Genomic DNA, 144,179 nt, shown 5'->3' on the forward strand with positions numbered 1-144,179 from the left:
GTGTATATTTATAATTATAATACATTAAAATAATATGCTAAGACATACCTGGGCTGTTTCTGATATCAAGCAGCATAACAGACTGTTTTTACAGCTACAATTACAATAAAGGTCTTTAAAATCACACGGAAAGAAAGCATATCCCGCTACAAAAAGTCTCTGAAAGCAGCCAGGGATGAACATTTTTGCAAAGTCATAGAAAATAACCAAAACAATCCAAGGTATTTATTTAATACAGTCTCTAGACCAGGGATAGGCAACTTCGGTCCTGGAGGGCCACGTACTTGCAGAGTTTAGCTCCAAACCATAATTAAACACACCTGAACAAGCCCCATATTAGTGTTTTTAGGATTACTAGATAGATACAGGCAGGTGAGTTTTTATGAGGGCTGAAGCTAAACTCTGCAGGATAGTGGCCCTCCAGGACCGGAGTTGCCTATCCCTGATAACAATCCAAGGTTTTTATTTAATAAACTGACCATAACTGGACAATAAGAACTAAATAAGCTAATCATTACATCTAAATCAACATGTTTATTAGACCCCATTCCCACTGAATTATTGAAAGAGTTATATAAAGATGTTTATTGGACATAATTGGAAATTAATTATTGAAATCTATCACTAGGTCAGGTTACAAAATTGTTTAAGTTGGCAGTTAAGTCTCTCATATAGAAACCACAACTAGATCCAAATGAATTTGGCAAATTACAGACCGATTTCAAATCTTCTGTTTATGTCTAAAGTACTGGAAAAAAGTTGTATCAACTCAATTGTGCTCCTTCCTGCAAAACAATTTCAGTCAGGATTCAGGCTCCATCATAGCACAGAAACTGTGCTCGTTAAAATTACAAATGACTTACTTCTAGCTTCTGACAAATGATGGGTGTCAATACTAGTTTTACTTTATCTTAGTGCTGCACTCGACACTATAGATCATGACATACTCTTAGATTGACTGCAAAATTATACTGGTATTCAGGGACAGGCATTATGTTAGTTTAGATCGTACTTAGCAGATCATTGCCATTTTGTCTTATGAAATGGTGGAAAAAACCCATGTTAACATTAGGTAAACTATGGGGGTGCCACAAGGATACGGTGTTAGACCCTCTGTTATTTTCAATATATCTGGCTGCCACTTGGCAACCTTATTAGTAGAAAATTGAGATCACTTCCGACTGCTCTGCCAATGATACTCCCTTCTATATTCATATATAAACAGATGAAAATCTCTACAGTTATCCAAGTTGACAGAATGTGTTAAAGATATAAAATATTGGATGAACGGTAATTTCCTTTTATTAAATTCGGACAAGACTGAGGTATTACTTATTGGACCAAAAACCTGCACACAGAATCTCTTAGGAATACCTCGGTTGATCGAAAAAAAACTTAAGTTGACCAACGTAATTAGTAGGTGGTTAAAGGCAAGCTGACGAGCTCGGCTCCCTTGTTGTGGACTGACGGGAGCCTTGACCAATTCTTCCAGTTGCTTTCATCCGACATAAGCTGTCATTTGCCGTGACTTTAAAACGGAGCAAAGTTAAAATTTGAAAGATACGCGCTGGAAAGTTTCAACTTTGCAAAAAAAAGCGATATCAACAAAAAGTTTTTTACACTGTGCATGAGGTTGGTTTTTCAGAAAATTCGAAAAAGGAAGGATTTCCACCAAACCGCAATGGAAACGATTTTGTTCACATTTAGGGGCACCTGGGTATGTAAAAGCCAGCATGATATTTTCTATACTGTAACTATAACCAAGAAATAAGAAATCACCTTATATATGACTCCGAATTTCAAAGAGTATAAGGTGAGCTTCCCTATGTCGTTAATGATGTTTGGCTACACCCCTTTATTTCCACTGCACTCGTCTGCAGTTGCATTATGGCCCCCCCAGAACATAGCTCACCTTCTAGTCAATTCGACTTGTGTTATAGGCAAGCAGGGCACACGCCTGAGGCACAGTTTCAGAAACGGCTCTCCGCACTGCTTACGACATTAATAGATCGCGCACATCTACGGTCTCCTTTGATTAAAACTAATGGTTAGTGCGATGGTTGTGATATAAGCCAAAGCCTACACCACAGGTTGATAGCCACTAAATTAGTAAAGGAGTCCCCATTTTTAATTTCAGAATATCTTCGGTCTTCTTAGCCCACATCAATATGCTATAAACCCTTTAAATTAGCCTTCGCACGACAAGGCATTTAGCAACATCCTGGAACCCACTGCGTTGAGTGTTTGCATGGGACAGCACCACTCAGGCGTGCATTTTCCACAGAGCTCTTACGACAAAGCTGGGGTTATGAGATTCCATGAACTCTATTGGTCACTAATGGAACTTGCGACCCTATAGTTGCTTTGTGCGAAACTGCATCCCACGAATTTCTATCTGGAAAAAATAAACGTCCTGTTAAAGATTCGCTTCGTAAGTACAAGATCGAATGAGAACACAATCAAACAAAATAAATACAATTAGGCGAGATTTCGCACAGCACTAGGTGCACATATACTTTAAGCACAGCAGATTGGAGTTTACATGAGAAAATCGAATTAAATTACGCAAAACTGATCTGGAATTCATTTGCTTTATTGATTGTGTTATTGATACAGTTCGCTGGGTTAGTGGTGGTTTGACGCACGTTGTCATGGTTGGTAGGATCAGGACACAGGTGTCTTGTCTCCTGTTGCTTATGCCAAGATATCTCTCTCCTCCGTCCAGTCATGGCAGGGCTGATGTGAGTGGATGGCTGATAGCACGGCCGTTGGACGAAGCGTTGGAGTGCGTGGGTTCGATTATCTGCCAATTACCATTACTCATGCCTAAAATTTCAGATCAGGTGCAGCAAGGAAGCTAAAGGATTTGTGTCTATCGCCATGGCTTACACAAACCAAACTCTCTGGGAGAATTTATGACAGGTAGCCCACTCATTTCTCCTCCAAGCTATATACATAAAACGGCGTACAGAGGTCTTTGCTATTCAACAATGAGAGCAATCTTTTGGCTACGTGTTTTTACAGGGTGATTTTAAACAAGGTAAAACTAAAAATGAGACTAAACCATTATCAAAAAAAAACATTGTCACTTTACCTGGAAATAAACATTTAAAAATAAACAAAAATCAATAACAAAGCTCAAAAATTAATGTGACCACATCAACTGCATTTCAGGTTATATGAGATTCGGCTCATTATTAAGGCAGTTTAATCTCATTAAAGTTGAAATGAGGCAGCAACTGAACTTAGTTTTGGAAGTACAGGTAGGTGGGAATTTTTACAGTGTAGAAAACTACTAAAAAAAAAAAAAAAACTACTAAAAATGACATGCACAACAACAATTACTAAAACTTTAAAGTGAAAACGGAAAATATAAAAATAAAAATAGATTCAAAATACTGCTTAAAAACTTAAATATTATCTCATTTATACAATTTCTTACACTTTCATGCCTTCATATATAATGCCTTTTTAAATGTGAAATTGATCCAAAAACATCTCCCAATAATTTTTTCTTTTTCTTTTTTTCAGAAGTTGGTGAATCTGTTCATTAGTTATCACACATGTCCATGAAAAGCATATCTTCAGAAGAAATGATCTGTCAAGGATACAAAGAAAAATCAAGGTAAATAACCCTTTTTTAATTTTTTTTTTTACATTTCTAGTAAAGCTGTAATTTTGTCAGATGTAAAAAAAAAAAAAAAGAAATTCTCACATATTGTCACTGTTAGACATTATTAGTGTACAAATTAAACAAGATCGTATGAAAGTGTTTTTAATATTGCTTATTTTTCAAAAGTCATGGCCATATGTGATGAAACACCTGTGTTTTTCAAGACATCTGGGTTTATCTCTGATTATTAATGTGTTGCTTACAACAGGTAAATCTGAAATTGTTTCCAGAAAATTTGCACTATAAGAAAAAGAACTCAGTAATTTCGCACGTCTCCTCCAGAGATTCAGAAGAGCTCAGTGTCACAAAAATGAGCTTAGAAGTTTGCAATCAAAAGTCAAAGTTCTCAATGTGACCTCAGTTATTTCCTACCAAAATCTTCCAAGACCAAATACTCTGAGCTCTGCTAGCCACATACAGCTAATAGCTCTTTACTCTTGTATGTCGACTATTGTCTGATTTTGCATTTGTATTTCTCCTAGGGATTTTTCTCTGAGCTACGAGAGAGCAAACCTATAAGCAAGCAGGTGTCCTTGTGGTAATTTCCAGCAATATGAATTATGCTGTGACACATTATAGAGCGTGAAGCTGAGCTGAAGAATCTTCGTTGTATTGGATGGTGTTCACACTAAATTAAACTGCTGTCGATGCAGAAACTACAATGTTAAAATCTTGGAGTCATCGCAGCTCATCACAGAGATAATAGCCTCCTGCCCCCTATGACAGTATGTAACCCTCTTAAATGCATGCTTCATTCAAACAGAAATATTGTCCTTCTACCTTTACTCACCATAATGTTGGTCGTAACCTGTACCAGATTCGAGGCCCCTTTCTGTGAAACATAAGAGATGTTTGGGCCCCCCATGAATGTTTAAGCTGTTTGATTTGCACAATACAGAAGTTAATGAGAACTTTTAAAGCTCCCAAAAATACAAACGGTTTTACTCAAATCTATCCACACACCTGTATGACTCAAGTTTCCCTAACTAAAATTAAATCTGTACCAAACGATTATGCTGTAATATCTGGCGGTGTTATAAATAAACACATAAAAAAAAAACAACAGCAGCAAAATATTTAACTCTTCATCTCTGAAGTCGTATTCCCGCCCGACGCCTTCAGAACACAAGCCAAATATTAAGCTCTCGTCTTAAGTATGTGGTGTGTGAATGGACAAATTCACACAAAAAATTATGTCAACAATCTTGGTAAGTATCCTATAGCAGGACAAAGCCGGCTGAACGTACTGGAGCAGTGCATTCTCGTATGAAGAGACAGTCTTAATATTAATCGAAACAGCAACAACAAATAAATCATTTATTGCTTTTGATTGGATAGCTTTTGTGGACTTGGATAAAGATTACTCTTTAATTTATACAGTCAAATATGCAATGCTGTATTACACATTTGACTACTTTATTCAATTCTGTACCTAAAAACTAATGCTAGACCTACCTAAAAAAAAAAAAAATAAAAAAACATATTTTGGATCTTTTGTATTTTATTTGTGCTGTGTGCTGTTGTAGTAAGATAAGAATATTCTTATTTTCTTGTTATTTTTTTATTCGAAAAGTATAGTTTTTCCATAAACACCAGCACACTAGCCGAAGTACCAACCACCCGAACACAGTGACTCTAAAAACCATGATATACAAACCGGAACCATGATAAAGTTTAAACCGTTCCACCCGCTGAGTGTGTATAACAGTGATAATATAATTTTAAACAGAAATATCATTAAAATTAAAAAAATTATTAACATACAATAAATAGGACATGTTAAAATGTTATAAGATGTCTTTCAAATACAATTTAAATTATACAGTTAAGAAATATATAGAAAATAATATTTAAAACTAAAAAAGATCTAACAATACTAGTGAAAGAAGTACTGGCTTACAACTAAATAAGGAATGTTTTAAATATAGTTCATCACTAAAAGTTTTTTATCGAAATATCTTTACCAAGACACCCGACCACACTTTCTACCCCAACTTAATAATAGACAACGTCATAATCACACTAAAATAAACTACATGCAGCAAGCCGCCCATCCTAAAGTGTTTTAAACTCATCACCAACCCCCCCCTTATTGTACAGAACAAAACCCAATTGTAATTGAAAAATACAAATACATCCTATATTGACTACCCATGACACATACCCCCGGACACATCTTAAGGCCGTCATAAATACGGCTTCATTGTCCCTCAGAATCCCCCGCACTTATACCACCACAATACATCATGATGCAACATGGACCACAAGTGAAAAACGCTTACAAGCAGGGAAACGGACAACAAAAATAGCCTGCCTCTAGTTATCTGTTCTTGTAACATGTCTGGTTTTCAGTTGCGAAATTTGCACTTCAATTAAAAATCCCTGTTGAATTTCCAGTTCCACATCCTGTGAACGCTGACCGATTTCAAATTCCGCACTGGAGAACTAAAAAAGAGGAAAATTCAGGGTCTGTTCCTCAAAGCTACCAAATGACGTCATAACGTTCAAAATATACTGCCACGAGTCTCACAAACTTCTTTGCAGCTTTTGTATTCCAAAACGGTGATTTCATGTGCACAAATCACATTGCCTCAATATAATCAGGCACCACGAATGACAGATGAGCCCATGCACTGACAAGCCACCCCCCGCGATCAGACCTCGATTCCTCTCCATCAACACACACATCCAGCGGAAGCCGACGTTTGTCATGTGGCTCGCACTGACGCTACCACGACTCAGGACCAGTCTAAGCAGATCCCGGATGTCGACAAGTTAGACGTCCCACAGCTCTGTGTCTGACAAAATCCCCCATCTCTTCCCTCCCATCCCTGGTATTTTCTGCTCAGAGTCTGCCTCTGCGCGCTGCAGGATAAAGACATGTGCAAGGGCTGTAATCAACACCGCGGTCTTGTAAACCTTTTGATCCTCCCATCGGCTCTACGCATCAGGCGCTTTATGTTTATGTTACCAACAAACGACGTGCTGCTCCAAGGACTCGCAAGAAAAACACATCAGGAACCGACCAGACACAGATGTTAGGTGGTACATGAGAAATGCGAGCTACACGTAACGCACAAAGACGGCTGATATTGCTAGATATTTCTTCATTTTTCGTGACGTGCATTCAATGACAAACACACTGTTTGGTCTCTACAGAAAAAAGGAAACGAAATTTACACCCTCAAAAGGCAAAAAAAAGGAAGCAGAAGTGTTTTTTAATCGACAAGGCCATCATTCGCAAATAGTTTTCCACACTCTGCAAAAGGCAATTACATTTTTTTTCCATCACACCACATGATAGCCCGCTCACATTCTGACTTACTTTGTGTGATGCCCATCTTTGAATTAGATTCTCTGGATTTTAAACTTTAAACACATCGTGCTCCCGGTGCAGCGCCTGACACTTAGCCAGTTCAGATACTTCGACGTACGGACACGCAGTGAGTACAAGCTTCCAGCATCCTCTTTGGCTCGCTATTCCTCCGAATAATCTCATTCAGTGTTGGCCTGGATGTTGTTTTTCCTGCTTGAGGCAGGGCCAGATATTATGGATGTGCAATTCTGTCAACGCATCTCGGCGTGGCAGATACCGCTCTACGGCCAGTCTATGGTAGTTAAACGTATTCACCTGCTAGAAACACCGTTCTCGATCGACTGGAAGTAGGAGCAGTGGCCCTCGCTTCGCCTCCGGTCAGGCTGGTTACTTTTGGATTGTATTCTTATGTTTGATGCGCTAAGTCTATTTTTGAAGCTTTTTTCTGGAGGCTGCTGTGTGCTGTACTCTAGGCTTTAATTTCCTGTCAAATACCCTGTCTGCATTAGCCTCTCATTTGACTTGATCTCTGAATGACTCAAGTGACTTTTTTGCTATAATGTCGTGACTTTTTTTTTTTTTTTTTTTTTGTTTTTTTTCTTTTTTTTTTTTTTTTTTTTTTTTTTTTGTTTTAAAAACACCTGCCTAACGCTTTTTTTTTCATACAAGACCTGATGGATTGAGGTGCCCGCAGAGATGTGTGTTTGCCCTTTTGACAGGTTCCGTTAGTGTCCCAGTAATCTCTTTATGGTTTGATTATTCACCCCTTTTTTCGTCTTAAATATAATAGTTTCCATGTTTTAAAAACTTTTATAATTGCCTCGATGAGAATACCAGGCGGAACTCGATGTCTCATTTAAGAGAAACATTCGCAGAGGGATTTTGCCTAGTCGAAAAGTAATAGACACAAAAAAGGCAGTTTTTGACATACGATAAACGTACCCAGTCGCTGGTGAGCCCTTCTGTAGATTGAATGTGGAGAGCAAAGATCTGACTGAATTTGGATGAGAGACTTCTACTGACTGAGATCACGGCATGATTTGCATCGTTTTTTTGAGAAAAACCCTGATAGCCGTCTCTTTGGAAATCGTCTAAGAAGAACCCCATGTGAGATATATTACGACTCTTTTTCTTTATGAAGAAAAATAATCAGAGATGCAGGAACTTCAATATTAAATTTGTAGTAGCAACAATTGATATCGTTTCCACTGATGCTTTACATATCCTCGCTTTACTCCAAACAATCTTGGACAGGATGCATAAATATTTCTCTGGAAATCTCCCTGTGATTGCTTAAAGATATCTTTGAAAACGTACTCGCCCAGTACTGCATGATTAGAACTACAACTGGAAAAAAAAATGTGTAGACATACAATTTGCAGTCTACAATAAGATACAAAGTCAAAAAAAAAAAAAAAAATTACAAAGAAACGCAAGTGACACATTGAATTAAACATTAAATTTTGAAGTAGAAAGACTGAAATTGTATTTTCTTGTAGAACACGTGCAATATTACCAGCAAATTAAATGGATTTTATTTTATAATTTCGCAACTAATGTATAACAAAGTGTGCAAAGACCAACCTGGGTGTTAGAAGCACAGGTTTCCACTCAGAAATTGCAGATTAAAATGTGCAACAATAAAATAATTTACAACGAAACAAACATGAATTAAACATTGGAAATTTTTGTAGAAAAGACTCGCCCAAAATTGGAGTATCCTTTCTTCTAAAATGTTCGTTTCAATAACCCTTGTTTTACTTTAACAGCTTTGACAAATCATTTGTCTTAAAAAGACAGAGATAACGGTCCCTACTTGGAAGCCCACAACTAAGCCAAAACCGCTATTTTTCTCACTCTATCACCCTTTTAATCCTTTTGTGCTCCAAATGTTGTTTTGTATCAGCCCCGAGGCCGGAGGTTTTTCTATATAGGGGAGGGGTTGATTGAGAGATGTGAGCCGATCACAGCTGAGTCAGTCATTGTGTGACGTATCTGAGTTACATTGGGGCCTGAGAAGAAGGCCACCACAATCAACACACACACCCACACACACACACACGCACACACACCACACACACACACACACAGAAGCAAAACGATGTGTCTTTGAAAAAGATGTGAATGGGCGAACGCGAACTTCATTGAATGTTGTGAAAAGCAACATATAGGCCAACACCCTTTGTTTTATTGCAGTCAAGCAAATCCTTTAAAATCTAGAGCTAAATTGAGATATGTATTATTATAGACACAAGATTTCTGTTTGCCTGTCTTGCTATTTTTCCTTGCTTTCACCCCCCCCACACACATGCCTTTAAAACTCATATTTTAAACAAATCCACAGTGAAGAAGATCTAACTGAAACATAACCACCAAAACCAGCAGCAAAACAAAGTGCTTGATGACTCACCGAAAATCAAGAGCTGAATAAGCAGAATTGAGATAAATGGAGCGATGAGCACACTAAAAAGGAACATAGGTAACTGATGTTGAAAGTAGTCTTAAAGGCAACTAAGTTACCCCTAAAATTCTGCAATTTACTTGTCATTCCAAACCCCATGACTTTCCTTTTCCATGCAATCACAGTGAATGGGGCGCTGAAGCTTTCAAGCTTATATAAAAAAAAGAAGCAAAAAGCAATCTTTCGGCATATTAAAAGTGGCCCAGATGACTTGTGTGCTATATTCAACTTTTATTCAGCGTCTTTGAGTGAGAAATGGATTGAAATTTTTTGCAGAGACTGGATCAGTGAGTTCAGTGGACGCTCAACTCCAGGAAAGAACCGCAATCAAGTGCAAATTTGTGATTGAAAATCAATCACGACCTCGATAGGGTTTTATGAACTGCATCAACTTCTCATCAAAACAGTTTTGACTCAAACTATCGTTTCCTTTTATAGTCATACACATCTGTTTTAACCTCTCATAAAAGAGTTTCTTTGAGTAACAATTTTGCAATATAACATTATAACAAGATTTGTTAGGAAGTATTAGCATTGTATCACTTTGATTCACCAATGGATGCCTCTGCAGTGAATGGATGCCGTCAGAATGAGATAAAAAAAAAAAATGAGGCTTTCTCCAGCTGAAAATGGCTTTGTCTCTGAATAAGGAGGAGAAATCTGCACCGAGCAAGCACAGTTTGGAAGTGAAAACCATTCAAAAGGGTCTTCTAAAAAATATGTTCTGTGGATTTTGATGTGAAGGAGGGACAACCGTGCATGGACTTTTCACTGGAGGAAGCTTTATTATGGATTGTGGACTCCCATTTTGTGGCAAGATGCAACCATTAAAATGTCTTTGCTTCACACAATATGCTAATTGATGGACTGGAGAGGTGTGGATTATTGTGATGTTTTATCAGCTGTTGGGACTCTCATTCTGACGGCCACCATTCTGCAGAGCATTCATTCTGATCAAGTGATGGAATGCTAAATTCTCCGAATCTGTTCTGATGAAGAAACAAACTCATCTAAATCTCAGACAGCCTGAGGATGAGTACATTTGTCAGCATTTTTTGGGGGGGAACCATTCCTTTTAAAAGCTTCATATTCATTGAAAGTGCACATAAAATAGAAAACAAGCATACTGAAAGAAAGAAAGTCATACAGGTTTGGAACATGAGGATGAGCAAACAGTAGCACAATTTTCATTTTTGGGTCAACTATCCCTTAAGAAAAACCTATGACAATTTGAGGCAAATGAACCAAGACCTTTATAGTGTGTGTGTGTGTGTGTGTGTGTGTGTGTGTGTGTGTGTGTACGCAGAATGTACAAGAAACCCTGCTGGGGGGTGGTAGCCTGCTCGGGCCCTTTTAATGTGTTTAATCATAGCGTATTATCAGAAGCCCCTCGGAGCGCCGTTAGCAGAGCAACATTTTAGCGTGGGCCGGTTTAATTGAGTCTTAAGATATACTATAATAATGAAGGGGCAGAAAGCAAACCGGATCGAGACCTGAGGAGAATAGAAAACATAAGGCAACTATAAGGAAGTGGGATGGACATTTCAGTGTATTAATCAGTCTTTCAGGGCCGGGTAAAGGTGTCGACAGGCAAACTGAACATGATCACATTAAAGCAGCCACTGAGCTTAATCAATCTGAGCCCGTCCGGCCTGAGCTAGGGGACAATACATCTCAAAAAAAGCACAGACGGAGGGCTAAGTATGCGAGTGTGTGAAGGAGGTTTCAGGACATCCATTTTTTAAAAGGGTTGTCAGATTTTGCCCATCCTATTGGACCTCTGGTCAGGACAGTGTGTTGGGAGACAATGACATTGAATGCTTGAAATGTGTATCATTTAGTACCAAAACTGTCAGCGGTCATTAGAAGCGACTGGCCTGGGAGTGGCAATTCAAGCTTTTTTTGGGCCCAGATGCGATACCACATCGTCAAGCGCAATTGAACACCCAGCACCAAGTGGGGAAATACAGACAGATTCTAATAGGATTCAATTGCTCTTTTTCTATGGTTTTTTTTTTTTTTTTTTTCCTATGTGCCGTCTGGCCGTGACTCAGCTATATTAAGGATGCATCTGCTAGAGAGGGGGTGACATCATAATCAGGAATCTTACTGAATGTTCTGTGGGGTGGTTAAAATAGTGCAAGTTGAGGTCATGCATTTATAGGCTACCCCACTGACAATACATGTCCTTCTCAGTTCACAGGCTTTTAATAACCCAGCAGTTACATTTGACCTAAAGGCACATTCAGTATATGGACCCTACTAGAAACGCTACTAATGGCATCCCTGAGGATTTTAATATCAGTAATTTCAGATATGGATATTTGTATTTGAGAATTGAGAATTGATAGAATTGAGATATAATTGCAAGAGTAGCTCTACCATAATTATACATCTACTTATAAGAATTTTTAAGTTGTTTTTAATGGTCCATTTTAATGCAGTGTTGTGTGTTGTGGTTCCTCAAAAACCTTTGAATGCCCTGTGACAGCCGTTGCAATTAGACTTAACTTTGAATTACAATTTGGCCTTGATGGCCAAGATATGATGCCACACACTCTAGGGTCCGATAAATCACAAATAACGACTATATTCATTACATTCAAAATGCAAGTTTTCTGAACCCTGTTGGAATTCTCCAACACCTTGAATTTTTTTTCCAATCAAATGCTCTCTAAAATTAGGAAGATTCAACAGGAAATACATCAGTGTAGAAAAGGGAAAAACCATGCTTTTCAAGGATTTCATGGGGTATTAAAATATTCAAAGTGCACACGGCCTAAGAAACCTTCAAACTTTGCAGCTTTTTAAGCTTATTTAAACTGTCAGGCAAAACTTTGTCAGCCAACAACAAAGTTTTCCTTGTCTAGCATAAATTATATAAAACTATAAAATGTATATGCATAACACCTAAAATGTAGACTTTGAGCATGCATAACTACCGACAATTTGACTGTTTTTTTTTTTTTTTTTTTTTTGTTGGTGAATAGGCATGCTCTAGGGCTCCGGAATAAATCACAAATAAAAAAAAAATTTACATTCAAAATAACACCCCCCACCCCCCATTTTCTCTTACCAGCACTTAAAAATAAGCCAACATGCCATCACTTTTAGTCGCCATCTTGGAAACGTTGTCAAATCACACCTTTCACTAGCTAAACTTTACGTGAAACAGCATAATACATATAATCGGACTGATGGGACAATAGGACTGAAAAGCCTTCACGCAAACACCTCAATCCATCTGAATGAAAAATTTCAGTCAAGATTGAAAGTGGGTGATGTGCAGACCAGAAATAATCCAATCAACAACAAACATCAAAAAGAAAAAAAGTAATCATATTGAAAATATACAAAAACGCTTTACCATGATGCGTTTAGCTATGTTTATTTACATCTGGTCAGTGGAGGAGACTTAATATTAAACTAAATATTTGTTTAAAAAGGCTCTTTTGACCATATATAGGCCTATTATTTAGACTTGGGAAAACTTAATGAAATGTATGTCTTCTTGTGGTGAGCACCATGACATTATCCCACGGTGGCTTTCTCTGGTTTCACTGTGTGACTTTTGTCTGATTTTGAGTCGAATTCTGACTCGTGTGCGACTCATTTTTTTTATTATTTTTTTGAGTCAGGGGCGATTTTTAGCTTTGTCATGCAGTGTACAAGGGGAACCGAGACCGAGAGATGATTAACCTCTCCTGACCAGCAGTCGCATGAATTACTGACATGTCAGAAATTTTGGTCACCACTCATGAGGGTATCACACAGTTGATAAAGAGCTACGAATCGACTGCTCTAAACTTTCCCTCACTACGCCAGTGTGAAGACACAAACGAAACCATGGTGTGTTGCTTAGACAGAATGAATGGAAGCTTCACATTTACAGCTTTGGGGGCCCCTTTCTCATGTATAGTGTGAGCAGTGAAGTTGCAGCTCGACGATTGAACGGTATAGTGTGAGCACATAAGTCCTGAGCTTTGGCTTGACATTGCATGTGATTTATTTGTACAGTGAGAGTCGGTAGGATATTTAACAAAAATGTTGCCTGAAATTCGCACAGTGTGCCCGGCTTAATAAACATGCTGACTGTCCCCACTGTGCATTGCTCTTACATTTTAGTTCCCTCGAATACATGTACACATATGTAATTGCATATGTAAACGAACATGTGATCGGATTGCAACATTTAGGTTTCACATGATGAGATCTTTCTTAATTTAAAAAAAAAAATTGCATTGGATGTATTTGAGACTGAAAAAATAATAATTGGTTCATGTACCCTGAACATATACCTACTGGAGTCCAGTTCCGGTGGTTATGGTAGTCATGGAGATGGAAGAATTCCAAGTTCTGAGTTGTCTGGAATGGAGCATCAGGTCCAACTCTATTCAAACACCTGCAGCAGCTAATCAAGGTCTTTGGGTTTACTTAAAAAATTACAGCAGGTGTGCTGGAACTGAGCTCTTTAGAAGGATTAGATCTCAGGTAGGCTACCCGTAGGATTGAGCACTGCAGATATTTTGGCAATGGACTTTCTATTAAAATTATTCTTGCTTTTTAGTTCTTAAAAAGATTATCTTCACTCAAAATGTAGCGGCTTTTAGTACACGTCTATATGCTAAATGAACACTTAGTAAAATAAACCTTTAGCAGATATATATGCACTTAAAATTGCAGTCTCTCTGGGAAATCAAAAGTATTGATGAATCGTGTTGCACTACACATATCTTTGTCCAATCAAATGCTCTCTAAAATAACATTTGGACAGAAAAGAAAACTGCTTTTCATGCATTTCTTGGGGTGAAGCATTCAAAGCGCACGCAGCCTGTGCAACCTTCAAACATAGCAGCTTTTTTGAACTGTCAGGCAATACTTTGTCAGCCAGCTTCAAAGTATGCCTTGTCGAACTTCTAGTCTAAACTATAAACGTAAACTCAAGCAGCCGTTTATGCATAACCGAGGGAACGCTGTATTTCATTTGACAGAGATCCCTCGCGCTCCGAATGCTAATGAACGTGAGCGCGTAATTGCGCAGATCAGTCAACTAGATGGCAGAGCGGAGGTCACTGATTAGTATGCCAGGCCATTTCCCAGAGGAGACGAGCACTGAATTCATCAACCCTGTCCTTCATACCTCCTTAATTTGAATAAATCGCATTGTTTTGACAGTCGATCAACTGTAGTTATGGGCGTCTGTCCCAAGTATGAAGCAAGTCAGGCAATAATGCGTTTAAAATAGATGAACGTACAAGTTTCAGATTCAGGAAAAAACGACCAGAACATGCACAAAGCTAAGTCTTCTGATTTATATTTGTCTGACAGTTTTGCCAGTGTGGAAAATTAACTTTTTGTTTATTGTTTAATATAACAGTCCCTCCTCGGAATTGAATTTCAGAGGCATTTACCATTCACCATTTATGAGGGCATATTTTGAACCACAATATAAACAGTGTGGCGTCCATTTATGTTTATGTTATTAAGATGATGCAATTAATTGAAATAAATTCTCAACTGGAACCATGATGGCAGGAAAACCCTCTGCTATAATGTACTTTACATAATAATCGGTCGTTCTTCGTTAGATCATACAGTTGTTTACTGTCGCAATAGGCTGTAATATCGAATTCGATTCACTAAAATTGTGAATCTAAATAGACATTGAAGTATTTTGTGACTTCAGACATCAAACGTACTGTCACAATATACTCAGACATCTAATTAGATTCACGGAATTAGTTAATCTAATTAGATTTTAAAGTATATTGTGTCAGTTTTGATTCAAAATAGTGCTACAGAATGCCATACATTATAGTACAGCCATAACAGACTATACTCTCTAAATATGAACTATTTTGAGGCGGCACGTATAATTGTACTGTTTATTTAATACAGAATGTTACATATTTTTAATACAGAATGTTATATATTAGGCTACACAGCATCAAACGTTAGGTAAAAACCAGGGGAATTTACCACGGGGCATTTTGTCCAAATCCCCAGTTAATTTCGCATGTTGATTACAATCTCGCACAAAGTGTAAGTGTATCGCGGCAGACCATTCCACAAGTTCTAAACTTCACTGGCGTTCCATTCCCACTTCGGCGTGACGCGACGATGACATCACATCACGACCAATTCTATCGGTCTCGCTAGCGATCGAACAGAACGAGTGAGCGCAGCGCGTCGCGTCAGGCAGGAGGACTCAACGGCGTCCATCAAGGGCACCATAACATACCTGTACACACTCCGGGCTTTACCACCAGTTGGAGCGGACAGTAGACTGAGATTGCAATCTGACGACCATCAACACACCGCCTCCGGTTCGCTTCGCAAAGTAAACGAGATTTTATGCTAAAGTTTCCAGGATTTGTTTAACCTCCCGCGGACGAGAGCGGAATGAGCGCCGTTACGATGATAAACTGTTGCCTGATTCTCGGCGCGTGTCTTCTGTCCAGCCAAGGTAATGTGACACAGTAACTTGTGGGTTAATCTTTTTACTGCTCGTCCGGTTTTAAAACTGTTTAACTAGGGTAATTTGCATGATGTTTACCTTCACTGAGCGCTTAACATGAAGTCGCCCGTCCCAAGTGTGTATTGATACGCAAGTTGCATGCGTGCGTAACGCTGGTGCGCGCTGATTTCTACAGCTTACCTGCTTGTTAACTTAATCAGAGCCACTGATCGTAACCCGTATCCAGGGTCTCGTACGCCATGTTACGCAAGGTGTGGCCTGTCGATTTTCTTAGACTGGAAGGGAGCAGGTGTAATTGGATTATCTTTCTTAATCACCTACTTTACAGTTTGAAACTTTTACATGTATTATATCTTTTGTTATATGTATTATATTGCACAGTGGTGGCAAGAAAACGCAACAGGGTTTAGTTGTCAACACTTTAGACAGGTCTGTGCGTCTGACTGTAACTCTTCAAAATGCAATGATGTCTGAATTTTATGCAAGTCTTCTGCTGTTTTGAGATACCACCGTTATAAAATTGCATTTTAAGTTACTGTTCCCCTTATTTGCCACACTAGTCTTGCATGTGGTGATGGTCCTAGGCATTTCGTCCCTGGTGGTTTGAACATCACAGTGATTCGATGGCGTCTCAGAGGGGGCTGCTTTCCTCTGATAAGGAGGACATGTCTGTGGTTCTGGGTAAGCGAGGCTTCACTGCAGGACTGAAGCTCTGCGCGTAGCCTATTTAAAGACTCCGGTTACATGTTTTGGCAACATAGCGCGTACTTTACGCAACTATTTGCATTGTTGTTCATGATTGTACCTATAATTCCAAAAACATTTTCTCACAAAGCCGTGTCCAGTATCATCTAACAACATGCGAAAGAGTCGGGTTTGAACTAATTTGTGCAGTAAAATCGAAAGATAGAGCTGTTCAAATCAAGAACGATAAATATAAAGATAACTAGGCTATAATAACTATATTATCGTCCACACCAACGAAAGACAATGTTCTGTCTATTTTAATCGCGCACTGCAATTTATTCTTCTACCTCTTTAAATTCTCAAGCTTTTTAATGTTAGATGGATTCTGATTGGCTGTCAATGTTTTTATTGTTCATCAGCTGAAAAAAAAAAAATTGAAACTCTGAAAGTGATTCCAACGATATTGTTCCTCTTGTTAATTACACTATTTATATTAATCAATTATAGTTGTCGTTATTGGTGGGAACGGCACTTAAATGGTAAAAAATATGAATGAGATATGCAGAGCAATTTTTATACTCTTCCTAATGTGTCCTCTTTTGCCCTTTATTTGCACTCTTTGCACTTGCTGCTCTTGTTGGGACACTGTTTTCAACCCTGACAACTGATCAGGTGGTTTTCAAACCAGTTTCAGACCAGTTTCAAACAAGTGTGCACAGTTTTTTTTAAATTGATTTATTGCATGCTAGTCACACAAAACATCAGTTTTCAGGTACATGCATGGGCAGGGAAACTCGACGTGATGCTGGTACTGGGTGGCTGTAAATGAATCCCGATCTTGAGCGGTCCCTGTGCACATATTTCACAAGAAATAAGAGGAGCATCTTGGTCGTTGGATAAATGAGTTTTGGATGGATGAATCGTGCACGTGGCACCACAGTTAGTCATGCCAAGATTCCAGTGCCACTCAACTCGCGTGGGCATACTCTGGGGTTCGCCTCTATTAATTTCTTAATGGGATAAGGCATTTTACACCTCAGGACGAGTGGAGGGTTATTACCATGCATGCAAGACTTTCGTTTGCCCATTAATCTTGTTGGTACATGTCAAAGGTTTGTGTATTAGCTCTCTAAAGGCATCTTCAGGGGTGAGGTGAAGGTTTTTTTCGCAGTTTGTCATGGAGACCCCTTTTCATTGGGGATCTGATGGCATCCATCTTGTTTTAGAGTCTTTGAGGGAAGTTTAAAACATTATTGCTGAGTGCTTAATTCAGTTTGGGATCAAGGGAGGCGCGACAAATGGAAGTAGATACTTTCCTTATTGGCTCCCTTTGGTCTTCCATTACTGTCAAAAGCAACAAATGCAGTGCAGCGGCAAAAGAGCAACTCCTGCACAAAAGCGTGATAATGTAGTTTCCTTTGTACTCCTTTTTCTCCCCCACTGAACAATGCTCCTCTATGCCAACAGGTTCCCAAGAACAAAAGACCTCAGAGTCTGCATTGTCCAAAAGAGAGAGCAGAAGGAACTCATCACACCTTCACAAGAAACCTTTCTCTGTCTTCCCCTCGTTGAGCATGCAAGAGGGACTAAAATTGCTGGCCTTTGAATGAGTGCCCTTTCCTCGCACCCCTCCTCCTTTTTTCTCCCGCCGTGCATTCAGAGCTCCATCTCAAGCCTTTGTTCTGGTGGCTTTAGTGATTGGTCGCCTGTAAGACCCTCTGTCTTTTCCACTTCCATTGTTTATGAGTGTCTGTAGAGTGGAGCACAGGAGAGTGTGTTGACAAAAAACGTTTCCCCGTCTGTCCTCGATTTACCTCTGTCTCACAGTTTATAAATCGTTTTGGCCCCTACTGTCTAGGAGCTGTTTCTGTGATCTCTTTTGTATTGTAGATTATATATTCGAAATGACTTAAGTTCCAGGGTGTACAAAAAAATGAAAATTGTTTGCTCACTGGACTTGAGAATATGCTTCAGTTGTAAATGGGGAATCAGATGTTGCCATAGAACAGAATGGAAAATCTGTTCTGTGTCTCCGTCCGTCTCCCGATTTAGATCTGTTTGTCTCACGTCTCGCGGAGATACTCTCTGTCTCTTTGACTCTCCAGCATCCCTTTTCTCTCTCTCTCTCTCTCTCTGTCTGTCCTCCTGGTGGACATTGGTGCCGTTAGTGAAGGCCAGCTATGTCGTCTTATCACCCACTGTGCCTGATAAAATGAAGGCTAAAGAGAGGTTTTTTTTTGTGTGTGTGTGTGTGTGTGCTCTGAGATCAGCCTTTTTTTGTGACCCTGGGCTCATTCAAAGGGTTTTTCCACCCTCTTAAAAATTTTCAATGCCTTCATTTATTTTAGTCGTTTTAAGCAAAAAGTGACAAGCCATCTCACTGCTGTGCTGCATTGCTATACCTCAAACATTTTGATTAGGGTTTGTTTAAAATCTTTAACTGACTTATATAGGTTTCAGCCCTTGTGCTGCTGGATGTGATAAGTTTAAAGCCACAAATAGTTGGTTAGGACGCAGTGTTAAGTGTGCTAGATTTGGATTTTGTAAAGCTTTCTTTAACATTTTGTTAAACTTTAATCTTAAAGTCCCATTGACTTCTAGGTTGTCATTTACATTTTAAATTGATGTCATTTGTATTTGCATATACTGAATAACAATTGATCTGCACTTTTGTGAGTTTAAATAAGTGTTTTTTGTCACAACAGAGAATATAAACAATTTTATGCATAAAAAACCCCCACTGGTTTCCTGGTAAAAAAATAAAATTAACTTGATTTTTCAGAAGTCAGCAAATTTGCAACAGTTGAATGTAACATTTTGTCTACTATGCACAATATGTAGTAGTATTTACAAGAAGCAGAGGTCCAGGGAGTACATGCATTCCATGGAAAACCCACACTATTTTTGACTATGTCATCACTTTCTGAGGAAATGGTGGCCTGAGGAGCTTCAACATGGTGTCTGTCAGAGGCTGTAACATACATAATACATAAATGACAGGTTATCACTTTTCCAAAGAAAGATGCTACATTTTTACATTATTTGTTACAATAATTTACATTTTAGCAGATTTTGACTTGTATACTTGAGCAAAAAAAAAAAAACAACAAAAAAAAGACCATGACTCTGTTGTGGCATTGTATATGCACAGAACCAAAGCCTAAAACCTAGACTTACGTAAAACATTCTTTTCAATTGTTGCTGTGCAAGTGCTATTTTTTTCCTTAGGAAAAATGCAAATCTAGTTCTTTGCGGCTTAACTTGTCTTAAAATTCAGGTTAGCTGTCCTTTCATCTGTCAGCTGGATTGGTGGTGGGTTAAGCACATAAATGCTGCTCTTTCATTGCTCAGATGACTTAATGGAGTTATTTCTCATTTATGTTTCATGTAAGTAGAACCATCTCATTTCAGTTTGTTTTTATTGCTCATAGGAATTCTTGAAGAAAGGTCTGAATAATTGAGTGTAGAGCTATAGAATTAATGTGCATTGCATAGACTACCCAAGGTAATTTGATCAAGGTAGTTTGATTAGAAATATGAGTGCATATTGAAATCTGACTTTTATTAGTTTAACATGTCCATGCATGCAGGTGAGCATCCATCAGAAGAATTGGTGGTGGGCACTACATGTTAACAGCATTTGCCTGAGCTAGCTCACACTATGCTGATTCATTGAGATCCTCTTGAGGGAGGAGCTGAAATTGCCTTAATTACCGTCTGATCTTCTTCAGAAGCTCGCTGCATGATTGACTTTCTTAGCCCTGCACCGTTTAATGCGCTGCTTTTAATTGTGCAGGAACACATACGAATTTGTGTGTATGTCTTTATGTGCTCAATCTACCTTTTTAATAGAAACCGTGCTTCCACCTCAGCAGACCTCTGTAATTTACAGCAGTGTTAACCTCATTACCAACAATAAATTTGTGTCATCTAAAAAAGGTGGCTTACAGGATCTCATTTTCTCATCTTGTTCTTTTAATCTGAGAGATGAATTTGAAGACCATGTCATTTGTAATTAAACCTTTGTGTTACGCTTGCTAAATTTGGGCCTTCGTTATCCAGTTTGTAAGGAATTGAGGAACAGTACTGGAATGTTTTCTGATTAAAAGCTCTCTTTTTCTGAGGAAAAAATGTGGGAATTGACTGGATTGTAAGTTGTCACAGTTTGATGAAAGATTATGTAGACAACAGTAAATGTTGTCAGTTTTGTTTTCATGGTTTGCTTAAATGACCATAAAAGCAGTAGAGGAACTTTTTTTTTGCTCTGTTTTAGATATTTTTAATATTTGTGGAATGATGACTTGGGCGTTTGAGATCTGTTTGCAAGGAATTGAGTAATAGCATTGGAATGTTTTGGATTAAATTTTTTTTTTTAAGTCAACGCACATTTCAAAGCATTTTTCTTCCATAATGTGACATGTATCTGAAAGAAAAATATTTTACCATGAAAAAAAGGTGGGAATTGATTGGATTGTGCAAGTTGTCGCAGTTTGGTGAAAGATTGTGAAAATGAGCAAATGAGATCATGAGTGTGTATGAAAGTAAATAGTGTCAGGGTGTTTTTTTCATATTGATTTAAGCAACTTGAAAAAAGACCATACAAGTTATTTTAGAGGCAGTAGAACTCTTTTTTTTTTTTTCAATATTTTTTTTGAGTCCCTTGCTTTGAGCCTTTGTGATCACTTTGCAAGGAATTGAATAATAGCACATTTTTTGATAAAAAAAGCTTTTTTTTTTAACAAGCTCAAAAAGTCAACAAGTGCGTTCTCAACTCATTTTACTTCCATAATGTGACATTTTTGAATAAAATATTTAACAAGAACAAGAAAAAAAGGTGGGAATTGTTTGGATTGTGCACGTTGTCACAATCTGATGAAAGACAAACATGTCTTTTTCTTTAGATTGACATTCACCAATGAACTGTAGACAGCAAGACCTTGAGCGCGTAATAAAGTAACTCGCGTCAATTTTGACTTCATGTAGATTGAAAAGATGTTGAGAAGTGACCATACAATTAATGTAGAGTCAGCAGAGGAACATGATTTTTGCCCTGTTATTTTGAATCTCTTTTTTTGATACTAAAGAATGACTTCCAGCCAGAGCTGTTACTCTTAAGACCTTGGAACTAAACAAAAAAAGTTTTATGTCCTGTATGGTTTTTAAGTTCGGTTCGGTGAATTGAGATGACAGGCATGTCTCAAGCCGCTGACTTAAACCCTTGAGAGAATTTTCGGAGTTGCTGGCATCCAAAGCTCTGAGTTGAGAGCTGGAAAGGCTAATGCTTCTTGAGGATTCCTCAGAGCTTCAGTCATGGTGTTAGGGAAAATGACTCTCGTGGGGAAAATTCATAAATGTTTATGTGAGCGGCTGACTGTGATGCCCTCCTTCTGTGTGTATGTGTGGGCGCGCGCGTGTGTGTGTTTCTGCTTTTTAATTCCAGCTGACTTGGCAGTTATATACTACTGTAAGTTTGTTCAGCTCTTTGTAGTGATGGAAATGGCTAAAAAAGGTTTTAGTAACTGAGTGGGAACAGATGGGGTTCTGCAGACTGAAGAATTGCAGAATCACTTGTCTGGATACTGAGACTAAAATTGCAATACATCCAGGCATGGCAACACTCTCCACATTTTTCACAAAAGCTTCGTCCACGTCCATGCACACCTACGTGCTTGCAAATATAGAAAAATACATAGGATTATGTGCAAAGACCCAGACACGCTGAAGAAAATATTGTTGCCCAGAGGTTTTGCTCTTTTAAAGTTAATTTTAAGTTGCAGATGCAGAGTAGTAAAGTGAATTTTTTTGAAAGATAATGGAGTATACGGCTATACAAATCTGCATAAAATTCTCGTAAAACAGATAATTTGGTCTTGGAAGAATGTGCTAAAATGTTTTCAATTAGTTCAAATTGAAATTTTCGATTGTAGACAAATCTAATCACACATATGCACTTGTCGTAGGAGATTTGCGGATCATTTGTATAGTTTTCCAAATGATTTTGGAGTTATAATTATTAACAGCTGATGTCTGTGATTTCATGAACTGATTCAGATGGGATTGGGATGTCTGCTATTTTTTACTAAGATGGGACTGTTTGTTTTCTGGATAAAGGCATTGTGGAAGGTCATGGATGTGTGCATCAAGAAGCCCATTGAAATAAATGCTTATATATGTAATGTGTTGCATATATAATTAAGAGAGTTAATATTTATATATATTTAATGTTTAAGTATAAATTTAAGTTAATTTACTGATTTTATAAGAATTTAGTTTTTTAATATTATATAAATGTTATGTAAATGTATAATATATTTTTTAAAAATACATATATACACACATATATATAGTTTATATATATAGTATATATATATGTGTGTGTGTGTGTGTATATATATATATATGTATCTTCTCTATATATATATATGTATAGCTTGTATATGTATATATAATTAATTGTATGTTTTAACATTATTTTAATATTTAGGTGTAATTATTTTAAAAATTTTCACACATAATTTAAATATTTTTTTTTTGATAACTGAAAAATGTTGCCATACGTTAAAACATAACCTCTTCTGTGTGATCCAGTCAGGTCATCTTCCTTACGTCTAAGCATCTTGAACCACCAGCTGTTATTTTTACCCAGAAAGCTGGTTTAAAATGTCTGAATCCATGATGAAGGTGCACTGGGCAGCAAAACAAGAAATTTAGCTTCAGTCACTGTATCCAACAAAAGTTAAAATAAATGAGAAGTATCGTGAAAAAAGAATGCACCACAATCACAGACATTCCTGTCTGGATGTGAATGGATTCCTCAGAGGACGCCTGCCTGAGGAAGCTGAAAGACAGCAGGTAAAATGCTCCATCATTTTTACACAGGTAAGGAAAACAGATGGATTTTTCTTTGAATTTTATTTCAGATGGAATACAAACCACAAAGTATGTCTGCAAAACACGACTACAGGAAGTCTCTGATGTCTCTCCTGAGGACAAAGTCTCCATTTGCTCTCCTTTTAATCTTTTTTCTCATTCTCGGTCCCGTGTGAGGGGTCTCGCAAAGATTGGCACACTCATTTTCCCTATTCTTCCGTCCGATAGCTATCTGTCTGTCACATGAAACCTCACGGTGGGTTGAGTGTCAGGCACATTGACACTGCACAGGTGACTGCTCTCGGATCTAGACACTGTGCCTGTGTTTCCAAAGCCCAGAAGTTTCCAAAGTTTGGCCGTACTGTCATAACCAAGGCTATTCTCAGGCTCTCTTATTCCCATTTCTCTCTCTCTCTGTCTCACGTTCTCACATTGGAGAGTGTCATACCCTGCACCATTTCTCAGAACGGTGATAGATGGAAAGAAATAGAGAAGAGCCAAAGGAAATTGACTGTAGAGGTTAATTCCTGCCTCATTAGGAAGCGTGGTCCGAATCCTAAGGAGGATGTTGAACGTGAAAGCCCTCCTCAGGCTGGAGAAGAACTCATTTCTTGGAACGACGGTATTGAATTGTGGTGAAAATAAAAGGCGAGGCAAGATTTTCAATAGATGTTTTCAAAGCAAAAATGTCACAATTCCAATTCATGTTAATAATTTAGTATATTGCATTTAATATAAATTTAAAATAATAATCATTTAAGTATTCCAAAAATATATTAAGTATATTCTTTTATTATATAGCATATTAATATATTGTATAGTTTAGTATATTGTTTCCATAATAAGTACACTTTTTACAAATATATAGTCAAATGCCATCAAGTGTAGTCAAATGCCAACATCATTACTAGAATTTCTAATATACTGGTTCTGCTTCAGGCCTCAAAACAAAATCTGGTGAAGCAAAACCAGTTTATGGGGTAATCACACATTCTAATGCTGGCATTAGAACAGGATTTTCTCAGATTTCACGTGCATTATGTACAGTGCCATGTCATTATCGTTCATCAGCTGTTAGCCTCTGGTTAATCACACGATTAGATTAAATTGCGTATGGATGTTGTCGTTCGTAAATACGCGGGTCCGCTTTCACAGTCACATTTCTTCTGAATGTCAACATCCAAACATCCGTGTCCTGTTGAATCCTGCTTTGAACTCTCAAGTATTAACCTCACTCCCATCAGATATTACTCAACACAAAAACAAGCTCGTTATAACATAATATCGCAACCCGTCAGATGTTTTCATTTGAGGTGTTGTTTATAGAGTGGCGGCTCTCTAACTTGCATTGAGCTGTAGATGGACAGTGTTATACCTGCAATAATGTAAATGTGTTAGAAGCAATCAGTCTCTCTGATGAGTCACAATGCTGCATAGCATTAATGCATGAAACTAAACAAGAAGGTGTCATTTCTAATAGCTTTCTTTGCCCAAATAAGGCTTTTTTTGCCATATATTATCAAACGCCCTTCCTGACAGCTCTACTTGAGGAGAGGATAATGAAGGGAGGTGGGATTCAGTGCTCTTGCGCTTTGGTGTTCTTCACTAGTTGTTTAGCATAAGCACCGCCGTAGGCCGCGGCTCAATCATGACATATTTAGACCTATTTTTGAAGACTTGATTACGCAGATGAAGCGTGTCCTGATTAGGCTGTGTATATTGTTTTATTTAAAGCTTTAAAGAGTTTAAAAAAAATAAAAAAAAGAAAAATTTTGTGCATCCAGTAGAAGATAAGGGCCTGTTAGTGAAAACCTTTTATTGTGCAATTCAGTTTAGTCACCTTAATGCTGTTTAAATTACACACTTTAGCTTAAAGGGGGTCTTTAAGACTTTCTTAATTCTTTCTTAACATTCTTGGTGTTATTGTGATCGATTCATCTGTCTACATTGTTCCTAAAATGTCTTTGCAGTCACTTGTCCACAAAGAGACCACTTTTTATTGATCCGGTGCATTATTAATACATACTGTATAGTAAGATCTTCTTTATTTGTGGTGTTCTTGTTGAGTATGCTGTTTTGCTGTGAAATAAATAGCAAAACACAAGCACAGTGGGCTTTAAATGCTGTTTTATCTTAAATTTGGCTGTTTATTGCTTCCAGTGTTCTGTATTAAGACACATAAAGGGAATGTTGCATGTTAACATGAGCAAATGAAGTGCCACTGCAGAGGCGGCGTAAACTTTGCCTTTGTCATGACAATCAGCATGCATTTTTTTTTTTTTTGTGCATGATAATGTTTCTCCCACAAGAGTGTTTTTCTTAATTTCTTCTGATGTTTTTTTTTTTCTTGATAGTTTTTTTCTCTCTTGGTAGTTAGTTTTTATATAAAACAGCGTTTGTAGCCTGTTGTACTTCTATAAACTGGATATTCAATTAAATGTAGGGCAGGAAAAATGCATATAATAAAAAAATGGTCTCTATACATTTTTATTTAAAAAAATACATTTAAACATTTAAAAGTGAGTTAATTGTGTTGTATAAATTATATTTACCTTGTGTTTTTAAATTAGATCAACGCTTTAAGTATTTTGTGAATTTATTTATTATTTAACTGTTACAGTTAACTGCGTGTTCAAAATTCAAGGTAATTTTGAAAAGTGATTAACATTTTTTTGATTTTTTTTTTATTCAAATTTTTTTAAAATTACGATAAATTTTTCTAGCATTTTTGGAGTAAATTTTACAAGAAAATCCTTTTATCAGTTTTTCTACTGTTTAAGTCAATGTGTTAATTGTTGCTTTGTAATTATTTGTAATATTGACTACCAATTTTTGAGTGAAAATTGTTTCAAAGTAAGGGTAAGTTTGTGACATCACTGTACTAAAAACAAAAGTTTTTCCTTTGAGTTTTTGAAAGTTTTTGAATATAGATGTCAATGCTATCAAAATGATCCCCATTTTGCGAAAATGACTAAAAATGCTGTATTATTCATGCCATGCCAGTAGAGGGCGATGTCACTTTAAGAAACACTACGTGTCTGCGCACATACCTATAGACTGAATATGTAATATACATGCGCATGATGTCACAGTTTTCACAAATTTGTGTTTTTGTAGTTTACACAAAGATAATGGTGTCATTTTCAAAAACGTGCACTTTGAAACCCGTTTTCAAAAGTTTGCGTTTTCAGGCCCCCAAAACTCCTCTGTCGTGTAAATGAACAGCCAAACAGCATAAAGTTTTCAGCTTTTAGTTGAAAATAGTGTCATATAAACACCCCCTAAACCTCACACCAGTTTTTTTTTTTTTTGTATTGTATGATGTTTGTTTGGGGGGGGGGGTTTTTTAAAAAGGTGTTTTTTGTGATCATCATAAAAGAAGAGTAGGTTGTTTCAGAGGCGGAGCTAGTTATTGGATTTTAGTTAAACTTGTTTCTTTGCAATAACATGCAGTGGTGAATCATTCACAACAAGACTAGCAATGTATATTCAGTTAATTCATATAGACACAGTTTGAAGTATATTGTAAATTTTCTTCTATATGCCTTTGCAGTGTAAGACTTTTCATTTTGCTTGAGGACCAGCATCAAGAAAAGAATTTTCAAATTCACTTGTATTTGTCAACATTCTGCGTTTTCCCTCAGTGCTGGTTCTGTGGCGTGTCCTTCACAGATGAGCCCACCAGAATCCTGTCAAGTCTTGCTGAGTCTATGCAGGGGTCCTGAGCTGGCACACGAGCCGGGCCGGTCATGTGGGCGTCCTTGGCGTGCCAGGGAGCTGAGGTTGCCTGGTGCCCTTCCAGATGCCCAGCACTTGCAGGAGCGGAGGAGATAGCCAAGACTCACTATGCTGGCGTCCTCCGCCTCATGTCTGATGGGATGAGTCACGCTCGTACAGCACAAAGGGGCCGTAACTAGGTGTTTGTTTGTGTGTGAGTGAGTGTTTGTGGGAAGTAGGTTGTTTCACAATCTCTGCTTTTAAAATACCTGCGTTAATGAGGGTGCATGCTGTCAGCTGTAGCGAATCAGCTCAAAGGGGAAATATGAATAATCAATCATAACTAGTTATGAGTAATTATAAATATTTAGATCCATTGTAAGTATTTACTTGACCTCTCAGTGTCAACTGTCTGTCAATTCTAAGAACGTTAATTTCCTGGTTAAGGAAAATAACTTTCTTACTGTACAATACTACTCAGAGCATGTAGCAAAAAATCTTCATGATTAGGGACTCCAGTTATGAGCAAACAACAACAAAACAACCTCAGGTGTGATACAAGTAAGAACTTTATTAACTACATAAACACTTCCAAAACTAGTCTAACACACACACACACGCATACAGTGGACGTAGGGAAAAAGGGTTAAAGCTTAAGCAGTAAAGAGATGAGAAATAGACATGAAGCTATGATACAATTTGATATTAAGCAGATCTACGGCCTGAAGGAAAGATCAGTTTCTTAGTTCAAACACACCTTTGTAAAAGGTGCATATGATACTTAATGTATCAATTAATAAGACTAAGTTTGATACTTGCATGTCTCGCCTGTTTGAAAAATAATCCTGATGCACTTTGGGGCTGCAGTTGGTCTCTGCTGAAGTGAGTTGATGAGAAATACCAGTTCGAATCAGAGGATCTTGATGAATGGAAAGTCAAGGGCAAAGGCCTGGCACAAGCTTAGGGTGGTTTTTAAGGCTCTTAGCTCAGCATCTTCTCCTGGAATTCTTGAATCTAACAAAAAAAACACTCTGATCTGGTGATCAGTGATCTATATAGGGTGATGATGTCACACCCTCAGGATTTGAGTGAGCCATTGAGGAATGGTACCTTTTGGAGGGAAGTTAAACCTAGCAATAAACCAATAAAAACCTAGTGTTATCAGATAGTGTGCCTTTGGTTGCTATGGATGATAGTTGCATTTTGGGGGAAGATTCCATAGACCCTTTGGTTAGATGAGGGGGCGTTAGATATTATTTGTTAAATATAACAGATAGTGGTGTGTCTGATTGGTCCAAAGGCCTACACAGCTAACGCAATGTAAGCAGAGTGCAGTTTTATACTGGTTGATATTAAAATAGTGCCTGACCAATATGGGTTTTTTTAGTGGCCTGTGCTGATGTCGGAAAAAAAACAGGTACATTAATCCATTGGTCTATCACATGCTTTAAAGAGAACATTACATTAAATCAACCCTGTTGACTTTTCTAGCCACTTTCAGACTTGTTACATTGTGTTACATTTCTGGATAACCTTTTGCGGTAAATATACGTCTGTAATTGATATGCATTGGCTTTCCATCTTTTCTAAACAATTTTAATTCAAACATGATACTTTTGATGAAAACGTGAACATATTTTAAATTAATATAATATTAATATATACAAAATGTTATGTATGTAACATATACAATATGTTTTGGTTTTTCAGACACTTGTCACAATCCACTCACGATTCCCAGTGCATGTTGTCTTCTTGAATATCCTGTTGCTCTTAGATTACAGAAGTAAAATGGGCTGCGAAGGTCATTTTGTGTGATGATGGCAGTTATGTGTGTGACAGTTTTTCTTGTCTCTTCCTGTATGTTAGGAGCTCTTGTAAGGTTTTCCTGTTGAGTGTTTATTTCTGAGTGTCTGTCATCTCATTTCTGACTGTTAATGCGTTTTGTAATCAGCGTGTCTGATTGCAGCATGTGTGGTGTATGTGTGTGTGTGTGGGATGCTCTGGGCTCACACAGGTTACCCCCTCTCAGTCACACATTCTATTACCATATATGGGCAGCAGAGCAAGACGAAGCAATTACTGTCGCCCACAGTGTTCTCTCATCGGATCCCACTCTCTCCCTCTTCTCGCTCGTCCCTCCCTTTTATCTCCCGCTCTCTCTCTTTTCCTTTTTTCTCTGTCTCCATTGTTTTGCCTTTCTTTTTTGCATGTTCTTTCTGTCTTTCGTCTTTCTCCTTCACTGTCTACACCCACATCAGCCCCTTCACTTTGTTCCTTCCTTCTTAATTTCCCTCTCTAGTCGTTTACTGCATTCAAATTTGCATGCCTACATTACACACTTAAAGGGATAGTTCACCCGAAAATGGAAATTGTCATTTACAGAATGACTTTCTTTAGTCGGTGGGACATGAAAGAAGATATTCTGAGAAAGTTGAGTTTTGCATACAATGAAAGTCAATGGGGTCCAGTGTTGTTTGGACTCAGGGATCTTCAACATATGTTCTCAGAGCAAGAAAAGTCATGTAGTGAGATGATGGAGGTGAGTAAATGATGACAGAATATGTGTTTTTTTTTTTTTTTGGATGAACACCTTTTGTGTTATGGGTGTGCAAAAAAGACTAGTCAGTGGGTTGTCTGAACAGCAAGCAGAGTTTATTAATCACAGCAAGCTAATTAAAGCTTTAAGTACTAGGAAAAAAAAAATAAAATTAAAAGCTAAAAAAAAAAAAAAAAAGATTAAAAAAAAGATTAAAAGATGTTAAAGTTATTAAATTTTGCAGGGATAAAAATTAATCTCAAGTTTTGATGCAATATATATTGGTATTTTTGATCAAATAAATGCTAGCTTTGGTAGAGCATAAGACATTTAAAAAAAAACAATCAGTCTTACCAGCTTCAATCTTTTGAACTTCAAAGCCTTCAAAAATGTGTACTGTAGGTTCATGCTTTTGTTCTTGCATTTGTCACCTTTTTTCTACAAGTTAAATTGCCCCTCTCAAGCTTCCTCATCCTCTGAAGCAAGGGGATTTGTGGGTAATATTAGCCTTAAATCATGCACCAAACTGTCCTGAAATTCGCTGAAATATAGTCTATTGCCGGACACTGGGCACCATAACATATTATTGCCAGTGTTTTTCCAAAGTATGTATCCATGGTATGCTATTTAGGCTCGCATTACCTTTATGATTTGAACTCAACGAAAAAAAAATCCCTATATTGCATACTATATAGATGAGGATAGTGTGGGATTTGCATTCACATTCAGTTCTGTCCAAATGCCTGATGCAAAAAAAAAAAAAAAAAAAAAAACCCATGCATTAAGTCCCAGTCCCCTGGTTCAAGGTGTTCTGTTCTCTTGTTATAGAAACAGCGCTCAGGCCCTTTAACAAACTTCCTCCATTGTACACTTTCTTATCAAACGCTTTCCCTTGCCTTGATGGCATTTCCTTGGCGCTTTCGCTCATGAATTGGTTTCGATTTAAAGTGGTTTTCTCTGCTGAGATTCAGACAATGGAACGGGTTTTAATGCATCAGCCTGGAGAAAAAACATAATGGCGCCCCTGTCAGGCAGAAAAAAAAAAACATTCTCTCTGTTCTTGCGCTGTTAAAAGGGCTTAGCAGAATGATTACTTGTGGAAAGACTCAAATTGGCTTTCTGCAACCCTGTCTTCCACTGCCCGCCCCATTCTGTATCTCCAGTCCCTTTGTTTTGTTTTCTCTCTGCCTCGCTGGTCTCGCTAACTCCATTCATTTACTTTCAGTACACCGTAACACAAAAAAACAGCAAGAAATGAAGCCCCCCCACCCCCCTCTTCTTCTGGGTTGGCTATCTGTGTGAAGTCCTATGAGAAGGTCAGGGACTGTGTGTCTATGTTAGTGCTACCCTTTGTACAATGACCCCCATTCACCCAAGCAGATATTCAGTCCCCTTGGATGTGGTCTGACTCAAGTCCTCGCTTCCCGCTTGGTCTCTCTTTCTTCCTCCCTCGTCACCTCCATCATGTCCTTTTTAGTCACCTCTGTATTTTACAACTCCTACTCTCACTCCTTGGATAATTCAAGTTTGGGATTGCCAGGAATGTAACAGAGTGGATGGGTCAGGAGACAGACACTTGTAAGGGTAAGACAGGATAGTCTGTGTACGCATTATTATGGAAAAATAATGCAATAAATATGGGTGCAAGGAAAAATAATTTAGGATGATTCCTATATTATGTATCTAATTTTTAAATCAAATATATCTATGTGTTTTTTTTAATATAATTGAAGTTTGAATTTACAAAACTGGTTAAATTATGTCTGTTACAGTTTAAACCACATTACTAATTTAGGTTAACACTTCAAGTCTCTCTGTATTTGCAATTTTATATTATTAATATAGTTTATGCGCATTTAACCTTGTGTTTAATATTAAAAGAAACTATAGTACGTGGGCATCTTTTATTGGGAATCTAAAACAGTCGATAGTATTTTTCATTTTCAATTTTATAGTTGTAGAATTTTTGTAATTTTTAGTAGACTTTTTACAAAATTATAGTTTTGTTAAATATTTCTTAATTTCAGTTTTCACAGTTTAAACTAAATTAAAATGTTGACTTATGGAAACTACGCTGAAATAATTTTATGTATATTTTATTTTTCACAGCAAATTGTTTTATTTTATTTTCAAGTGCCAAAAATGTTTTTAGGTTTAGTTTCTGAGTTGAACTGGCTTTTCAAGTGAAATCAACCACCATTTTTTTTCTGTGGCATTCTAAGTTAGGTAGCATTTGTAAAAAGACAGTGCCGTGTCCAAATGGTGAAGCTTGAACTTGTAAGAAACGGTCTCTTATTTGGAAAACACAAAGAACCGCGTTATTCGCTGCGATCTTAAGATAACGCGTATGCTCGTACATGGACCCCTAAAATCAGCTTTTAATTGTGCAGAAGCTTCCATAAGAAATACGCCATCCTCTTTTTGTGCTCTATTATGAAAACATAGTACTTACTGTGGTTCTCTACTACACGATCCACAATTCCCTCCCGGTGCGGGTCATGCCCCGACTGTCATCAGTTAGTTGTGACCAAATGCTCCTCGTTTATTATTAACAAAACTATGTAAGATAATATACAATGATTATAGTGATTGATAAACAGAGTTCTCTATCTCTCCCGCTCCTTCTGTTCCGGATATACTAGTACTAAGTATGTCTTTCTGAGGCACTGCTCGCTCCTGGTGCCTGGGTCAGCAGATATCATATGCAAAAAATCGTCAGGCCCGACGACCTATGTTTATTCTCTCTATTTCTCTTTTACGTTATCATTAGGAAGCTCCCTTTTCGACGCTTTTCTTCTCTGCATTTCCTTCCCCCGAGGTGCTTTCCATGAATCATTTCCATTTGTATTGTTTTTTGGTTACGTAGTGTGTACATGTCTGTTTTGTCTGCTGAGGCGACACTAGTGGGTGTTTCGTTGGGAATGGATGCATTGTCGAACGGGAACGGGAGTGAGGTGTAAGAGTGAAGAGGACGGTAGTTAGACGAGGATTACGGTTTCGCTATCATGTGTATGATGATGAACTGCCAAACGCTTGTTGTGTTTATATCAGCTATCTTTTTTTCAGTGGTATCATTTCCAGTGCTTTCTCTGTCTTGGTATGTGGGCGTTGTTTGTATGGCGCCCGCTTCGTTCTTGCTCTTTCTGACTAATTCGCTGGTATTGGTTGTGTGTATGTAAATCGTAATTCAGTTACTGTCGGCTTTATGAATAGCACACCTCTCTCTCCCGTCTGTTTTCTCCGTGCACACCATTGTCGCTACATCTGGTTATGTGCAACTGGCCTTTACCAAATGTCTCAGTACACACCTACTGCCTCGAGATTATCTGACAGGTTTCTCCACTTCTCAACATCAATCTACTGCGGGGAATGACTAAACGAGCTCAAACCGCATAGTCTGTCCCTCTGTCTGTCGGTATATGTGTGTCTGGTATATATCTGTCCCTCTATCTGTACTGTCCCTGCTGTCTGTCTGTGTTTGTGTCCCTCGGTCTGTCTGCTAAACTGTATGTTTGTCTGTCCCGCTGTCTGTCTTGTAGTATGGTCTGTATGGTCACTGTCTGGCTGTCCGTCTGTACATCCTGTATGTAATGCATGGGTACCCTCTGTCTGTCTGCTATGTCTTGTACTTCCTTTTCAGTCAATCGTCTGTCTGTGTATTCGTTTTTTTTCTGTCTGGTCTGGTTGTCTGTCTGATGTCTGCCCCCCATGTTTCTGGTCGGTATCTGGTTGTCTGGCTGTTCCGTCTGTATGTCGTCCTAACCTATGTATGTCTGTCTGTACTGTATGTTTGTCGTTATTTATATGTTTCACTTACTTCATGTCCATCTGGTCCTCAGGTCTGTCTGTAATTCTGTCCCTCTGTCCGCGTCTGTTTGTCTGTAATTTGTCCCTCGGTTCCATCTGTCGTTAAGGTTCCTGCTCTGTCCCTCTGTCTGGTCTGTACGTCTGTCAGCTGTGTCTGTCTGTCTTTCATCTATATGATGTCTGTCTGTTCCTCTTACTGTCGTCTCTCGGTCCGTCCCTATGTCTGTGCTGTCCCTCTGTCTGTCCCGTCTGTCTGTCCATATGTTCTGTATGTTGTTCTATCTATTCATTATTTCATTCTATCCTGTTGTTCTGCCTTGGTATTAATTGTTGGTCTGCCTGTGTTACTATCATTATGTCGTTCTGTACTGTTTGACGCTCTAGCCCGACCCCCAGTCATCTAGTGTTCTGTTGTTGGATATATCATGACTGTCAGTACTAACTGGTAATTCTGGTCTGGCTCGTCTGTTGATTGAGTTATAGGTTGTTCTTTGCGTTTCTCTCAATCGGTTTGTCTATAATTTTGTCTAAGTATATTGTTATTCTTGTCTGCAGTTTCTGGTCACTCTGGAAGCTATGTCTTTCTCTCATTCTTCTATCTACTTTTGTTTTTGATCATTCTGATCTATTGTCTTCTATGCTGCTTTTTATTTTATCTGTTGTTACGGTTGTGCAAACCTATCTTTATGTTAATTGTTTAACATATCTCTCTAATATATAGTTCTGTCATCTGTCCTAGCTTTCTGTGTAGCTATTTCTTCTGCTCATTTTTCTCCTTTAATCCTTATCATGTCATTTCATTCTTGTCTGTCATTTAGGCTGTGGTACTCTTGTGTCTATCTGTCATTCTATCATTCTGTTCAATTACTTCCTATAGTAGTAGTATTTTTAGGAAGGGTGCCTTGCAAGGGGCTAAAGATATGTGGGACGGGTCCGTGGCATCAAAAGAAGTTTGAAAACCCGGACCTAATCGTCTCTAACTGTCTGTGTTAGTAGTCTCTGTTACGTTTTGTCTGACGTCTGTCTAGCTGGTTCAAATGTGTTGTATGTCAGTTTGCTTGTCTGTACAATTTTTTTTGGTTTTGTTATTTCTCATTAGCCGCAGTGTTCAGTCTCTGTGGCGTAGAATTTATTACAGTCTTACTGGTTAACTTGGCAGGCTGTTTGTTTCTCTCAGTGCAGGGGTCCAAGAAGTCAGTTATTTTGCGAGGCTTTTTCTGCCTTGTTTTTACATATCTTTTGCCTGCGCTTAATATGCCTACAGGCAGTATTCTGAATAAATAGACAGATGATGGTGGACCTGGTGCTTTTACCACCTAAAAATTTTAGAGTGGTTACAGCAAGCTTGTGAATCTCTCGATCAGATCAGATATTGAGGTCTCGCTGTGTTTACTGTACAGTCAGGTGTAATGTGATGGACTGTATTGATAACGAGAGCTAATTGGTTTGACTGATGTCCCACCCGGATGGGAAAATAATGCAAGTATATGACTTTCTGGCAAAGTACCTTAAACATTCAATCTCAGAAAACGTATCTGCTCTGGATAGTGTCTGTTAAACCCACTTAACACGGACACTTAAATGTGTCAGAGCCAGTGCTTCTTGGTGAGTTTCTCAACTTGTTCACTATAAAAAATACACATTAGCGGTGGACATGGCGGCTATGGTAGTTTTTAATTTCCTGTGGCAGTCCTTAACCAGGTTGCGAATATAAAATGTGAATTGGGGCGTGTGGGGATGGACTCTATCATTTCCATTACTGACTACAAAAATCTCATAATGTGCCTGAGTGTCAGCTTGGCTGATGGCATTAGCTAGTTACTAATAGAGACCGCACATGTTAAGTATTCACACAAGCTCTTAGCCATTGGTTTCAAAGCGTTTTTGCCGCGACTGTGTATGGATCAAGACTGAGTTTGCTGTGTTTGTGTTTTCCATCAAAAAACGGTTGTGTGATTCTCGTTCCGGAGCTGCCTGCAGAAACTTCATTTCACTGGACCTAACCCGAGTCTGAACGATGGACATAAACCAACCGTGTTACTAGATAACCACCTACATGCAAACATAGTGCATTGCAATCTGTGTTTACTCTTAGTCTTAGAAACAAAACATCATTTGATTTAGCATCTTTATGCTGGTTCAATAATTCATAAGTTATTTGAATTATAATGAACGGACAATGCATTTCAGTCATTTCACACAAGTGATGTACAAAGGGGACATTTGGTAAAAATTGGCCTAGACTGGCAGGTCGGACCACAAATGGGTTGTTTTTTTAAGAGGTGTTAGTACATAAGACAGGTTGTTGGGGTTTAAAAGCAGCTGGGCATCTTAAAAGCATCTGAAAAAGATAACACTTGTGAAAGGATGCTTAAAAACAATGCAAGATCCAGTGGCCAGAGTAAAAGTGCTTTAACTTGGAGTAATAAATCGAAAAAAGAAAAGAAAAAGTAAAACCAAATTCTTTCTGCCTTTTTTTGTTTTTGTTTTGTGGTTAACTTGAAGACTACTGGGGTAAGTGGGTGTTTTTTTTTCCTCTCTTTTTTCTATTTTATCTGATCCAAAACAGTGTTTGTTTATTTTATTGTGTTTATTTTTATAATTTTTTTTTTGTTTATTTATTAATTTGCAGTGATTGTACGTTTTTGTAGCAATTTTACAGTTTTCATTTTTATTTGTGTCTATAATATTAATATTTGTTTATTATTTATCTATTTATTTTTTTATATTTATTATTTTTTAATTAAAACATTATTTTATGTTTTACATAATTACTGCTGTTTATTATGTATTTCATTTACAAAATTATTCATATGAGAAATTTTTTACACAAAGAACTTCAATTATAAAAGGGTAAATTGAGGTTATAAACCCAAACAAAATCCCAAAAACAATTAGTTGCGGTCTAGGTTAGGATGTATTTTAAATATGTTTTATATATATATATTATATAAGTATAATATATATATATATATATATATATATATATATTATAATTTATATGGTTAATTTTATTTGTAATTATTTGTTTGGAAACCATTTAAATTTTTTTTTTTTTTTTTTTTTAGTTATTTAGAATTTAATAATGTATTACTTTATGAGATTGATATATTTTTTTTTTAAATTGAATGCGTATTCATAAATAATTGCTGGTGGTTTGTCTGCATTTAATATGTAAAATAATCATATGAGAATTTTTTTTAACCAATTGTGATGATTACAAATTGAAAAGTTAAAACTGGTCCAAACCCAGCAAAAATCCAAAAACGAATTTGTTAATTAGCTACGTTGACTAGTTAAGATTTTTTTAAATTATTATTTTATTTTAAGTGATTTTGTTTATTTGTACATTTTAAATTTGTAAATTTAAATATTTTTTTTGTATTTAATATGCAAAGAATTTAGCAAATTTTGCAATATTACAAAATAAATCACAATAAAGTATAAAACAGTTGTTTCAAACCCAACATGTTTCATTTTAAAGTGCTGCTGTAGAGCTGAATATTCAATCCCAGGAATGACCTCTACCTGTAAAATTGTTGGCAAAAGAAGGGTGTATGTGGAAGTGTGTGAGTTTAGCAGTGTTTAAAGGGGCAAGTGGGCTGTGGCATTGGGCGGCAATCATCTGAGAAAAGGGAACCGACACCATGGATTTGAGAGACGGTGACTTGACCTTCCCCTCCAGTGAGCCGTGTGTGTGCCGCGCGCAAATATGGATGCTTTCAGATGATCAGGCCTGATATGTCTTCCTCAGAGGGACTTCCTGACTTTTCAATTTCACCAGCCATTTAAACTTGAGCAGCAGCGCTGAAGTCATTAGCAGCTGACCACCCAGATTTCGTCTAAATTTACAAACATGCTAAACAATCATCTCCTGATAAGACCTTTCCCCTCCGGCTACAAATACAAAGCAGACAGATGTTGTAATATTTGCATTCTAGAACCCCCGCTTCTGTCTTAAACGCTTGCGTTTTTTCCCTTTCGCTTACATGGTTCATTTTAATCATCTCTAATTCTCTTTCTCCCACAGTCTTTCTCTTCTGCTTTCCTCTCTTATTTTTTTCTCTTTCCATCTGGCCCGGGAAAATCATGAGGATTTCAGGAAGATGTGGCCGCCAGAGCTAGTGGAGGTTCAGGGGCCGAGGGCAGTGACAGAGGTCACGCGGATCGCTTTAGGAGTGGTGACGTTAAGATTTGACAAAGTTATGGCCATGGCGGGATCCCCTGAGCGAATGTGGGAGTTATTAGGTGATTCAGAGCGAATCCACACAAGGAGTGGGCAATAGCGAGCGCGTCAGCCATCCCAAGAACATAACAGCAGAGAAACGGAGGAGGAGGAGGAGAGAAACAAAGATGGTGAAGGTGAAGTCAAAGAAAAAACACAGAAAAACAATTTGGCAACGTCGCAGTGGCATCCAAAATGTCTCAGAGGATTGTCTAAAAGCCTTGCTGATCTTTGGATGTTGTTATCTATTGTACGGGATGTTACCAGCACAACAAGTATGCTTATATATTTCTAATGTGAATACGGTATGTATTTCACCCTAATTTGTGAATATTTTAATTGTTTTCTGATGAATACATTTTATAGTATGTTCAGTAAGTACTTACATGATGCTATTATAAGTTTATTTAATTTTAGAGTGCAGTAGTTTTTTTTCCCCTTATCATAAATCCCATCCATCCATCCATCCATCCATCCATCCATCCAATTGTAAAAATGTAATAGTTTTGATTTTCTAATAATTTTACAGTTGTTTTTTAAATTATTTTAAATTTATTTTTTAATTCAATTTTTATTTTTTAAATTCAATATTTTAAATATTTCATTGTATTTAAATTTTAAAGTTTTAATTTAATGTGAATGTTTACAATTAAGCTATTAAAACTATTTTACATATTTCTTTTACTTTTTTTATTTTTTAAATATTTACTAAAAAAACTTTACTAAAAAAAGTTATTATTATTTTAAATTTTTAAAATTGTTTTACAATTACTGTCTTAAATTATTTTATTAAAATATTTATTTTAACTTTTTTATTTGTTCACAATTTATTTTATTTTTAATTATTTTATTTATTTATTTATTTTTTTTATTATTTTGATTATACATTGCTTTAAAGGTCCTTTTTGTCGCATTACTTTCTAACTGATGTGACTTGAAAAAAAACAACCCAAAAAGAGGGACATGAACTATATTAAGACCAACCAAAAATAACCTATTTGAACTTCATTCATAAGCAAACACTAGTGAACAACCAAGCAAAGCCTTAGAAATCACACAGCAACCATCTAAAACAACCCTAGCACCCATGTCAGTGAGTTTTTGTACGGGAGCAACAGCACTCATGTTTTTGAGTGATTTTTTTTTCAAGTGATTCTTTTTTCCTACCATTTCCTCAGTACTCTAACACACTAACATACATAATGCAACATGAACATTAGCAGAAAGCAAGCCAGCATATGTGGTAAAATGTGGCATGAGTCAAGCAGATTGAACTGACTGTAATGTTACTTTAAGGCTTGCACATTAAAAGCTTAATGTTTTCTCTCTAAAAATACAACCACATTATGTGAAAAGCTACAGCCTTGCATTCAAAGATAATGGAAGATTTACTGAATCTTCTTATAATGTGCAAAACTAGTCTGTAGCTTTTCCGGCACAACTAATCGACTAATCAGTCTGAAGAAAGTCTTGAGCACTTTAAGTAATTATTATTTTAAAAATATAGTAAAAAAAAAAAAAAAATACGATGTTTGGGGTCAGGAAGTTTTTTTTTTAGTATTATTATTAAATGCCTAAATTAATACTTTTAATGCATTAAATTGCTCAATTGATCTTTTTAAATTTATTCATCAAAGACAACTTTTCAACAATAATAATAATGTTTGAACATTAATTAAATTTCTTGAGCTGCAAATCAGCATATTAAAATGATTTCTGAAGGATCATGTGACACAATAATGAAAGTTCACATATGACATTTTAACATACAGTATATTCAAACAGAAGACAGACAGATCACAATATTACTGTTTTTAAATAAATAACTACTATTTTCTACATTTTTGATCAAATAAATAAAACTTTAGTGTGTATAAGAGACATATTGTGTCTACAAATGTCCATTGAGCAATATTGTGTTGGTAGGAAAATTTTGCAAGAGTAACATTCGATTATGAGGCAGTATAGGGGCGCGTGTTTAAGGTCAGGACCCGTGGATGGATGATCGAGTGAAGTGTGTTTGGACGTGTTTGTTGGGTGGTGAAGGCTTATCAACAGAGCAGCAGAAGAGAGACGATAACAGGGCTTTTAGAAGCATAGCTTGGCTTATCTGTAGTGTTTAGTGTGGCTAGTCCTCTGGGCTTTAGACACTGTCTGCTCCATCTGTCCTTGCTTTGCAAAAGCGCACGGACAAGAATGGATGCAATCTCTCCCGTGGCTCGCTCTACTCGCTTTTCTTTTCCTCTCCCATGCTGCAAGTTCTGGGCTCCTCACATAGAGACCTGTACGCGCTGTTACCCTACGAGGGCCTCATGATTTCGCCGTGAGGCAATGTTTATAATTTGTTCAGTGTGTGTGTGTGTGTTCGGGGTACAGTGAGTTTTTGGGAAACGGGAAGTGGGGGGTTGGATGAGGAGAGGGAGTCATTCTGGCCTTGAATGTTCATTCGGTGCCCAGAAAATTGCTCTTCCCCTCTCGAGCACCCCTTTCTTCGATCTGCATTGCTCTACTTTCTCGCTCGTTCTCGCGTGCTCCTCTCATGTGGGGCGACTCGGAGCAAACTTTGAACAGAAAGAAGCAGATTAAAAGCCTGCAGAGGAGCCGCTCATCTGCTGTGCTTTTCAAGGGTTTTTGTGTTTTTCCTGTAGCTCCTTCCCTCTGTCACCTCCCCGCAGAGAGTGAAGAGGGTTTGTCAGCAACTCATTAGTTCATCTTCATTACCACCATCCCGCCTCACAGCCCTCCTCTCATTCTTTCATTCTTACCTTTCTTTTGTTTATTTGTTTGTTCATTCATTCTGCTGTTCTTCCTTTGCTTTGTATGTTCTTTTTTTTTTTTCGGTGGTTACTTCATTTGTTAATTTGTTTGTTGGTCCTTTGCCTTTGTTGATTATTTCGGTTTTATTTCTTTCGCTCATTTATCATGTTGTTTTAGTCATTCTCTTTCATTGGTCGTTTACATGTACTTTCTTTGGATCTTGTTTCTTTTGTTGATTCATTCATTGTCTTTCTCTTGTTTCCTCATTTATCATTTTGTTTGTTTAATTTTCATTTTTCATTCATTTGTACTTTGATCATCATTTTAAAGGGGTCATATTTTGTTTTTTCACTTTTTCAACTTTAGTTGGTCTGGTATGTTGCTGTTTGAGCGTAATAAAGATCTGCAAAGTTACAAAGCTCAAAGTCCACTTCAAAAGGAGATATTTTGTTTAACAGAAAACTTTTTCAACTTTAGTTGGTCTGGAATGTTGGTTTTGACTACAACGCACTATTTTCCGGGATTTGTGATATCACAAATATGGACGAATGGGACAAGACCTGGTTGAGCTGCACACTAGAGAAGGCAAGGGTTTTTATCACTATGTGGGAGACACGCTAGCTTTGCCGAGGCAGACGAACTTAGAGTGGTTACAATCATAATCGGGTGTAAATTGCGCTCAAATTGATTTGATTTTGACGCAATATTTACACTGAAGCAGCAGGCGGCTATGGTAAGGCCATGACATTTCCCGACCAGGTGCCGAATGCTGTCAATCACAACACACACTGGCCCAGTTGACCAATCACAGCACACTTCGTATTTCAGAAGGCGGGCCTTGATTTGATACAGAAACTTTTCTAGCCGGTCATGCCAGACTGGGGAGAGAGGTGTTGTAATAATGTAAAATATGTGAAAAATTATGTGTTTTTTGAACAACCTAGTATGAGAGCCTGTTCTAGTACACCCCAAAACAAAACCAAGACCTTGTAAAAGAGCATAATAGGACTTCTTTAATTTTTTTTTCTTTTACTTGTTTGTCTTGATTTTTCATTTGTTTGTACTTTTGTCTTTGTTTTTGTTTGTCCTTTTTGTTAATTCATTCTGTCTTTTCATTTGTTTGCTCATTTATCATTTTCATCAAACTTTTTGTTTTTTGTTTATTTGTAGTTTTGTTCTTGTTTTTCCTATTGTTTATTCATTCTTTCATTTGTTTGCTCTTATCACTTTGTTGTTCAGTCTTTTCATTTTTCATTAGTTTGTACTTTTGTCCTTGTTCATTTTGTTTGTCCTTTTGTTCATGCATTCTGTCTTTCCTTTATTTGCTCATTTGTCATTTTTTCTTAAACATTTTTGTTTGTACTTTCATCCTTGTTTTTGTTCATTTATTCTGTCTTTTACTTGTATGCTTTATGTATGTTTGATTTGTTTGATTTTTGCCTGTTTTTCTTTTTACTTTTTTGTACTGTTTTAGTGTCAGTTTTGTTAATTTTTTCATTTATTTGTTTTTTCTCACTATCACTCTCTTTTGTTTGTTTGTAATTTCATTCATTCATTTATTTGTTCATTTTTGTTTGTTTCCTTTGTTCTTTAGTTATTTTTTTTTTGCTTGTTTCTTTTTTTCTTTCTCTCTCTTTCTTTCTGTCTGTCTCTCTCTCACACTCACTCAATCACTGACTGGCTGTTTGGTGTTTGTGAAAATGTGTAAAAGAGACACTGATTAGAAGATAGACGATAGGAAGATGCAGAGGAGAGTGAGAATGTGGTTAGATATGGATGCAAGGTGTGTGTGTGTGTGTGTGTGTGTGTGTGTGTGTGTGTGTGTGTGGTGTGTGTTTGTGACGAATGTGACGCAAGCCACGATTAAAGCTGTAACACTCCCCGATTAAACACACATTTAAATAGACACCGCCTCAGGAGAGACGGATAGAGAGCAAAAGGGAGAGAATGTCAGAACCATGTGCTTTCATCTGCAGCGCTTGCATAAGTTATTCATACAGGCTCTATGTACACGCGACCCCTCTGCGCTCTCTCAACCTCCGTTTCTCACACTTTCACCTTTTTTCCCTGATCTGCCTTCCTCATCTTCCTTTTACTTTTCTGTAATTTTGCTCAGTCTTTCAGCTAGCATCTCCATTTCACCCAGTCTGTAATTTTTCACTTTTTTCCTCGGCACTTTTCAAGTCCTCTTTCTTCTCTATTTCTTTTGCCGACTATATCTGTATTCTTAGAGCCGACATCCGTTCCCCTAATTTTCTCACCTCTATCATTCCTTCATCTCAATCCACTCTCCCTCCCTTCTCTTTATCGCTGCCCCCCCATGTGGTTGGGCTTTCCCCAGATGTGGCCCTGTTCTTTTGTGCGCTCTCTCTCATTTTGCCCGCTGCGTAAATGGCTTCCTATTTCCACATCCAACAGCCCTCTCTTCTCTTCGTTCCTCCATCACTTCTTGCTTATTTGTGTTCTGTGCTAGGAACTACATCTCTGTCTCACTCTTATTTTCTCAGTGGTGTTACTTAGGGCTGCCCATACCAGGTTGAAGTGCCCTACTTTTTCTCCCCTCACTCTTTTTTCCCGCACCCCCTCCCTGTGTGGATTTATTCACATGCAGAGAGCAGAGATAGAAGGATAGAGACCCTGAGAAATGGTTTGGAAAGAGGTCAGTGGAGAAGTGGAAATGGCTGTATCTGACATTCCACTCATGCTAAACAGGGTTTGGAAGAGCAATCAGAGGGGCAACAGATTATTTATCATCTCTGAGGTAGAATGCTTCAAATTTGTATGCTTCTGCTCTGGTATTAACGTGGAGCACACTATTTTGTGATGCATGCATGGTGGCAAGTGGTCAGAAGAGACACATTTAAGATTCATGTTAACATCAAGTGTAAACAACGGGTCTCGGCTGGCCAATTATGAACAGATCACCTGAGGCGGATGGTATTACCAGCCAGTGTAAACAGGGCCTGTAAGTTTGTACTTTGCCTAAGACAGTAAGCTAGTGCAGTTTGCAGATTTAAATTGATTTATATATTAATAATTCACATAGAATGTTTTTAGATTTAATTTTAAATTAACATGTAATAATTATAGATTTTGTTAGTTCATCCATTTTTATTTGTAGAATTTTTTTGTATTTGTACTAATATATATCTATATATATATATATATATATAGATAGATATATATATATATATATATATATATATATATATATCAAATATATCACGATTATACATCAAAAATGTTTATATCACGATTTGATCACATCCATCTTAGTATATAAATATAACTTTGTTTATATAATAATGTAATTGTATATAATCATACTGACAGCATGTATACATTTATATATATAAATATATAACTATCGATGTATTCCGATATCTATTGTGTGTAACGGAATTTTATTATTGAAAAATGAATTATTCGATATATATATTATCTATATATATATATATTCATACAACATTTTTATTGAGCTTTATATTATATTATTTTATGGTTGCAATACATTTATTATTCATGATGTTATTTTTAATACTATGCACACATGTAGTTTAGTTTTTAAATATTTGTAAATAAATAAGACTTTTTATTATAATTATTCAGTAATGTATACTTTTTATATTAATTTTATAACTTACATGAATATAATAATAATAAATGTAAAATACATCAATGTATACATATGATGTATATATTTTTATATTTTGAAACGTGTTTGATATAACATTTTTAATTGATATTTATAACACTGTATTTTTATCATTCATGGTATTGATTTTTGCTTTTATACGCTTATAGTTTTTATAATTTGATATATTGTTTATTCATTTGCCAGACACTCTTAGTCAAAATGATACTGAATTCATGGTGTTTATTTATAACAATATTTTGTTGTTGTTTTGATCTATTATTGTTGTTTTTTTGTGCTTTTTAATTTATTTTCACAAACATGTGCAGCTCTAAGGTCAGTCCAGCTGAAGTCTGGTGTTAGTCTGCTTGTGTTTCATGGTCAAATTGATTTCGTGACATTGCTGAAATACAGACGTGGCATTTTACAGTTAAATTAACAGCTCACTTCTTTTAATAGAAGTGTCTTGACGACAGCTTAGCATTGTAATGAACCAGTTGTGGTGAACCTGAGCACACACCAGTAATGTGTTTTATGTGACACTGATGGCCAGAGACAGTCTGGGTATCAACAGCGGATCATACGGCGGAGGATGTGATGAGCTGAGTGTGAGCATGACAGAGCAGGCTTTGAGTGGAAAGACGCATGCATGGACACACTCGCTCACTGGAGACGGTCCAAGGCCTTCTCCGTAAATGGGAACAGTTTGATGACTCCATTATGGGCCACGGCTACAAGACTTTATTAGGCGGGATTTGTACTCGGGGGATTCTTAGTGGAACCAGCCTTGTGCATGGTCCATGTGCACACGACAGCCTGCGAGGAGTTGCCTAATTAATTAGCTCACTGAAAAGAGCTGGGAAAGCGTGGCTTTATTATTCGCCGGCGCAGTCGTGCAGTAAACCATTTATAACCGTCGAACTGCTGTCAGCATTAACTGATACAAATTTGCTTGGAGTATCTGAATTAAATGTGAATTGTGGCGTGATTGAGGATCAGCAATCGAGTGACGAACGGAAAGTCAAATAGGGCCTTTTGGGGGGTTAATGAGGCGCAGGTGCTCGAGAAAAGCAGGAGGAGAAGAAGTAGAGATAGCAAAAACGATGCTTTGTTCAAGCTAAACAAGCTTCAGAAAGGATACAGGTACTACAGAAAATAGGGCCCTGTGATTTCCTTGATGCAGAAAATTGTGGAATCATAAAAATGGAATTTACTGTGTAACACAGAATTTGGTAATATAGGAAAAATAAATCAAAAGTAGGCCTGCAAAATTAAATTCAAGTCATTATATGAACTAGCATCAGTAATTTGTTTGTTTTTTTCATTTAAAACACCTGTAAAAAAAGCATTTCAAATACTCGTAGAAACTCAAAATCTTTGTTATAATCTACCAAAATAAAAGTCTGGTTTGCTTTAAGAATTTACAATATAAATATACTCCTTTAGAATGGAAAAATGTACTTAAAGTGGTAATAATAATTATAATAATAATACTTAAATTATTATTATTATTTAAAACTATTTTATGATCAATAGATAAATATTGTGACGGTTTTGTGATTACTAAAATGTTCTCATTACTAAAATGTGTTCAGATGGTTTTTATTTTATTATATAGAGCAATTTTGTACTGTATAATGTTACTGTAAACTATTAAATGCATTTTTTAAATATCAGCATGAAGTCCGTAAAGCAAATATTACCATGATATGGTATAAATGCTTTGTGTGTGTTTATTTATTTAAATCATAATATTTTTTATTTTATTTTTTTACGTCCAAGTTTTAATTTACATAGTAAAGCTTTTTTTAAAGCATTTTTTTGGACAAGGTTTTATTGTAAATTGTCATATTTTTATTACATTTTAAAAAGGTTAAGTTTTATGAATTCAAATGATTAGACATGCTGTTTAATGCTAAAAAATGCACAAAAATACAATGTTTTAATGTAAATTGTTAATTTTCATTTGATTTATTCATATAATTATATTTTCATTTTATCTGTTACATTTTCGTTTTTAAAAGATTGCTCACATTAAGTTATATGAATTCAAATGATTAGACATGCTGTTTAATGACAAAAAAATTATTTAAACTATTAAAATGGGGGGGGGGGGGGTATTTTATAGGGCCCTAAGAAAACAGTGGATCACATTGAGTAAGACAAGCTGAAGAGTGAGAAAGGTGGAAAAGAAAGAGGTGAGAAAAGAAAGACAACTGGAGTGAGAAAGAATGAGAGCTCAATTGGTGGAGTCTCGCCGGCACTTACGCTTGAACGAGCTCGACGAGGAGAAGAGGGAATAAAATGTGTGGGGTAACCTCATTATAAGTGTAGGAATCTTAAAACAGGAAAGAGGAGTGCGAGTCTGACAGTGAAGGTGTCTGTAAAGCCTGCTAATGAGCCGATCAGATGTGAGTTTGCGCCAGTGCAGATCAGTCGGTGAGAAGCTGCGGCGAGGTGATGATGAAGATTAGGAAGGCCTGGCGCTGGAGTTTCCCGCTGGAAAAAATATGCACTAGGAGATGGATGAGATGCAGTTCCACTGGGAATTCGGCTCCACACCTGCTCGCATGCTGACATCGGATCTGGAACTCGGGCCCGGATCAATGTCTCTCGGCCTCTGATCTCAGCTGGCTTCAGTGCTCCTCTCCTCCAGACTCAGAGCTCCTGACCTCGAGGTTTAACACAAACTGCTACATCTCGCTGTGTAACTGCAACGTAGCTGCTGCGGGCCACTTTGTTTCGTGGTGGGCCGGTTTAAGTGGTTTGAAAGGAATATCAAATTCGGCCTGCGACCGCACAGATCGGTAGATCTCACGACTCGTGTGATTGCTTCTCACAGCAGATTGCTCTTAGAAGTTGTTAGTTTAGCTACGGGAGCTTTAAAGGCGCAGCTGCGTGAAAATATCAGCTTGTGGTTTTCTTTGAAGGTGGAGATGTGTTTGTAGCTTGTGATTGTTAACAGGAGAGCTTCTGTAAGGCATGCGGGAGCGTCCGCCCATCATGTTCGGTTAGGATATGAATTCCTCTGTGAATCCCAATTTTTTTTTGGAGTTTAAGTCTGTGTGTGAGCTCATGAGATATTAGATGTTCTTTAAACACAAGCGCACTCTCTTATAATAATGCCTGGATCTTGCGCAGTTGTTTATTTTTATATATTGAAATTTACTTACAGTGGTTTCTTCATTTGTTTGACCAAAAATGTTATTACAATTTAAAAATAACTGTTTTCTCTTTAAATATATTGTAAAATATATTCAAATGCATGTATTCAAATAAATCATATTTTAAAATATGATTTATCCCTGTGATGCAAAGCTGAATTTTCAGCATCATTACAGGCTTCAGTGTCACATGATCCTTCAGAAATCATTCAAAAATACTGATTGGATGCTAAAACGTTTGATTATTATCAATGCTGAAAACGGTTGTGCTGCTTTATATATTTGTGGAAACCCTGTTATTTTTCATGATTCTTTGATGAATAGAAAGATCAAAAGAACAGCTTTATTTGAAATGGAAGTCTTTTGTAACATTATTAATGTTTTTACTGTTACTTTTGATCAGTTTAAAGAGGTCATGAACTGCATTTGTTTTTAATTATTATTATTTTGTTTCCTGTGGTGCACTTATGATCTTGAATGATTTTTCATCCAAAGCTGTTGTAATTCAGTTATAAATGGTCATTTTCTACCTTGATTTAGCCCTCTGATTTAATCGCTCCATTTAAAGTGTGTAATTTAAATTAAAATAATGGTTTTCTGTTTTATTGTACTTTAAAACATAATTTATTCCTGTGATCAAAGATGAATTTTCAGCATCATTACTCCAGTATTCAGCGTCACATGATGCTTCAGAAATCATTCTAATATGCTGATTTATTATCAATGTTGGAAACAGTTGTGCTGTTTAAAGGGGTCATATGATGCATTTTTTAAGATCAATATTTTGTGTATTTGGTGTAACAGAATATGTTTTGACGTGCTTTTTTCAAAAACACATTATTTTTCAAATACGGTACATTATTGTAGGTCCTCTATGCCCCGCCTCTCTCAGACGCGTAATTTTCTACAAAGTCCCTCCTTCTGCAAGGCACAGTCTGCTTGATTGGCCAACTGACCAGTGCATCGTGAGGGGGGCCGAGCACCGCAAGCACTCGTCGGAAACCCTTTCCATAATCGCGAGCTTCAGCTTTCAAAATAAATGTAAAGAGGGTTAATAATATCCTTAGATTTACCATCAGTTCAAGCTTGAAAGGGGAACAGAGTCGCATGACAGACACAGTGATGACGCTTGTATGCAGTGCACAAGCCACGGACGGTTAAGACAGCTGACTCCACTGTGATGTGACCCTGTCTCTCTCTTTCTCTCTCTCTCTCTCTCTCTCTCTCTCTCTCTCTCACACACACACACACGCACGCACACACAGACACACACACACAAACACACACACCAACATGCAAAAACTCCGCATTTTGCACAGTCAATAGCAAATACTTAAACTAATAGCAAAACATGCTTACAGTAGCTGATACAGAAGCGTCAGATTGTCGTAGCAAAGTCAGAGTTACCTCCTCTCCTAGGTTCACAAAACAGTAGTCCATAAAATGCATTGCTCTTCTGTTGTAAGTAATCTTAAAGATCCTAAATGCATCTACTTTCAGAAGACCAAATAAAGTGCTTTTGCTGTCGCCTAGATACACACAGCATCTCCCTGACATGGCTGCTTCAACACTAACTGCGGTTACTGAAACCACGCCTTCTTTCTTTGCGTGAACATTCGGGAGGCATTACACAAATATTTCCACATAGTGACGTAGAGATGTGGGGGCGTGTTTGAATGAGCCGTTTTAGGGGGGCGTGGCAGAGTCTTAAATTTGTAACTTTACAGATCTTCTTCATGCACCAAGAGCTTGTAACACTCCAAAGAGAAAGGAAAAATTGAAATCGCATCATATGACCCCTTTAATATATATTTTTTTTGGAACCTGTGATACTTTTTTTCCAGATTCTTTGATGAATAAAAAGTTAAAAACAACAACACTTATATAAAAAAGAAATATTTTGTAACAATATACTATACCGTTTAAAAGTTTGGGGTCAGTCATTTTTTTTTTTTTTTTAAGAAATGAATGCTTTTATTCAGCAAGGATGTGTTAAATTGATAAAAAAGTGATAATAAAGTCTTATATTGTTAGAAAATCTTTCTATTTTAAATAAACGCTGTTCTTTTTAAATTTATACATCAAATAATCCTGAAAAAGTTTCCCAAAAAAATATTAAGCAGCACAACTGTTTCCAACATTTATTATAAATCAGCATATTATGATTTCTGAAGGACCATGTGACACAGAAGACGACTGAGTAATGATGAGGAAAAATCAGCTTTGCATCTCCGAAATAAATGATATTTTAAAATATATTAAAATAGAAAACCACTATTTTAAATTGCTATAATATTTTACAATATTACTATTTTTTCTGTATTTCTGATCAAATAAATGCAGCCATGATGAGTAGAAGAGACTTCTTTAAAACGCATTAAAAATCTTACTGAACCCAAACTTCTAAACAGCAGTGTGTAAATGGCCTATGACAGCATGTGTGGCATATTAATGCAGATTTAAAATACCATCCGCAGCCTCCCCTGCTCAGGCATTCTTTCCACCAAGGGCTCCGTAGGCTGATAAAGGTTGAAAATCTAATTTTATCTAATCTGATGATGCTTTCAGCTTCAAATAAGAGTGTCATACTCCTGCATCGTTTTACATGTTTTACCATATTCAAATTCATTCTACGGATCTTCACTTTTTCCCCTCAAATCAGCACCTGAAAATGAAACTGACAAATTCTGTTTGGGCCTACTTAGTGCAAATGAAACATCTGGAGGTGTTGGAGAAACCGAGGGGGAGCACACCAAAAAGAGGAAAGTTTGATGGAGGAGATTTGATGTGAATTGTTTTGTTTGGTTTGTTTTTTTGTGTGTTTTTTTTGTTTAGAAGTGCTTTGAGAAAAGGAAGTACTGTAGATAACATCAGTGAGCCTCATGACTGGGCTTTTTCACCCAGTGCCTCCCGAGCAATTCTAGGCCATTTGTTTACTGATTAGCCCCCGATGGATTTGCATGACCACCCAGCGCAGTCTGCAAACCAGAGCTTCTCCAGCCAGCTGGGTTGGGCTTTCCTGCCACAGCCATCCTGCTTTCTCTTGATAGGTGAGAAATGAGCACAGCGGAGGTTGCGGTGAGCAAGCTGCCATTTGGAGATGCCACAGACCCCTGCTAGGGGATTGCCAAATCACAGAGGTTCTTTAAAGTACAGAAGTAGGCTTTTCCTGTGAGCCCCGGTGAAGATTGATGTGCAGATTTTTGTTTATTGTGTTAAAGCCCATGTGCTGCCCAGCCCAGCAAAGACTCGCCGCTTCGAGTTTGAGGAAGCGCGCGGGTCTCTGAGGTTTTTTAATGCGAGCAGTCCATCTTTATTGTGACCGGTGTGTTCTGCTTTTAGTGTGACAAATGGATGTAAGCGTTATTAAATAATAATGTAGACGCAGGAGGGAGAGCTCAGGAGAGCCGTAACTGTCAAGAAAGTATTTCTGCTTGTAAGGAAATCTTTCAGCTTGTTTACGCACTTTCTGTGAACAGACGATTAATAATTTGTTGGTAGCCCAGTGTAGATGGGTTTTTATAGTATTAAATTTTTTAAAATACATTTATTTGGGTTGAGTTCTGGATTTTTGAGTGAATCATGGGTCACATTTCACCAAATCACAAAAAATTACATAAAAAAATAATTTGTTATATTATTTTATTTTGGTTGTGTTTTTGTTTTTTGAGTGAATCATGGGTCCAAAAATATTTTAAATGTATGTTATATAAAAAAATCTTACAGTATTGTGTTTGTTATTGTTTTGTATTTTTTTATTTTAAGTATTGATTTTATGTTCAGTATTTTTGATTAATTTTTTTTCTACTGTAAATTCTTTACAGTAATGGGAGTTGTGTCTTTATTTGAATGAAAGCAGTTTCACATGTTAAAAAGGCTTTATTTTCTTTTTGTTTAATGTGGTTTCTTATTTCTTTTTTATGGTTTCTTATTTCTTTTACGTTTGTGATGTGGAATGTAGATTGTTTTTATTTTTTTTAGTTTTATTTAAATTTTTCGTTTTTGGTGGTGTTGTGCCGCATGAGAAGCGGGGAGGACGTGCTCCTGAGGATCTGCTTTACATTTTGTCTGTTTATGTTTTTTTTTTGAGGTGTTGTTTTGATGATGGAGAGAGTGGATGGAGAAGGTGGAAAAGGAAAAGATGGATGGAGAGAAAGGATGTGATTTTGTTGTGAGGTAGAACAGACAATGCTTGGAGGCAAAGCAAAATAACTATTGACAGCTCATGAGGAATCCAGAAAACAAGTATGCAACAGTTGAACTCATTCGCCAGACCTTTTCTGTAGCGTTTCTCTGTGTCCCCACAGAAAATATAGAAGGAAGTTCTAAATACATTTAATATGTAATATATTAAAATGTCCTGCTATATTTTTTCCACAAGGACACAGAAACAGTGCATTCTTTGTATTTTATGTAGAGCAACAGTTGGACTCATGCTCAAGACCAATGACCTATGAATTGTTTCCTTGAGTAAATAAAAAAGAAAGATGTGTGTATATAAATGTGTGTGTGTGTGTGTGTGTGTGTGTGTGTGTATGTGTATATATATATATATATGCAAAATGTATTTTCTATACGTTATAATGTATGTAACATTATATTTATGTGTAAATAATAATAATATTAATAATGTAATGAATAAGAATAAGCACATACATTTTTATATAATATAGTATGATATTAAGGATATTATATATATTAAATTATATATTTTTTTAACAATTAAGTCTGTGTATATAATTTATATTTATTGTATGTATGTTTACTATTATTATATAATTAAAATATTAATAATATATAATATTTAAATGTGTGTATATTATTATATTAATATATTGATAATTGATATATCATTTATACACACATTTATACATAATTTTATATTATATATACAGTATAATACATATTTTTAGCACCATTTTGATATTTGTTTTAATCATTTTTAGTATGTTGTGCTCTTTTAGCAGCACTTAAAGGCATGCTCAGGAAAGTTGTGTATTTAACAATAGTTTTAGAAATGTGTGTTTTTTTTCTCCACTTAGTGCATCAAGAACATGTCTTATATAAAGGCCCTGTTAGAAACCGGTCTAATTCTACAGGACTTCGTTAAGGCCTGTCAGTAGTTGATTTTTAAAAACATGATGTTTTGCACATCGCTACTTTCTCTCCTTGTGTGTTTCTCCATCTCTCCGCTGACTCTCTCTGCTCTGTTGGCACGGAGATGAATGCTCTTGTTGCCAGATGTGACTGTGAATGAGCAGCTGTTGCTCTGTCACCCAGCTGCCTCTCTTCTCGCCGTCTCCTTGACGACAGTGACTCTTATCCCCACAACAAATGTTCCTGGAAAACAAGGGGTGTGACCGCGATTGCGGCTTTTTCCCCGTATCCCCTCGCCAGCCTGTTCTCTTGATGTCTCGATGCTGTTGTTTGCTTTGGCCTTTGATCAGATCTCCACTGTTATTTTTCAAAGCGAAGATGGGTCGACCTTTCTTCCGGGGAAGTGCATGTATCGGTGGGATACTTGCTCTGTTCTAACAAACCCAGGCAAGCTTGTTAGAAGCCAATCAGGACGGGGACGTGCTTGCATTGAGATGTGTTTGCAATAGGGTTGCAATAGACAGCGCAGAGGGCATTGCATTGGGTCGCCGATCCCGGATCAGATCAGCATCTGCCCCATCTGATCAAAGGAACCGTGAGCTAATGAGTGCGAATGATCTACGTACAGGCCTCCGACTCCAAAAAAGATGAATGTTGAATGCTAAAGCCTGCGGTTCTTCAGCGTTTTGCATTGAGGGCATGGAAAATGGGGGATTTATAATGACGGGGGTGGCAGTGCAGAGTAATCTTGGCTTAGGATGGTTAGATGTATTGTGATTGAGGGGCATAGCATCTGTGTGAATGATGTGTGTGTGTGTGAAGAGGATTAGCGTCTGAAAAGCTGAATGAAGGGTTTACACACGGTTAAAGGAAGTGTGATGTGACAGCAATCTATGTTTGAGAGTGCAGGGATGTGTTGGAGACCTCAGTTGGGCAGCGTTTTTGTATGAAGGCACCACTAATGATTAAAACATGAATTTCTGTGAGCTTTACACATAGCTAAGCAAATCTTTAGTGACTAGGATGTTTATTTCTCATTAGAAATGTGCTTTCTTGTAGTTCAAGTGTGTGAATTTGAATTGAATTTGAAATGACAGGAAGCAGAATTGAAAAAATTAAACACAGGTAAATAAGGCATTCTTTCACCCTACTACACTATTATATTGCATTAATTTGTAAATAAAATTTTTTAACATTACATATATATTTAAATCATTTTATTAAAAACTGTATGTATATGGAGAAAAAAAACATTAATAAACAAATACTATAATAGATTATAAATAATACTAATATAGTTCTTGTTTATTTATGTAAGATATTATTTTATTATCTTTATAATATAATTAGAAAAAATAATATTTTATAATCTTTAATTAATCCAAATAAATAAATACTGTAAAAATTGTTTATTTTTAATATGCAATACCTAATGTGTATATATAATATTAACAAACTTAATGTTTTCATAAAAATGTTTACATGTCTTTCAAAGGAAGAAATATAGTGATGAATATTGACTGAAGTTTGCAGATAATTTTCCTTAACTTTTTTTATAATAAAAGAAAAAAATAATAATGAGAATATACAATTATAAAAATGAATGAAATTGAACATTGTGTGTGTGTGTGTGTGCGTATGTATGTATATGTATAGATGTACAATATAGTTATAAGTGAGTGATGTAAAATAAAGTGGATACAACACATATATATAAATTCACAACACACACACACACACACACACACACACACACACACACACACACACACACACACACATAAATACACACACACACACACATATATGTATATGTATTTGTTTTTATGTGTTTGTGTGTGTGTATTTGAACTGGCCAATATATACAGTATATATACATAGGCCTATATATATTGGGAAGTTCAAATTCAGGAAGTGAATTGGAATTTAAAAGACATTCTCTATTCAGTTCTGAATGGCGCATAACCATGGTAGATATTAAATTCATAAGTTGTAATAAATGGGGAAAAAGCTATTGTGAATTAATTCACTCACTACCTCTGGTATTACTGCCTTTTTTTTCTCCACCAAATCATGCACCTGTGTGATAATGGGATATCATCATAGTGAAGAATACATCTTGTGCTGCCTTCAGAAATCGGCCAGAGAAACTTGTGAGGTTCCCTAAAAAGGAGAAAATATCAGAGAATTTCAAAAGTGTTATTTCCAACCCTTTAAAAGTCACAGAGATTAATCAAATCTTAAAAGGTCACAGGAATTTCTATATACTCACTATATATTTTTTTTTCTAGTTCTTAAGTGTTTTCTTCAGCTAGAAATGATCATTTATGAGTACAATCTCTATAGAAAGGATTTTTAAAAACTCTTATTTCTTAAAAGTCATGGAAGAAGCATTGATGAAAGTAATTCATCAGAAATCGTGGGAACCCTGAAGGTAACACTGGCTTCAGACGAGCCGTTTTGTCATCCTGTCTCCGTCTGTCATCTTTCAGGATGTTTTCCTCCAGAAGAAGCGTGGCCAGCTGGACCTTGACCCCTCAGGATGTTTTGTGGCTTGGCACATCTCTATCTAATATATCTCAGGTTAACCCAGATGGTGTTCATGGCCTGGGATCAAATTATTGGGTATTGCTTTTGGTGAAGGACGTGCACAGACATGATTGACAGCCAGATAAGCCAATAGGGTAATCTTATTAGATGGAGGTAACGTCCTTCACGCTACATGATGTTCAAGCAGTCACTCTAGGTGAAGCCGATGTTAAAAAAACAGTTTCCACGGCTCTCGTTATATATATTTTTTATGCATAATCGAGCCATAGATCCTTGAAATCCCAGGATCAGTGTGGCGGTAGACACGGAGTTAAGCGCATGAGAGAGAGAGAGAGAGAGTCGTTATATATATTTTTTGTGAGTGATAGAGAGATAGATAGAGAGAGAGAGGAGAGAGAGAAATGAACACGGAGTTAAGCGCATGAAAGAGAGTGGGAGATTTTAATCAGAGCGCTGCTCGCTATGGGGAAAATGCGACAAGCAACCTAATTTAGAGCTCCAAATCCCAAAGCCCATCAGTGTGTGTGTGGGTGGGTTTGCCTATGCATGGATACTAACACCAGCAAATGAAAACACCTGACGTTTAGCCCAGATAAGCTGGTGCAGGGTGGTTGTTCTGCCTCGTTCAATTCCAAATAGCGTGTTATGATTAAAAGGCTTGATATAGAAATCCGCAGCCTTGCTGAGTATGAGATTCTCTCTCTGAAATGAATCAAAGGAAACTCGCCTTCTGCGAAGGCTATGGATGCTATGATCTGTTTGTCCAGGGATACTCCACAGCCTTGTCTGAATTTTTGGGAGAATGGAGAGGTTAGAAAGGGAATAGAGAATGGAAAGTTTCTTGCTGGGTTGGGAGTGGTCATGTTTCATATATGTGTCTGTTTCAGATAGTAGTGTTGATAAGGTACAAGGTTGATACAAAAAGCATTTTGAAAACCATTCACGATAAGGTGAAATTTGTTAATATTAGGGAAGACATTAGGTATCATGAGCTAAAATGAAGAACAATTTGTGTTGGTTAATGTCAGTGTTGTCTCTCTCTCTCTCTCTTAATGGAAATAAAGATGAAATAAATCAAATATTAGTTAAACTTTGCCTTGCCAACTAACTGGAAGTAAGCTGAAGTACTAAAATGTACTAAAACTAAATAAAAATATTAAAAACTAATAAAAATAATAAAATAATAAAAGCACGTAACAAAATGACTAAAACCAACTAAAATTAAGAGATAAAATTAAAAATAAAAATAAAACATTAATACATACAATAACAGCATATAAATAATTATAAAATAAAAATAATTTAGAAAAAGTCATAAAAAACAACAAACAATAAATACAGATAAATAAATCAGTAAAAAAACTCAATAAATCAGATTATACATAACACTAAAAAGCAATATTTAATGTAAAATTATATCTAAATATATAAATCAGAAAAATTTTATTGAAATGAGAAAATAGCATTAATAAATATGTATATCACTTTTTGAATAATTATTAACCAACCTGAATTTACCAAAGAATAGTGTGTGTGTGTGTGTGTATATATATATATATATATATATATCAGAAAAATTTTATATATATAAAAGAATAGTGTGTGTGTGTGTGTGTATATATATATATATATATATACTTTTTAATTTTTAGGCCTATTTGTAGTTTGATATGCTTAATATTGACATACAGTGTCTTTATAAAATGTTTGTAAGTGCTGTTGAGGAAGAAATACTGACGAATATTGACAAATTTGCTGATTATTTTTCTGTAATGGCTGATAATAATAAATCATAATTTATTATAATTTATTAATACATCAATAAATGAAAAAAATAAAACAAACCTGTAAATCTCTAATTCTTCAATTGATATTTTTGTTCCATAACTTAAATAGGCCTATGTAAATGTGCTAAAGATTACATTAGTGTTTAAAACTAGAACTGTTATAAGCTATCCACCTTATCTTTCAATGTGGAAGTAGGTCGTTTTCTGTGAATGTGAGAGACTTTCGGTTCATTAGCCGCTGTAGGGAAATAACAAGAAGAATAGCAAAGTGCAGTAAGCTGTAAAAATGTTTGCACTACAAACCAGTGTGTTCATAATTAAGATAATACATTAAAATAATATGGTAAGATACACCAGTTTGCAATTTCAAGCAGCAAAACGAGTCGTTTTGTATAGCTAAAAAATAGCTGGAAGCGGATGAGACTGAAAGCCAAACACATCCCTCATAGCACAAGTACATCACAGAGACGTCTGGATTTACATCTTCAAGATGTATTTTTTATAGTGTTTGCTCATCTGCAATAGGTCTAATAGAACGTGTCCTATCATCTGTCAAATAGATGTTTAGAAGATGTTTATGATTTAGAATGTATGTAAAACTGACATCTTGAAGATGTCTATGTACACAGATGTTTGTACACAGCAGGTGCTTTCCAGATTAAGTGCTTTTTAACAGACCTCTTGCAGACGTACGTGTGCTATCAGAGATTAAATTTACAAAAGGCTATTAAGGGAAAAAAAAGGTGGATAGGTGACCCCAAAGATGATCTGAATGGGGACGTGATAGTGAGAATTATGGTACTTAGCCAACATTTTGAGGATCTCTATGAACTTTTATTACTTCATTGTATTACATCTGGTTAGTTGAAATGGGGTTTGCTGTTTTTATGGGTTTTTACATCCTTTTCTTGTCTAAGTGGCTGTTCTGTTTTAATAAGCTGCAATGAGGTCAAAAGTCTTTGTTACGCTGTTTCTCGATCCTTCTTTGAGTATTGTAAACATACTTCACCTCTTCCACGGTTATTGAATGGAAAGCAGGAACGTGACTCTAGTAACATCAGAGCGTCCTGACTTCTGATTACTTATTATGGTGTTTTTTGTTGTCATGCCTGCTTCTTCTTCTGATTTGTTGTTTACATTATTTATTGGCGGGCGCTCGCTGAATTGTGTTTAGCAACAACCCGCTCTCATTTAGGGGCTAATCACCCGGGAGTTTTACCACAGCGCGAGTTCATAAACCTACAATGGGAATTTCCTGTAAATGTGAACACCGACAGGAGCTGCCAGCTGCCATCGCCTCTCAAAGTTGGTTTTTGCCAGGCCGTCTCCTACCAGAGATCCACGCTAGCGGTTAGCTCCGAGGCTACACTCCAGCTACAGTGTGATTAGGGCTATTCGTTAATGTGATGAATGCTGTTACATGTCGACAGCAGCGCTCTGGGGAATGTGTGCGTGTCTGGGTTTGTGCAAGTGGCTCGCTGGGGCTCCATTATGGAGAGATCTTTACGATTCAGAGCCACTCTCATGGGAGCATGCCTTACTGTAGCACATACAGGTGTCCCTTAATTGATTCCAGCACACGGCCGGCGCGCGCGCAGCCACTTGAGTCACGCGCAGATGATCGCACTTCATCTGAGAGCTTGAGCGCGCCTTGAATAATCTGCACTCACTCGCCACCATTGCGCCCACGTCTTTTTAAACATCCCGATTCAGTCACGTTTACATCCGCGCCTGTGACCCTCTCATATTCACTGTGGTGAGGTTTTCTATTATGCAGTTTTCCCGTAATGCGATTAACCTTTGATTCAGCGGGAGAAGGTCCCAGAAGACCGCATTTGCTAATCCTTAACATATGAGTTTGCTTCCTCCTCCCCCGCTTTCATTCTCACTGTTTAAAGGAAAAGTTAACATTTAAAAGCATCTTCTCACTCTCATGACTTTCTTGTGTGGAACAAAAAAAAAAAATATTTAAAGCATATTCTGGTCTCTTTTGTCTATATAATAAAAGTGAACGAGAACTAAGGTTGTCAAGCTTCAAAATGACTAAAAAGAATCATAAAAGTGGTTCATGTGATGTTTTTTTTTCTTCTTCTGGATCTTCTTAAGTCATACAATGCATTTGTGAAGAACAGACATTTGTAAGTCCTACCTTTTGTACATTTTAAAAGAGTCATTTGGTCCTGTCATATAACTGGTCCGAATGATTCATTCGGTGAATTGAACCGAGTCGGTTCTTGAGTTCAACTCACTAGCTTAAAGACCCAGTCACAGGAGTTTCACTGGTGGTGAAGATTATCAGTGAATAACAAATTCAGTTTTGGCCTAATCATAAAAAGGGTTTGTATGATTGTTATATTTTTCCCAGGTCTTCAGAAGCCATACAATTCATTTGTGAGCACATATTTGTGAATGTGAATTGTGAAGAAAAGGATTTTTGTATATTTTTAAAGAATCATTTGATCCAATTTAAAGAACTGATTTGAATGATTCATTTAGTGAATCATTTGATCCAATTCAGAGAACTGATTCGAATGATTCATTTAGTGAATCCAACTGATTCTGTTCTCAAGTTAATGAACTTAATGAACCAGTCACGGGCTTTCACTGAAGGATCTTCAGTCCATGAATAAAAATGTTGTACAGGTTTGAAATGAAGAGGGTGAGTAAAGCATAAATAATCCTTTAAGCATAAGATTTGTTTCAACCTGAACCTTTTATGATGTTATCATATTATGAGTATTGTATATTTTTTATGTTTTTGATGTGTCCTTTTTTAAGTTTTATTTCATTATTACTGATTGATTATAAATGCCTGTATTTTTTTTTAATGTATTTTTTTGGTTTGTGTTTCACAAAGTCAAAACAGGTTTCGTATGACGACAGTGTTGAAGTAATGACGACTTTTCCATTTTTTAGTTAATCCTTTAAGGAAATTACTTCTCACTCCTCTAGTCTGAATCTACTAGGGAATTCTGGGAAATGCAGTCTTTGAGAAGGGGATTCGGAAGCGAGCGCACTGGTCTGGGGAATTTGCAGTTGGCACGCTGTAATTACGGTGGCGGTGGCTTTTCTTTGTGGCCCTGACGTGTGGTAATATGGGAAAATCAATGCCTCGCTCCTGCTGTGGAGGGAATACACTTGTCCAAACACACAGTCATGCGCACGCACACATTAGATACAGTCGGGCCCCACAAAAGAGGGCCACCTCGCATTCTCCCTTGCTGCGTTCGTGTGGCTTGTTTACATGCTTGTAAGGTAATTGTACACTGTCGTCCCTTTTAGACAGAGTGGCGGGCAAACAACTTCACTCGTCCTGAATCGATTCTAACAGAGTGATCAGACCTGTGCCGGGCTAATGAGGAGAGAGAATTGATGACGGCGAGTAAATATGCTATAACAATTCCCATCTCTTTTGGTTTCTTTAAGTGTTCTCTCCTCCCCTCCGCTTTCACCCTCATTCTCCGTGTTCAGTGTAAGTGTACGACCGGAGGATAGAAACTGCCTCTAATGGCACTCAAATGAGCCTCGCCATCCAGCGCCCCGAGGCCCCTGGCAACGCGGCATCCAGCTGGCGGAATAATGGAGGAAGTGCAGCGTTCACGTACGTGTGCCCACCTGCAGAGACTGTTTATCTCTCTTTCCCTCCTGTCTTTGTTCTTATTTCCATCTTTGTCATGCAGATGAGCTGTTGTTCCTTCACTCATTTTTAGACATGCACCAATATGTGTTTTTACATGGATATAAATCGATGCTATATGATTCTGTAATTTATCACGTTACAAGTGACGTTAGGCATCACGTACAATATGAAAGATGGACATATCAAGCATAATTAGTTTATTATGCGTTACAAAGCAGCATTTGTAAAGGTCGTTCAAACTTTTTTCAAGTAATGTACTTTAGCGGCTCATTTTTATGCATGAATGCACACCGCTCAGGGTCTGCTATCGTTACGTGCTTACAGCCACTCAATCTAACATGCGCTCTTAAGGGAAAAGAGCTCTTTAGTGCATCCTGTTTCAATGGATAGTGCTTTTAAAGGGTTAAAGACCCTGTGAAATCTAATTTGGGGTTTTTCTAGCTTTTTGTCTTAACATCCAAGTCATCCGTATGCTAGTATTTTCCTGTAAGTTGAGTAAATTAACGTTTAATGTGTTTAAAATGTATAGCCATAGAATAAAAATACTGATGACTCATCCTGTACTACACAGGCTTATGTCCAATCAGATGCTCTCTAATGAAAGAGTCCCTCCTCTAATGCTCCATATATTGTGTTTCTTTTATGGTTATAAGTAATTTATTTACTAATTTAATTCTTATTTTATATATATATATATATATATATATATATATATATATATATATATATAGATATATATATATATATAATATATATATATATATATATATATATTTATATATAATATATATAAGAAATATAATATATTTTTAAATGTCCATATACCGTATATCTATCTCTCCTTATATATTTTTTATTATATATAATATAATTATAATATAAATATAATTTACATTTTTTTTAAATGTCTCACTCTATAAAATAATTGGCTGCCATGTTGTGAATATTAAGTAATCATCTAATCAGTAAAATAACTGTAATCAGATTATATTTTATTTGTCATGAGAAATATAATCTATAATAGTATAGTAATATATGTATATCTTCTTTCCTCTCTTCTATCCCGCTCGCGCTCTCTCTCTCTCTCTCTCTCTCTAATCTCTCGTATAGTATAATGTATATCTTCTTTCTCTCTCTATCTCGCTCTCTCTCTCTCTCTCTATGTATATATATGTACACACAAAATAAATAAAAAAATGCAATACTTTGATATAAGTCAAAAATAAAATAAGAAATTAAAAGTAACTAAAATATAATTTAGTGAATTGGTAGGTGTGACAAAACATTCAATTTTGCGCTCCTGCACAGACATATTTATGATAGATTTTTAATATGTAAAATATATATTTATAAATTAAAAGTTATATATATATATATATATATATATATATATATATATAATGTGAATCTCTAATGCTTCTGAGTACTTGCTCTCGTTCTCTGCTCATCTTCTCTGCTTTCTGTCTCTGAGCTCTTTTCTTTCTTCTCTTCTCCCCTGGCATGCTCTCTTCCTCTCATTCTTGGTTTTCTCTCCTCCACCTGTTCACCTTTTGCAGATTGGCTCTCCCCTTCACTTCTGCATCCGTTTTCTCTCGCTCCCTCCCCCTTTTCTCATTTCACCTGCATCTTTATTATTTTATTATCTTTCCCTTGTGCTCTCATGCCCTGCAATTTCTCCACTTCAGCTCTGAAATCTCTTTCTGTTCCACCCCTTTCACCTCGTTCTTTAGCTCCCTTGCCATGTCCTGCTGTCCCTCTCTCTTACTTTTCAGTCTGTTCCTTCTCTCCCCACCCCCCTTCTACAGTACATCCTCATTTTATTTCCAACTCTTCTTTATCTGTCTTTCTGGTTTCTTCATTCCTTTCTTTGCATCTTTCCCACCTCTATGCTCTTCTCAGTCGCAGATTTACAGCTCTCTTGCTTTTTTGGCCCCTCTGTGTCCTAAGGGGTGAATTGTATGGGTGATGTTTGTCATTAATATGTCTGTGCAGGGTCCAAAATAAAATGTTTTGCCACACCTTCTTTCTGAAATATTGTTAATCTTCATCACTCAAAATTTGAAGGAATATTAGCTGTAGGCATAATAGTGTTATACTAACATGTTTGAAAAAATATCCAAGGCATTTCAACAAAAACCTTTATTTTGTGAAAAACACAGTGATCAGAATTAGAGAACAGTAACCACTGTAGCACGAAAGAAGATTAAATCTAAAATGAGCTGTCAGAAATTAGTAGGAAGTGTAGAATCTCCTGCTTTGAATGACTTCAGCACATCTGTGGCTGCAGGACATCACACTGCTGTGGTGTGATCTTGGTCCAGTCTTCTCCGACTCTCTTCCATAGTTTGTTGACTGTAGTGGGTTTCTTAGCCATAACTTTGTGACCAAGGATTTTGCAGAGATTTTCAGTCGGGTTTAGATCAGGACTCTGGGCCGGCCATTTCATTATTTCAGTTTTCTTAGCTTCTAGGAACTGCTTTACTTTTTGCAGTGAGACGGGGACATTGTCCTGACTGGGAGATGCTTGCAGGGAAGGAACTGTATGTTGCTGAAGGAGGTTCTGATAAACATTTTCATTCGCCCTGCCATGTTAATCCTGGTGCAGAAAACATCCCCCAAACCATGACACTTCCTCCTCCAACTTTCACTGACTTCTTTACGCACTCGGGGTTCAGTTTTTCCTCAGTTTGAGGCCAAACTAAATGTTTCCCATCAGACCCAAATAAATCAAACTTGTACTCATTCCAAAGGTGAGCTTAGCCTTTTGGTTTCGTTCTGCTGATGAGAGGCTTGGTCACTGCAGAGTGCGCTTTCAGTCTGACTTCTCTTAAATATGCCGAGACAGATCCTTACTTAGCCTGGCTTTTTGGGGGACTTGATCCTGTCTTCTTGTGCATTGGAATGGAAGTGTCATTGAATAAGTAGTCATTTTGTAAACCTGCAATATTCTAGAAATCGCAGATTTGGAATGACTAGCTTCTCTTGCAGTGGTTGAAAGGGTCATCCCTTTTGGCCTTCATCTCGACCAACCTCATGTTGCAGATTTTAGTCACCTTAGAGTGGCCCGCCATCTTGCAATCTCAGTGAAAATTTAAGGAATGCTGCCAGTTAAATAGGGTTTGTCATATAATTAAGGAAACTATATATATATATATATACATATATATATATATATTTACACAATTCTATTAAAACCATGTAGCATCTTGCAGTTCCAAATAAAGTTAAACCAGCCAACTGGCATCTACATGTTGTTTGGCAAAGCCAGTTTTTACTCTCATGGGCATTTGGCATTTGTTCATTTTGGACCCCGTTTAAAAGTATATATATATGTATATATATATATAATATATATATATATATATATATATTATATATATATTATATATATATATATATATATATATATATATTGTGCTTACAGATTCTTAATGATCGTAAAAAAAGGCTTTGTTGTCTTCTCTAAGTCTGTTTTACGATCTCTCCTCTCCTTCCCTCTCCCTCCCTTCTCATCGGTTTCTCCTCCTCCTCGGGTCAGGTGCTGGCAGCATAAATGTTGCCTGTCAATAATTTAATAAGAGTGGAGTGCATCCCCCTTTTTCAAACAGTCATATCAATAATAAATGGCTAACATGTAGAATAGGGTTGCATGGCCAGCCTTTGCTTTTCATGTGGAAATGGCCATGAGAATGTGTAAAATAAGTGGATGAATGCATGCATGCTCACGAAAAAAAACAGAAACAAACTGTGCAACAGTGTTATGGGAAATAATTCATGTGGTGTGAGTGCAAAGACCACATCCATGCTTTGTGTATATGTGTGTGTGAGAGTGTGTTTGTGTGTGCAGCATGAGTACATATATACGTCTCTATTTGAGAGGGGCATTTATCATGTTGTAATAAAGGCAGGAGGGCTTTTTGTCTCCATTTCAGGCTCTCTCACTTTGGGATGAAGAAATGGGCCCCTGCTGCACATGTGCTCCAACACAGACAGACACTCACACACACACACACATACACGCACACACATATGAACACCATCTCCTGGGGAAAAAAGATGTGGCCACGACTGATGTTGCTGCTGTTTGGCAGTCCTCGGGGAGGATGGCAAAACGCAGTGCCTATCGCACACATACATGCACAAAAAGAGCCAATAATCTAGTGCACCCCGGACACTTCCAGTAGACAAACACATAACCTCTCATAACAAAACATGCACTTTAAATTATTCACATAAATGCATTGTGGGAAGACAGTTGGCGTGAAGACAAACACATATGCATGTAACAGTTTATAGAAAATAAATCTGATATTACTTTAAGTACTGTATGCATATGATTGCTTGTTGATATTCCAGTGGGAATACAAAAGGAACACCCAGTGAACTGAGCATTTGAAGGCAGCATAGATACACTTCTGTCATGAAGACTGCTGCATTGCCTTCTAAGGACACAGTAACCAACTAGCTACGAGTTGAATCACAATATTATGAAATCAGATGAAACACAAATGTACAAGACTATACTTAACAGTTTTACAGAGGGAAAGAACTACAACCCCATGAAGCATTATCAATGACAATCAAATTAAAAATGTCCAATAAATATAAAACTATGGTTTAAAAATTTTGATTTTTGAATATAAAAACATTTCTTGTTTATTACACACAAATACTTAAGTAGTTTGACACTGTATGGACTCGTTTCAATTCCCCAATTGAAGTAAATTTCTTGCAGAATCTTGGGTAATGTAGTTTCTCACCAGTAATTCCACTGTTAAAGACGATTGTTTAAAAAAATGGAAATACTTCGGGTTAATGGCTTTAACAATAGCTTTTACCATTTACAAAAACCTCATGGCTCACAGTACGTCTGTCTTCAATGGTTTATAAGTCATTGTTAATAATAAATTACCCTATGGAAGAAAATTAATGGGATTTTTACTTCTGGAACCCAACTGGTGCACTCTATTGGAATCAATTGTGAGTCGAGTCTCTTGCGATCTTGAGGTATACGAAGCTAGTCACTTACGAAAGTAGTTTTCTAAGTAGGCAGTAGATGGATAGGCGGCTAACTAGGTTTTGGAAACAAGCTGAAGCGTAGAAAAACTGGATTTCAAAGGAGGAGGAGGAGATGAGAGTGGCTGGGAGAACCGCGTGCCACTTAGCCGTATGGAAGCCTAATGGCACATTTCCTGTTTTAGAGAGAGAGGCTAGCCAGGCTGAGGATGAAAGGAGTAAAGCTAACAAAAGATAAAAGAATGAACCCTAAAGTGAAATGAAAGCGAAGTGAAAGTGAAAAGAATAAAAAAATTGAGATGCAGGATGGAGATGCAGGTAGACAGGCATGAATAGAAGAATGATAGAGATGAAAGATGGAGAAATATGGAGGGATGCTTGAGAGAAAGACACAAGGTGACCTTGAAAAAACGGACGGGAGGGAGGAAAATAAAGATGCAGGAGATGTGATCAAGAAGGAGAAAAGATCTGCTTGATGTCTGAGAGGGAACGGGGTGAGGCGAACAGCTTTAGGCTGTGTGCACACACTCCGAGCTAGTGTTTTATGTCTGGATGAGGGTGTGTCCCCTGGTGTACGCTTGACAGGGGGTGTGTGAGTGAGAGACGCAGAAACAGAGTGGGTTTATAAAGGATAGAAGATTACTAGGTAGTGAGAGACAGTCAGGGGAGGGAGAGAGGGTGAGCCGGCAAGGGCATAAAGCAGCGTTAGAAGGAATTTGTTTCACCATTTCACATTCAACACAGTGAGAACTTAAGAGCTGTGAAGGATGGTCAAAATAAAGAGAATGAAAAGAAAAGAAGGCATAGCAGGGAGGCAGAAACCAAGATCATAGACATATAGAGAAAGAGAGGTGAACCCAGGCCACCTTTACATAATTCCTCTCTGTGGCTATTTTGCTCCAATCATACAACCAGCATGACTAATGGATTCAGAGAGGTGGAGGTGTGTGTGATGATCGGCACACACACATTCAAGGTCTTCTTTATTATGGCATAGACAGCATCGTCTCACCTGCAGGGAATGCTGAGGTCGTTCGGTTCACGAGTGGGTACGTGTGCGTTTTCTCATCCGGATTATAACAAGCCCTGCTCACTACTTTCCCTTCACAGCCTGCCTTCAAACTCCCTTTCTTCACCTCGTGCCCTCTTCCCATCTGCTTTCACAGTGACCTTTTCCACCTCTGGGCCGTCCAGAGATTAAAACTAGTGATGGGGATTTTTCTAAATATTGAATTTGAAATATTTGGGCTCATAAAAAAGGCTTATTTGAATGTTTGTTTTTTTAAATGACGTTTAACAAGAAAGTCATTTGTCACCATTTCTGAACAAGCTTATGATTAGGCATTTTACACAATGCCTAACAATGTTACGTTATATCTCAAGGTTTTCTTTTAGTTGAAAACGTGTAAAGATATAAGACAATCATATATATAAGAACAAAAGCATTCAAACTCAAGCAGCACAAACAGAAAAAATAAAGCAGACTGTGCCAATTACAGTACAGAACGTACATACACTCGAGTCGGCCGATGTTTATCGTGTTTATACTGTTTCGCATGTTAATGTTTAGAAAAACAATAATATCCACATGCTCGGGTGAAAGCATGCTCTGATAACAATAAGAAAGTGCACCAACACAGACGTTCCAGAGACACGAAGATATTAGTCTGCTAAGCAGAGTTTCTTGTAAGGCTTTGTGTTTTCTGTTCTTAAAGCACTTTCCCTTGCGGAAACTTGTTAATTTGATTTTTTTGTGCTGTGTGTAGTTTTTTTTGTTGTGTGTTAGTTGTGTTGTTTTTAGTTTTTTGTATGTAGTTTTATCAATCTGAATCTTTTGTTATTTTTAGAGTATTTTTTCTACAGTCAGTTATTCTTCTTTTGAAAATGTGTGTTCCGGGCCGGAATGTCAGTCTCTGCTTGGTTTGTGAAACCCGCCCACTGCCAGTTTAACCAATTGTATTTCGGCACCCCGGGTTGCCAGTTGGCAGAAAACACAGCGTATTTCATTTCATTCATTGTCAAGTGCGCTCGTTCTTGTTGGTGTCGTCAATCTGGCAACCTGCGTGTGAGTCAAGTCTGAGGAGGAGGGGCCAGGTGAAAAAAAGAACCCCTCTCCAATATTTTGAATTTGGACTGCAATACCTAGTTCAGCCACTCGGTGTCAATCCTACATACAGCACCTTTAAAGGAAGCACATGTCTCAAGATCATTTCTCTATCAGATAAGCTCTCTTCTCGGCTCACTCAGGCTACAGGTGCGCTTACCTGCAGGCGTGAATGCATTGATGGACCTCAAATGGTGGTCTTTTATTGAGTGATTTTTTTTTGGGTGTTTGTTTATTTTCTCATTGTAGTGGTGATATTATGATAACTCAGTTTCCCTGTTTCAAATATAATTCTGTTTTGTAAGATCATTTAGTAATATACTTTTAATCAAAGTAATTCCAAACGATGACATTCTGTGATCAAATACAATCAACTTGTTAATGTGCTCCACAGCGCCACTCAGTACATTTAGTTATAACTGACTTTTAGGACTTATCATGTATTCCCTGCATTAACTGCCAGCAAAGCAACACATAGTAAAATTCAAGGAGTGTTTTTATTTTTCAAATAATAATTAGAATCAGAATCAGAATGAGGTTTATTGCCAGGTATGTATACAGATTACAGATCGTATATTTGAATATTCGACTATTTGTGCACACCCCTAATTAAAGCTTATGATCTGGAAACTGAACTGTTGAAAAATATCTCACCTCATGTACTGAATATGTGGGTGACTGACTGGAAAAGTCATTATTTTTCATTTCCTTTCTAAAGTATTGCAGCTCGTATTCCTATACTGTAAATGCCATAGGTTTACTTTAAACATTGCTAGTAACCTTTTAAATTAATCAGAATAATTTTTTTTAAAACTACATTGTTACAGCTCATTGGTGGATTTTGCTTTATGCAAGAGTGTTTGTGTAAGTATGCTTTCATTTGGCCTTTAGCTTTTGTACACTTATGTTTATTTTACACAGTGCAAGTAAATGCATTTTTAATGTGTTTAAATGCTATTTGATTGCATAAAATGATTTTAAATGAGAAGGTTCTGAATGTGGAGGCTTTTTAAATTAATATCTTGCTGCAGGTTAGAGCTTCTAAATAGTTTAGATGCTGGTTTTATGTGTTCGTGTTGTTCTCTATTCTTGCATTTTGTCAAAAATACAATCTGAGTATTAGAATAGAAATATTGTTAAAGGTTAATTATTTGAGGTGCATGCAGTATTTGTATATATATTGTGTTATTGTGTGTTGATATGGCAGTTTTAGGCTTATAATGGTAACTTCATCATGAATGTTGCTTCAGTAATATGTCAGTAATATTATTTTTAAAGAAATCAATCATTTCTGTTCAGCAAGGATGCATTTAATTAGTCAAAAGTGGCAGGGATCTCTTGTAACATTGTAAATGTCATAAAACATTGTATTCATCAAATAATTATGAAAAAAAATTATTGTTTAAATAGTTTTCAAGATTGATAATAATAATAAATGTTTATTGAGCACCAAATCAGAATGAAATGGTTATGTTAAATCTTATTATTTCACAGTGTTACTGTTTTGACTGTATTTTGAGCTCTGGTGATCATAAGCAATTTCTTTAAATTACATTTGAACGGTAATGTACATTGTAGATTATTTATTTTCTGTGAGCCACAATTTATTTCTTCCACAAGCGAAAAAGGCCAGTATCTGGGGTTATTGGGGCAGAACTTGTGTATTAGTCATTAATCATGTTTTTCAAAAGTACTTTGTGTAAAACTTTAAGTGAGGAGAAAATTACTGTGTACCCTTTCAAGGAATCTCTTATTTACTGGAGTGACTTCGTCAGAGATTGAAACTCATAACGGTCACTCGGGTGAAGGGAAGAAACACATACTCGTGAAATTCTAAAAGCGTGCCCTTGTAATTTCTTTTTTAGTGGTCTTGTTTCATTTTGTGGTAATTATTTTTCTGTAAGTACTTCTCTGCAACGATTGACCTCAGGAAAGCCGCTCGGTTCGACCCTCAGAAGTTCGAGTCGGCGCCATCCCTATCTCGCCCACGGCATCATGTCACTTGTTTAGATGCAGAAAAGGACATCTGGTAGAAAAGTTGTGGCTGGCTGAGCGGAAAGTGGATGAAGTTGTTGATAGTGTGAGGATGTTTCATTACACAGCAGAGTGAAAAGTCAAGTCCTTGAATGGTATTTGTTGTCAAGATGTCTGGTAAATCAGTACTTTTGACACCAACAAAAGATGCAGAGAGCTTTCTCTCCTCTCTATTAAAACTAAGCCTGTTCTTTTTGTTGTTCTAATGACGCATGATTATATAATCGCTGCAGTGTAGCTGTGTAAACTTATCTTAATGTTGCACCTAAATGTAAATACAAAACAACATTAGTTGAAATAAATATTTTACAGAGTTTATTTAATGTGCAAATAGGCAACATTACAGGACAGTCATAATTTTCACATTTTGTCATCAATGTATTCATATGCACATAATGTACTGTATACATTAATATTAACTTTTTAAGTTGGTTTTTTATGTTATTTTACAAATAACATCTCTGTGCTTTTTATTAACTACATACAGTAAGCTTATGAAATTTTGGTAAATGGTTTCTTCCTCTTAAATGTGGTTAGTTTGTCAAATATGATTAGTAAAGCACCTGACTTGAGCATCACGTGACTTGTTTAATGAGAGAAGGACATCTGGGAGAGGAAAAGCCGAGGCTGGCTGAGAGTAGATAAAAATGTTGATAATGAAAAAAGTATTTGAAAACAGGCTAAACAGACACATTCCTGAATGTGTATTTTGTCCTTGTCAGTTAAATTATTTCTGTTATCAATGAAAAACACTTTTTTTCAAGGTAATATTGCTCTGTGCTCAAAATATGATGTGAATACAGCATGCTGAAAAGGACAATCCAATTATTGTTTAGTTAGCTCAAACCTCCAATAAATGGGTGTGTTTTTCCAAATGTTAAAAGGAATACTGGACTTCCTTATGTGGAACTCAAAATGAGAAATTTTGAAGACCATACTGGTTGCGTTTTTGTTTTAAAACGGCGTTTAAAAATGAAAATGATCCTCATCATTTTAAATGATTTTCGATTTTAAATGTGATTTTTTTTAATACACATTAACAAAAAGAATAATTAGATACAAATTAATGATAAGATAATAACAAAACAAAAATGCAAGGTTACTTGTTAACATACAGGCCTATATCTGTACATCAAATGATACTGTTATGATAAAAATCTTTGACAGTAATTTCTTAACTTTTATCAGGAAGTATGTAAAATCAAAAATGGAGTCCATGTCTTTAATATGAAATATGAGCCTTTTATACATCCACTGTGGGGAAAGAAAACAGATAGAAAGAAATAACTTCTGTACTCTTTTATACACTGGATAAAAACATGGATTATCATATGTTTACTTCAAATTTCTTTACAGGCAGAAACTCCACAAATGCATCACAAAAGTAATATAACACATGACCTTCCGGGAAATCCCTAAAATGAACAAAGGTATCCAGCTATAGCTGTGACTGAATTAAAAGCAGCTAGAAACTTATGAACTGATTAAACATGAAGACAATAAACCTATGACAATTTATGGTTTAACTGTGTTCTTCAAGACATCTTGGGTATTTTCATAATAAAGTCAATTTATAATGCAATGCTAATCGACAAAGCCTTTATTGCAGTATAGAATATATTTCTGCCTCATTCTGTGATAACAAGCCACATCAGATCAGAAAATGAACTTATTTTAAAACACTCGACTGATGTTTTGGAGTGAAATCATGTTATAATGTTCTCAACAACAGGTTTATAAACGCTTCTAATTAAGTTTGAGAGGATGTTTGGAGTGTGTTGCTTAATCAGTTACATCTTATTATAAGTGACTCAAACTCATGGCGCTTGCAGCCTTTACTACTGGTGCTGTGCATATATTCATTTCAATAAAAATTGCAGCCTTTGCAATTCAATAATCGCATCAAGCAAAATCATGATTTCGGTTCGATTTCGATTAATCGTGCAGCCCTATCACATGACCATGCAGGTACAACTATAGATATATATACGTAGATGCCTCATTAGTGAATATTTCTATGGGCCGCTATACGTATGCCGTCCGCCGTATTCAAAGGGTCAACATGACATCATTCACCGTAATAATCAATGAATATTTAAAGATTCCACAATCCTTACATATCTATGGTTCCACCCATCTCTAGCATTCTCACCTGTGAAAGTTTGTCATATTAGAAGGGTCAACTTGACATCATTCAGTAACAGTAACATTTTTTTGTGATGTTTTGTGGTATATTCAGATATTTTTTGATTTTTTTGGTGGTTGTCGTGTTTTTTTGGGTTTTTAGATTGGCGGACGCTTTTATGTGTTTGTAGGTGTATGATGTGTTATTTAGAAGTAGGTATCTATGGGTACAACAATGAGCATGAAGTTATTGTTTACACGGTCGTCAAGGATACGCAGAGCGAATGTTGTCAGCCACGCCATCGTTTTCATAATTCTCCGTTTTGGTCCGTTTACACTGAAACACAACCCTGGAGTTTTCAAACAAAAACGGGGTCTGCAACGTTTTTTCGAAAGTCTCTGTTTTCAAGGGTCAGAAACGCCGGAGTAGTGTAAGCGACAGGTGTAACCATAGCAAAAGTTATGCGTTTTAAAACAAAAATGCAGTAGTGTAAACATAGCCTTAAAAAAAAACCTTTTTCACATTTCTAAGGTTCTCAGAAGCACAAGTCGTCATAGTTGGGTAAACTTCTATAGTGGTTAGTGGAAACTACAACAAATATATATATATAATTTTTTATTTTCTGTTTTTATTTGCCCCAATAGGAAAATAAAAAAAATATAGTGTTTCTATGACTTTGCAAAAGAGGAAAAAAATATTGAGAGGTTGATTACATTACGTGATTACAAAAGAGAGAAAGACGTCAAATTTGCACTGCTGGCCCCAATTATACTTCAGATGAATATGTAAATATGTGGTGCCTGTTTTCCTCTCAATAACAATAAAATGACAGCTGTGAGAAAACAGCAGTTAAAGGAATAGTTCACCCAAAAATGAAAATTGTTGTCATTTACTCACCCTCAAGTTGTTCCAAACCTGTGTGAGTTTGTTTCTTCTGTTGGAGCAAACCCCCATGAAGCAAAGAAAGTTGTACCTAATGGCTTGTAAATAGTGACATAACGACTAGAATTTTAATTACTAGTGGAACTAATCCTTTAAAGTTACACCTGAATGTATATCTAACATTAAACATTTATGCTTGTTAGTGTGCAAATAGGTGGCGCCCCAAGGCAGAGTCATCCCTGTGGTGCATATATATGAATATACTAATGACTCTGAGGTGAATATCACACGTTATTCAACATAAGGACCTATGAGCTTTGCATTGAGTACATAAAGCAAGCTTATGTGCTTTTTCTAAATTGCTTGTGCCCCTGAAATGTGTTTGTGTTTTATTTAAGAGCCTATTTAAGGGCCCGCTTTGGTTCATTTGTCATCCTTAAGTAAAGCGTATCAGCGGCACGCAGACACCCGACTGTTTCAGAGGTATTAAAACCAGTGCAAATAGTAGATCAGTACAGGAATATGAACAGAAACACTTGAACACAAAGGGAGGCTGTAGAGCATGCTGGGTATGCATACAAATGAGAGAGAGAGAGTTGATCCATGTTCGGTCTTCACTGTATTGTTCTCCTTTTTCTTTCCTTTTTTTCTGAAATCCGTGGCATTCTTTCATTGACCCCGTGAAAAACGAATGACTAAAACATTGTACAACTACATTACACCCTATGACTCATTTGTTGATGTGTATGGAGGAAGAGGGAGAGAGCAAAATAGAGTTATGAGCCTAAGATAGAAGGAAACAAAAGAGGAGCGAAGCCGAGCGAGAGAGGGAGGTAAAGAGAGTGAGGTGAGTGAATAAATACTTTGTGTTTCTGTTTCTTATTCCGCCAAGCTGGTCTGACAGGCCATTGTGTACCTTCAGGGGGAATTCTGCTACATCGAGTCATATGCAGTTCCTTGTATAATGAAAACACACACTTCCTGACATTAGAGCCCTGGATACGGACATGCACTGAGCACACAAGTGATATGTGCACGTGTTTGCATACCTCTATCCTTATGTGATTGGCATGTTAATTGGAGCTTAAAAGTAAACATCCACAACGGATGCATTAGTCGAAGATTATTAGTTCAAATACAAATAACGAGCAATACTTGTTGACAGAGACCGCTATTTCGAAGGTTAAGATGGAAATGTATATAAAAATAGTAGTAAATAAGTCTTCTGTTTTCCCTTGTCTTTGTGTAAGGAAGTTTCAGGTCCACTATGCGTTCTTGCATTATTATGACAGATATATAAACGTCATTAGAATGCTTAATTGAGTGTATATATAGGCTAGACATATCAGTGCTGTTAAACCACATGTAGTGTTATTCAGATAATTGAGCTAGCTATAAACATGTCATAACTGAAAGCTGCTCAGCAAGATTTTCTTCACCGTTGCTCTGCGTTGACAGTACTTGACCTGAAAGAAAAAAACTGACAATAGAAGATGATGCAGCCTTGTTTTCATTGCTGCCAAAACTTAAACACTTGACTAAGGGTATGTTTGCACAAGTTTTTTCTTTTAGAGTTTGGAAAAGATTCACATATTTTGTCAAAATAAATCCTGTTCACATGGATCCACAAAAATGGCTAAAATGCTGTATTATGCATGCCAGGCCACTAGTTGGTGATGTTACTTTGTAAAGAAATTCCTATAGACTGAACGTAATGCGCATATTTTCAAAAACTCTCACGTTGAAACCCGTTTTCAAAAGTTTGCTTTTTCAGGTCCCCAAAAAGCTGTTGTCTTGTAAATGGAAAGCCAAAATGCATAAAGTTTTTAATTTTTAGTGCTGAGTAAATGCCCACTAAGACACCTCTTCTGGCGTACTTAAGTTGCATGCACAATCATGCATGAAATCAAGCTTGTGTCATAGAGCCTCGGGGACTTTTTATACAAACACATTACAGTACAGTACAAGTATTTGGCATCCTCCACAGTGTCATATACTTTATAGTCGGTGTTAGCTAACAGATCTGATTTATAGGAGGTTTGCGATCCTAAGGTCAGTTCGATTTAATGCCTTTGTGGAACATAAACCGAGTTGGTTCTTTTCAATGCAGTGAAGGGGTGTAGAGTGAGTGGACAATGCATTTGCATTCAAGGGTATGCGTTTCTATAACAGAATCAAGCTATGTTTATGTATCATTATATGTGGCCGCAACCCTGTATTTGATGGATTTTTTATCCTCTCCGAGTTGCATGCAATTTGAGGTCTGTGTTTGGAGCATTTGAGCAGGCTGATGTATCTGTAGCTTGTCGAAAGCAGCTGTTTTGTGAATGTGTGTGTGTGTGAGCACTGAGCTATTCTTTATTCCATCAGTATACTGTATATGGAGCAGCTCTCATGCTGCTCCCTGGCCTTTGACTCCTGGAGCTCTGAGCCGGAGGTCTTTCGCTTCTGTCTCCGCAGGAGCTTGCCGGAGTCCGCCAAGTAGTTGAACCAAAACACGGGTTGTTTATTTTACCCTGCTTTTGTATGCGGTAAAGAGAAAGCCAGTGAGTTTTGCAAAACTTGAACTTTGCGATCTTCCATAAGTGAATGCTGTGCCGAGTGCAGACACAAAGATCACCGTCTGGGATCACAGCCACCGGGTCAAAATTTTCAAAAGCGGAAGTATTTATTTTTTTGAAAGCATCATGATTTGTACTGCAATGTAGTGTGAGTTTATCATGAGTAATAATAAAAAATTTGCAATTATTTTCTTTTTATAAGCTTTAACCTCCTGTTATGATATAGTGATCACTTGACTGTTTTGTTCAAGGACAAGTTACCATTTTAAAAGCAGCATAAATATTATTTTGATGATTTTTAATTATTTATGCACTTAATTACGTACAAGTCAAGTGTGTAATGTAATATTCAGTTTGCAGAATCCATCTGTTATTTGCTGAGAGCTGTGTTAGGCGGTGATGCTGAGAAAGTTAAGACTAATTATATCACAAGCACCCAGCAAAAAAACAATTAAATTATTTTCATACTAATATGAGGCCTTGAACACATAATAGAGATCTAAATGACTCTTTTATCCCCCCAAAAAGGAGAACGATAGTCATGGCTATACTGTATGTAGTAAAATCTTCATCTTTTAGCTGTGAAATCTTTACTGATTTTTATGAGGTAATGTAAGAATAACTGTTCAACAAACCTTTCAATTAAAAAAATAAAAGAATTTTTCAGACTTACATCAGGCTTTACAGGGTTAACACATGTTTCTGGTCTTATTATGATCAATTCATTAGCACATATTATTCCTAATAAAAAATCCAATCAGTTATTGACAGATAAAATCAAGGGCTGCCCTCCTTGTTTCATCGAATGTCCTGTTTCATGTGTTGCATTGTGGGAGTAAAAAGCAGTGAATGTTTCAGATTGACTTTAATAATGCTTGTCATCCAGATGCATTTGTTCAGCCCGCCTCTGATCCATATCCATGATCATGTAGATTGATGCTGTGATGATGAGATAGCTCAAAGTTTTTTTTTTTTCTTTAATTATGGGCAATCAAAGCAGGATAAGTCTCATGCTGAGACAGTCTGCACATTCAGTCGATAGATATGAAGCCACTGCGCTCCAATCAGTCTGAGACTGCTCTCTTTCCCGGAGGAAGTTCAGGTCCAGGAATATAACGCGAGTCACTTTGGTGTGTTTCTTATTAGCCTGATGTCTGGAATTCATTTATGAAATTATGATGTAGGCTATGATACTGGGCCATTCTAATGTTTCCCTCTTCCCTCTTTTGCAGCGGTCTGGAGTCAGCGTGTTCGAGTGGAACCCGAGGTCACCGCGTATCCAAATGGATCTGTCAATCTGCGCTGTGAGTTCACCGACAGCGGAAACACCAAACTCACACAGGTGAGAACAGATTTTCTTGATTAGTTCCAAGTCTCAAAAATTATTATTATTATTTTTTTTTTGGTATATGAATAGATTTTTGGTACATGAAATATTCAAAAGATTTGGGTTGTAAAAATGTTAAATGCTCATCAAGGCTACAGTTATTTGATCAAAAATCTGCTAGCCTAGTAGAAAACAGATCATATTATAATTTAAAATAACTGTATTCTGTTTGAATCTATTTTAAAATATAATTTAGTTCTGTGATGCGCAGCTGAATTTTCAGCATCATTACTCCAGTCTTCAGTGTCACATGTTCCTTCAGAAATCCTCCAAATATGCTGATTAGCTGCTCAAGAATCATTTCTTATTATTATCACTGTTGAAAACAGTTGTGCTGCTTCATATTTTTGTGAAACGATGAAACTTTTTTCAGAAGTCTTCGAAATTTTTGTAACATTTCTAAATGTTGTTAAACATTAAATCTCACTGATAGCAAACTTTTGTGTCTATATATTCTTAAAATCTTTAGGATTAACTTAAAAAAAGTCTTATTTTAAAAAATGAATATTATATCTATATCTACTATATCTACCTATATATAATATATATATATATATATACACACATATTTATATAGTTAAAAAAAAAAAAAAAAAAAAAAAAAAAATATATATATATATATATATATATATATATATATATATATATATATATATATATATATATATATATATATATATATAAAATTTCATTTAAAATTTTTTTTTTAATTACACAATTTATTAGGTTCTTAATTTTAAATGTATACAGTTTCTCTGGAAAACAAATGATGGCCTATACTGTAGCACAAAACATTAGTGAGTTTGATTATGCTTTTCTATTAATTCTAAACTGATGCTTTCAGGGTTATCAGAAATTTTGAATTATCACAGTTTTCAATAAAATTTGTCTGGCTGCTTGATAAAGATACTTGGGTGACATTTAAATATGCAGAGTTCACAACTACACTATTCGGTGCTTACATGAAAACGAAATATTTGCTTTTCATAAAACACCTGTAGGTGTTGAACAAATGTGAGCTATAGTGATAGTTCAGCACAGGTCCAGTAGTTGTTCAGTGTTTGCTCCATCCATATGGTTTAGTCCAGCGTTTAAACAGCAAGCAGGAGGCTAGCAGAATGCTGCATGTAAAAGCAATGGTGTGAGGATTAATTCCCTCTTTCTTTCTGGTTTGCAGGTTTCGTGGATGTTTGAGCGTGTGGAGGGAGATAGGCACAACATTGCTGTGTTCCACCCCCAATATGGAGCCAGTTTCCCTAATAAAGACTTTGATGGCCGAGTATCGTTCACAAAGGGCTCTCTGGAGAACCCCTCTATTAGGATCGACAAATTGAGGATGGCTGATGCTGGCAGGTACATCTGTGAGTACGCCACTTACCCCAGCGGAAACGAGCAGGGGACTACCACTCTTATCATGCTGGGTAAGTAACACATGTTTATTTATAGACCCGCTACTAGGATTATACGATAGTGGCTAAACGATTGATCGTTATTATTTTTCTCAGGAATGTAATCAATATAATTGCCATTTAAATGTTTGAACATCTGCACAAATCAAAAGAATGTCAACACGCATGGTTTGCTTTTAGATTTAGGCACAAACTACTGCGTGAAAAAAAAAAAACCCTGGCTGTATTACATTTAACTGCTTCCAATGTCCTCATTTGTAAGTCGCTTTGGATAAAAGCATCTGCTAAATGGCTAAATGTAAATGTTAAATGTTTTAGAGCATAATATCTCAATAGAGACAGCTAAACTTCAAATTACATGTTTGCTGGTGTTTTCAGCTCATTAGCACTTTTTCCGTAATGTAGAGAGCACACTAATGCATGGTTGCCAGGTTGGGAAGATTAAGTAAACCACTGGGCTGAAAATGTATTGTTTTCAAGCATCATAACAATAAAAGTTTAATACCGCTTTAATTTTTTTTCCTACATTAAAATGTGTTCTGTTTAATTGTATTTTTTTCTGATAAGAAAATGACTAACACCTTAACCATGATGCACAGAAGACGCCCATTAAAATGTCATTCAGTGTAACAATAGTTTAAATACCAAAAAGTAATAAGGAATATTTATAACAAGAATTATTAGATGACATTAAAAAAAAACTGTATTTAGCAATCAAAGTGTAGGCACCAAAAACTAGTTAATTGTAAACTTTACCAATTTTGCCATTATTCTTTACACCACTAAAGAATAATGTCAGCAAAAAGTTTTTAATCATTTAAAATATAATAAAATTTAATATGGTAACTTTTTCTTCTATATATTGCAAATGCAGGTCAGAATAAGTATTTTGTTTCTTTATTACATAATTATATCTGTTGTGCTGAATGAAACCTATATTTGGACATTTTATATTTTCGCTAAAGTTATTTGAAACATTACCATTTCATTTATATACTGTATATAAAATCAAAATAGGACGTCTTGTCTTTGACCCATTGATTTATGAAAAAACTCTGATTGGTGGATTTAAATGCTTGACATCTGGCAACCATAACCATGAAAGCTCGAGTAACAACAGTTCACTGTAGGAACAATAATGATGTAAAAACATAAAATTCCATGCTAAATAATGACTCGAACAAATCACTGAATTGGTGTTTTGAAGCAATTTATTTAAGAATAACTGATTCGTGGAAATGAATCAAACTTTCCCATCGCTATTTTTGCCGTTGAGGTTCAAGTCGGAGATGCTCTTAAAATAGCTCTGCTCTCACACTTGTGTCATGACATGAGCAGGGAGCATGAAATTAGCCTACTGGCACAGTCTTTAGGAAACTTAATGGCCAAATAATTACTGCAATTTAAAATCAAAGCAATATTTACAATGTTTCCTAATTTTATATTACCAACAGAATTCTATCAAGTAGACAACAAACTTCAAAGTTGATGGTCGGACTGAAGTCTTAGGAAAACACAGACACGGAGTCGTGCTAAACTGCATTAGCTTCACTCACAGTAGTGTTTCTGCTGTCTGCTTTTAAACACTAATGTCGTCCATTAGCCTGATTCATCATTTGAATGAGTAAGCTAATGCTATCATCAGAGACAGAGTGATGCTATGAATCAGTGCTGACTGTTTATCCATGTTGGCTGTGTTCAAACGTCTCTAGCCCTGTTTACCCCCTGAGTACACAAATTAAGCGTTCCTCTATCATTGCTAACCTCTGTCTTTAGCTTTATTGTTGTATGTTTGGCCAGGAGATGATCAGCATCAGATAACCAAGCCTTGTATATGAATGGATACTGTCGGTTTTTTTTGATTATTTTTTTTTTATATTATTTTTTTTAACTGGTTTTTAGTGATAAAAATCAGTATTACCCTACATATTCCTTTTAATTAAAACTATTTAAAAATGTAAAGCGTGTCTTTAGTTTCGTTTTAGCAGTTTTTTTATTTTAATGAAATTTTGTCAATTTAAGTTTGTTAGTTTTAGTTAAGACAAAATGATTAATTAATTTTAGTGTTTTAAAACAAAAAAGTAAATAAAATAAATTTCATTTCATTTCAGAAAATGTTAGATATGTTAGATAAATAAATTTTGTTTCAGCTGTTTTCCAAATATTTTAATTATGGGAAAAGTAAATACAATTTTAATTTCATATCGGCAGTTTTTTTTTTGTTTGTTCGTTTCAGTTATTTTATGAAATATATAAATATTAGTGTATTAAGACAAAAAAATCTAATTTTAATTTCATTTCAGCAATTGTCTGCTTTGCTTTCATTAAATATTAGATAGATTTTGTTTCAGTTGTTTTCGTGATATTTTAATTCTGGGAAAAGTAAATCAAAATTTTATTTCATTTCAGCAGTTTTTTTTTGTTTCAGTTATTTCATGAAATATATTAATTTTAGTGTTTTAAGACTCAAACACAAAAAAAAGAAAATCAAATTTTAATTTAATTTTAGCAATTGTCTACTTTGCTTTCATTAAATGTTAGATAAAATAAATAAATATCTTTGTATCTGTAAAATGCCACATAGTGACTATTTAGTTGCTTTTCAGTTGTTTCATAAAAGTTTTATTAATAAATCAATTTGAGTGAAATAAGGAAAAATTGTCTAAAATAAAATTACAATTACTTAAATGTCACCAGTTTTGTTTCAGTTGTTTTTACAAAATGTTATGTTAATTTTAGACAAAGTGGTGATAATCAGGTTTTAATTGTTTCAGAAGTGGCCTCCTTTGCTTTCATTAAATGTTAGATGCATTTTGTTTGAGTTGTTTTCTTTATATTTGAATTTTAGTGAATTAAGACAAAATTGTGTAAAGCAAGTTTTAATTTGATTTCAGCAATTGTCTCATTTGCTTTCATTAAATGTGACGTAAATGAAACAAAAACCACAATGACAGATTATTTAATATTTGTTCTTTGTTTTGACTGTTGGGTATGTTGTTTTTTGTTTTATGTATTTTGCATATTAAATTTATTTTTGTTTTTTTATTTCTATAATTGACCGTCCCAGATTATCCCAGGCATCTGGTTTCCAACAAGTGTGCTAGTTTCATGCCTCTCGTATCTCACTGTGCTCTTTCTTCTCCAGTAATCAATCAATATTTCATGTCTGTTTATTTTTATATTTAGTAAGTAGCTATGTCATAAGTGGCCATGTTTGAAACATCCTGTCGATGCTTTTTTTTTTTTTTTTTTTTTCTCCTGGTAATGACCGGCTGACTCTACATTATCCCATTAATAGAAGTCAATAACAGGTCTGAGTACTGAAGTAGCTTTGCTGTGTGTCTTTGAGCTCAAGCTCCACTTGATTGATTTAAAAAAAAAAAAAAGCTGTTGAAAAGCAAAATGATGTTGCAAACTCTTGAATCTTTATTCCTCCATCAGCCAAACCCAGAAACACAGCTATTGCCATCCCGGTGCGAGCCAGCTCTTCTGAGGTGGTTGTGGCAAGTTGCGAAGCAGCCCAAGGAAAACCAGAGGCAACAATCTCCTGGATTACAAACATTGCCGGCCGCTATAACCACACCTCAGTGCCCGAGAGGGACGGGACGGTCACCGTGAAGAGCGAGTATAGGATGATCCCGACACCTGCGGAAAACGGAAAAGAAATCACCTGCGTGGTGAATCAGAGGACGCAGGTCGAACCCAGACCCTTCCCGCTGAAGCTGGTGGTGGAGTGTAAGATACACACACACAGAATGAAATCACCTGCACACACCACCCACACACCACACACACACACACACACACACACACACACACACACACACACACTCACTCACACTCACTCACACACACACACACACACACACACATATACTGTGAAGAGTAGTTATTAAATCCATATGACTTGCTTCTGTGGAACACAAAGAGTGACTTTCTGAAGAAAACCTGGTCTGCCTTTTTTTAGTATATTAAAAGTAAGGGCTTTGAGGACTGTCAAGCTCTAAAATAAGAAAAATAAAGAAAAGTAGCAATGAATAATAATTTTTTTAATCAGATCTTTTCATTGAATCTGATCCAGTTCACTAATCACAGCTGCCTTTTCCAAAAACTTTGCAAGCTAGAAGATTGTAGAGACCATTGGTGCCAGTCAGTGTATCATTGAGATACTGTTAGTTTTTATTAATTGTAAATTTTTAATTTTTAAATTTCATTTTTCTTTTTAAATTGAAAGTTAAAATGTTCATTTAAATGTTTTTGCCATTTATTTATTTTTATATTTTAATGTCTAATTTTTTTGAATTTGCATTTTTAATTTTAGGTATTGAAGTGTCAGGTTAAACTAATGTTAATAATATAAATTCAGTGCAAATAAAATTAGTTTTTTTTTTTCTTTTTTTTAAGTTTTATTTTATTTCAGTTAATGTTTACTGTTACAGTTTTAATGTTTATATTTTCCATTTTCGAATTTTATACGGTTATATTTTTATATTCTTTTCAACGTTTTTTTTTTTTTTTCTTTTTTTTTTTTTCGAATTTCGTTTTTTAATTTTTTTTTTTTTTTAATTTTTTTAAGTTGTTGTTTTTTAAAAAATGTATTCTAATCTATTTCAGTTAACATTTATTTATTTCAAGTAAATATATTTTAGTTTTAGTTATTGTGACGAGTGGGGCGGGGCCGAGAGCCGTGGGAACAGAGCGAGGCCGGTGGAGTGATTGGTGGGGAAATGAGCGACACCCTGCTCCACTCACCCGATCTCCTCCGTGGGACTCGAGAACCGGTGAGTGGAGCAGGTGTCGCTCATTTCCCAATCACTCCACCGGCCTCGCTCCGTTCCCACGGCTCTCGGCCCGCCCCACTCGTCACAGTTATAACTATAATAAACCTGCTGCCAGTAGTTTTTACAATCTACTTAGGCTTGCAGTGCTTTTGGGGAGCCCAGTCCTGGTCTGAATGATTCATTTGGAAGATTATCAATCAATAATTGACTTAAATTTAGCTCTATTACTCACAAAGCTACCAGATGTTAATGCTACCTTCCCAAAACTTTTTGGGTGCTTTTGTTTCCTGTTTGAAGCTTGAAAGTGAAGTGATGTGTAGCCAAGTATTGTGTCCCATACTCCGAATTCGTGCTCTGCATTTAACCCATCCAAGTTCACACACACACTGTGAACACACACCCGTAACAGTTGGGGTGCCTTGCTCAAGGGTCTCACCTCACTCATGATGTTGAGGGTGGAAGAGAGGACTGGTTATTCACTTCTCTTTTAGTGTTTCATTTAATCACTGAAATAATTAAGTTTGTGAAGTTTGGGAGGTGAGTTAGTGAGTGAGTTATTTTGGTTTGTGTCCAAACTAATCCTTTAAAGAAGTGTGTTGGTTCTCAGTGACACATGTGAACTCATAATCCCTCCCTTATCATTCGCTCATAACACCTTTTCTCCCTCACTCACCCCCCGTTTCATCGAAAAATGCATTAAAGCATCTTCGCCTCTGCCTCACATGTCAGCCTCAACACATTGTTCACATTTTTTTTTTCTTCATAAGATATTTTTAGAGTGTTTGAGGTGTCTGTGTTTGCATAGCTGAGCTGGAATGTTTGAGGATGTCAGAGATTTGCAACTTCACCGTTTCCTTTTATAGACACCCCTGATGGAACATTCCCACCTCTTGCACTTTCATTCTCTTGCATTTCTCCAGCGTGTCAAAGCACTTTGAGAATCTATAGGGCAGTGCCACCTTCAGCAAACCTGTATCTTCTCTTCCCACCCCCGAATGCAGATAACCAGCCTTTGAACTGCACTCTCAATGTAGGATTTACAGATGGATGTCTCTCACATTCTTTCTAGATCCACCCACTGTGACAATAGAAGGATATGACAATAACTGGTATATGGGTCGGACTGATGCCGTTTTGACCTGCCAAGCTGATGCCAATCCAGCACCTACTGATGTTAGCTGGACAGTGTGAGTTCCTCTATAATAAACTTTAAGCATAAGTTCAAAATTCTGCCATCATTTATGCATGCCATTTCAAACCCATATGATTTTCTTTGGTCAAACTCAAAAACAGATGCAGAATGTGCACATTTAAATGAGATGCCTCTAGATTTGACTTCAGTTCATGTTTATCTCTTGACTGATGGCGGCATTTTGAATGTAAGCACAAATGCTGCTCAGGAGCTATGATGCAGGGAAATACATATAAATGCACACAAATAATAGCTTAAATTATGGTCTGTTCCTCATGCCAAGGAAGAGAGCAAACAAGAGTTTTTGGAGCTTGATAACTTCAATTTTCAATTGTGCACTGCCGCTCAAAAGTTTATTTTTGAAAGTCTCACCCAGGCTTCATTTATATAATAAAAAATCAAGTAAAAACAGTAAAATTGTGAAAAAAAATTACAATTTAAGATAGCTGTCTTCTATTGTAATATGTTATAAAATGTAATTTATTTCTGTGATGCAAAGCTGAATTTTCAGCATCATTACTCCAGTTTTCAGTGTCACATGATCCTTCAGAAATCATTCTAATATGCTGATTTGCTGCAAAAAAAAAAACAAAAAAAAACTGTGATATTTTAATGAAAGAACAGCATTTATTTGGAATTGAAAAGTGTCTTTATTGTCACTTTTGATCAATTTAATGTTTTCATGCTAATACATTCTGCGAAATATCTCCTCCTACAGAAGAAAAAAACACATTTTGTTTGCAACAACAAGAGCCTGAGTAAATGATGATGGAATTGACTCAAAACGGGAAGGAAAAAACAGAAACATTTTTCATCCTGTTTTCATTAGCATTACTAGTCATTTAGTCTGAAGAGAGTCCATATTTCATATTCACATTTATATGCTGTTGTTTCATCTCCAATATGACTGAAACGAAGTCAGATATGGCAGTTTTGCTGCTAACAACAGCCACAGGCTAATTTGCTGTGAATTGAGGAGGCATCTCTGCCTGCGGTATAAAGCAACAGCAGCCTATTAACGCTTCACTGGTTCAACTTCATTTTCTCACCAAAACAAACGTGAATCGATACAGATCGAGAAACAACATTTATTAGCAAGACTTATGGGGTGAAAGACACTTGGATGAAGCAGTTTGATTGCAAGTTAGTTGACAAATATGCAACACTTACGGATTTATCTGGCACTTTTTCAAAAGGAGTAGGCCTAATTATAATGGTGTGCATTTAAAGTGTCATTAAAAAAACAGCACACAAAAGCAAATCAAAAAATTTAAAAAACGCACAAGCAGTCATTATTTTCCACCACAAGCTAATGTCTCAAAACATGTTTAACAATATATTTAGAGATATATGGGTGCATTTTCAGTTGAATTCTATAAATAAATATATTAATAATATAATATTGAACATAAAGATTGCATTAGTGATTCATTTCCATTAAATACTGCAGCAAAGATCTTACAACTGTGTTCTATATCAAATGTTTGTTTTATTGTGAAATTAAGTAGATAAAATACATAAGAACTTTACACTAGTTGTACCTCGATCTGTGTCCCTTTTTCATCCGTTGATCGGGTTATTACCAAAACAAGCTGAAAGCAATCAGAAAATTTAAATAAAAATGATATGAAACATCAAATATGTTATATGTGATCTAAATAAATAAATACATAAATAAGATTAATCCCTGAACTAAGTCGTGTGTGTAACTATTACATCATCATTTTATGGAAAGCATTTAATAATACTAAAGATGGTTTGACGAATATTAAAACTTGACTTTGATTTGATGCTAAACCTCAGAGTCAGTCGTAAAACTGGAAAAACAGTTAAGACAGCATGCTTTCAAAGACTAGCTACAAATGCTCTTTTCTGTGTCAATGGTTTCTCAGTGCGTCGGGTCAGTTGCCGCCTTCGGTTCAAGTGGATCAGAACCGGCTGCTGGTGAGGAAGGTGGACGAAACGGTGAACACCACTTTCGTGTGCGAGGTGAAGAACAGCCTGGGATCTGGCAAGAAAGAGCTGGTGGCAATGGTCATCGGTGAGTAGAGCAATGCAGGAATGACACATGCACTACTGATGCAAACAATCAATACACTTTTCAGCGGAAGTACAGCGTCTTAACCGGGCCTGCTTAAGTGAGCTTAAGTGCCTGGTTAGGACACGGTGTTGCACGCCACCTTCGCACTTAGAAAGAGACACACACACAACATGGGAAAAGGGTTTCTCCTTCCTACTACAGATTCGTGTACACTTCTCTAATGTGGGTGGGCTTCAGAAGCCAGTCTGTGAAGTCACTTGGTGTGAGCCAGTTTGCCGGATTGCTTTTCATTTCTTCTTTTCACTTGTTTTCTTTTTACTCGTCGCATATATTGTTGTTGGATTTGTTTTATTTTTGTTCTTTTGTGTCTTTAACCTCTCTTAACAGAAAAAGAAAAGGGATCGCAATTGTTTCTTTCCTCTCTGTTCCTGTGCATGGGTTTCTTTCTTCTGGCACACATTTTGTATGAGCGCTGGTCTTGATGGTCCATTTCTTGAAACGTTACCCGTTGTCGATCAGCTACAGAGCGTCTGCTTTGCTAAATGGACGCGTGTAGGCCCGCGAGCCACTGTGCTTTTGGCACTTTCTCATGCCAAGGCAAGTGCAAGAGCTGCATTTAGAATCCGTGGGAATCCTTTTGGAAATTTCAATTGTCTTGTGGGAGAACAAAAGCTCTTTGTAGGCGCTCTGTAGCAAGAAAGTGTGGGATGTTGTTCCAACCTTTTTTTCTTTTCAGAACAGTATTATAGGGGAGAGTTTTTTCATGTCGTGAGGATGCCTGGTCCTTACAGAAACATTCAAATACAATCGCTTCTTGATACATTCACCATTGATGCACATGAAAATGGATTGTCACTGCATTGTCAATGATCTGGTTGTTTGTGTGACGTTTTGCATGGCCCTTTTATCCCTGCTTAAAAGGCTGGCAATTTCCATGCTGGTCAAGGTTGGTTTATGCTGGTTAGTACTGGTCTAGCAGGTCTTTTCATCAGGGTAGTAGAGTTGTTTCGGGGTGTGTGTGTGTGTGTGTGTGTGTGACTGCATTTATCATGATCTAATTTGAGTGAAATGTGCCTCCGGCAGAGAATTACTCATCAGTATGTGTAATCTTTGATACTTTTCTTTGATATACAAAGTAATTTAGTACTTGAGACAGCGGTGATCAATCATGTAAACCCTGCTGAAAAACTAGCTGCTTAAGCCAGCCTAACGTAGCAACTGATTTAAGATGGTCTAACTGCTCTCCCAACATGGCAAACCAGTCTGGCCTAAGTAGCTGGGTAGTTTAAACTGGTCTAGATGGTCTCCTAGAATAATCAAGCTGGTGTTTCACAGGTTGGTCTACCTGATCTTCTACTGAAAAATGTCCAAGACCTTTCTAAGAACAACAAAACTTAACCAACCTAACCAGTTTGCATAAATTCAAAGACCTTTGCTCTTTTAAAAAAAAAAAAAAATAAGTACTTGACAACTTGGACGTGACAATCTTGAAATGCTTAGTGAAAAAAAAAAAAAAAACTTAAGCAGCGCCAGGCCTCCCAGTTTTGGCAAGTTGTTTAAGCTGGACAGTTTTTATGGTTTTAGATGGGTTTGGGGAATCTCTCGCCATGTAAAGTGTCTCCTCTAAAACCATCAGAACCGACCAACCTAACCAGTCTGCACAAACCAGCTTATACCAGCCTCCCAGTTTGGCCAAGTTGGTTCAGTTGGTCAGTTTTAATGATTTTACAGAGTATTTTTTTTCCCTCCATTTGGTCAGGGTTGTAGACTACCTAAACCTTAGCTGGCTAAAACTGGCATTGCCAATCTCCTATCCTGACGGAAAAGTGTCTAAATGTCATCAGAACTGTCCAGTCAAACCAGCTTGTCCAACCTGGGAGACTAGCTCGAACAAGCTAAAACCAGTAAACTGCAAGGGCTGGTTTAAACTTTTTTTTTTTTTTTTGTGACAGTGAGCACAATTCAGTGTGAAAAACTCTTATTCACTACCCACTTGCAATTTTTAGTTTACGCATCCGCTAGTTGTGCTGGTATTGTGCTGTGCCGTGTGTATTTCAATTATGTCATTAAGTCAGGTGTAAACAGAGCCTAATACGAATACAGACACGAATGGCACACCATGACAAAGCTCGGCGGATTGCAGGCGAGACTTGTGCTGATGCAAGAGGAATTTAAAAAACCCCAACTCTCAAAACTGAACACGTGAATGAGGCTAGATTGCACTGGTTCCCAGTGGGTCCACTAGCCTAGCTGGAGAGAAATTGAATGTGTGTGTGTGTGTGTGTATGTTTGTGTAAAAAAAAAAGAAAAAAAAGTGAGAAAGGAAAGTAGGAAGGGGGGGCTGTTTTTTTAAGAGGAACATCCCCCAGACAGAATGCTCTGGAAGTTGAAATCAAACTCTTTTTCTCTTCCTGCTTTCCTCTCGCCTTGAAGGGGGGAGACCTCCGCTTGTGCCAGCTAACAGACTAATCACGCAGCTTGCCAAGAAGGAGTGTTCCCTCATTTCTTTCCCCTCCCTAGCCATTTTCAGACAGCTAATGCAGAAAACTGAAGCCTTTCATTGTAGACCCTATTGAGGGGATTGAGAGGCCATTTAGCTGCTTAAATTCTTGGCTGAATCTTGGTGCCGTTTATTGATTTGTTAGTGACTGCTCTTGAGGAAACAACTGAGTTTTTTTTTTTTTTCAGAAAATACGGGCGCACATTTGCATGCACACATGCAAGCGCATGCGCAACTTAAAACAGCACACAAGGCACGTCCCTGCTGAAAAGACCAGCGTGTTTTGAATGCATGAGTTCATTGGTCAATAAGGATTCATTTGTCAACAAGCTTCACCAGAAAGACCATGCTGTTTGGCAAATCTAGGGCAACCATTATGTCTTTTAGAAGTTCTCCCCCACGTTTTACAACATGGTCATATTTTTCAATTTCTTAGTCACAGTGCAAAGAAAACTAATTGTAACCGACCAAATAAAACAAAAGAAACAAACAGAAGACTTAAAAGTATCTGAATAACCAATGGCTAGTGCTTATTTGTGTCTGCTTTATAGTTGTACATCACATTATAAAATCAATATTCATGAATCAAGATATTCAATATTAATATCAGATCATTCCTTCAGCATGGCTATACTGGTTCATCATGTAGCACCAAACTAGCACTGAAAGGAAGTTCTGTCTGGTCTTTTCAGAAAGAACATTGAGCAAAAGCGTGAAATGAATTTCTGAGTCCAAAGATTAGCTCATTCAGTGCTGATAGTACTTCACTGCATCCGTTCATCATTTGGGCTATTTGGATTCGGGTCTGTAACTACCAGGTTTTTAGATTAGTGCTCAATGGAACTGGATTTTAATGGTCTGTCCTTAAAGGTGAAGTGTGTAATTATAATAAATTGCTTAAAAAAGTGACACTTTTTAGGGAAATCAACCTATTAATGTCTTATTGCCTAGATCTTTATACAAAGTATATCCAACTTTATTCACATACATGTAGTATACTTGCATAAGGCAATATACATTACACTGAAAAATTGATGTAGAAAGTGTTTTGTACAGCATATCTCAATTGCTTAATTGCATTGTCACAAAATTATATTATTGGGCAGCTCTGATCTGCTAAATGTGACAAAGATATGATGAAATTAAGCTATTTTAAACATACATTTTTAATTAATTATAAATTAACTATAAACATGATTTTCTGTAAGCTGCTTTAAAACAATGTGTACCGTGAAAAGCGCATTATGAATAAATCTGAATTTGAAATTTGTAATTGAAATTTGAATTACTTCTAGTTGACTTTGCATGTACATCAAACAAATGACACACTTCATTTTTAAATAATTACATTTGGTTCCTCCAGTCTTGAATATGTGCTTGTGTCAATCTGAATTTGTGATGTATTCCCTCAGAGTTTTCCTATCATATCAAGCAGTAACAGGGCTCTTACCTGTAGCGTCTAAGCTTTACGGTGTGAAAACAATGTCTGAAACTTGGCATGTGAGATAAGGTGAGAGAAAGAGATAGGTCGTCTGTCGACTGGTTGATGGTTGTAGCTTATCGGCTTGGCTTAGCAAGAGAAAATCGAGACAAAGACGGAGGCAACGAGAGGACGAGGATATATCACTTTGCTAACATTAAGTGAAATGTCAGAAAAGTGGGCTGCCAAGATTACCTGGCTCTTAGCCCACCCTGTCCATCATTAGGGCTCATTACAGGTGCTCTGAAACCTTAGAGCTGACTGTAGAAACACGAGGGCTCCCTAGCTTGCCCTTTTTTTTTTGTTTTTTTGATTTGATGAGTTGAATAATGGTTTTAAGGGTTTTTGATTTTGTTTGTTTTGTTTGCCTTGTTGGATTCTAATATTTTATTGGGCTTTTTTTAAATAGCAACTGGCAACTGATTCATGTGGAACACTTAAGTATATATGAATATTATTAGCCATTTGGAACACTAAAAGTTTTAAAAAGTTTTTAAAATGCCTTAAAATCCTTATTTCTTCTCAGATGACGATAAATTGAATATCAAAGCTTTTTTGCGAAGTTTCCGATGCATCGCTTGTGCAATCTACCCTAGAAGCGGGCAGCTCGGAGCACTTTAAAGATGTATCAAGCGATGCATCTCTGTGTCTGAATCAATGGAGGCTTACTTAAAAGCAGCATTTTTACTGAGCCGCTCCTTCATTCTCTCCCAGCAGTTTTGTACACATGTCAGAGTTTAGAATCTGCCAGGCCGCATATATACTGATGCTTTAATGTTCAAAAACAGAATACATGCCGTGCTTAACCAGATGGAGCCGGTTGTTTTTTTGTTTTTTTTTTAATAATTTTTTTTTTTTTATGTTATTTTTTCCCTTCGATTTTTTTTGTTTGGGTAGTTTTTGTTTGTTCCGAGTGGATTATGAGGAGCAGGCTGTCTGAAATGGGACAATGGCACTTTTTCCGCAAATTTCTCACGGATGTTGACACTGATGTGATGGCAGATTCAATGAACTGTTGAAAAATCATTACAGGATCCTTTTACAGCTTAGTTCTGGTTAGCCTGGCTTAGTGGAGCGATTTCTACCGCTTCCACAATCCTGTTATCTGTCATTATTCGTCATTACCTGAAACTCCTCTCCAATAAACTTATGCTCTGCATAAAGGGCTGGATGATAAAAAGATCTCTAAGTTCCAGGCTTTTCATGATATTTATTATATATCTCTATTTATTTGGGTGGTTTTTTTTTCATTCAGTGGAGGTACTTTATTTTCATTTCAATCATAGAAGCTGGATTCAAAATGTTTAGTGCAATAAGTAAGATATAGGAAGTCTAGTTAGAGAAATCATCATTTATTTTCACCCTCAAGTGGTTCTAAACCTGTGAAGTTGTTCAAAACGTTGAACACACACACACACACACACACACACACACACACACACACACACACACACACACACACACACACACACACACACACACAAAGATATTTTGAAGAATGTGAGAGACCAAACAGTTGCTTGTGCTCATTGACTTCCATAATATGGAAACAAGTACTATGGAAGTCAATGGGGAACAGACAAGGTTTTGTTACCCATGTTCTTTATAAAAATATATTTTGTGTTAATCAGAAAATAAATAAATAATTAATACATGTCTGGAACTAATTGAGGGTTTACAATTAAAACAGATTTACAATTAAAGCTCGTCTTCAGGTACTACCAACAAAGTCCAACTTAGCAACCTGGTTTCCATCTACACATGAGCCGTTCTGCCTGCAACATCACAGCCGGCAAAGAGAGACGATCGCGCACAATCCTTACCGGCTGCTCTGCCTATAAAGGACTGTACATCGCGCGCCACGACCGTATCGTTGCACTCTCAGCGAAGGAACTCAGAGACAATGTCAGCCATACCACAATTCACTGTAACGAAAAGATCAAGACAGACTGGTTCCCTCTTCCACATGAACAGTGCGTTACATTGGAAACCTGCTACAAATCACTTACCAAATATACACGGATATATTTGTAAGTAATGAACACACCCAAAGCTGTTACAATAATAGAAATCGGTTGCTCTTTTGAGGCCTACAGTGGACACCTGCTATGCTTCAAAACTGTTGAAATACCAACCATGGTACAATGTTTTTAATAACTTTGGCTACTCTCGTGTAAAGTCATTGCCCTCATTTTTGGTAGTTTAGGCCATGTGCACAAGTTGTGTGTAAGAGGCCTGCAGATCTGTGGACTACATAAGAACAAGGCCAAAAAACTGACGAGATATTGCTCTGTATCAGCAGTAATCGGTAGCCTCTACATATGGAGGCGCAGGTGCCACCTTTACCCTTAATGTGCAAAATGGACTGAGATATTGGCTGCTGTTGTACATCTTTCTGTCAAATTTGGATTAAGTCATGATATATGCTTATCTTTTAATCCAAATAAAGAATTTATGTGTGTGTGTGTGTGTGTGTGTTTTTGTACAAATAAAGAATTTATAAGGGTCATTTTTTGTTTTTTATATTTATATTTTATGTTTGTGTTGAAGTTTTCCATTGATGAATGATTTGTTAGGATAGGACAATATTTGGCAGAGATACAACTATTTGAAACTGTCTGAAGGTGCAAAAAAAAAAACTTAATACTGAGAAAATCGCCTTTAAAGTTGTCCAAATGAAGTTCATAATGAATATTACTAATCAAAAATTAAGTTTTGATATATTTACTGTAAGAAATTTACAAATTATCTTCATGGAACATGATCTTTACTTAATATCTTAATGATTTTTGGCATAAAAGAAAAATAGATAATTTTTTTTTTTTATGTTTTTTATTTTTGGCTATTGCTACAAATAAACTATTGCTCAACAACTTAAGAGTGGTTTTGTGGTCCAGGGTCACATACTGTAAGCGCATGTGTATGTACTGTAGTACATAAAGTAGCTTATGTGTGTAATATGTCTGTGTGTGTGTGTGTGTGTGTGTGTGTGTGTGTGTGTGTGTGTGTGTGTGTGTGTGTGTGTGTGTGTGTGTGTGTGTGAGAGAGAGAGATTTGATTTATCACCCAGGTCTTTTTGCACATGATGACATTTTTGGAAATCTCATGTTCACGACCCAAGACCTGGTGAGGTTGCAAGGTTTTCTCTTTTTATCCTGATGTTGTAATCCACTCAGCCATGCTTACACCGGGTCTTTGATGTACAGTGCACACGGTGACTTTAGCAGGACAAAAGAAATCAAAATAGGCACCCTAGGATTATTGCTCACCACAGATCGAAACTGCATGTCAGAAATACCATCCTCCTCCAGAGAAGCTCTACCGCCCCGCTCTTTAAGCCATCAACCCTGTGTGAGTGTGTGTGTGTATGTTTTCTAGCATGGAAATGAGTGTCTCTGGCAACAGGGTTATTAGGATCTGCTCAAAGCCCAATTATACATCCAAATCTGTTGGATTTAGCACTTTCTAACAAGCGATGCACATGACCCAGTAATGTACACAGTCACATTGGCATCTGAAAACTGGGTCTTTTTGTGTTTTCAAGTAATTACCTTGGTGAAACTGCACTCTTTGGTCAGTCAGCCCTTTGGACACTTTCCCGCATCACTTTTGGCAGCACCATTAGTGGTCACCACGTCACCTGTCAGTTAGCCCGGGCTTTAGGAGCACAGCGGGAGAGGTTGGTGTAAGATGAACGTATGCGCCCTGAGCTCTCCAATAAATCAATAACAGGACGTGTGAGACAGCGGAAGGGAGGGGCCACCGCAGGCCATGGCTGAGATTTGAGCCTATCCTTTACAGTCAAAGGAAATGCGATCTGTCTGTGTTTGCTCTATCCATCATCCCTCTCCTTTTGCACTGCCAAAAACCTGTGTATTATAGCAGAAATAAATTAGAATATAATGATCGCACTCACGCGGTGCATGTGTGCGGATCACTTTGGGTACACTGCTGTTGCGTGATTAATTGCTTCCATAGCAGTTGTAGTTCTACCTGGGGTGGTAGTTGTGTTATTTTATAAATAGGAACCATTTATAGGGCGAGTGAAAAGCAGATGCGTCATGATGTGGAGCTCTGCTGGCAATCAGAGTGCAGAGTGGTCTCTACCTACAACCTATAGGTTAGGAAAAACATGAATAATGCCATAAAATACAACCCTGAATGCTGTAATTACAGTTAGCGCATTCTTGTGCCTCAGGAAAGGTGCCAATTTATTGAGTTGGAAATAACAGGAATTTATTAGTTCTACCTGGAAACTGATGACGCAATGGACGGAGAACTTTCCGACATTTGAATAAAGTGCAACAGTAGTGTTCTGCATTCATTTTCTTTCCATATGGAATTTGATTATTAATGATAACTTACAAACATTTATAAATGAATATATTGTGATCTCTGTGTGTGACTTATATCACTTATATCAAATCTGAATGTACAGTTGTACGTCTGAATACAAATAGATACAAATCTTAAATTATAAATAAGATGATGTGTATATATATATATACATTATAATATATATATATATATATAGTATAGTATATATATAATATGATACATATATATATATAAAAATAGCAGTTGTAATTGATAGAAATATATAGATAGAATGTATAGATAAGTCTGAATACATAGATACAGAACTGAATATATAAATGTAAATCATGAATGTATCTATAAAAGTAAATCTAGAAGAATATATAGAATATAGTTTGAATATATAAATTGTGAATATGTAGTTATAATTCTGAATATATAATTGTGAATATATATTTATAACTCTGACTTGTTCATCAGAATTTATATTTATGAGTATTGAGTATATCAAGTTATAATTCTGTATAAAATGTATATATAATCAACATCTTTAAATCAGTAGTTCTTCATTGTTTTTAATTTGATTTATTCGCAGTGTTTCTTTGGACTGTAGTTCTTTCTCTCATTAAAGCCTTTGTATTTTTGTCATCTTATCTGATTTTCAAATACTTTTTTTCTTCAAATCAAAGTTGGTTATTTACCTTGTTGCTAATTGGTTTGATTCATGGCTTATAACCCTTCAACAAAGACTTTTAAAAATCCATATGGGAAATAAATAAATTGAAAAATTGGGGAAAAATATACGTTTTTGGGTTTTAATAAACTCTCAGAAGCCGTCATCATTTTTCAGCTCTCTCGCATTATTAGTGTATGTGTGTGCACAACCAAGCAACAGATTCCAGCTATGCATGTATGCGGGAAAATTGAAACATGGACTTTAATGTCGAATGGTTTTGTAGCATGCCATTAACAGAGTGCGGCGGAATTATAATGTGCTGTAGTTATGGCACTTGAGGAGCATAGCGGACACGTTAAAGGTCACAAGGGCTTTGTCCACGAGCCATCAACATTCTTAGACAATAATGACCTTTAACAGCTTCCACAACTCCACAACTCTCTAAGGTTCAGCCTCAGTGTGGGTTGTAGGAACTCAACGTTTTTTTCAGTAACACTCATAAAGAGCTGCGCTGGTAAATTCAGCAGCTTAATGTTTTATTAGCCTCGGAGTGGATCGATAGCACAAGACTTCCCACCTGGCCAAGTGCCAACATTTGGATAGCAATATCTTAAATTTACCCAAAAAAGGTTAAGCTTCCACACTTCGGCCTATTAAAGATGCAGGGTCGTTAAAATTGAAAATGTCTTAAGTGTGCTCTTCCATTTTTTCACTTGAGAACAAGTGCGGTCAAAGTGTAACATAAGCTAGTTTGTTCGGTCATGCTCAGAATCACGGCTGAAGCAGCACCGTATCTCTCCTCAACCCACCTTTGTCTTTTGTCTCTCAGTCTCAGCGCTAGATGTCGACCATAGGGTTCACGTGTAACATAAGCTAGTTTGTTCGAGCTGTGGCAGTGGAAGATTGTAAGAGAGATTGGCGATGTTAGCCGGTAGTGTTGTCGTGTGTGTGTGTGTGTCTCAGTCCCACATGCGAATCCGTTTTCAGTAGCAGCGAGGCTTGAAGAGACTTTAATGACAGTGGACTGAGAGGCACAACAAAATGGAATAGTGTATCCTAAGAAAGAGCTCTTTTAGCACCTCTTTATCTCCCGGGATTGGGATAAAACAAACCAGCGGAGGAGCAAACGAACAGGAAAAAAGTGTGTGGGAGAGGGAGCAATCGTATGCTTGTTATATTGCAGGAATATTAAGTCGTATCCAAATTGTGTGGGAAGAAATTTAATGTACTTGTAAATGTTCGCACATATATTTTCATCAGTAGCCTACTCTTCTTTTTGTCTTGTTTGAAATGTTTCTCAGTAGTTCTGGAGCCTGTAGCGCTAAAACAAGTGCAAACAGAGACTGTAGTGAAATTATTATTTTATTTAATTTTTTGGGGAAAAAATTCTCTTGACTTGTTTCTAGTAGCCTGAATCCATAATGACTCAAGTTGTCATGGTAACGGGGAAATTGCAGGAGGTGGGATTGGTGATTTCTTGACTGAGAGCGAGGCATAAGTTTAGAGGAGTGTGCTTGCTATTTGGCCCTTTAATTAAACAACCTAGAAAGCTTCAGCCTGTTACAGTAACGCTGTTTGCTAAGGCTAGGATCACTGTTACTCTAACCCTCATATTTAAATTCAGACCAACAGCGCACTTGCAAATTGTATACAACAATAAAAAGAAATTAACAGTGAGTAACTTATATTTTAAAAACAATATTGATAGTTCTTTTGTTGATCCGCTAACAAAAAGAGTTTGGAGAACATTGTTAGCAACACATAGTAGTGGCATTTCTGAATTTAGCGTTTTTGAACAAATCGCTTGAGTAAATAATTCAATGACTCCCTCATATAGACAGTCACTTGTTTGTTTCGTGAATGAATCAGTGTTTTGACAGACTTGATTAAGTGAATGATTAAATCAAAAAGACTATTAAAACTCTTTAAACACTTGTATCAATGTATTATACAGAAAGAGTCATTAAGTCTTTGAAAAGTCATGGAAATTTCCAAAGTGTGGACCTAACAGAACATTTAACTCATTATTATTTTTTTTCAATAAAACAATCTTATACGTTACAGCTTGATTAGTAAATAAAAATTAAAAACACTTTTCTATTATGATTAAAACAGTAACTCCTGAGTTTGAAAGAAACAACTCAAACTCCTTTGTATAGTTAGAGCTACTGTATGGGCATGATATGCTTTCTCAAATTGTTCGTCTTGAGGAAATTGCACTTTTGTATTTCAAAGCAATTTAAGAGACCACTTAGCAATGCCTTGGCACCTACAGCACCTTTGCATTGAAGAAAAGAGTTTTGCACTGACAAGCACCACTCAGGTTTTTTTCAAAAAATTTAAAAATCTAACTGTTATTTAAATCAGTGAGCTGGGTGTATTTTTAATCCATTTAACTTCTTACAAAACCTCAAACTCATGCAGTTTTTCATAATTCTGCCGCTTTGCATATTTATAAGGTTAGCTTTAGGACCAGCGTTTTATAATATATTGACCTGTGTAATACAGTAATGTAACCAAAATCAATGCAGTGGACTTGCAAAGCACTATTACTGTTCTTTAAGTTGCACAGGCTCGGTCAGAAAGCTTTTGATTAAATCAGACTGTAAATATCATTATTTTTCTTGACTTCACTACTTGACCACTATATATGTATATGAATATAGACATCAATTCTTGTGCATTCCATGCAGGCTCTATGCAGCATGAGATGGGGCTAATCCTTCATGGAGCAGGTGTCCCTTTAGTGTTTGTGACTTGGACATGTTCCCAGGAATTTGGTGGGAATGCACAAGCTGACCAATTAGCTGACGTTAGCTGGAGGGCTGTGTTCCCAGAGTAACTTACGTTTCTTCCTCTTTGCATGACCATACTGTGACATAATCTTTACATCCCTTCTCCATCTGTGTGTTTCTCTTTTTAACTCTCTACTTGCGTAGTGTAATTCACCTGGTCAGCTCCCGAGCGTAGAAGGAACGGACGTTTGTGTTGTTTTCTTGAACTGAGACCCGAGAGCGGATCCGGCAAACTTGGCTCACACCATAGGACTTGTAGCTGGGAACTGGGGGCAGCCAAAAACCATTTCACAGTCTAAACTGTACCAAATCGTACAACACCACCTATGGTGAAGAATAGCTACCACCACCAAGCAGAAACTTCCTCATTTGTGCCCCTCCCCTCCTCTGCAGAATCGACTGAAGACCCGTCCAGCGCTGGCGTGGTGGCCGGAGCCATTCTGGGAAGCTTCTTGGCCCTCATTTTGGTCAGCGCGTTGGTTACCGTGTTAGTGATGCGAAGTCGTCGCCATCAGCATAGATATTCGGGCGACGGTGAGCAGGGTGCTTACGGCAACAAAACCCGTCTTTTTGGAGGCAAGAAGGCTAGCAAGAACGGCGCAGGGGCCAACAATAACGGGCCAATCTACACATACCGCGAAAGCGAGCCAGGCACCCTGACGGAGAAATGCAACGAGTTTCCGCGCATTACCGGAAGCACGCCAAGCGCCCATGACATCCTGCTGAGCGGCGAGATGAATGAGGCCGAGCGCAGGAAGTTCGATGCCCTGAACGACAGCCTGGAGGATGAAGAAGAGGATGAAAGGTACGACCGCTTCAGCGGACTGCCGCCCAGCTACCAAATCCACGGGCATGAAGACGAGTGCACACCTTACCTGGACGACGACATGGAGTCCCAGCGAGATGGGTCCATCATTTCCCGGACTGCCATTTATGTCTAGAGGAAGCAGATAATACACCTGAATAATATTTACTTGACCTTTTAGAACAAAAAGACAGAAACAGAGGAGCGGAAGCAGAATGGTTAATGTCACATCTGTGGAAGAAAGCATTATCAAACTGAAAACACAAATTAATGCTGCTTGCCTCACGATGTGTACTTTTAATGCATAATACTGACTAAAAATTAGAGTGATTTTGTTGTTGTGTAACTGTAACTTCCTGTTAACGCCCATTCTAGCCAGAATCCATCATTCCGTGGTGCGTTCACTCCCGTGAGCACAATACTCAAGTAGGCTCTTTGAAGTGAAAAGAAAGCCTTGTGATTACCCATACAGGATTGTCAATGCTACGTCGCACGAGTGTCTCAGCAAGCTGTGATCTAGGAGCTAAGGCCGTTGTCTCCAGGTTGCATATTCCAGGCTTCTTTTATTAAATCCCGGGAATGTTGTCTTCGAGAACAGCTGGATGTTTTTGTTAGCGAAACAGAAAACAGGCAACGCAACGCTTGCTCCAGCATCTGGGTCATTAATCTGTGACGCCGATCAATTCCAGCTGTGAACGCTTTTAACTTTCCCCCACCATTTTTTAGCTCTCGTTCATTAATCGGATGTCTTGTTACGCTAAAGGAATTTTCTGAATGACTTGAGGGGTTCTAGGCAGAGGCGTAATAGTGTTTTTGTTTTTTTCCCTCTCCATACTCTCCTGTCAACCTCTGCTGAACGGTTTGTTCTGGGCCATGTTTAATTCAGAAGAGTGTTGTGCATTAGCCGCGTGCGTTTTGGGCTGATGCGAGTTTTTTCCAACCCCTGATTAATCCAGTTATATCAAAACCATTGAATGCAACATTTAAAAACTGCAAATGCAAGCATGACTAGCATCAGCACGAATCCTTTCAGGAGGAAATAGGCTTGGAGTCTATACTGTGGTGTCTTTTAACTTCACTAAAACAGATTAAGTAGATTAATGCACATCGTATATTGGCGGCAAAGGCTGGGACTGCAACTGACGTGCCTTTGAGTGTAGGATTAAATGGACGGTCGGAGCGCTTGACGGACTGGGGAGAGTTAAGCCAGACGGCATATGCTGCCCGGTTCAACAGAGTCCACAGTGTTGAAACGATGCCAGCTGTGGAAAAAGGTCAAGGGGCGACGTTCTCTCACCGTATGCTCGGCAGCGAGATTAGGCCACTCGCTTTACCAAGTCCCTCTAGCAGTTTGTTTTGAAGCCTCATGCACAAGCCGACTTTTTTTGGACTACAAAAAAGACATTTTGGATAACTATGTGTGTGTAACAATGTGTGTCCAGATGAGGATTCATTAGTCTCTGGGTTGTCGGCGAGTGCGTGCTTTGCATAATATCGTGCCGCTTGTATGGATGCTTCGGCAGTGCTTTGAATTGCTTGAGCTGTGACTCATTCATCCTTGGTTTCACAGCATCGAGCCTTCGGTGGAGGGAGGTTAGAGTGATAATGACAAAGGAGCAACACACTCAGCGATGCGACGCTACCCAGACAGAACTCCATATCCAGCAAAGCAGATATAGCATGAGTAATTTGGAGATTATACTATCTGGACCCAGTGACTGTAAAGGCAGTAGTTACTCTAGCCTAACTGTGTTCACCCACGCTGCAGACTTGCAAGGCTTTATCCCCCTCCCTAAAGCGCTTCAAGTTGCATCACTGCACTGAAAAATAAGGATGGGAAAGCTACTTTTCTGAGAGCTGCTTAGGCCTTGAAATATTCAAGCTGATAACGACGACAAAATGAAGGAAACGGGGAGCTTATGAATAATGTGTTGTTTGCAATAGCAAAGGTATTAACTTCACCTGTTTAGTCTGAATTTGGAGTCAATGTCACGCAGAATCATGTGTTCAGAGAGGCCTGTGATGTATTGTGAGATACTGAACGCTTGACATGAAAAATACTGAAAGAGCAATGTTGCCAAATCAAGTTTTCACAACTCTTAGTGTTTGTGTTTTAATAGAATCTTTTGTTGAACTTTTCTGAATGTTTTTATAGAATATTAGTATTAAGGGTTATATAGTGATGTCATGTTCTCATTTGCACAATCCCAAGGCTACATAAAGATTAATTATTGAAATAATTGGGCAAAAGAATATGTCTGGGTCACATTATACTGCAGAATTTAAGGAAATAATTAAGCAACTTAATTATTTTGCATAAAAAGTAAAGCCTTATTTTAAGATCTTAAGTTTTATTGTGAATTATGCGGATTTAAATTTACTAATACAAAAAAAAAAAAAAAAATCAATTTAAAATAGAGAAAATACATATACATTACTTTAAAAATTACTTTTAAAAGTACATTAGAGTGATGACGGTTTAGGGAAGCATCTGTTTAATTGTCAAGAAAATAAAGCCATATTTCAAAAAGGGCCCCATTTACTTTATACAATGTAATTTTGCAGATTAAGATTTTTGGAGTAAAATATGACCTGGACTTCACCTGGTAACCAAGTAATATTTGGAGATGAAAGTTAATAAAAGATAGAAGGGAAGTGGGCAAACTTACAAAATCAGCAGAGGATCAAATAAATATTTTCCCCACTGTATCCACATGTTCTCAATATTATGAAACATAAAAGTATGTTTTGATAGGTTGATGTAAGTGCCTTCTGGGATGTGTTTTTAGGGTTGGAAGCTCGCCACAATTCATGCAATGTTGAAATCCTATATATTGTAAATTAATGCCAGACTTAAAGACTGCAATCAATCAACAATATTAAAAAAAAAAAGAAAACAAGACCAACTGAGCAAAGGCAAATTGTCCTCATGTGATGTTTCTAAATTGCTCCGCATTATGGTGCAAATCATTATTAGCTCATCAGCTGTGGATGTCATTCTGAGCTGATCTGAACTGGTTATTCTTTCACTCTGAATGTTGTGTTGTGTTGTGTTGTCAGGTTGTGAAACTGTATGAAAAACAGATTGCTTCTGCCTGGCCTCAAACTGTTTCTTTTGTATAAAAACTGCGAAAGGTTCATATCACATCACGTAACTGCTGTACAACAACACATCTTTGTCAAAGCTTGTGAGAACAAACTATACTCTCTTCTTTCTGTTTAGTTTGTTATATACTATGGATGGAAACCAGTGCTGTCCTGTGAGGTGTTGATGGTGTGTATCTTGACGTGACGTGTCCTGTGTGTGAGATATATATATATATATATATATACTGTATATGTATGTATTTATCATCAAGATATCCAGTGAGAGAAGTGTTATTTATCAGTGCTGTAAATAACAGATGTAGTGGTCAGTTATGGCCAACACCAAATATAAAAGCAGATGTAGTATAATAGGCCAGAGTAGACAAGAGAATAACCTCAGCTGCCTTGAGTCTGTGATTTAGACGGACGGGAATCCTGTGCGTTCAGCAGATGTAGCTTCCTGGACGCACACTAGCTAGTAACTGGCACACGGCTGTGATGAAAGTACAGTACAGATTGGCGTTCGCACACTAACTTTTTGCACTGACAACTTTTTGCTCTCTCAGTCCACACACCCACCCCTCAACATGACAAGACATGAACACTAAATCAACACACACACACACACACACACACACACACACACACACACACACACACACACACACACACACACACACACACACACACACACTCAACTGTAGCGGGCGAATCTCATGCTCATGTCCTGCTCATATGATGCCTCTGACTCAAAGGAGAGGAATAGCACATTACTTTTTGTTTAAAGACAATTGTAGCTTATTTTTTTCACAGTGTTCTCATGGTCATGGAAAACATGGAGATATAAGGAAAATTTCTAAATGTTATTTTCAGGCCTGGAAATGTATGACAATTACTGAAATTTTAGTCAAATCCTGGAAGTGAATTGGTCAAAATGTGCATTATTTTTTTTCTTTGACTCTTTGTATTTTAATTAATAAAGTAATAAATTAATAAATTAATTTATGCATAAATGCATAAATAAATAAATAAATAATACTATTTTAAAATGTATATACAAAACATAAAATTAAAAGATATTACTTTAAAATGAACTCAAGTAAAATATAATTTATTTAATAGTGAAAAGAGTTAAAATTTTAGTAAATTTTTCTAATTATTTCATTTTATTTTATATTTTGAGAATTTCTAATATTAATATTTATTTTTAATTTTTTAATAATATTAAAAATATTTTAATAATTATATCAACAAATTCATTATTGCCGTGATGAATTTTAATTTAAGATATTTTTTTATTTAATCAAAATATTATTTAAATATAGTATGAAGTAAAATATCACTTCAAAATTAACAAAAAAAACTGAACGACTCGTGTTAAAGTTTGCATTTTAGTTATTTTGTGACTTATTTTATTCTATATTTTGAATATTAAATAAAAAATATATTTTATGATAGTTATAATATCTCAATTATGGCAAAAAAAATAGGCATGATTTTTCGTGTCTGTAATGGTGTTAATTACATTTTATTTAATCACTATTATTTACATGTTAATATATTTGTTTAAATTTGTTTTGTGATTTAAAACAGATTTGTTTTAAAATCAATATTTTAATATTTGTTTTTATACATTTAGATTGGCATATATCATTATTTATTATAATTTTACTAAATTATGATATTTTTTTCTTCTTTTGATGTTGGGCTGATATATGAACCAGGCCATGCTTTTTGTGAGATTCACCTTCAGATCTCCCCGCACACACTGTGGCCATCCAGGATTTATTCTCCGCAGTTAAAAGCTACGTGAGAAACTATTACACTGATGTGATACAGTATTATTATGTCGTTTAGTGAAAGACATTATCAAGATTCATAGTTTCCTCCGTTCCTCGCCAGTCATGTTGGTTTTATAACCCTGAAAGACTCCTCCAGATGTAGTGGGAACCACTGAGACTCTAATCCTCTCTGAAAACAGTGCCACAGCGGGCAAAACTCTGCCAGGTTACAAACCAATGTTTCTGGCATGCAATTACACAGCCTGTCCGCAACCACTACTCTTAATTTTTGACAACAGAAATGGGTTATGGCATCTCCAGTTTGCATCTGCTGCCGGTCTCAAAGCAACTCGGAGCCATTAGACAAAATTGCGACTCCACACGTGTGTGTTTTCATTGGCCTGTGGTGTTCTCATCAGCTACTTGTGAATACTATAAATAAATTAGAGAACTAGAAAAATCATTACTAATTTGATACACAGCCCTGCATTGGCATCCCACGCCATTTGGTTGTTGTGCTGCTTTTTTCATTGGGAAGAGGATGTCTGTTTTAGAGATCACAAAAGATGCTTTAGCATCACAAAGATGTGATTAGTGCTAACAAAAACACTTAAACTTGTGTGGTGTGTTTATTTGGAGCGGAAACTAAAGCGTGTACATTCCAAGTCCCATTATTGTCCTGTCACATTATTTTTGTATACTGGTTGTAATTAAAAACCTGGTGGATTTCTAAGCGCTTTGTCTCACGTGCATCCGTTTGTTGATTTGATGTTTTCTGCATCTTGTGTTTATGTTTTTCCCAGCATCAAATGCAGTATGTTGTTCTGCCTTCCAGGAGCTCTGGTGATGCAGCAGGACGATGATGCACGGCTTACATAGCTGGTCTCCAACAGAAATTACATTCTAACCCCCGACAGACAAGCGAAACGCAATCCTTGGAAGGATGTTGATGTGTTTTTTTGTGTAGCAAGGATAGTATGACGGGTGGCTAAACTCCTTGAGCACACATCGTCAAAAGTGGGTCACATGAGAGCAGGATCAGTGGTGAGATGTGCTCCATTAGAGGTCAGATTGAGAGTGAAACGTGCTGTTACACAATTAACTGAAGCATGGCGTCATAATCACTTCGAATCAGTTGGGTAGAAGTTTTAATATGCATTTCGTTTGTTGTTGCTGTCTAATAGAAGCAGTCAAAATTACAAAAATAATAAACCGCTTTTCCCAAGAACAGCGAGTCAGAAGTCAAAAAGGTGACTGCTCCAAAAAAATAAATGAATTAAAAATACAAAATGTGTATATGTGTGTAAATGTAAATAACTGAAACAATATATATATATATATATGTATCATATATAATATTTTTCAATGTAATGTTTGGATGAAATAAAATATAATACTTTGCATTTGTTATTTAAAAAATAAGTTGCAATATATAATTATTTAAAATAATTAATATTATCTAATAATTAATATATCTTTGTACATATCTATGTTATATATATATAAAAGTAAAAGTGATATTCGTGATAGATTTTTATTTTGTAATTTTATATTGTTATTTAATATAAACAATTTAATTATATAATCTTATGTATTATATGAAAATTACACATACATATTACTTTGTAAAATATCTACAATATATCAGATGTGATTATGAACATAAATTGTATTGTCTTTTATAAAATTATTTTAAAATTATATATATTTTTATATATTATAAATCAAATATATATAATAAGACAAAATGTATAGATACATGTAAATAATTGTTAAATATATGCATGTATGTGTGTATATATAAACATGTAAATATACACAGTAAACACACATCAAGTAAGCAAAGTTTTATTTTGGGGGGGGGGCTTAATATTGATAATGTGATACACTTTTTTCAGGATTCTTTGAAAATTCAAAAAAGAACAGGGTTTAAAATGGAATAAAAGGTATTTATTTAAAAAAAATACTGACTGAAAACTTTTATACTGTAGTATATACAGTAGATTTAAAATATAAACCTAAGCAACCTATTGGCAGTGTAGATGTGCCTGAGGGTTTCCAGAGGTAGCTTCCATCAGGATGTACACACAGGAATCTCACCTCTTTCCCGTTATCCTCCACATGCTAATGGCTTTTGACAAACCTGCCGCCCGTTGTGGCCTCGTTCTCATTGAGCCGGCAAGACACAGCGAGCCTCTCTGCAGCCTTGAGGGCCCACTTCAGGCACCGCATCTGTCGCCTTGACAACACTCTGCCACTGTTCTGTCACCACCTCCAGTCTCTCTTCTTCCTCCTGCACAAGGACATGAGTCTGCACGCGGTCACCTCGGCTTTTGTGCAAAACATATACAGTTTGTTTCCGAAAAACAGTGACTACTCTCTTAAAAATAAGGGTTCCAAAAGAGGCAGGGCCATAACCAGCATAGACACAAAGAGAAAGTGTCGTCCCCTCACCTTAATATTTAGAAATTGCGAAATTGGTTCCCCATAGTATTTCAAATTCTTGCACTGATGTCAATGTTAAATTGACTGAAATGGCCAATCAAAGCAAAGTAGGTGTGGCTGAGGGGTGGGTGGGTGAATGTGTGTATATTTTAAAATAATAGTTGCAAATAGTTAAAAAAAAAATCTTCCATTCTATGTCTTAATACATATAATACATTTACTTAAAAAAAGGTGCCCCCCCCCATTTTCTTTTTACTCTCTGTGAAGAACATTTTAATAATCTAAAGAATCGTTATCCACTATAAAGAACATTTTGTGCAATGGAAAGAGTCCATGGGTGCTGCAGGTTTTTAATGGAACCATCAATGTCAATAAAGAACATGATTGTAGTGCAGGGGACGTTAAAATTGCTTTGTATTATGTTTTTATTTGACCAAGTGGAAGGTGCATCAATGGTTGCCATTGATTAGAAAAAAAAGAGTGATTTTCCAAAAGAAGATCTCGTGCTGAGATGATTGTCGTAATTTAATAACATTACTGAACTGGAATAGTACTTCCTGAAGGGATGCCACATTCGGCCATCTGCCAGGTGGCTTTTATCCATGCCTTACGGATACGTAACACAGGGGGAATACAGGTAAAGTGTTTTTTTGCCATTCATTTGATTTGACATTTATATATATAGTAGGGTCCAAGAGTCTGAGGCCAATCAGCACTCAACAATAAGAATGGCCTGCACCCAGTGTGAGAGCGCTTGGAGCCAGTTGACAGGACCGTCGCTCATCCCTTCAGGCCAGGGCTGCAGTGCCACTGAAAATTTCACATTCATTGATCTTGCACATCTGTTTTTTATGCCTTGCAAACATAAAAAGGCTTTTGTGATGCATTCTGTGCTGTTGTTGCAAATGTTGCAGATTTTTGCCAAGATTGTTAGCAAGCCGGCTGTCATAGATGTGGTGTAGTAGAAATTGCAAAAATGATAGGATAGTTTTGAAAGAATGCATTTATCAGCACAATTCTGTTTTAGAATACTGTTATCTCTCAACACAATACCGTTTTAGATTCCATTTAGATTACCGTTTTAATTTCCTTTTTGTAAAGAATATATATTGCCAAAAATATCAATATTGAAAAATGCATTGACTGTATTTTTCAATTATTATTATTTTTTTTAATTATATTACCAGCATAATAACTATGAAAAGTTGAAACAATTATCATGAATTTGATTTGAAAAACTAAAGAAAATTTCACATTAATATAAAATTATAAATATTATTTTAGTAATTACTGTATATGAATACATAACTACAAATATCAATATTGAATAAGCATTTACATTTTCTTAATTTATTCAAAATTATGTTACCAGCATAACAACTGTGAAAAGTTTAAACGTCTAACATGAATTTGAGAATGTTGTCTTGGTATTAAAAACTTTTGTAGAGGAGGAAATTTTCAAATATAATGAAAAACATAAATTTTATTTCCAGCAAAAACAAAATAGCAATATTGAATCTACTTAATTTTTCAGTTATTTATTAAAAATGATGTTACCAACATAACCACTGTAAAAAGTGAAAACATGATTTTGGGAAAATCTTACAGTTTCTCACATTGAATGAACAATATAAATATTATTCCTAGCAATTGTATAAATGTGTAGCTACGAATATCAATATTAAAACATGCATCTACTTTATTTGGTACATTTTTAATAAAAATTATATTACCAACAAAAGAACTGAAAAGCTGAAACAATAAACATAATTTTGACTATGATGTCTTATAGTATTGAACTAATATGCCCTAATTTAATTTAATGATAGCGCTTTTACATTTACATATTTTATTAGTGATCTACAAATAGTGCAGGCTCTTAAGTATTGTTTATGCTTTTTTTTAAGGATTTTAAAAAGGTAAAACACATTTTTTTCAGGTTTAAATGATAAATAAAACTCCAGCCTTCAGTTTTTGGACCCCACACTTTCTCTGTATATAGTCAGAGAAGACCATATTTTATTTAACACAGAAGAAGAGGCTTTGAAGGAAGTACATTCTGTCTGATGTGCCGTCCTGTTTAAAGTTGGTCACATCCTATGAAAATTTGTGAAATAACATTTTGTTCTTTGTTCACATAAATTAAATGTGCATTTTGACACTGACTAAAGTCTATAGGTATGAACATGTACAGTAAACAAAACCGAATGTGTGACTGACATACCAGAGTTGACAAGTTGTTTAATAAGGCTGCTTGGGAAGTTTCGGCTGTTTAGCTTTATATACACAGTGAGCAAGGGAAAGAAAACACGGTGCTATTGAAATAATAAGTCCTATTTCTCGAGGAATGTAGGTCTGCCCTCTTTCTTGCTGTGCTCCTCTTTTAACGCATTTTTCCTGCTGCTTCTCTCAGCAAGAATGTTATTTTTTAATGGCACACTGAGGACTGATAGGCCTCAATTATCCTGTGCAGCCATTTGCTCAGAGCTCTTTTGCTCAGAGCTTTTTTTGTTTGTCTGACGGCGTCATGCCCACGGACGACTGGTCAATAGGTCTACGGTTTGCACACAAGCATGCACACTCAAAAACAACTACTTTTTTCTAAAAGAACAGGGAAAATGTAAATGTCGAAAAAACAAAAGTTAGAAAATTTTTTCATCTGGTACTGTTTTTTTTTTTCCTTTCAGACTTTCGTTGTGTCCTTTTTTATTGTAGTTTACATCAAGATTTTTTTTTTTTTTTTTTTTTTTTTTTACCTCTAATAGGAAGAGGGTTGTTCATTCATCTAGGCCCTGCAGTTTTTTTTCACAAATTTCTCTTTGAGCCTCAAGAGGAATAAAAGCTCTTTTTAACCAATACCTATTACCTCAGCCATCTGTTCCCTGGGCATGAAATAATTCACAATTTCTCAGATATTATCTTTTTCATTTTGCCTTGTTGTATTCATTTGAATCATTTCATTCCTCTTCTATAAGTTTTATATTCGTTTCACAGTCTGGGTGAATTCACCCTTTTGTGCTCGGGCTCATTATGGTTAACATCCCCACTGGATGTGAGATTTTATTAGTCCTCTTGCCTCCAACCCCCTCATGGGGTCTTCAGAAATTAAGACATTACCAACCAAACGCTTCGTGCTGAACTAATGAGCCACTGAAACATGCTGGTGGGGGACTCATTTTAAACGCAGCCTGACTATCTGCACTCTGTATTAAAGATAAAATGGGCTAAATATTTGTTACAGAAGATGGATTTAATTGCACAACACCTGTTAAACTCTTAGCCCAGTTTTTATTGGTTTTTAGCTCTAAATCTTCTTGGACTTTCATGTAATGTACTGCAATGCTGTGACAGATCAAGTAGAGTTGGGAATGTCGAACTGACTGCTGCCATCTGGAGTCTAGATGGACTTGTGGTAAGATCGAGCGTTAGCACTCATACCTCGACATGTGAGTAGAGCTTGTGTGGCGTATACTGATCTTGCCTCTTCTCTGCTTCATTTACTGTACTTTCTTGATTTGGCAAAAAGCAAAAATAAACCAAGATTAGCATTTTCTGACAAACGTTTAAGCTCATCGGTAGTTAAAAAACAATGGGAAAATGTTTGTGTTCTTTTATAGCTGCGCAACTGTTCAAAGGTTTGGTGGTTGTAAGATTGCTTTTGAAAGAAATCTCTTATGCTCACCGTGGCTTCATTTATTTGATCAAAAATATAGTAAAAACAGTGAAATATTTTTATAATTTAAAATGACTGTTTTCTATTTGAATATATTATAAAATGTAATTTATTACGGTGATGCAAAGTTTGAATTTTCAGCATCATTACTCTAGTCTTCCAGTGTCACTTGATCCTTTAGAAATCATTGTCTAATATGCTGATTAGCTGCTCAAAAAAAAAAAAACAAGTTGTGCTGTTGCTTGCTTAATTTTTTTGTAGAAAACCGGTCCGTGATGCATTTGTCTGCAGGATCTGAAGTTCAAAACCACAACATTTTATTTAAAATAGAAGTCATTTTGAAAACATTACAACTGTCTATTCATGTCACTTTTTTATCAACTGAATGTATCTTTTCTTAAACCCCTTTCCACGTACGATCAACCGGTGTGAGTCTGGTCATTGTTAGTTCATGATAGCTAATGCATTAAATCAAGTTTCTGATTTTAATAGTGTTGTAAATTTTAAGGTTTTAGACATTTAAGAGTTTTGTGGTACACACTGTTAAAATTAAATTATATCACATTGCAGATGCACTTTTTCAAGTAACTTTAAAGTTTTTACACTATTATTTCCAGTTCACCACAAGAAAGAATCACGTTTTTAAATGTTGCACAGACTAATATGGCCCGGCGCGCAACATAAAGATAAAAACTGTTAAAAAACAACACTTCTTTAAATGAAAACCAAGTGTATTTGTTCATGCCATAGTTTTGAATATCAAACATGAATTACTTGCAGATCATGACATTAGTTTTGATTAAACCATCATGTGAAACCATAAAGTAACGTTAGCGCTTGAAAACTCAGCTCTAGCATCACGTGTGTTTTGCAGATGATACCATCCGTGATGGTTTGATATTTTCAGATTTACGCTCATAATGCAATGAAAATTCATCCCATTTCTAAGTGTCCAAAACCTTGTTTTGTTATACAATGATTAATGCATTAATCACAATCTAAAGGTTTAAAGTTTTGTAGTAATTGTATTTCATTCACATTTGGAGTTTTTAAATGTTAAATACAGGTCAATGGAAACTGACTTGATTAAAACAAATTTCATAGCATTAACAAAGCAGCTGCAGTGCCTAAAGTAATGAAATTGAAACAATGTTGGCTTTTAATCAATGAATGCAGTGATTCACGCAGAGTATTTTTTAACAAATGTTTTCAAATAGAGCGAATAAAGCTGGTCCTCTATGAACTGGAATTCAGTCGCAGGTTCAGGTGTTTGAACTGCACTGGCTTTCGGTTTCAAATAAAGACCTGCTAAATGAAAGTGTTTTTTTCTGAATGTCCTGAAGGCCTTCCACTTGCAGTTATCAAAAGCCAGATTAGGCAATGAGTTGGATTTAGTGGCAGATGAAAGCCACCGGAGCAGTTTTGTAGTTAAGTGCTCTGCTCAGGGGGTACGGCTATGGTGGACGTAACCGAATCATCCCCCCCTTGCATTTGGCTGACTGTCCTGGCCACCGGCACCAGAGCTGAAATCCCTCGCCCTCCGGTTGATGGTCTGGTCTTCCAGCACGCATGACCTCGCAGAGAGGTCGGGGGGCGATGGGCTGTCTGGCTGCTTTGGCTGTTGATGTTTTTTATTTTTTTTGTTTTTTTTTTGTGTTTGATGGTTGGGGTTGGTTGTGTTTTGTGTTATTTTATTTTTGTGTTTGTGTTTGTGTGTTTGCATATACTGTAGTGTGCATTGACCTCTTGCTGCTGGACATTGGTGGGTACATTAGAGGTACTTAGTATGTTCAAATCAGACGAGAACTGTCCTCTTATGAAAAACTTTGTTCAGTAGAGTTCCTGAATTGTAGAAGTAGTTCTTCATGTTCATTTTGCTAATGTTGCTTCAGATGTGTCAACAGTCATGGACCTTTCTGTTCCTTTTGTGTTATCCTTATTTGGCTACATGTTCAGTTCTCGTTTTGTGTTAAGGTGATTAATCCCCACCTGTTTCCATTCCCCTCATTACTTTCCTTGTGTTTAAAAACCCTGTCTGTTCAGTTCCTTTTTGTCCGCTATTGAGGTTTTGATGTTTAATGTTTGAGGCTTAATGTTCGATTATTTGGATGTATGTTTGGATGTGCCCTTTTTCTCCTGTGAATCGTTAAAAGAACTCTTTATATATACCTTCTTCTTCGTGCGCTTTACTCAGCACGCCAGCCCGGGCGTGACAGAATAGCGGACCAAAACAGTTTAGCGGCGTTTTTTCTTTCCGTGTGTTTTTTTTTTGTTTTTGTTTTGCCCCCTCTCGGAATGGAGATCCCAGCCGTCCGACTCCTATGCCTGGAGCAACTGGACCGTTCGCTGGAGGACCATACCAGGGACTTTTTCGATCTGGCGTGCCTTACAGACTTCCCGGACCGCTCGCTCAGTGCGTTTTTACTATGCTGGCCTGAGCGAGCGGTGTAAGGCACGCCTCCCAGCGAACGGTCCCAGAGAGGATTTCGCCGCGTTCGTGGAGTGGGGGGCTGGAGCAAAACGGATCTCCGTTCACCGTCTGCCCCGCTGAGGAGGAGATCTCCAGCCCCACTCCCGACCCAGAGACCCAGCCAGCCATCACCCCGCTGCACGGAGCTAGAGAGACCGCCGCAGCCGCAGAGCCCGAGCCTATCGCCGACAGGGAGGAGGAACTCGAGAGCCGCGACTGACCAGGTGTGTGAGCCGGCAAAACCCCGTGCGTCGTGGGACGTTTGGGTGGAGATCGAGGGCGTGGAGGAGCGCACCCGCGCACACTCCTGCGACTGAGGGTGAGCTGCATGTGGTTTCTGGGAAGTATACAGAAGAAATTATGGATCTAATAGACTGGTTTGGGGAGGTTATTCCTGATCCTTCTGTTCCTTCGCTGGTTCTGTCCAGCCCTGATCCTCCTGTGTTCCCTCCCACCTCCTCCTCCTCCCGACTCCTCTTCGGCCTGTCATCTTCCTCTGCTCCTCCGCCAGTCTTCCGCTGGTTCCGTTTTCTCCGCCCAGCCTCGATCCTTCTGTTTCTCCGCTGGTTCCGTCCAGCTCTGACCCTCTGTTTTCTCTGGTTTCCGCCCACATCGATCCCTTTCTCCAGCCTGATCCTTCCTGTTTCTCCGCTGGTTCCGCCCAGGCCTCGATCCTCTGTTTCTCCCTCCTGCTCTTCCTGTTTCTCCGCTGGTTCCGTCCAGCCTGATCCTCCTGTTTTTCCGCTGGTTCCGTCCAGCCCTGATCCTTCTCTGTCTTTCTCCGCTGGTTCCTCCAGCTCTGACCCTTCTGTGTTCCTCCGCCTCCCTCTTCGACCTGTCAGTTCCTCTGCTCCTCTTCCGCTGGTTCCACCCAGCCCGACCCCCTGTTTCTCCGCTGGTTCCACCGCCCAGCCCTGATCTTTCCTGTTTCTCCGCTGGTTCCGCCCAGTCCAGATTCTTCTGTCTTTCCTCCATCCTCCCTCTCTCATCTCGTCCTAGACCAGTCAGTTTCCTCGTCCTCATCCCCGCTGGTGCCAGTCAGTCCCGCAGCTCACCCTCAGTCCGCGCCATCTGGGCGCGGAGTTTCGCCGCAGGACTTCCAGTCACCACCCTCCACCTGGGCGTGTGGATTCCCTGCCTCCGCCTCCAGCCTCCGAGTCCTGGACTCCTCCTCGGTCCTTCGACCCGGCGGCTCCGCCTTGGCTCCTAGCTCCCTCGTCTCCACCGTGGCCCGGCATCCCACCTGCTCCACCGGGCTCCTCGTCCCTCCGGCTCCACCTTGGTCAGTCGTCGACCATCCGCCGCCTCGGGACTCCATTCCTCTGGCTTCGCCTCGTCGCTCCATCCCTCCGGCTCTGTCAGGCTCCTCCTTCCCTTCGGCTCCAACCTCCATCCTCAGTCACACTCCGGCTCCGCAGCGGTCTTCCGGTGCCCCGCCTCCGCCTTGGTCGCCTGAGCCTTCTGCTCCGCCTTGGCCCTCCGGATCCTCGGGGGTCACCCTGGCTCTGCGGTTGCTCGGCTCCGTCTTGGACTCCTCTGCCATCGGCTCAGTCTCCGTCAGTCGGCCCCCTGGTGTTGTCGGCCCCTCCTCCACCATGGCTCCCCCCCACCGTCGACTCCACCATGGGCCGCTTTCCTGGCTGGCCTCTGGATATCCATCTGGCTCCTACTGCTCCGGGCTCCTCCATGGCTCCTCCCTCCATCCACTCCCCCCCTGGTACCATGCTCCATGCTCCTTCTCCATTGCCTGCCCCTTGCCTGCCCCACGCCCACTCCTGAACCTCCACCCTCCCTCCGCTGGACTATCTCTTTCGGTGCGAGGACGCACCGTTCCGGGAGGGGGCGAACTGTCACAGTCATGGACTTTCTGTTCCTTTTGTGTCATCCTTATTTGGTCATGTTCCGTTCCTCGTTTTGTTAATTGATTAATCCCCACCTGTTTCCATTCCCCTCATTACTTTCCTTGTGTTTAAAAAACCTGTTCTGTTCAGTTCCTTTTTGTCCGCTATTGAGGTTTTGATGTTTAATGTTTGAGGCTTAATGTTGAATGTTCGATTGGGATGTATGTTGGGAGGTGCCCGTTGCTCTCGTGAATCGTTAAAAGAACTCTTTATATATACCTTCTTCTTCATCTATAATATCAAGTGTGTTTCGTTGAAGATTTAGAACTATTGTATAACCAGAAAATGAATATAGCATTGAAGTTACCTATTGTGGTTTAAATGTCTATTAAAAAAGTTAATTAATTTTTTCATACATTTTTATTATTATTCTTAAGTCATTATATTAAATAAAATACAAAGGTGTGTATTGTTTTATTATTGCTTAATTGATAACAAAAGTGTACACCAGTTTACATAGGTGTTCTTGCCTCCATCTGCATTATAATTTTTGTTTAATTTTTAATCAGTGTCATCATGCACATGAAATTTAAGTTTAAACTCCTAAACAATGTGTTGCAACCTGCCTGCATTCTCCTCTGTGATTGCCCCCGTGTGCTGCTTGTGTTGTAAAGTACAGTAATTGCATATTGTGTTGTTTGAGGATGGACCTATTATTATACTCACTTTGATTTTTAAGAGCTCTCCAGAGGCAAGTGGATATTTTTATTCGTGGTGTAACCGATAGCTTAGGGAGTAAGATGGTCGGTTGTGTGAGTGTGTGTCCCCCTGTGTGTGGATATAATAATTCTCATCATCTCCATCACCCTCTGCAGGCTCCCCACAGAATGGACAGCATAACAGAGATTCGCCAAACTCGCTGTTAAAAACTCCACTCTGCTCTCTATATGTCTCCAATTCCAATCCTTCGTTCTCATTCTCCTCCGCGAGGGCCTCCCCAAAATGCGTGTGGAAAACACACTGACACATCCTCACAGCCTCTCATTCACACACACTGGTGCTCTCTGTGGGTACCCCCCCCCGCTTTCCAGTAGAACCAACCGGCGCTTTGGATCATCATGTCTGTCTGTTCTTCTGTGAATGCACTACAGCCAGCTCCTGTTGCCTAAAATAGGTGTTGCTTTACCTGGAGTTTTGTTTCTTCACAGGTTGACTTGCAAAGACAGACAAAGTGTGGAGGAAGGTGAGAGGTGGATGTGACAGATGCTGTAGGTATCTGTCTACTTCTGAAAATGCTACAAAAGGTGCAAACTACTAGATTTTAAAGCCAGTCGCGCGTATTTTAATTTTAGATGCTTAATATCACCTTTGTTGTTATTAACACCCACCTGTTGTGCCTCAGTTAATCTTTTAAAAACACTAATAATTTAAGAACACTGTTAAATCTTTAGCAAATATCAAAATGAATACCCAACTGTGCATTGTACTGTTCTTATTATCAAATTCACCTGCATTTAAAACTATTTATTTAATTACTTATTTATTTAAAATAGAATAGAATGAATGTATAGTATCAGTCATAATATGATAATTAATAAAAATAATTTGCCATTGGACAGAATTTTAATATAGATGCATCCCTATATTAATATTTTTATCTCTTCCATATTAATAATTCTCTATCTCTCTCTCTCTCAGTATCTCTCTCTCTCTCTCTCTCTCTCTCTATATATATATATATATGTGTGTGTGTGTGTGTGTGTGTGTGTGTGTGTGTTTTAATCACAGTTCACTCCTCCATTATTCTGTGCATGCTCGCAACAGATCTATTTAATTTTGCTGAAGTAACAACACCAGAACATGTTTTTCATTTGGTAAGAAATGCTAGTAATGCCCACCGGTGAAGTGGGTGCTGTGTGCGAGCTTTGTTTTTGGTATATGAAGTATTGAACCACAGCGTTCACGTGAATTTGGATTCAGCACCTTGGGCTAGAGCGAGCTGTGAGAAGACTGCTATCTGCCTGCATGTGTACAAGTATCAGCCTGTGTGCTTTGTTATGGATGACGTCTACCACACTGATACTGTTAGTGTTTGTCTCTGAGAATGCTGAGAATGCTGAATGCATGTGTGTGTGTGTGTGTGTGTGTGTTTATCTGCAGACATCCATTAGTGCATGACAGTAGAGGCAGACAGGAACACTGTGTCTCTCGGCTTGGAGAGAGAGAGATACTCTGAATTGCCCCGGCTTTTCATTGCCTCTTCTTCCCTCCCTCTGTTTTCCTCCTTCCCTTTGTCAGGCTTTTCCTCTGTCTGTCACTGTCTGAGAGCACAATACCTGAGCTGGACACTTTTTCCCAGAACATACTGAAGACTCTATCAGAATTTGTGCCCAATATGTCCCAGTTTCTTCCCGTGTCAAAAACAGTCTGAGCTGAATTCGTTGAGTATTTTGGCACAAAAACCTCCGTCTTATTCACTAAGTACCAAGGCTGTTGTCAGGGCTTGCGATACTTGTGAACCTCTCTCAAAAATGTGAAGAACACATTGCACCGCTGTATTTAAATCAACTCATTGTCATTCTTTTCACACACAATCAACGCTTTCCTTCTATGTAAATTAGGCTTTTTAATAGAATGTGCTTTATTCACAAAACCATTTGCCCTATTAACTTAACTCTATTAGCACCTGAGGAAAAGCAGGCAGTAACTGAAATTAAATTTTAGAGACCTCCGTACCTATTTTTTCTATTGATTATATCAGCAGTTATTCATCAACTGATGATAAAAAAGAAGCGTTCTAGCGGGCATAGACATATATCCAGATCTGGATTGTGCTTGAAGCTCATTTTTGAATTTTTAACTCTGTATTGCTTTCTAAAGCCTCTACATATTTAATATGAGTAAATCAATAAGAAAAAAGGTAATATCTTTTTTACTAAGATATAGTTAGAATTGGCGCTGAGATTTATATTTATTACTCTACATTTAGTTCCCAATTATTTATTATCGAACATTAGTTTGTTTATAATGTTTTTATCATTTGTGGGCCCTGAAAAAGTATGTATGAGTTTACTATACTAGTACACACACACACACACACACACACATATATATATTTGTGTTATATATTTATATTATATTTGTGTGTGTGTGTGTGTAATATATTATATATATGTCTAGTATATATATATATATATATATATATATAGATATTATATATATATATATATATATATTTGTTGTGTGTGTGTGTGTGCATGTCTGTGTGTGAAATTTATTTATTTATATAATATTTCAAATTCATTTGATATACTATCATTTGTTAACCCTGAAAATATTTGTTTGTTTGTTTATTATACAAATTTAAAATAAATATTTATAATTTATTTGTAAACTGGTTTCATAAATTTTTGGCCACGAATGAATGAATTGATTTAGTTATTCATTTACTTATTTTATCATTGTTTTTATCATTTGTCTGCCCTGAAAAACTGTGTATTTATTATACAAATTGAATATATATATATATGTATGTATATGTATATATAGATGTGTGTGTATGTATATATATATATATATATATATATATATATATATATATATATATATATATCTGAATATATATTCAGAATCTGTTTTCATGATTTGTTGGCTCTGAAAAAAAGAGTTTTTTGTTTATTATACAAGTATAATTTAAATATTTATAACTTATAATCTGCTTTAATTGCTGGCCCTGAAAAGTATTATTATTTTTTTTTTTTTACAAATTTAATATAAATATTTATATTTGTTATGCATTTATTTATTATAATTTGAATCTATTATTTGGCCCCCAAAAAGTTTTTTTTTTTCTTTTTAAATCTAAAAGTTCTGACTGTTTCATATATCAGGCTTTAAAGCATTGATCTCATGGATTGGATTGCTGTCTTGGAGTGATGTACAGTTCTAGTTATGTATGCCAGATCATGATACGTAGTTGCCATCTTGGCCACTACCAGTGACTCAAAACTGGCCTTCAAGATGGAAAATTCTGGCACTCAAATTGCATTCAGCACTAATTTTGTGGGTGTGTTTGCACTGTTATGTGATTTGCATAATTCCTTTAGCGAATTGGCCGCTTAAAACATGCAAAACCAACGATACTACCAGCATGCGCAACTCAATCTTAATGAAACTCCTAACATATTTGTATCAAATCAGTCTCAAATACTTCCAGTGTGTGTCCACATGTTTGGGGAGGTGTGGGCGGCCAAGTGCGGGTGCATTCAGGGCGCTGTTTTGAATTTCTGTCTTGATAATTATTTCGACTAATTACAACCTAATTGCCATGTTAACAGACTGTTTTTTGGCATGTACCTCGACGGCGAAGTCCAGCTGGACCTGTAAGTGGCTCTGACGGTTTGTGTCACTCAGAGGAAGTTGAAAAGCTGTGGTTTGAGCGGCTCTGTGTGTTACGCGGTCAGACGCTGTGATGTTCAAAAAGCCCCAAATTTGGCTCTGATCACAATGACACAGCCGAGCGCTCAGATCTTCTGCCGTTAATTGCCGTTGTGGGCGCCTAAGTGGGTTTGATTGGCAAATCGAACACTTAAAAGCGTGATTTAACATACCTTCTGGTTTGACTGGGAAAGTAGGGTTAGTCTCGCTACTAAGATTGCTACTAAGAATAGATTTGTGAGTGGAAATGATTGGGATGCAGTGGTGTTTGCGCATACCTACAGGCGCTGTGTGGATCATTCAATGTTTAATCCATTATTTCCACCTCCTGCACAATTCCCTGACACACGCACTGCATCTTTAATGCAGACAGAATGTTGAAACGATGCACCTCCATTTTTGCACTCTTTTCTATCCTTATCTCATCACTTTAACAATGGGAAGCAGAAATTGGATGGAGTGGTGGAATAAGTGTGAGATTTTATGAGCTCACGCGAACAATGCCGACTAGAGGCGAGCAAATTTTTTTGTCGTTTGATTAGATCAAGCAGCGTTCATAATTACTACTGGCTTTTTATCAACTTCTGTCGACGTTAAATATTAATAATCTTGCAAATAACAATACAAACAGGTTTCGGTCTACAGAAGTTGCTGCAGGAAAGCACACTATTTAACATTTGAGTCGATATTCTTCACTTGGAGTTGGAGGCTTTGGCATTATTTGCAACTTTAACATCTTGCTATTAATAACTTTTCACTTCATCCCAGTTCCTGGCAGGAAGCACAATTTCAATTCTCATTCTTTCAGTTGTTTTATTAATCCTTCTCTTCTTCTCCGCAGGCTTTCCTCGATTTGTCATCAACGCTTAAATGCTGCTGATGGCTTAGTTGTATTATCCTGTGCTCATTTTCCCCCTTCCATCTTTGAAGGCACTTTCCTATTTACTATTTTGAAAGAGGCGATTTTACTGTTTGTTAATTTAAATAGACGAGATGTGTATTGAGATCTATGAATGTCATAACATGCATTTGATGATTAGATGTGTCTGATTTCACAAACAGTTTGCATGTGTTATTTCAGCATTTATGCACTGCAATCCAAAAAACCAGTCACTCTCTGTGCTAGTATTGTGTGCTGTGTGTATTTAAATCAATTTGTTTTTGTACATTCACAAGAGCCATGGTACAATTAATATAGCACGGTTAGGCATTTTTGAATGGCCTACAGGATTGGGATTTGCACCATGCAAATGTTGGTCCAATACTAACTTTGCACATTTGAGGCATAATTCCTTTAGTGAATTGAATACTGAAACAAAAGCAGATAACACAAGTAAACAAATTACACTATCAGAAGGAGCAATTCATTATTAATTAGGCTATTAAAAAATTCTTAGGTAAATTATTTATTATTATTATTTAATGCTTTTGTGTTGTTATATTTTGATATTTATGATTTTAATTTTTATTTGGTTTGTTTTGGGTTTTTGGTGAATAAAGAAGATCTGTGAAGTTGCAAAGACTAAAGTCTCAAATCCAAAGAGATCAATTCCGGCTCACTCTAGACCTCCAGCCTCTGCTCACTCAAGCACACGGTGTGTGACCCTGTTTTGTTGTGAAAGCGAAACTACTTTGTTTTTGCCTTCCAAAAAAAAAAAAAAACATGACTAGAAATCAAGTTTATATCATGTTTATAATGGTTTTTATGTTTTTGTCATCACTCATCACTGACTCGCCGGCTGGACAGGCTTCACAATATGTTAGGAGGTGTAATATTTTGGTTTCACACTTGAGGCATTCGGCCAATCACAACGCGCTGGATAGCTGGCCAATCACAGCACACCTCGCTTTTCAGAGAGATGAGCCTTGTGAAAATCGATACGTTTTAGAAAGGCGGGGAATAGAGGAGAAACAATAATGTACAGTATGTGGAAAATAATGTGTTTTTTAACCTTAAACTGCATAAACACATTTCATTACACCAAGTACACAAAATAATGTTCTTTTATAGCAACTTCATATGACCCCTTTTAAAAGCAGCATAAAAGATTGGTAGTTGGACCAAAACTAACTTTGCATGTTTGTTGCATTTTTTGATTTTCATAATTCATTAAAGGTGCTGTATAGGATTGACACCGAGTGGTTGAACTGGGTATTGCAGTCCAAAAACAAAATATTGGAGAGAGGGGTTTTTTTCACCTGGCCTCTCCTCCTCAGACTTGACACACACGCAGGTTGCCAGATTGACAACACCAAAAAGGAATGGGAGTACTTGATAATGAATGAAATGAAATATGCTGTGTTTTCCACCAACTGGCAACTGAAATACAATTGGCTAAACTGGCAATGGGCAGGTTTCACAAACCAAAACAGAGACCGACATTCCAGCCCAGAACACAGAATAACTGACTGTAGCATTGTTTTTCAGATAAACAAGTATGTTAACTTAGTATGTTTCTTAAATATCTGCAAACATATTATGGTATTTTTATGCTTTAGTAAAGTCAAAAACTAACATACAGCACCTTTAAGTGAATAAAATTCTCAAGCAATATACAATTCAGCAGAGCAATTATTTTTATTTTGTATATTTTTAATTTATTTTTAAATTGTTTAATTAAATGATTATTATTATTTAATCATTTGTATTTAATTCTCTGTTTAATTTGCTTGATTTTGAAAAGCACAGCAATTTATGGAGTCAAAGTTGATGCTATTTGAACTTTTACCAGCATGTTACAATGCTTTTAACTTGGCGCTTTGCTCCATAGAGCTCAGTGCATTTGGAAACGATTTATATGCATTATATTATCTGCTTACTCGTTCATTTTTTCAGAGTGTGCTCCTGTTTTATTAATTATTATTATTTTTTTTGGCCTTGGCCTCTTCGCTCTTTCTCACTCTCTTCATCTGTCTATCCATATATTCATTTCTGAAGGGCACTAATACCCCTGTTCTGCTTCTATCTGTCTGTCTCCATCCCTTAAGTCTTATACAACCATCATAAATCTTGCACAATTAGAATGGGCCCCTTTCATTTCTCCCTTCTCCCTCCTCCTTCTCTCTCTCCATCTCTCCATCAGTCTGTCTTGTGTGGAGACACGCTTGTTCAGTTTGGGTTCAGATCATGGTGACACAAAAGATCCAGCTGGATGTCCTGAATCACTCGCTGAAACAGCATGTACGCACAGTGCATTTCATGTTCCAGCTTTTGTTTATTTCTTTCTTTCAGCTTTTATTCATGTCTTTCTCTGGTTCCCGGTGTTGTCACATACACAAAACAAACTCGGTATGGAATAAAATCAGTGCGCTAGAGGACTCCACAGCTCATGCTGTGCATATGACTATACAGATGCCCACGCCTGTGTCCCCTTTGGGTTAGCGTGATGGACGAACGGGACAGCAGCGGCATCCACCTGGACATGTGAAAGTCCATCAATATGCTTTAAAAGAGACCTATCTGACGCATTCTGGACACACACGATGCCAGACTTTAATTCAGTTATCAAAAGCAGCATTCGCTAACATTTTCCCCCCAGCTTCACCAAAAGATAACAGCCAATTACATGAATGTAACGGGTGGAGAGCGTTTATTGTCATCTGCTGCTTTATCTCAGCATAATGCCTACAAATCTGATTGCACTATACAAGCATGTGACAGGTCAAAACGGGTCTGCACATAGCACCCATAATCCTCACACTGTATGACGGATAAGTGTAAGGCAGACTGAGCACTAATATATAGGCAAGTCTGGAGAGCATGCAATTATGTGCATGTAATTATAACTGATGGAGTGGTGCTCTGTGAAGTGAATAAAGTCCATCAAAAGATGTTTGCATTTGATTGAAGAGTTTGTCAGAGGCTCTAATCAGGGAAAAAGAGCTGAATTTCCCATCAATCAGTGCAGAGGAATGTAAATGGGGAAATGGCACAATCTGACTTGAAACTTAACCTTTGATTTGATGGCGAATGTCTGTTGGTGTTTCTTTGAATTGGTTTCTGATGACTGGTCGTGGTCGAGTGGGTTCAGTCAGGAATATTTGTTTTGCTGCGCGTTTGAGTGAGTCAGGCTTATTTATTGTGTTGCAGAACGGGGACGAGGTTTTACTGGAAAGGTTTTTCCTCATAATTCAGGACACACTGGGTGATTGTGAAAAGCACTCATTTGGAGCAACAGTATTTCAAAGTTTAGGCCAAACATATCATTAGAATACTGGCTTATTTACTAGCTTGTCTTCTCTATTATGATTTTTCATTTTCTTCTTAAAGGAACAGTACACCCAAAATTCTTTCTTCTGTGGAGTGCAAAAGGAAAGGTTTCGCAGAATATTAATGTTGCTTTTTTTCAACAGAACGAAAGCATACTATAACCAGGGGCTGTTATTTTAATATTATGAATATACTATATTATACAGTAGCTGATATCTTTATAATTGCAGTGGCAAATGACAAATAACACATTGAATTAAACTAAATGCTGAAGTAGAAAGAATTAAATATTATGTTCTTGTAAAACATACTCTAGTACTCTTTGAAAAAAAACTTTAATTTATGTTTTAATATTTATATTTTATTCGATTTCAAAATCATTTTAAACGCCCAACACTATCAAATAGTTTTAGTAAAACAACACTGACTGTCAAAAAAAGCACAATGCTACATTCCATATAAGTAGTCAATTTGACTAAATTCAAAGTCTTCTGAAGTCATTCAATAGCTTTGTGTGAGAAGCAGACCAAAGTTTGTCTAGTTGTTATTCTCTCTTGCTGCTCTCAAATTTCATTCTCCATTCCACATAACTTTGCACACCACGTTTAGGACGCTAATTAAATTTCTGCCAATAACTAATAGAAACCTATTGAATGGCTTCAGTAGTCTTGGAAGAGAGTGCATAAAATGGACTGCATTTGTAGTGCTTTATTTCACAGTCAGCGGTCACTATATGCTTTTATTATTATATGGAAAAGAACAGCGTGAACATTTATGCTAATATCTCCTTTTGTGTTTCTCAGAAGTCAGTCATACAGGTCGGAAAAAACATGAGGGTGAGTAAATGATGACAGAATTGTTATTTTTTAGGTTAACTATACCTTTAAAATATGCATGTTGTTATGTGAGCAGACAACGTCTCGGTGTGTTTTACTGCTAAAGAGGGTGATTTAAAATATCGGTTCATATTTGAAGAAGATTCATTTCCTGAGTGCTGACTGAGTGAACGTGAATCTTGAAATGATTTTTCCCCGCTTTGTGCAGATTAGAACTGGAATTTCCCCAGCGCAGATGAGCTGTAGATAATGGAGAAAAGGCCTCGGCAAGTGATTGCACCTCAGCTCGGGCAATCATTCGCATGATGTTTCTTGTAAATAGAATCACTTTGTTTTGATTTAGTTGGTTATTTGGAACTTTTATTTCCTTTGCTTTGTACTTACTTTCTGGTGCTTTCTTTTTCCCATTTCTATTTCATCATCTATTTTATAGAAATGCCCTAGTACTTTACAGGCAACCGTTTCTCCACTCAGCCACAAGCTCATTATTGCGAAACGCGGCTTAGTCAACACTTAGTCATACTTCACATGCTAGATTTCAAAAAAAAAAAAAAATGTGACTAAGTGTATGTGGAGAATCTTTTAAATCCACCTACAGATACATGGTATCCTGTAACTCATTAAGTGCTCATATGCCCTAATCATTGGCTCGATATTCACATTTAGAGTGTTTGTATAAGAAAAAATAGCACATGCATGTACGTCTGCATATGCATCTTTTAAATCATGCTAGTTGATTTGTGCACGCACTAAAGGCCTTCAGTAGTGATTTTTCTTGCCATCTGTAAGACCCACTGTCTCTCTCTCCATGACTTCAGCATCACAGCATGAAACAACACACACAAACACATTCACACACCAGAATCTAAGTTGCTCACCCAACAATTAAAATTCTGTCATCACTTGCTCACCCTCATGTTGTTCCAAACCTGTATGACTGATGGTCTTGTTCTTATCGGTACTGTTTTGTCTTGCATAGGCTTTTCAATAACCAGAATGATAAATAATTAAATCATAATATTATCATGATGATTCAAATTATGATTAATCTTACGGGGTGGGAGAATGACACCTCATGAGTTTGTTTCTTCATTAAAACAGATTTGGAGAAATGTAGCATTCCATCACTTGGTCACCAATGGATCCTCAGCAGTGAATGGGTGCCGTCAGAATGAGAGTCCAGGCAGCTGATAAAAACATCACAATAATTCAAAAGTAATCCAAAACACTTAATGCAAATTGTTAATGTCTTGTTAAGTGAAAAACTGCATGTTTGTAAGAAACAAATCCATTAAGGCTTTTTAACTTTATACCGTCATGTCAGTCTATAATCCATAATTACACTCTCACTTCAAATCCCACAAACATATTGTTTTGAACTGTTTTGGCCTATAAACAGTGCTTGATCTGTGCATACTGTATTTCTCTCCTGGTTCAGACGAGATGATAGAGGACTCGTATTTTGTCCAGAAGCAACATTTTGAAGTTAAAAACATCTTGATGATGGATTTGTTTCGCTTCACAAGATGTTAATTGACAGACTGGATTCTGACGGCACCCATACACTGCAGAGGATCCATTGGTGAGCAAGTGATGTAATGCTGATGTAATTTTGCAATACATTTCTCTAAATGTGTTCCGATGAAGAAACAAACTCACCTACATCTTGTATAGCCTGAGGGGGAGTGAATTCTCATCAAATTTTCAATTTTAGGTGAACCATTCCTTTAATCTTAAACATAACCCTAAAATCTGATCATCATATCTAGTTGATATGAATATATTTTCCAAGCATGTTGATGTAATATTAATATATAAAAATAAGAATAAGGCAAATAAGGCTTATTTGTTTTAATCAAATGCACTTGCATGATCTAACCGCACTTTGTCTTTTGTGTACTTCACGGTTTGAATGTTCTCTTCATATTTAATAAGAGAGATGAATATTTCATCAGCTCCACTATTAATATTAGTTATGACGGTGAACTCGGGATATTGAGTCTCAAGGCGGTGCGATGTTCGGCTCAGCATTACATGTGTTGGATATGATTGTGTGTGGTTACGTAGCATCGTTAACATGCTTTTAGTCTCCCAGCTATAATTACGCGACTGTACCGGCTGTGAGGATAGGAAGGTGTGTGTTTGTAGATTAGATGCTGTGTTTCCTGAGCAATATGAATACTTTAATCTCATGCTTAGTCTTAAGGCATGATGCCTTGCAGATTTGTGCTTGCTATGCATGAAGGAGTGGGTGTTTGTGAGTGTGTCGGTACACAGCCTTGATGTTGACTTTGTGTGCTGTGTGTATTGGATAAAGGACCCAGTCTGCATTTTCATTTCAGAGAGTAAAAAGCATATTTACCGTCTGGTCTGTGCATGTGTGGACGAGGCTTTATACTCACTGTGCTGGTGGCATCTCGAAGGGTTGCATAAATACATGTGGAAAAAACACAACTTTGAGCACATCACAAGCTGAGGAAAGGTCTTTGAGAGTAATTCAACTCGAGTGCTGAGTGCAAATGCTGGAGTATTTGTGTTTTTACCCCCCTGGCTGTTTGTGTGCGCGTGTGAATGTGCTTAGCTATAGTTTTGCTGCCAAAAGTAAAATGTGTTTTTACTTATATTCTTTGTAGTATATTCTATATTTTTCAAAAGCCTGGGGTTGGTACGCTCTCAGAAAAAAAGGTACAAAGCTGTCACTGGGGCAGTGCAAAAGCAAAGGTACTAATATGTACTTTTAAGATATTAATATGTACCATTTAGGGGTAAATGATGTACCTTTTACTATTGAAAGGGTACCGCCCAAGTGACAGCTTTCTGAGAGTGTAAGATTTTCATGTGTTTCTCTTATGCTCGCCAAGGCTGCATATATCTGATCAAAAATACTGTAAAAACAGTAATATTGTGAAATATTATTACAATTTCAAATAACTAATTTCTAATTGAATATATTGTAAAATGTAATTTATTGCTGTGATGCGAAGCTGAATTTTCAGCATCATTACTCCAGTGTCACATGAGCCTTCAGAAATTATTCTTATGATTTGCTGTTCAAGAAACATTGATTCATGATTCTTATCAGTGTTGAAAACAGTTGTGCTGCTTAATGTTTTTGCCCCCCCCCCCCCCCCCAGGATTATTTGAATAGAAGGAAAAAATAAATAAATACATTGTAACATCATACATATTTTGTGGTCACCTTTTGATCAATTTATTGGATCCATTCTGAATAAATGTATTAATTTGTTTGATTTATTATTAATTGTTTTATTTATTTGAATGATAGTGTATAAAATATAATGTAAAACAGTCTGTGTGAGCATTTAATTAATGTGTATAGGTTGAGATGGAAAATATTATTAGCTCACTATGAAAACAAGTGTCAATGGAAAGTCCCTACTATTATAGAGAAATGTGTGTTATTGGTTGGGTGGCAAAAGGAGGAAGAAACATGGCAGATGGTAGAAAGAAACAAGTGAAGGAGGGAAAAAGGGAGAGTCTCTCTCTCTCTCAGCAGCTGAGAGCTCCAGATGGAGTATGACTACAGTGTGTGTGTGTGTGTGTGTGTGTGTGTGTGTGTGTGTGTGTGTGTGTGTGTGTGTGTGTGTGTGTGTGCTCATGCTATACCGTACATGTATATAGAGAGACCAGGTTTGGTTGGCACAGTTTTCACACTTTGTGGAAGATCTCTGATGGAACAAATACAGATAACTCATCTAGATGCAAATGAAACCTTAAGCTCTTAGTCTAAAAACGCACTCAGTGTCCAAATTATTACCCCCAGTTTCAGTTATTCCTGATAAACAGTATGTTCAGCGCATATGAGTTTTTTGCTGCATTTTATTAATATATTTGTATGCAAATGCTCTGGCAATACAGATGTAAACTATTTGTTGTGCCAATAAAGCACACTAAATTTAAACATATTTATAAAGAAATTTATATATATCATAAATCATGTTTTAATTTGATGTTGAATTTAAATCATTCAGTCTGTGTGTATGTGTGTGTGTATACAATAATTGTAAATAAAAATAAAAAAATAGAATACTACAATTGCTAATAAAAAATATAATTAAATAATAATTATAAAAATAATAATACAGAATTTATTAAACATTATTATAATTTTAAAGAACTGTTTTCTATTGTGATATTTTTTTATCACATAATTTATTTCTGTGATGGCAAAGTTGAACTGGAAATTTGAAAGAAGCTGAAATTTTGTTGCTCCAAAAACATGTTGTATTATGACAGTTGTTTTTCATGACCAGGAAGTTCAAAGTTCAGAAGAACAGCATTTATTTAAAATATAGAATTATTCTTGTAACAATGTAAAATCTGTGCCACAATGTTAAAACAGGTTCACATGATTTAATTGAGCCAACTGAAAATTTTCAGTGAAGTGAGTCAGGTACAATTTTGAGTTGACTTTCAAATTTTTTACCATGTTGCAATCTTTTATAATTGTTTCAACACTTTTTTTAATCATTTAAAGTTTAATCGTTATTCATTTTGCTGGAGGGGTTATGATGAAAAGGAACTTTTAATGTCTTGGAATCAGTGAGTGTGAGTCAAGAGTGTAAACATTCCCTAATTTTCGCATCCAATTATGATCCAAAAATTACCCTGTACCCACCAGCCAACCAACCTCCTGCATGCATACTTATCGCTCTGGTGTGTGTTGTGATAGTTGACTGCATTATGCATGTGACATGTTCTGTCCATATGTGTGTGAAATGCATTTGATGGGGCTTTACGGCTGTCAGACAGTGTATTCTCTTTGGCGCTAGCTACTTCAGTGGTAGTGTTTAGCATAGCATGGTGGTGAAACGTCGCTCCCTCGAGGCATTCCTTCAGCATCTAGACAGCTGTGTGTGTGCTAGACAGTGTATGCATGTTTTAGATGCCATGGAACAGAAGCACACCCACCACATACGTACAGACTCTATTCCTTTTTAACTGCAGGCTCGGAGGTGGAACTTCAGGGAAAAGTCTATGAAACGAGGAATTTTCATTGATGAAATAAAATTTGTCTGCATTGCCTGCATTCAACAGCCATCTGCTGTACAATTATTCTCGTTGGATCGATTTGATCTGATTTAATTATTAATCTTGTGACCTTGGTGTGTTAATTATGGGTAACAATAGTGCACTGTTAGGTTCAAAACTAACTTTTCATCACAGCTGTGGCTCATAGTAAGTGCATGTGCTCCAAATCATTGGCCCTCTTTTCACCTGGTATTAACGGCCATCACGGGTGATCTGATCACAAGTGGACAGCGCTAAATACAGGTGTAGCCGGGGGTCCGAAGCGTTTTGTGATCCCATCACTCAAACCACGGTCAAAAGTGGTCAGACATGCATGTGACCACGTCGCATTTCTAGTGTAAACGCTAATGCATCTTGAAAGGGAAGCCTCCTATTCACTAGACACAGAATCACTGGGTAAAACAAGGGGGTTTAAACTTTAAAAGGTATGATTTTTAAAAGAAGAAAACTGCCAATCTTTGATTGTTTGATAAAATTTATCATTTGTGATTACAATATATGGATACTCTTTGTAAACACGAATAAATAAATAAACTTGAAATGTGTGTTTGGGAAAAATTGAAAACATATATTTTTATAAATTTAGAATTTATATAAATGTATATTTTATAAAAAAATATATAAAAACATATATTTATATAAATGTATAATATTTATGTATTTATTTATTGAATATTTGGGGTCTGTAAGATTTTGCATTGTTACAAGAAGATCTCTTTTTTTTCTTAACCCTAAGATGGCACAAAATCTCATCTCAACTTCACTATTTTTCATATAAACGTTTGTGAGATTTAGTCAGTTGAAGCAGTTTTGAGGATAATTGGTCTAATTTTGTCAGATGTTATCTGACATTGTATTATGTTGAGTATCAAAGATTTTTGTTAATGAAGGATTTGTGAAACACATCAATGATTTTAGATTTGTTGAGTACCAATTATAGTTTTTATTTGAAGTAAAATGATCAAATGAGACCCTTTGGCTAAAATGCACAAAATTCCCTTTATTATCATAATTCTGCTCATGCTTAATGTACATCTAAATATGTTTCAATTTAAAAGTAAATGCACATTGTTCTTAAGGGGGGAAGGAGGGCATCTTACCCTATCTTATATGGGCTGATATCTCCTTGATAACATGATCATCAGGCTGTGCACAGACTTCAGCAGTTCACTTAGCTCTTCATTTGCTGTGTATATATGGACAGTTGTGTTTGTTCTGTACTGAACGACACCATCAGCTGACCAGTGGCCGTCTGGTCCTTGTGTGCATGTAAATGGCACAGTCTCCAATTACCACAGCACATAATTTTTTTTGGTGGGTATTTTTAAACCTCATTTCATGCATGTGAAATCATCAAAACCAATTCACTCAAGCACACAATGTACTTCCGATGCTACGAAATTACACCGCACATTTCTGGTTAAATTCTCCAAGTAAAAGCACAAAACGCTTTTACAAAAGAGCTGAAGAGAAAATATGGCTTGAAATTTTTTTTTTTTGTACTTGTAGGGTTAAAGTGCACCGGGAGGGAAAATGCTTGACAGGCTGTCAGCTTGTTTTTAATGGGGCAAGGTTTTCCAGAGAGCACTTTGAGGCAGATCTGCATCGATTTTCACTTCAAGAGTCTAGTGGGCGAAGATTGCTGTGCCTGGAATATAGGTGGTACCTCAGCAGTGGCCAGCCTTGGGTGAATATAAGTGCGTTTGGATCGTGTTTGTTAGTGTAGCAACCGGCAAGTGAGAATCTTTGTCAGTGTGTGACCGAGAAGAAAAGCTGCGAGTTTTTGTGTGCAATAAAGACAAGATACGTGCATGCATGCCAGTGTGTTATGTGAATGTGTTCATTATTATGCTGCCGTGGGCTCTCGGTATGAATGATTTTACCAGATCTGACACGGCCTCCGAATCAGACTTAGGGTATGTCAAGCTTGTGCTAACCCGTCAAGGTGTCAGTGTACAAAAGATGTGCGTGTGTGTTTTCACCCTTCAAAGCTTTGCTTTTTTAAAAAAAAAAAACCTCTTCCATTAGAAGAGTCACTTTACAGCTCATGTTTTTTTGAAATGCAGGCTGAGGAAGTGGAGTTGGCATACAAAGGAAGGGTTGCCTGGAGGAAAGTTGCACACACAAACACACACACACACTTACACAAACATGCATTGAGTTGTAGTTCTAGCTGGCATCCAGTGCCTCACCTTATCATAAACTCAAGGTGACCGTGACCAAATTTACATTAATGAGGCGTCAGCTTATTTAATATGCTAATAAAAGCAGCGTCCTGCTGTGACTGGAGTGTGTATGAGGAGCTATGGATGTGTGTGTTTGTGTGTATGATTGGTTGTATGCATTCATGGGTGTTTATCGTATGTATGGTTCATATATTTAAAGGGGCCATATGATGCGATTTCAAGTTTTCCTTACTCTTTGGAGTGTTACAAGCTGTTTGTGCATAGATAAGATCCCTAAAGTTGCTAAGACTAAAGTCTCAAACCCAAAGTATAAGACTCGTCCACGCCCCCCTAAAACACCTTCTTTTAAACACGCCCCCACATGTCTACATCACTGTGTGGGAAGATTTGCATACACACCGCCCAAATGTTCACACAAAGAAAGAAGGAGTTACTTTGATTCCTCGCTGTAGTATTGTTGCTTCCACTGTCATGTCATGGAGACGCTGTGTGTTTCATTGTGAAAGCGAAACTCCTTTGTTTGGCCTTCCAAAAGAGGACACAACTAGAAATCAGTGGTTTAAGTTGTATTTACAACAATTTTACAAAACAGTTCAAACCAAATATTTTTGTGTGTGCAAACGCATTTAACGGAGGACTGTTTCCTGAACCTACAATGCCGGCTGTTCGACTCACAACCTGTAAGTACATTTTCATATTTAAAGGATTTGTCACTGATGATTCAAACGTGAGTCTTGAGCAGTGTAGAGCAGAGCTTGTTGTTTGTCGTTTCTCTGATCACAAATGCAGACAAGGTTTTATGTTTGCGTGGTGCGATATGCAACACAACGTGTAAAAAGGACAGTTAAAGTCATTATAATCAGTAATTATGTCCCCACTGGATGCAACAAATGCCTTGTTTGTATGGGAAGGGGAATAACATTTCCGTTACACGCTTGAGGCATTTAGCCAATCACAATGCACTGGATAGCTGGCCAGTCAGAGCACACCTCACTTTTCAGACCGACGAGCTTTGTAAAAATTGATGCATTTCAAAAAGGCAGGGGCATAGAGGAGCAACAATAATGTACAGTATGTGGAAAATAAAGTGTTTTTTAAACCTTAAACTGCATAAACACATTGCATTACACCAAATACACAAAATAATGTTCTTTTTAGCAGCATCATATGACCCCTTTAATCGTTCTTTCATGCTTTTACTAATCTTACCAGTGTTTTAATACAATAATATTTATGGAAGCTCTCATCTTCCTCAGAGTAACTTTAAAAAAAGTTAACTGAGAAAGTCTAAAGTAGTCAAATTATGAGAGAGTAAGGAATAGTCGTTCTTGTGATAGAAAAGCCACAATTGAAAAACTACACCCAACAGAAATAAGGTGGCAGTTGTGAGATAAAAAGTTGCAATTTCATGGACTACTATTGAAAGGTTTGGAGTCAGTATATATAGTTTTTAAGAAATTAATACTTTAATTCAGCTAGGACACATTAAATTGAGTGTGCTTCTTGAACAGCAAATCAGAGTGATGTCTGAAGGATCATGTGACGCTGAAGACTGGAGTAATGATGCTGAAAATTCAGCTCTGCATCACAGGAATAACATTACATTTTAAAAAGTGTTCAAATAGAAAACAGCTATTTTAAATGTTAAAAATATTTCACAATATTACTGTTTTTACTGTACTTTCAATCAAATAAATGCAGCGGTAATATATATAAAGTCACAATTGTGAGGAAATATGTGCAGTTCTATGCATTCTTAGTGGAATGCCTTTATGTATGTATGTATGAATGAATGTATGTATTTTTATAAAACACGCTTCTATAACTATCATACTTAGAATTAAGGAAACTTACACTGCCAAGATGTCTGAAAAAAGTGCATCATCTGGAAAGCATTGCGTTCTTTTGCGTCAAATTTGTCTATAAAGATCTGCCAGGCATTTAAACATTACAAACATTACGAATTAGAATCTCCAAAACTTCAAAAGGTTGCTCTAACACCCCACAGAAAAACATTTAAGCAACATGATGAGAAAACACTAGATTTGCAAATAGTAAATCTTCCAGATGAAAAAAACACATTTCAGACAGGGATGTGTGTGAGATGTCAATGTGCTGGTGACCATTTCATCATGTCCTAAACTAAAGATGTTGATTAGTGTTTTCAGAGGCTGTAGCTGTACTCGTGTGCCTGACTGCACATCAAATATATAATTAGCTGCTATTAATATCGATGTGCTGTTTATGACTTGCTTGTGCTCTGCGCAGCAGCAGCAAACAAAAAAGACAATGGCTCTACAACACTGAGAAAGGAACACTTTTACATTTCTAATGCCATTTAGTAGAAAAGACTCTCCAGGTAGCTTTTAGACTCCTGAACATTAAAGAAGACAATTAAGAGATTATGCCCCTCTTACTCCTTTTCCTTCAAATGTATTTAGCAACGGTCCTGTGGGGGCCAAGCGCTTGGCTAAAACAAGATGTTGGCTTGTAAATCGTCTTGCGTTACGATCGCAAACCTGCTTCTCTTAATGCAGTCTGATCAGTGGTTAATGGGTCTTGAATATTTACTCTCAGGAGCAGTAAGGTTGGTGTCCTGCGTCCATCATCTCAACATAATGTATGTTGTATTAGCGGCTAATGACACTAATAGGGCCGCTAGCGCTCAATGGAGTGCTGAGTGGGATGTCCATTTGTGATGCTGTCCATTCTGAGTGAATGTGTTTGTGTGAATGTGAGTGAGTGGGAAGGACTTGTAGTGTGAAACCTTTTTATGTAGCGGCTGGTTAGCCTCTTGTTTTCTGGTGACAGCTCTGGGCGCAGTCTGTTCTGGCCTCAGCGAGGCAAAGGAGGGGTGGTCAGCTTAAAGCAACATTTGTGATCAATTATTTATCAATATGTGGCCAATTTATGACTTCTGAATTCAACCAATTAGGTGTTAGTTACTTATATCAGTTCTAAAAGCTACCAACAGCCATTTTATGAACCAGAAGCTGGTTTTGAAATTAAGCATTCAGCAAGAACCTATGGGTGTGATGTTTAGGTTTTCACATATTTTTGTGCATGTTATGTATACCGACTTTATATTGGCTATCAGGGTAAATTATAACTTGGGTTGGATACTTGCAGCCAGGATATTTGCCAATTTAACTGAATTGAGAAAGCATATTGAATTCCATTTCCACTCCTGAATTTGAACTCAATATAAATTTTGGTAGCAAACAGATGGAGAATTGCATTTCAAATTTGGAGACTAGTAGAATTAAATAGAATTTTATTTAGTGAAATCCATATAGCTCTACTATTAAACACTTAAAATGCCTTAAAGATTTATTGGATGGATAGATGGACAGATGGATAGACTGATGGATGTATGGATGAATATACATTAGGGATGTGCAATATTTATCATTTACGATTATATTGTAATTGTTTTAAGAATGTGCGAGCTGACATTATTGACTCACTTTGTAAAAAAAAACACACAAAACCATGAGAGTCCGAAAGCAGTTCGAATTGCCCTGTCATCATGAATGCCAAAAATATCGCTGTATGGGTTTAAAAGTTTTGTATTTATAAGATATGATATAGTCAAGTATTATCCCACAAGTAAACAAAGCCAGAGGCAAACATTTGTGCATCCCAACACAGCAGTGTTTCATTTATGAATGAATCTGTTTTTGAATTACTAGCTTAGTTGTCACCAAATCTCGTTCTACTTTGTTGTTGATCATTAAAATGTTACGCTGCCTCAGAAGCCTGTGCAAAATCAGTTTCGTGAAGTGACTTCTTGAGCAAACTGTGTTTTAAAAGTCATTGCTTGATAAGGCAGCTAGTCAGCAGCCTAAGCTTTCGGACGCAGCCAGTCACTTGCTTTGTTTCTTAAATGAATCAACCATTTTGAACGAATTGTTTGAATGAATGATTCAATTAATCATTCATTATAACAGAGACTTGCTGCCATATACTAGTGGTTTTAGTGTCATTTATTTATCCATGACAGGCCTGAACCGTAGACTGTATAAAAACATGGATTTAGTGTCTGTGACATGACCCGTAGTTTTCTGAAGAGCATATTTGAAGCTCAAAGTGTGTGAAGCGGGCCGTCGCCATCTTGGCAGCGCATCACAGCGCGACACTCCTGGATCATATAAAATGAGGCAAAAAGGCAGGAGCTGGTTGCTGAAGCCACGCCCACCTACCTCGACGGCAGTGTCAGCAGCGACAATCCACCTGTCACTCAAGTGGCCACACCCTTAATTATGCAGAAATTTAATGCTTAATATAATTTAAACTAATGAGTTATAAAAAAAATTCACCCCCCTCGCAGCTGTTGTGAAGGGCAAAATTACCTATATAGACCAAAATAATTTTTTGTACCAGGCCGTAAATGTTTTTTACTTTTTTTTTTCTGCTGTAAAGTTGGGCATTTTAACATGGGGAGTCTATGGGACTGACTCCCTTTTGGAGCCAGTCGATGAATTGCAGTTTTAGTCACTTTCTTGTTGGCTTCACAAGAGAGAGCGGGAGGTTGCTGCTTGGCCTAAACCAGCAAAGATACCAGCACTAAAATATATTTTCAATATAAAATTTTTATTATCAGAAAAATCCCCCCCAAAAAATAGAGATTTTTGATATTTTTGTCAATATCAGATGGATGGACAGACTAACGGGCAGATATATGTATGGATGGGTGGACAGATGGATATATAGATGGATAGACAGACAGACAGACAAATGGATGGATATAGAGAAAGACAGACATCTGTGATTAGTTTGTATATCTAATATTCCTATTTATAAGTTTATATATTTTTAATGCATAGAGTGTAGTGCATTGTAAATTCCAATTCAACTTCCTGTAGTGTGTGGCAAATTCAAATCTTTACAAATTATTTCTACTTTTGTTGCTCCTATCATCATTGATTTTGTGACTTTCACTGATGATTAGTGAATTTACAGTTTGATTAGTGAAAATCCAGTTGGCAAAACGAAGTAGTGAAAATCTGTATGAATATTAGCTATTAATGCATCATGATTTTTAAAGCTTTTTTTAATAACTGTCACAATTTCTCCTTTTTCTTTGCAGTGCAGAAAATCAATGCAAATCCAGTAGCAGCAGTGCTTCTCACAAACACATTTGAAGATTTTCACTTCACGTTACACCCGCTGCGTTTCACTTGTAAATTTGAAGCTCGTCTTTTTATTTCGCTTTAAACCCTACAGCCTTGAACCGCTAGAGGTCAGTTTACGCTGATGCCTCGCTTTTGTATGAGAACTCCCAGAATTAGTTTTTTTAAGAGCTTAAAATTTTTCTCGAGATAAAATTTCAATTCTCTCACATAAAGAGCAAGGCCATCTTCACGCTTGGTCTCCATTGTGCACTCATGCTCTGTATCTACTTTCACATCGCATGTTTTCTGATTGGTTTGGATCCTGGCTCCTAAAATCATCCGTGAGAATTCCCTAAACACAACAGGGAAGAAGCAGTCTTTTCACACTCTACCATATGGTGGATTTTCTTATAGTCATGGAATGGAGCCGCAGATTGAATGAAATGAATATTAATGAAACATTTTTTTTTCTGTTATTGAGTTAGCTAGTTACAAGAAAGAAAATATGTAAGAAAACAGTCGGCTTGCATCTGGGGAGCCTTTGATCTCTCGTGAGGGTGAGGAGAAATATGTGCCAGAGAGATAAAGATGAGGTTTTTCTCTCCGTCTTGCCACTGTTATTATTTATTTCTCTCTTCTTGATGCTTTCTGACTGGAAGCCTCGTGGGATCTCCTCTAGATAAGATAAGATGATAAGGCCAAATGAGGTGAAAGTTGTCTGTTACAACCCGTGCCATCGCCACCGGGCTCTCCATTAAATTGAGATGTGTGTGTGTGAGTGGACGTGTCCCCATGTGCCCGCTTCTCTGCATCGCCCGTGGCTTTACCACTGTATGCTACAGCGCTGGAGCGCATACACCAGCAAGTAATAGAGGTTAAGTATGCTTCAGGCTTTCCCCAATGTCCATCCACTCTTTCTGTTTCTGTCGCTCTTTCTGTTTCGTTCCCTCTTGAGTTCTGTTTTGTTGTGCTAAAGGAAGGAAGAAAAGAGCTGGAAAGTCATAGTCGAGTGCTGTTTGCTGATGGACGAATGGATTGATGTGTGTGTGTGTGTGTGTGTGGTGGAAACATTGATGTAATATTTAATGTTCTTCATGTTGTTAATAACAACAAATGGAATCCACTTGTGTTGGTGTTTGTTTATTGGTTAAGTGGAGCTGTATCTGGCCTCACCTCAACCTTTGACCCGGCAACAAAACAAGTTCTTGTCTTCCCACAACAAGAAGGAGATGAAAAGATAAACATACTGATGAATAGTGACAGAGCAGAACAAGTAGAAATTAAAGATAGGAGAAATTATTTTAACATAAAAAAACTCACTTCACCTTTGAACTAAAATGGTTTTTACAACCATTTCCATGTTTTTTAAATCAGCATGTAAATCAAAATTGCCCTTTTGTACTTTCCTGCTACACTTTTCTAATCTTTTTTATGCATGATTCTTAGTGCAGGTTATTTTGAAGAAGAAAAATGTTTTTGTCTCTTCTCCAAAATATAATTGCTTGCTTCTGAAATGACTTTCCTTTTGGTTAAGGCCATTAAGAATGCAGGTATTAGTTAATATTAACCAATAGCTAAATGGCTGTTTAGCCATTGTTGTGGGTAATGCACTAGGTAACTGCTGGCCAAAAATCTTGTTAGTCTTTAATACAGTAACTGAAATCTGGTTAGCATTAAATAACCACAACAAATCTGAGAAAAATATATGAAACATGCCCTGTATCCAATGTGCACACTGCACACCCCCAAAAACCATTTTTCACATATATCTCAGGGGACTCAGTTATGTTTTATGCATGTATTCACTTGTTTCAGATCTTCTGATTTCACTTCAAATCATGTTGTCGTTTATATCTCAGGGGACTAAGAAAAAAAAAAATGTTTAAAACAAGAAAAAATATATGCCAGTGGGGTCAGAAAAATAAAGTTAATTCAATGGGAAAACAAGAAAATTTTTCTGACCCTACTGGCTTGTATTTTTTCTTGTGTTAATTTTAAAACATTCTTCAAGTCACTTTGTTTCTTAAGTAATTATCTCTTGATTTTAAAATGTTTAGATATTTGTACTGGAAAGCAAGATAAAAACATGCAATCCATACTAAATAGTATGTAAAATTATAATGTCCCAAAGCAATAGTATACAGTATGTTGAAAAGAGTATGTAAAAAAGTCCCAAATGGTTCTACTATTTCTGGTAGATTTTTCAAATGTGGATTGGTGCACACTTTAACAACTAATATTGTTTGAGTAGTGTAAATTTAATTAAAATGTGAGGATGTTAACTGTGACAGGATGATTGACAGGCTGGTTTGTAACCGCATGCAACTATGAAACAGAGCACAATTTTATGATGTGATATATAATATAATATGGATGGTAGTAGTTTTTCCACAATCCACTACAGACTCACGTTCAGCTCTGACTTTATTCACTTTTCATGATGCAATCAATTCCAGAATCAAATCCAATCTTTTTTTTTCTCTCCATTGAATATTATGTTTCATGTGGAAATACGAACACATTACGGGAATAAGACAAATGGGTTGTGAATGCCATTTTGACTTTAAAGCTGTGATCATTTTATTTTCTGGTGCTTTAGTTTGTGCTTCACTATAGCAGGGTTATGTGTATGTGTACTCTAGGGGCTAATTAAACCGGCTTCATGGGGTAATGAACGAGTTTCGTTAAAACCTATTAAAACACACGTGTTTAAATTATTATTATTATTATATTAACTCATGCATGTTTACATTTACTTAATTATATTATATATTTATATACAAATTAAAAAAATCAATTTGAAAAATTACATATGTAAAAATTAACATAAAAAATTATTGAATAAAAATTATTTTCCATAGTTTGTTTTATGTTATTTGGTATTTTCTCTTCAGATTCTTCTGGGTGCTCAAACCCAGTTGGCCTTATTGATGACATTTATCCTACGTTTTACCACACAGTACCACTAAGCAACATTTCAGAAATGAGATTGTTCCAGCACATGTTCGTTTCTGTCTGAGGTCAGTTTGGACCCAGCAAAACAAAACATACTGCAGAGTGAAACACAATAAGGTACAAGAACAGCTAAAATGACCCAACACATGATTCTTGAAAAGAGAAACATAGGAAACCCTTTATTTCAGAGATTTTGTGGATGGAGAGAGAACAAGAAACAAGAGAGGGGCAACCATTTGTCTAGTGCTCAGCCGGCGTGGTTGGGGCGGATGTGGCTCTGCCTTGGCAGATCCAGATACTGAAAGCAGATGATTTATTATGTGCAAGCTGAGCTCCACACAGAGAGAGAGAGAGAGCAAGGACACAATGAGAGGGGAATAGAAAAGATTGAAAAACATGGCACAGCCTGTGCTGTGGGAGTTTAAGCACATTAAAAACAATCAAGCTTTGCCAAAAAATTTTTTGGGTTTTTTGGTGCACCATTTGCACCTGTGGCATGTTTGGCTCAGAGAGGAATTGATGGGTGGCAGCCTTGCTTTTTTTTGTTACGGATAATCTGAGGTTGAGAACAGACCAAAACAATAGGCTGAATGGATAGAGAAATGGAAGCAGATCGTGAGTGCGGGGGAGAGATATCAAAGACAACATGTGAAATCAAATTCAGAGTTTTGTGGCTTTGTAGTCCATGTTGTGCAGTAGCTTTGAGCTCATCTATATGCGAGTGTTCTCGCAAAAGTAAACTGATATAGCAGTGGTTTTGCGTCAAGACTTGATTTTAACTATATTTTACGCTTTCAAATTGGTCTAGCATCTGCCAAGTAAAGTCTGATTGGATGCAAAAACCTTTGACATCAACAACAGATTTGTGAATTATGTTGGTAAGATTTTACTTTAAAGCCTGTTATAATGCATTGGAAAGGAATTAATAATGTATCGTTGTAATGCATTATATCTTTTTATAAAAAGTGTAAGCTTTAAAGATAGTTCACCCCAAAAATGAAAAGGTTGCTGAAAGTGTATCCATCAGGGCATCAAATACATTGGTGAGTTTTTTTATTTATAGGGAAATATTTGTAAATATTTTGATTAAACATGCTGTATTTAAAGGAATAGTTCACCCAAAAATGAAATTTTGCTGAATAGATGAGTTTTTTCTTCATCAGAACAGATTTTGGAGAAAAATCCATAAAAAAAATTCACACTACTCCAGTACACGCAATTTTAATGTATTTAGGAAAAGCTATGTGGTGTAAGAACCAGTGTCTATATTTAAGGCGTTTTAATTTTAAACCGTTGCTTCGGGAAAAAAATAAAATATCATAATGACCTCTTCCTCTGTTGTCTCTCACATCAAAATCCACCCACCTGTTTGTGTTTAGCAACTTTTTGGCTTGTAAACAGTGCTTGATCTGTGCAGATTTCTCTCCTGATTCAGACGAGATGACTTTTTTTCACTGGAGAAAGCAATATAATGGATAAAATATTTTAGCCAGGAGCAAAGGTTTGAAGTTAAAAACATCTTATTGATGGATTTGTTTTTTACAAACACAAAGGTTTTCACTTCACAAGGTGTTAACTATTACTATTAACTATAACTATTCCTTTAAAATGCATTATAATGCATTCCTTGTTACATCTGCAATTTGTTGTCTGTCATATATTTTAATGCATTATAATTTCTAAAGGTAACATTACAATAAAGTATTATAACTGTTGTTACAATTATTTCTGACATCATAAAATGCATTATAAGGTACATTAAAAGGCATAATTAATGCATAAAAATAATTTAATAATGCATTTTAAGGTTTCAACTAAAAGTGTTACCCGTATTCTTCTCCCTTTTCAAAGTTAACTGATCAAATTTGATGTTTCGGTAGGAAATGCATTAAAGAAAAAAATCTTTGAAAGACAATTCATGTGCTGTAAAAAAACAAAAACCAAAAACCAAACACTCGACATTAGGAAAGAGATGCATTGGATGGATCTGTTATATAGAAAGGCAAATGTAGAAACAAGAGGCGGGTTAAGAAGGCGGAACAGTGCCCCTCATGAATAGTTGAATGTACAGAAAACAGTAATTTCACACAAATTGTCTGGACCCCGGTATGTTTCTTGACTTCTGAATTCCCCAGTGGTTAAGGAATAAAATAGCATAGTTGACTGTTCAAATGTGTGCAGAGGTGGAGATGGGTTTATACCTAATACACTACACTCGACTGCAAGAGGTATTCAACACGAGTGCAGGGTCCGAACAACCCATCCACCACATGATCAAAAATAGTACAGAGTGTATCCAGCACGTGAATGTACATTAATGTGCAGCATTAAATGTTGAGGACCATGAATAATTGGAGGTATTTCAAGGATATTGCGGAGCGAAGGCCGGATATATATGTCAGTTAGAGATATGAGTGATGGGGGAGAAATGAAGGAGAAATGGAGAGAGGTGGGAGACCCTGGCGCGCGGGCAACTGACCCTCATCAGGAAAGGAGAGGGTAGTGAAACACAGACTGACCGAGAGCAGATTGTTCTCCTGCAGAAAGAGAGAGAGAGAAGGGTGGAAGACGGCAGAGAGAGAAAGAGAGACTCTTGACACGGCAATGAGTCTTTCTGCATTATGTCAGTAGGTTATTCACAAATTTAAGGAAGCCTGTTTCCACCACAGGATTAAGACAAAATAAACAGTAATGGTGAACTTTTGTAATCGCAATAATTCCGAATTTTCTTTTTCTTAGCAATTGCGAGAGTTTATATCGTGGATTCCTAAACTTTGAGTACATCTCCCCACTTCTGAGTTTATTATCTGAAGTTCTGACTTTTTTTCCTTGCAATTCAAATTTAAAATCTTGCAATTCTTGTTTTCTGCTTGTGTTGTTCACAAAACCACGGAAATCAAAAATCCAAAAAGTCAGTTGCAACTTTTCTCAGAATTCTGACTTTTTTCTCACAGTTTGGCAAGTTTACATCTTTCAGTACTGACAATTTCGTCTCAGAAATTGCAAGTTTTTATACCATGCAATTCTTTTTGTCTTAGGAGTTGGGGAGTGAAAAATGTTGCAGTTGTTTTATGGCGAGGCAATGGTCTTTTTCCATACAAATGAGTGTGAAAGCATTCAGAGCCGAGTCGCAAAAAACGATTCAGAATCTCTGATTTGAACACAATAAATCAGTCAGGGAAACAAAAATGCCAGTACTGACCTGTTCTCTGCGACTCAAAAAGGTTTATATCCATACTGATAATAATAAAAAAGATGATTGAGTTATAGTTATGTATTTGCTCTGAAAAGGGGTTGCGTTTTTTTTTTTTTTTATTATAGGTCCGCAATTTAAACCCCCATTTGTTGTCAAAAACATTTAAAAACAATTTAACATTTATCTATATATAACATTATATATTGCATGATGTATGTAAGGCATTATATATATTAAAAGTTATCAGTGAAGGAATGCCACATGAAATGAATCAAACGAATAATTGACGTCAGAGTTTTGAATCGGTTTCACTAATATGTTCAAAACCACTAAGTATGTTTTTCTAAACTCATCGGAGCTTTAGGAAACTTAATGGTTGCCTAAAGTGTTTGGCATAATATTTGCAATATTCGCTAGAAACATGTTCAATAGTTGATTTGTCACCAGCTCAAGTTCAGATGTAGTTTCCTTTTTACAATCAGCGAAGAAAGAAAAAGGCGCAGACCGAACGTCTTACTGTCATTATTTCCCGGTAATCCGCAGATCAGGTCAAATGTGCTGTGGGTCATGAGCAGAGAAGGATTAGTTTAGCCTCGGAACGATTGCGAAAGTCTGGGGACAAACACACCCAGAACCTTACTCCAGAACAGCCACTGGACACTCATACTGTTCAATAGAGAAACACACCTTCAAGGCACAACTGAACGTCTTGTTTTGTGACACTTTTTTAACACTTGGGATGCTAACATGCGTCTTCTGCTCTCAGGGTGGCGGGTGCCTTTCTCTTATAAACTCAGCAGAGCATAAGTCAGTAGCTGCAGCTTCATCTTCACCAACTACACTTTACAAAACACCAGCACACAACTCAGATACGACAAATATTGCAACACTTAATACAGGTGGTATATATTACACACACACACACACACACACACTCACATGTCACACACACACCCACACATATACATATATTATATATATATAGGAATCTATATCTATAGAAGAGCTCATCAAGGCTGCAGTTTATTTGATAAAAAAAAAAGACCCAGAATAGGATACACAAATAAAAACAAAAAACCTCCTTATAAAGATTTAATATATCAATGTGGTTAAAATGAATTGGTCTATGAGCTTAATATGTAATTTCTTTGTACTTTAAAAAAAATCTATATGTTTTTTTTTTTTACGAATTTGTCAGGATAAAGACTTTTTTATTATATAGTATTTAAGTATATTATTAATGTGTTTACTGTTACTCTTATTAGTATATACAGTATAGTGGCTATCCGGAAATGAAAATTGGGACAGCACTAGCCCTAGAAATGGCGTTGTTGCTCTATCTGTAAGTCTGTGGGATTGTTAGTATTCTTTATACATAGTCTACAAAGCCAAAATTGACATAAATAATAATGCCATGAAGTAGCAGCACAATGCTTCCCTCCTTACAGAGAGCCCATCCGATACCAATGGGGAGGAAAGCTTAAACTGGAAATCAAGGATCCTTTGTGTTATTAATTCATGGCGAAAAAAAAACAAGGAATGTTTTGCAACCTCCACAATGAAGCCTGGCAGCCAAACAAACACACCCTTACTCGCTTGTCTCAGACTTCAATTATGTTATTCAGGCAGTATCCAGGTGAACCACTCCATCAGGGAGGTCGACACCATCGAGTTGAGTCCCATCGTCTGAGACAGGACCCAAACATACACAGACAAGGCCAGATACAATATAAATGTTAAAACCAGTCTGAAAACTCTTTAAAAGGAACCCTTGGTTGAAGTCACCGTGACAAACAACTGAGGGTTTTCCATTTGGCATGTCAAATATGGCAACAAACATCCGACGATCCCCTCGGAGGCAAAGTCAAAAACGTGCTATATATTTTGCAATGTATAAAAGGACAATATAGTTACAAAAAAAAAGTGAATTAAAAATATGCCATAGAAGTTTTATTGTTTATGGACTATTACTGAAAACAATACTATCTTCAATTTTGAAATTTGTCTGAAAGACATATTTTCCCAATACTCTTTAAAAATGAAGAAAAGTCGAAGCCATAAAATATTAAAGGTTGTGTTTCAAATGTGAGTTGTGACTATTTTTTCTCGGACATTTAACCTTTGTGTCGAATAATTTCCATTATTTTATTATTATTCTTATTATTTTTTTTAGGAATTGCCAAAACCTTTACAATTTTTCGTACAATTCTTACAAAACATTAAAATAAATTAAAAAAGACACACCGTAGAATGATTTGCATGTAATCTTTAGGAAAAGTGCTCAAAACCAAAATCCAAATTAACATACACTCAAAATGAATTCCTTACTTATAATATTTGTGATGACCAAATGCACTTGTAGCATTTAATTGAATTTTCATTGTTTTGT

General features: G+C 36.8%; 1 protein-coding gene across 3 annotated transcripts; it reads left to right on the plus strand.

Moving 5' to 3' along the window:
• Nucleotides 1–15,511: 15,511 nt before the first annotated feature.
• LOC109095072 (nectin-2-like) lies at nucleotides 15,512–102,247 on the plus strand. 3 transcript variants are annotated; one of them, XM_042776201.1, is made up of 8 exons: nucleotides 15,512–15,916; nucleotides 16,489–16,609; nucleotides 76,357–76,466; nucleotides 77,689–77,932; nucleotides 81,362–81,655; nucleotides 83,771–83,888; nucleotides 85,786–85,934; nucleotides 98,096–102,247. In XM_042776201.1, exons 2-8 carry the CDS (start codon nucleotides 16,552–16,554, stop codon nucleotides 98,641–98,643), a joined length of 1,521 nt encoding a protein of 506 aa, XP_042632135.1. In that variant the 5' UTR covers nucleotides 15,512–15,916; nucleotides 16,489–16,551; the 3' UTR covers nucleotides 98,644–102,247. The 3 variants fall into 3 exon arrangements, with proteins under 3 accessions (XP_042632135.1, XP_042632133.1, XP_042632136.1); XM_042776199.1 differs by lacking the exon at nucleotides 16,489–16,609 and having other exon boundaries at nucleotides 15,515–15,916; XM_042776202.1 differs by lacking the exons at nucleotides 15,512–15,916; nucleotides 16,489–16,609 and adding an exon at nucleotides 59,830–60,363.
• Nucleotides 102,248–144,179: the final 41,932 nt, after the last annotated feature.

This window comes from Cyprinus carpio, chromosome A19 (assembly GCF_018340385.1).
Source record: "Cyprinus carpio isolate SPL01 chromosome A19, ASM1834038v1, whole genome shotgun sequence".
NCBI lineage: Eukaryota > Metazoa > Chordata > Actinopteri > Cypriniformes > Cyprinidae > Cyprinus > Cyprinus carpio.

Coding starts and splice junctions, on each gene's coding strand:
- LOC109095072 (XM_042776199.1), top strand. CDS start 15,853: ATGAGCGCCGTTACGATGATAAACTGTTGCCTGATTCTCGGCGCGTGT. Junction 76,467..77,688: donor GAAACACCAAACTCACACAG/GTGAGAACAGAT, acceptor TCTGGTTTGCAG/GTTTCGTGGATGTTTGAGCG. Junction 81,656..83,770: donor GCTGAAGCTGGTGGTGGAGT/GTAAGATACACA, acceptor CATTCTTTCTAG/ATCCACCCACTGTGACAATA.